The 144179-nt window shown below is 36.4% G+C and overlaps 1 pseudogene; it reads right to left on the minus strand.

Annotated features, from left to right (window-relative positions):
- Positions 1-35777: 35777 nt before the first annotated feature.
- On the minus strand, positions 35778-78300 carry LOC131040559 (geraniol 8-hydroxylase-like; annotated as a pseudogene).
- Positions 78301-144179: the final 65879 nt, after the last annotated feature.

Consider the following 144179-nt stretch of genomic DNA (forward strand, 5'->3'; position numbering starts at 1 on the left):
GCCTTTCTAATCAATGTCAAATTCCAAAAACCTATCTCAATTAAAATTCAAAGGATCCTTCCACACACTGGGGTCTCTCCCAATGCTCCATGCATTCACAAGCACTTGGGTATTGTTTGGCATTTCTTGGCACTTGGATGTTTTTCACATCTAGTGTTTCCATCAATGCCAAAGGGGGAGATTGTTAGCAAATTGGAGGAATTGATTATGTGTTGCATTGATGTTTTTTTATTGATAGAAACACTGGTTTTTTTGGTTGTTTACCAGTTTCCGGTAGAGAAGTTGGATTATGATATTGATCCAGTATGCTTCGGTATGCTTCGGTTTGTGGAATTGGTTTGGATCTGTCATTGATGCTATTTAGATGTGTATCATGATCAGTTGGTTCAAGATTTGATGACTCAAGAGCTATCATTTGTTCTAGTAAGCCTTTTGGTCATTGGTAAGGGTTTTACCAATAGAGATTTGTTGAAGATCTTTTGATGCACATGATAAGTGGTGTTGGCATGGCTTATAGATGGATTTCAAGATGCTTTTGTTTATCTTGTTTGTGTTCCTGCTCATTGATAGTGTTGGATTTGGGTCCAAACCTAATGCTATCTTATTCTGCTAGGTTATGGACCAGTTTATGTAACGTGTTGGTGGATGATCCCAATATGTTACCGGTTGGGTCTATTGATTGGATTATGTTGTTTCATTCTTAGGCTAACTTGGTTGATCATTGGATTGCAGGTTTATGTTATGAATTTATTGTATTATCTTTTAGGTGGTCGACCTGATTGTTTAGGTCCTGGGTTGGTATAAATATGATGGAAGATATCTTTGTAGATCATGGGCATATGCATGGGTTTTTGGATATTTGTGTGCGAATAAGGTTGTAATCATATGCAGAGGTTTTGGTTCATCATAGGTGATCGAATTGAGTTGGTGAAAGAGGTTTAAGACCTCTGGTACTAAGCTTAACCAAAACTATATCCAAGCATAGGAGTGTTAGGCCCAATATGGAAAGCTAATGTACTGAGTGGGGAGGGGTGAATCAGTACTCCAAAACTTTTCTTGAATAATAACTTTACTGTTATGCATAAATAGAATGGTGCAGTAACATAAAATAAAGTTAAAAAAAATAGATAACAATCATATATGATTCACTCCATAACATATATAATTTGGTTACGCAGAAACTCTTGGTTAGAGAGAAAAACTACGGTGGGGATGGCACCCACAACTTCACTACTGCAATAATAAAGAATGCTCGGTTAGAGCTACATTTTAGCTATTTCTGATAGCTTACCCTGTTAGGAGTAACAAGATCTATTAGATCTACCTTGCTAAAGGATTTTACAACATTTATTCTAAATGTTGCACCTGGTTAGAGGATTTACAATTTATAGACTTGATTAGAGTCTTTTACCCTGTTAAAGGTTTCTCTTACAACTTCACAATATTACAATAAAATCATTACAGATATCTACAACTTTACATCTGAAATGTTATACTAGATTATATGTGCTCAAAATAGATTACCTTACTTATAGCATACCTCGGTAACCCATATAGTAACTCGATAAACCCTTCTGTTTACTTTGTTCTTTGACTATTCTATGAAAACCTTCTTGGTGACCTCTGTGTCTCTGTAACAGTCTTCTTTTTATGCATACATACACACTTAACTCATGTTGTATAAATAGATCTCTTAAAACGGTGATCCAATTCATTGCTTCGATCTTACAAATAAGATTCCTCAAATGAATAACTAAACAAATTATTTCATTGGTTAGATTGACCTTAAAATCATAACAATCTTCTAGTGCATTTTCCAGTGTAATAACGGTTTGATGTGCCTCGATCTTGTAACACATTTTCATATGCATGTCCAGATTCAATGTATCTGGTAGCATGTTTCACTTGGTGTATGTCAACTCAGTGTGTCATCTTTACTGCTCGGTAGTCATGAAAAGATACTCCATAGATAGCTTGGTGTGTACTGCATTCTGTGACTGCTTTCTTTTGTAACCGACTAGATTGTGCATACCAACTTCTCTATGTATACCGACTGCATCATTCGGTAGTGCTAACCAACTAGAGTATATAGTATGAATTTGAATATAAAAACTAATGGCAACTTGATAAGTAGTAAGAATCTCCCCTTTTGACATTAGTTGAGATGTTTGACAAAAACTACTTTCAAAGTCATAACTCAAAAATCTATATACTTTGCAAAATGATTGACAATATATACAATAGTCAATGAAATAGTATATTCAGATATACTCCCCTTATCATTATACTGTACATAACTCTGATTTTGCATGCTTAGTTCTGTGCTTGTGTGCTCTTCTTACTGTTCTTGGATACTCTGCATACTCTGCTCGGTATACTCCCCCTGTATACAATACTCCAAATACTATATCAGAACTGTATCACCAAAATTGTATCACTCCCTAAATATAATATATTACTCCCCTTATATAGTATCACCCCCCCTTTTTGGAAAACATCAAAAAATTAATTTCCATCTGGGGACGGTAACTAATCAAAAATAGATTTATACTTTTTCTGGGCATCAGTGAGAGCGATTGAGAGTGCATCCTTTACACTTTCCATTAAATAATGTTGTGCTTGAATATCAGCCAATAGTGATATTAAGCCATCAAGAGTGCTTCCCTCTTGTGTAGTAGATAGGCGTGTAGCTCGGTTAATCTGTTCTTGAACTGATGAAAGATGAGGAAGGAATAATGTTTGGAGTGTCATTATATCCATCCTGATCTTGTATTCTTCATTTCTTAGTTCCAATTTTTGAGCCATGAGCTGTTGAAGCTTGGTATAAAAATTATGAACTGAATTGGGCTTAGTGGTCAACTTATTTGAGAGATTGGTGATCTCTTTCTCAATTGCATCAGTTTTATTCTTGATATCTGTAATGAATATAGAAAATGTGAAAATTTTCTAAAATAAATAAAGAATATGCTTGAGTTGAGGGGACAACTCAGCAATGAATTTGACAAGCTTGACTTTCCCAATAGCTAGAGCTTTTTGTACCTCTTCTATCATTTTTGCAGTAAGCTCCTTGTCTTTTAGCTTGCTCCAATACTTAGATGCATCAACTCCTGATGTTTCTATTTGATTAAGGAGTTCATCTAGTTGAATGTGGATGGTTGCATTGGTTGACACTGTAGTTGTAGGTAGCATATCTGTCAGCAGTGTCTTCACCTTCTGAAGTACTTTATTCTTCTTTTGAATGGCCATCTATTTTTCTTGTTCAACCTTTGCTTTGCATAGTTCACCAAAATCAATAAGTGCTTGCCCCTTTAATTTTGATATATCCACATTGGTCAACACTATTGGTTTAGATAAATCAACTTTGAAACTATACTTTTTCACCTTCTTCTCTTTACCTTTAGTTGGTTGGACCAAGACAATAGCTTGTGAGGCTTGCTGACCCTCGGTAGGTTGCTCAGTAGAGGCAACACTTTGGTCAATTCCTATAGCCACTATGGTGTCTTTTGGTGTCGCGATACTGGGTGTCTCAGCTACTACATTTTTGGTTCTCAAGGGTGCTTGAGAGGTCTGTTCTTGAGTTGTACCTTCTGTTGCTTCAGACTAGTGACCTTTGGTGCCTTGTGTTGTGTCTTAAGGAGCTTCGGTAGAGATAGGTTTCTTGACCGGTGGGTAAGGTTGAACTTGTTCTAAAACAGATTCACTAGATACAAGTTTTGCATATGTAGTGCCTTCTATCATTTCCTGCACCAGTGCTTCTACATCCATGACATCTTCATCAATTTGAATAGTGTTAGTCGGGTCTTGCTCGGTAGCATCAGGACCTTTCTCGGTGACATCAGGATCATGTTCGGTGACATCAACAATTTCAACTATAGCTTGTTCATTGACATCCTTGATTTTGAAGATATCCTGCCATTTTTCTTTTGTCTCCTTTTCTACGTCAATGTATAGCCCATTCATCAATTTTAAGGCTCTCTGTTTGACAAGAAATTTAGAATTGTAGGTTGTAAACTATTCCTTTATTTCTGCTACAGACATATCAGGAAATAGATGGACTAGACTTCTTTCTCTAATTTGTTTCTCTAAGTCCATTGCATACTTCCACCTATTATCAATATGCAAGTAAAGTTCATTTGGAAGTGACTCTACTAGTTCCAATGGAGCTAGCCGAAACTTTAGAAGTGTGCAGATGACAACTTCTTCAACTTGTCTCTTCTCATTATTATTCCTAGTCTCATACTTGACATATCTAAATCCTCCAAATCCACCATATTCTTTTAGATTGGCACAAAAGTTTTCAACACTATGTATATTTACCTTCTTGCTCTTTACAATTTGGAATTTGTTTGCATCTTCAGATTCTGTATCACTAGAGTCTTTTGCCAGAATGAGTCTTTGAGTAGATTTCTTGTAGGTCTTGGTTACCTTGGGAATAGTAACACTCTTTTTTTTCTTACTCGGTGATGCTCCAGATGCTCTTGTGTTAGGTCTCTTTGTTGGAGGTGGTGTCGGTAGGGCCTTTGAAGTGTCCAGTTTCTTTCTTTTTAACACTTTACCCTTAGGCAATTCAGTGCTCAGTGTTATAGCTGCCTCTTGATCTTTAGATTCCTCTTTGGTGATGGCAAGAGTGCCTTTGACAGGTGTAGAGGAGGAGTCCTCTCCAAATTTCTCAAATACTGCCTTAATCATCTTTGTGGCCTTTCTTGTAGCTTTGGGTACTACAATGCTCATTTTTACCTTTTCCTTAACTTCTTCATAAGTTTCATATCTCAGCTCGGTAGCATGCCTTGGTAATGAAAGAAATGCATCAATTTGATGTTGTGTGATATCAAAGTCAATCTCGTAACCCATTGGTGGCAAAGATTGAGTTCTTGGTTCCACAACATTCACATAACAGTAATTAGTGTCTACCTCAAAGCATATATCATCTTTATATTTCTCTACCAGCTGGGGTGGATTCCGGTACCTGTTGCGCATCTTCTCTTGAAATTTTCTGAAGTAGTCATCCATGATATCATTGAAATTATCTCCTAGCTTCTTGATAAAGTCATTAATCTGATGGGTGATTGGTCGGTGTAGCTCCCAAACTACTTTACCGACTGATGGAAAGAATTTCTCAAAGTAGAAAAACATGCATACAAGAAGTGAACCAAACTTCAGTGTTTTTGCAAGTAGTTCTTCTTCGGCTTCCTTATTGTGTTCAGGTTCTAAAACAAGTTCTTCAATAACAGTTCACATAAGTCAACTTTCATTCCCTTTTTCACAATTTTATAGGCTAAGTCAACTGTTGCATAGGGTACACTGTTTCCCTTTCTGATTGGAAGAAACAATAACCAATTACTCTAATGGCAAACTTAAGTTCTACATCAGTGACATTGTTCAGTTTTAGTCCTCTATAATCAGATTCTACTCTGGTTAAACTGATTAACTCCTTCTATGATATCATCTTCTGTGCTCGTGCATGATCATAGATAGGATAACCGGTGATCACATGAATGGTTGCTCTTCTAGCCACATAAAATCATCATGAACTCTGCTCAAAATAAGCTTAACCCATTGGGGCTTGAACACATGAGGATAGGTTAGGGCTTCAGTCAATCCTTTGATTTTGATGTGTTCATACTTACTGTCCATTTTACCATTGGTACATAGCTCATCATAGGTGTCACTTATTTCAACATGACCAAGTTCTTCAACACAACATTTGGTGAAGAATCTCACATCTTCGACTAACAAGACTTGATCTGGGATGAGTGAAAAGGTAGTTTTGTCATCCAGTCCGGAGGCAACTTTAGGAGTCAAAGAGTACTTCAGTGAGGGCTTCTCTACATTTTTGACAACTATGGGATCTTGGATCTTGGGTGCCATTTGTAAATTTCAGATAAAACTAGCAAACTATCCTTAGGGTTTGACAGTTTACAAATGGCAAACGTTTCACACTCAGTAGATAATAACAATTTGATAAGATTGGTAAACCAACTTAACAGTGTGATGAGATTTGATGTAAATACCTTGGATTCACTTTGAACGAGGTTTGATCACCTTGATTCACTCTGCTCTGCTCTCTTGAAAACTTGGTGAATGAAAATGACCACGAAAATGCTTTCAAGTACACAAAATATCTTATCGGGCTCCGTGTGGGTTAGGTCAAAGACATTAAATGCACTCAGTTCACCTTTAACCGATTTACTCTCCTTTTTTTCATTTTAACCGAGTAACCAAATTTCCTTCATTTACGGACTTGACAGGCTTCCTGTATACACCAACTTGACAGGTTTCCTGTAAAGTACTTTTGATAGAATTTCAAACCTACTAATGCATCTTGACTATGGAAATTTTGAATTTAGTACATAATAGAATAGGAACTGTTATGATTTTAACTTTCAGAGAATGCAGTCCCTTCATACCTTTTCTGATTAATTTTGAATAGGTGCACCTAACTCGGTAGGTAAGGTGCTTTATTCATTTGACATGATTTCCTTCTTTTTCCAAATCATCTTTAATTTTTCTTTTATTTCCTCAGTTTCTTTTCTAGGTTGATCTCTGCAATCTCCAGCCAAGTGTCCAACTTTGTGACAATGAAAACATGCCATACCAGGATTTCTCCACATTGATCTTTGGTTGTTCATTCCAAACCTTATAAAATAGTTGGCACTTATATGTCAATATCTTCCACAACATTCACACAATATCCTTGTATTGTAATCCCATGGTACTGCTGCATATTGTCGGTAAGGATTTGTGTGAGTTAGGTAACCTCTAGTGTGTGCTCGGTGTGCAGACCACATGTAGTTCTTTTGCTTAAGCCAGCATTTCTTGTTACTATGTCCATATCTATTGCAGTTTCTACAAAACCCTTTGAATTTTACCTTATGATAGTTGTTACTAGACTTTTTCCTACATTGATTAGATGTGTGACCATATTTATTGCAATTGTAGCAATAACCATTGGACTTAGTTATATTCAGTTTCTTACCTTTTCTAATTTGGCATATGTTGGTAGTATGACCTTGATTTCCATAGTAGTAGCAAATAGGCTTCTTCCTTTTGATGTTATTCCTATTTCCAGCTTGCTTTGATGATTCTCCTCTCTCAGTAGTATGAATTCCTTTCTCGGTAGAGTCTTTTCCTTTGTAACCAAGTCCTACATCTTTGTTGGGTCTTCTTGTATTCAGTTTCTCATCCAACATCTTTGATGCTTCATAACTCTTCTTCAATGTTTCTTTGGATTTCTTCTTTGTTTCTAGTACATCGATCAACCTTGATACTTCAAGTCTCAATGCTTGGTTCTCATCATTCTTTAAAATTGCTTCATGATGTGCATAACCTAGTTGATCTGTTATATTTTGTTGAATTCCAGGTTAACCTTGTGATTTCATCATTCTTCTCAGACACTAAGACTTCAAGTTGTTGTTTCTCTCTCTGTAGATCTCTTGCTTTATCCTCAGCTGTCCTCAATGCATCTAGATTTTCAGTCATCTGTGTACTAAAATGTTCTTGTTCTCTTTCCATTTCTTTTATTTGATTAGCCAATGCTTTGTTCTTTTCTTTCAATACTCCAATCTTTTCTTCAGTTTCTTCAGATATACTATTCTTAGATGATGTCTCAATTTGTTTCACTAACTCTTGAGAATCATGCAAGTCATCAGATAATCTTCTTCTTACTTTCAAAGATTTTTGCATTTGCCTTTGCATGTCTGCAATCACTTGATTAGCATCATCCAACTCTTCTTGCAGATACACAATCCTCTGAGATTGTTTATAGCCTTTCATTGATAAGATCTTTCTCTTTAGGTAGTTAAACCCTTTTCTAAGATTCAAGCTCTGATACCAATTATTCGGCCCAATATGGAAAGCTAATGTATTGAGAGGGGAGGGGTGAATCAGTACTCAAAAAATTTTCTTGAATAAAAACTTTACTATTATGCATAAACAAAATGGTGCACTAACATAAAATAAAGTTAAAATAAATAGATAACAATCATACATGATTCACTCCATAACACATATATTTTGGTTATGCATAACACCCACAACTTCACTACTGCAATAATAAAGAATGCTCAGTTAGAGCTACATTTTAGCTATTTTTGATAGCTTACCTTGTTAGGAGTAACAAGATCTGTTAGATCTACCTTCCTAAAGGATTTTACAACATTTATTCTAAATGCTGCACCTGGTTAGAGGCTTTACAATTTATAGACTTGATTAGAGTCTTTTACCTTGTTAAAGGTTTCTCTTAGAACTTCACAATATTACAATAAAATCAATACAAATATCTGCAACTTTACATCTAAAATGTTATAGCAGATTCTATGTGCTCAGAATAGATTACCTTGCTTATAGCATACCTCAGTAACCCATATAGCAACTTGGTAAACCCTTATGTTTACTCTGTTCTTCGACTGTTCTCTGAAAACCTTCTTGGTGACCTTTGTGTCTCTATAACAGTCTTCTTTTTATGCATACATACACACTTAACTCGTGCTCTATAAATAGATCTCTTAAAATGGTGATCTAATTCATTGCTTTGATCTTACAAATAAGATTCCTCAAATGAATAACTAAACAAATTATTTCATTGGTTAGATTGACCTTAAAATCATACACAATCTTCTAGTGCAATTTCCAATGTAATAACGGTTCGATGTGCCTCGATCTTGTAACACATTTTCATATGCATGTCCAGGTTCAATGTATCTGGTAACACATTTCACTCAGTGTGTCATCTTTACTGCTTGGTAGTCATGAAAAGATACTTGATAGATAGTTTGGTGTGTACTGCGTTCTATGACTGCTTTCTTCTGTAACTGACTAGACTGTGCATACCGACTTCTCTGTGTATACTGACTGCATGATTCAGTAGTGCTAACCGACTAGAGTATATAGTATGACTCTGAATATAAAAACTAATGGCAACTTTATAAGTAGTAACAAGGAGATGCTATTCTTGCAGTTCACTCTTCTTTTTGGATTGTAGTCTGAATTTATTTTGTAATCAATGAGGCTCCTTTTGTGATGAGCAGTGCACTCTAGGTTGTTGGTCTTCTTGCATGTGCAGGCCCGTCTTATTTTAATCACATACTTACTACAGAAGTATTATCTGACCGTGGGTAGGCTTCCCACCATGGTTTTTCCCATTACCGGGTTTTCCACATACAAATCTTAGCGTTTTCTTTTGTGGATGGCTGGTAAATGTTCTGTGGTTTATATTTGTTCTTAACTATTATATCTGCTATTCTGGTATTTTGTTTATGTATTCTAGTAATAAGATTTTAATACTTAAAGTTCTATAATATGTTAACAACTAATTCACCCCCCCCCCTCTCTATTGTTCACCAGTTATCTAAGTTGTCTAACAATTAGTATCAGAGCCTCATCCTCTCTGTAAAACCTTAACCACTCAAGGAAGATCTTATGGCATCTAATAGTTCAAGTTCATCTGTAGCTGTTTCGTGGTGAGAAATTCCTAGGCTTGTTGGAACAAATTACAGAATATGGAAGATTCCGATGGAGACTCATTCGAGATGTCTTGGTAAGGAGATTTGGGAGATAATTGAGAAAGGATATATACCTCATAACTAGAAGACTCCTAAGTATGTTAGGTCAAATAATTCAGAAGATTAGATTATTGGAGATAAGAATAAAGGAGTGATAACAAGAAGAAGGTTGGCAGCTGATGAGGTATGTTTAATTTCTCAATTTGAACCAGCATCAGTAATTGAAGCATGTAAAGATGAATGTTGGATAAAATCTATGGAAGAGGAATTAGATCAGATAGAAAAGAATTATACCTGGACTTTAGCTCCCCGACCTAAAAATAAGAATGTTAATGGGACTAAATGGGTTCTGAGGAATAAATTAAATGAAGATGGACAAGTTGTGAGGAATAAGGCTAGATTGGTTTGCAAAGGATATTCTCAGAAGAAAGGAATTGATTATGATGAGACTTTTTCTCCGATAGCTAGGATTGAAGCTGTGAGATTATTTCTTGCTCATGCTACCCATAAGAACTACAAGGTTTATTAGATGGATGTCAGGTGTGCATTTCTGAATGGAGATCTTGAAGAGGAAGTTTACATTGAGCAACCTAATAGATTTTTACTTTTAGATGACAAAAACATGGTTTGCAGGTTAAGGAAAGCTTTATATGGATGAAAACAAGCCCCTAGAGCTTGGTATGCAAGATTAGATAAATATCTTTTGAAGCTTGGTCTCACTAAAGGTAATGCTGAGAGTAATTTATATTATAAGATCACTAATGATGACATATTGATTTTTGAAGTCTTTGTTGATGATATCATTTTTAGAGATGAGGATAAGTTATGTATGGAATTCTCTGATAATATGAAGAATGAATTTGAGATGTCTATGATTGAGGAGATGAAATTTTTCTTAGGTTTGCTTATTACTCGGACTAATAAAGGTATTTTCATCTATCAAACTAAGTATTCTAGGGAGTTGTTGAAGAAATTTGGTATGGAAAATTCTTAACCTATTGGTACTCCTATAATTACAAGTGAGAAATTGACTAAGATAGATACATCAGCACTGGGAAATCCTACAAGGTACAAGTCTATGATTGGAGGTTTGTTATATCTAACTCAGACTAGACCTGATATAATGAATGCAGTTTGTATTGTATCAAGATATTAACTCGTGATCCTAGAGAGAATCATGAGAGTGCGGTGAAAAGGATTTTCAAGTATTTTCAAGGAACAACTGAATATGGTTTGTGGTATCCTAAAAATGGTGATTTTAAACTAGGTGCATATACAAATGTAGATTGGGCTGGAGATGTTGATGACCAGAAGAGCACATCTAGTGGAGCATTCTTTCTTGGAAAGAAACTTGTTTCATGGATCAGCAAGAAGAAGTCATGTACCTCTTTATCTATTGTTTAAGTTGAGTATGTTGATGTTGAAACTAACTATACACAAGTTCTATGGATGAAGAAAATGTTGAAGGATATATGGTGGATTGTAATGAATTGGTAGTTATTCACTGTGATAACTCTGCTACTATTGACATATCAAAGAATTTATTATTTCATTCTAAGACAAAGTACATATCTATCAAGTACAACTTTTTGAAGGAGAAGGTGGAAGCAAATGAATTCAAACTCGTTTATGTGAACACTAAAGAGAAGATTACAGATATCTTCACTAAACCTTTGCCTAAGGAATCATTTGAGTACTTTAGAGACAGATTGAAGGGTTTTTCCCCTCCGGTAGAGACTTGAGTGATGTTGATTTGCATCAGTCCGGTATGCATTTACAAAACTACTATTCATTCTAGATTGATCTATTGGTGCTACTACTCAGGGGGAGTAGTCAGCTGTGTTGTTCAGTGGATTTATGATTTTTCTTTGATGTCAAAGGGGGAGAGCTATATGTGAAAAATAGAGCTTAATAGGGATATCATTCATAGAGGGAGTTTGTTAACTTCATTGTAATATCATCTTATGGGAGATTATTGGATGTCTTCCTTTGGGGGAGACTTGTTTGGCATTTCTTGGCACTTGGATGTTTTTCACATCTAGTATTGCCATCAATCCCAAAGGGGGAGATTGTTGGCAAATTGGAGGAATTGATTATGTGTTGCATTGATGTTTTATAATTGATGGCAACACCAACTGTTTTGGTTGTTCACCAGTTTCTGGTAGGTTTCGGTAGAGTGGTTGGATTATGATATTGATCTTGTATGCTCCGGTATGCTTCAGTTTGTGGAATTGGTTTGGATCTACCACTCATGCTATTCAGATGTTCACGATCAGTTGGTTTAGGATTTCATGACTTAGGAGCTATCATTTGTTCTAGTAAGCCTTTTGGTCACTGGTAAGGGTTTTACTAGCAGAGCTTTGTTGAAGATGTTTTGATACACGTGATAAGTGGTGTTGGTGCAACTTCTAGATGGCTTTCAGGATGTTGTTGGTTATCTTGTTTGTGTTCTTGTTGATCAGTACTGTCAGATTTGGGTTTGGGCCTAATGCTATCTTATTCTACTAGGTTATGGACCAGTTTATGTAACGTGTTGGTGGATGATCCTGATGTGTTACTAGTTGGGTCTATTGATTGGATTATGTTGTTTCGGTCTTAGGCCAGCTTAGTTGATCATTGGATTGTGGGTTTATGTTATGAATTTATTGTATTATCTTTTAGGTGGCCGACCTAATTGTTTAGGTCTTGGGTTGGTATAAATACAATGTAAGATCTCTTTGTAGATCATGGGCATATGCACGGGTTTTTGGATATAGGATTATCTATGTGTGAATAAGGTTGTAATCATATGTAGAGGTTTAAGACCTTTGGTACTGAGCTTAACCAGAACTGTATTCAGGCATAGGAGGTGCTATTCTTGCAGTTCACTCTTCTTTCTAGATTGTAGTCTAGATTTATTTTGTGGTCAGTGAGGCTCCTTTTGTGATGAGTAGTGCGCTCTAGGCTATTGGCCTTCCTACATGTGCAAAGCCCTCTTATTGTAATCACATACTTACTGCAAAAGTATTATTCCACTATGGGTAGGCTTCCCACCGTGGTTTTTCCCTTTACCAGGTTTTCCACGTACAAATCTTGGTGTTATCTTTTGTGGATGGTTGGTAAATATTTTGTGGTTTATATTTGTGCTTAATAGTTATATCTATTATTCCGATATTTGGTTTATGTATTCTGGTAATAAGGTTTTAATGCTTAAAGTTCTATAATCTGTTAACAACAGATTCACCCCCCACCCCCCTCTCAGTTGTTCGCTAGTTATCTGAGTTGTCTAGCAATGGTGACATGGTCGTGTGATAAGTGTTATAGTATTAACAATTTAATATAATTATGCTATAAATTTGGGTCTTTTTTAATTTGTTGTGGTTTGCATGAAATAATTTATACAAAAGAAAAAAAAAATGTTATAATTTTGCAAATATTCGAGAATGATAATTTTTTTTGAGATTACAAACTTCCAAGTCTTCCTAAGGAACACAATTTGTAATAAGAAGATCATAAACTAAACACTAGTTTTTATATTTACTATGTACCTTTGCCTTGAATGCCACCTAAATTTAGTTGACTACCTATATAAGACTATATTAATCATCACATAACTTAGGTAAGAGCATATTAAAAGATTAAGGGCATAACCTCCTCCCATTCTTCAAAGAAGCATTGTCTTCGACACTCATCAATTGTGGATGTTTTTGCAAAAAAAACTTCATTTTCTTATGTAGCATTTTTTGATTCAATAGGTATTCCATTTTATCAAATACTGTAAGATTAGCTTCATCTATATCTTCTTAGTGATTGTTTGAATAATTCTTTCAAGATCAAAAATTATTTTTCCCTCCTTGTCAAACTTGGTAGCTTAGTATGTGTCACAACTCTTTTCTCTATTAACCTTCTTCAAACATGAAACATGAATCACTAGATGTATTTTTTGAAATTGGTAACTCTAATTTGTATGCTACACTACGAATCCTCTAAAACACCTTTTAAGGATCAAAATATTTGAGTGCATGCTTGTTGCCTTTCTAATATTGTTTCAATAAAATTTGTTAATATGATTATAATCGCAAAACTTAATCTCCCATTTAAAAATCCATATTTATAATACTAAACAAGAAACTATATTTATGACATATTTGTGTTCATGTCTCCCTATCATCAATGGATAGATTTCTCATCCATGTGGTTGCCTTGGTTTTTCTTTCCACATAAAAATATAATATGAAAAATTAAGTTCGTTGGTTTGATTTTTGTAGATATAGGAGAATATTCAATCAAGTTAAGGGTTTATGGCTTGTGATGAAACTATCATGGAATATATTGTGATGAAAGTATCATGGAATATATTTTAAGAGATGAAATATTGTAAAAAGGGATATATTAGGTGGTTTTGTGATGCATCAACTAAAAATATTGTTGATTTATGTTTTTCAATTTTTAGTTTGTTTTGACACCTCTTTGAATATCACATTACTTTATCATAATCGACATCACCCAAAAACATTTTCAGGATTGAATGTTGATGGTTCGTGTTGGGACTTGTCATTACTCATAGCACGAGAGGAGCTCATGGAAAAGGTTTCTTCATTTTGAAAAAGGGAAGCTTAATGCATTCATCATCCTATCATTTATCTTAACTACCGCATCACTTACTAAAAGCATCCGAAAGTGGAAACATTGTGTTTTTTTCTTCTATTGCCAGTGTTATAGCCATTTAATTTGGTACCATTTATGCAGCTCAAGGGAGTGATTGTTTGAGCCACAACGAAAAAAAAAAAGAACAACAGATTTGTGCAAGGAGAAAGATACATGCACAGCAGGGAGAAAATTAAGGGCTTGTCGAGTATGTGGGTGAGGATATAATAGAAGATACATGCACAGCAGAGAGAAGGAAGGAGGACAGAAACTTGAGGTAAGCAAAATGAATCGACAGACTAGAATTGCACCAAGAGGAGGTGTGGCGAGTAGCTACAACATAAGGAAAGAATTTTGGGAAGTGTGTGACCAGAGAGAGAGATATGAAGTTGCGTAGAAATATTAGAAAGAGAGCATAGGGAATTGGAGTTCCACCAAAGAGGTGTTATGTGCAGAGTAAGGCAAGAGGAGGTGCCTGAAGACTTAAATCTTTAAGAGTCAATAAGGTTTTGTGAGTAGACAAAGGAGAGTAGTGATTCAGAGGTCATGACTGTAATAATGTGTTTGCAATTTTGTTGTAAATAAAACTTATAATTCATTGCTGCAATCTATGTAATAATTTGGAAGTAGAGAATCTTTGCATCTATCTTGTGTATGAGTTTTGTAGTTCAAAGACTAGAGGGAGTACCTCTTGCATCAATTGGTATCAAAGTCAGAGGTCTTGAGCATCTGAAGTCTACACCAGGACCTACATGGGTGAAGAGTGGAGAAGACTGAAGTGGTTGTGGAGAGCTCAAGAGAATCATTACAAGTTTGTGAAGCCTTGAGCAATTGAGAACTAAGAAACCATGAGAGAAAGTGTTTTGTAGATTGTAGAGCATCAAAAATATTGTAGTAGATGAGTAGATGAGAAGAGGAAGATGAGGTGGGTAATGAGGAGACCTGTGATGATTTCATTTTTGGAAAGATATTAAAAAGAGAGATGTAGAAAATTTCCTTGAAAAATGATAGTTGCAGCTAGAAGGATAAAGATGTAAGAGCAACCCACACAAGTGAAAAGAAGAAAAAAAAAATGAGGTGAGGAATGAAGAGAGAAGAGAGAAGAAAATGGTCACGGTGTACCATCAATTAGTGAGTGAAAGTAAAGAATGTGAAGGGTGAAAGTACCTAACAGGTTGAGGTAGTATAAGAAGAAGAAATTCAAAAGGTCGAGGTTATAGCAAAGGTTTATCAAGAACCTGATTAAGATGGCATGTTGCTTGTAGAAGAGATCGTTTCAAGTGAGTAAAATGAGAAAGAAGATGAGCTACCTAAAGAAGTTGCAATTACAATCAAAGGTGATGAAGAGGAGATTGTAGCAGTTAGAGGTTGAAGAGGATGTTGTAGCTATTGAAGCTACAGAGGTAAAAAAATAAAATTAGAGTTTTGTGAAGTAGAGATAAACAAAAGTGAGTTAGTGCAAGTAGATACAAGGAGAAATTTGTAGTTGTAAATATTTCATATTGGTGTTAGAGAGTTGCTTGTTTGCATATGGAAACATTAGAGGATGGCATAGGAATATTTTGGTGGAGGTGATCGGTTTCTGGTGGGTTGGTGTTAGGCCCAATATGGAAAGCTAATGTACTGAGAGGGGAGGGGTGAATCAGTACTTTAAATCCTTTTAACAACAATATCTTTAATGTTATGCATAAACTAAAAACTATTGTAACATAACATAAAGCTAAAACAAATAGATAACAATCATACATGATTCACTCCATAACACATATATTTTGATTATGCAGAAACTCTTGGTTAGAGAGAAAAACTGCAGTGGGGATGGCACCCACAATTTCACTACTGCAATAATAAAGAGTGCTCGGTTAGAGCTACATGTTTAGCTATTTTTGATAGCTTACCCTATTAGGAGTATTAAGATCTTTAGATCTACCTTGCTAAAGGATTTTACAACACTTATTCTAAATGTTGCACCTGGTTAAAGGCTTTACAATTTATAGACTTTGTGAGTCTTTTACCCTGTTAAAGGTTTCTCTTACAACTTCAAAATATTATGATAAAATCTTTACAAATATCTACAACTTTACATCTGAAATGTTATAGCAGATTCTATGTGCTCAAAATAAGATTACCTAGCTTATAGCATACCTCGGTAACCCATAGAATAACTCAGTAAACGCTTAGATTGTTTACTTTGTTTCTTGATTGTTCTCTGAAATCCTTCTCGATGACCTTTGTGTCTTTGTAACAGTCATCACACTCAGTGCTTTCTTATGTATCACACATGTCTTGCTTCATACACCTTTCTATCTCTTCTTATCTCTCCTTATCTCTAATCCCAATTCATGCTGTATAAATAGATCTCTTATGTCGGTGATCTAGTTCATTGCTTCGATCTTACAAACATGATTTATCGGATAAATAACCATACAAAATATTTCATTGGATAGATGACCTCAAAATCATACACAATCTAGAAGTGCAATTTCCAATGTGATAACAGTTCTTTGTTCCTCAATCTTGTAACACATTTCCACATATATGTCTAGGTTCAATGAATTTGGTAACACATTTCACTCGGTGTATCATTATTGTTGCTCGGTAGACAACTCACTGTATACTGGGCTCTATGAATACTTTCTTTTATAACTGATTGCTCTGTGCATACCGACTGAATGTTTCGGTAGTAGTAACCAACTAGAGTATATAGAATCACTTTGGATATAAAACTAATGGCAACTTAATAAGTAGTAACAATCTCCCCTTTTGACATTAGTTGAGATGTTTGACAAAATTTCTTTCAAAGTCATAACTCAAAAATCTATATACTTGCAAAATTTGACTAGATAGATAGTATATACATTAGTCAATGAAATAGTATATTTAGATATACTCCCCTTATCAATATACTATACAAAATTCAGATTTTGCATGCTCGGTGATCAATGTTCTGTATTAACTGCTCGGTTAACTTCTCTTCTTGTCAAAATTAACTATGCATATGAATACTTTGTTCTACTCAGTATACTCCCCCTGTATACTTTGATACTATTCTCCCCTTTTGATACTATACTCCCCCTTTTTGACAAACATCAAAACTTAGTTACCATTCGATGGAGGCAACTGGTCAAAAATGGATTTGTATTTTGTCCTTGCATCGGTGAGAGTGATAGAGAGGGCATCCTTGACATTGTCCATGAGTGAATTTTGAGCTGTAATGTCAGCTAATAGTGAAATTAGTCCATCTAAGGTGCTTTCCTCTTGTTGAGTGGATAGGGAGGTAGCCTTGTTGATCTGTTCTTGGACAGAGGAAAGATGAGGAATGAATAATGTCTGAAGAGTCACTATGTCCATCCTCATCTTGTGCTCTTCATTCCTTAGTTCCAATTGTTGAGCCATGAGCTTTTATAGCTTTGTATAAAAATTCTGAATAGAGTGTGGCTCAGTGGTCAACTTATTAGAGAGATCGGTGATGTCTTTCTCAATCACTTCTATTTTATTTTGGATATCTTTAATGAATAAAGAAAATGTACAGAGTTTCTGAAGTAAATAAAGAATGTGCTTGAGTTTAGGGGACAACTCGGTAATAAATTTGACAAGTTTTACTTTGCCAATAACAATAGCTTTCTGTATCTCTTCAATCATTTTAGTAGTGAGCTCTTTGTCCTTTAACTTGGTCAAATATTTGGATGTGTCTACTCCATATGTCTCAATTTTAGTTAGGAGTTCATCCAGTTGAACATGGATGGTTGCATCTATTGTCACTGTAGCTTTAGGTAGCATATCTGTTAATAGTGCTTTCACCTTCTGAAGTACTTTATTTTTCTTTTGAAAAGCCATTTGTTTCTCCTATTTAGCTTTGGCTTTGCATAGTTCACCGAATTCAATGAGTGCTTACCCTTTTAATTTGGATATGTCAACATTTGGCAACACTATGGGTTTTGATAAATCTAATTTGAAACTATGCTTTTTCATCTTCTTTTCTTTACCTTTCATCGGTTGAACTAACATAATGTCTTGCGAGGCTTGTTGACCTTCGGTAGGTTGCTCGGTAGAGGCAACACTTTTATCAATTTCTTGAGCCTCTGAGGCAGCCTTTGTTGTGTCCGTTGGTGCTTCTATTCTTGGGGTCTCAGTTGTAATATTTTCAATGCTAGAAGGAGCTTGAGAGGTCTATCCTTCGGTGGCCTGAGAAGCAGTTTCTCCTTCTGTAGACTTGTGACCTTCTGTCCCTTGTTCAGCATCTTGAGGGGCCTTGGTTGAAATAGGTTGAGTGACCGGAGGAGAGGGCTGAACTTCCTCCAAAACCGACTCATTGGATACCAGTTTGGCATAAGCATTCCCTTCTATCATTTCCCATTCAGGTGCCTCGATGTCCATGATATCCTCATCAATTTGTATAGTGTCAGCAAGATCTTGCTTGGTGATATCAGGATCTTCCTTGATAACATCAACTATTTCAACTTCAACTTGCTCACCATCATTCTTGATTTAAAAGATTTCCTACCATTTTTCCTTGGTGTCATTCTCTACATCCAAATAAAATTCATTCATCAATTTCAAAGCTCTTTGCTTGACTAGGAAGTTTGAGTGGTAGTTTGTTAGATGTTCAGTGATCTCATCTACCAACATGTCTGGAAAGAGATGTACCAGACTTCTTTCTGTCATCTTCTTTTCTGAGTCCATGGCATATTTCCGCCTGTTATCAATATGCAAATATAATTCTTTTGGAAGAGAATTAGTTACTTCTAATGGGACCAATCAGAATTTAAGAAGTGTGCAAATTACAACTTCTTCTATTTGTCTCTTTTCTTCATCAGATCTAAAGTCATATTTTACATATCTAAATGATCCAAATCCACCATATTGCTTTAGATTAGCACAAAAGTTATCAACACTATGTACTTCTTCCTTTTTTCTCTTAACAATTTGAAATTTGCTTGCATCTTCAGATTCGGTGTCACTAGACTCTTTAGTCAGAATGAGTCTCCGAGTAGATTTCTTATAAGTTTTTGTTAGCTTTGGTATGGCAGCATTCTTTGGTTTCTTACTTGGTGATGCTACAAATGATCTTGTGTTTGGGTGCTTGACTGAGGGAGTCGGTGATACCTTTGATGTATCTGGTTTCTTCCTTTTCAGAACTTTCCCTTTAAGCAATTCGGTGCTCAATGTAATAGCTGCCTCTTGAGCTTCAGATTCCTCCTTGGTGATGACTATGGTGCCCTTGATAGGTGTGGAGGAAGAACCTTCACCAAATTTCTCTGTTAATGTCTTGATCATCTTTGTTGCTTTCCTTATAGCCTTTGGTACTACAATACTCATCTTAACTTTCTCTTTCACTTCTTCATATGTACCATATCTCAGCTTCGTAGCATACCTTGGTGATGTAATAAAAGCATCTATCTACTGTTGTGTGATGTCAAAATCAATCTCATAACCCATAGGTGGCAAAGATTGTGTTCTCGGTTCCACATCATTAACATAGCAGTAATTGGTGTCCACTTCAAAACATATGTCATCCTTGTATTTCTCTACTAACTAGGGTGGGATCAGGTACCTTTTATGCATCCTTTCCTGAAACTTGCTAAAGTAATCATCCATAGTATCATTAAAGTTATCACCTAGCTTCTTGATGAAGTCATTGATTTGATGGGTGATTGGTCGGTGTAGCTCTCAAACTACATTACCAACTGATGGAAAGAATTTCTCAAAGTAGAAAAACATGCATACTAGAAGTGATCCAAACTTCAGAGTGTTAGTCGAGTTGTTCTTCTTCGGCTTCCTTATGGTGTTTAGATTCTCAAGCAGGTTTTTCAACAGTACTTCACAAAGATCAATTTTCATTCCTTTCTTCACAATTTTATATTCTAAGTCGACTGCTGCACAGGATACACTATTTTCCCTTGCTAATTGAAAGAAACAATAACCTATTACTCTAATGGCAAACTTCAGCTCTGCATCTATCACATTGTTCAGTTTCAATCCTCTACAATCAGATTCCACTCCAGTTAAAGTGATCAATTCCTTTTGTGATATCATTTTCTAAGCTCGGGCATGATCAAAGATAGGGTAACCGGTGATCAAATGAATGATTTCCTTGGTGATTTTAAATGGTTTCTCTTCTAACCATATGAAATCATCATGAACTCTACTCAGAACAAACTTGACCCATTGGGGTTTGAATATACAGGGATAGGTTAGGGCTTCGATCAATCCCTTGATTTTGATGTCTTCATACTTGCTATCCAATTTCCCATTGGTACACAATTCATCATATGTGTCCTTGATTTCAACATGAACTAGTTCCTCAACATGACACTTAGTGAAGAATCCGACATCCTCAACTAGTAAAACCTTATCCGGAATGAGTGAAAATGTAGTTTTATCTTCTGGTTCAGAAGCTACTTTGGGAGTTAAAGAACATTTTAGTGAGGGCTTTTCAATGTTCTCAACAACAACGAGCTTCTGGATCTTAGGGGCCATTACAGATTTTGGATAATCACTTAACAAAAGATCCCTAGGGTTTGAAAACTTTCAAACGTCAGATGCTTCCCACTTAGCAAATGTAAAACAGGTAATCACAACTGATATGATCAGTAAACTAGCTCTTAGAAATACTTGAGATCGATGTTTAAATACCTTGAAATTTGCTCAGGAGGTGGTTTGATTGCCTTGAATCGCTTTGCTCTGCTTTCTTGAAAACTTGGTAAGTGTGAAATGACCACGTAAAAGCTTTAAGTACACAATATACCTTATTGGGCTTCATGCAGTTAGGTCAAAAGACATTAAATGCACTCAGTACCACTTCCTTTTTATGCTTTTATTGAGTAGCCAGTCTTCCTGTATTCACCGACTAGACAGGCTTCCAAAAGACTTGATACAATTTCAAATTTCCTAATGCATCTTTAGCTATGTACATTTTGAATTAAGTGCATGATAAAATAGGAATTGTTAAGATTTAACCTTTGAGAAAATGCAGTCCCTTCATACCTTTATCGATTAATTTGGAATAGGTGCACCTAACTCGGTAGGTAAGGTGCTTTCTTCATTTGACACAATTTCCTTCTTTTTTTAGATCATCTGTAATTTGCCTTTTATTTCTTCAGTGTGTCCTCTAGGTTGATCTCTGCAATCTCTAGCCAAGTGTCCAATTTTGTGACAATGAAAACATGCCATACCAGGATTTCTCCATGATCTTCAGTTGTTCATTCCAAACCTTATAAAGTATTTGGCACTTATATGTCCATACCTTCCATAACATTCACACCATATCCTTGTATTGTAATCCCATGGTACTGCAAAATACTATCGGTAAGGAGCTATGTGAGTTCGGTATCCTCTAGCATTTGCTCAGTGTGCAGACCACATATAGTTCTTTTGCTTAAACCAACACTTCTCAATACTATGTCCATATCTATTGTAGTTTTTATAAAACCTTTTGAATTTTGCCTTCTGATAATTGTTAACAGACTTTGTCCTACATTGATTAGATGTGTGACCATATTTATTGCAATTGTAACAATAACCATTAGACCTAATGACATTCGGTTGCTTACCTTTTCTAATTTGGCACAAGTTAGCAGTATGACCTTGATTTCCACAGTAGTTGCAGATAGGCTTCTTTCCTTTGACGTTCTTCTTGTTTCCAGCTTGCTTTGATGATTCTTCTCTCTCAGTGGTGTGGATTCCCTTCTCGATAGAGTCTTTTTCTTTGTAGCCAAGTCCTGCATCTTTGCTGGGTCTTCTTGTATTTAGTTTCTCATCCAACATCTTTGATGCTTGATAACTCTTCTTCAGTGTTTCTTTGGATTTCTTCTTTGTTTCAAGTTCATCAGTCAACCTTGATACTTCAGGTTTCAATGCTTGATTTTCATTATCCTTCAGTTTTTGCTTCATGATGTGCATAACCCAATTGATTTGACAAATTACTTTGTATTCCAATCATCCTAGTGATTTCATTATTCTTTTTAGATACTAATGCTTCAAGTTGTTGTTTCTCTCTTTCTAGATTTCTTTCTTTATCCTCAGCTGTCCTTAATGCATCAAGATTTTCAGTCATCTATGTGCTGAAATATTCATGTCCTCTTTTCATTGCTTTTAGCTGATCAGTCAATGCTTTGTTCTTTTCTTTTAGTTCTCCAATCATCTCTTCAGTCTCTTCAGATATACTATTCTCAGATGATGTCTCAATATGTTCCACCAGCTCTTTAGAGTCCTGCAAATCATCAGACAATCTTCTTCTAACTTTCAATGATTTTTGCATTTGTCTTTGCATGTCTACAATCACTTGATTAGCATGATCCAACTCTTCTTGTAGATACACAATTCTCTGAGATTGTTTATAGCCTTCCATTGATAAGATCTTTTTCTTTAGGCTATTAAACCCCTTTCCAAGATTCAAGCTCTGATACCAATTGTTAGGCTTCGTATGGACAGCTAATGTACTGAGAGGGGAGGGGTGAATCAGTACTTTAAATCCTTTTAACAACAATATCTTTACTGTTATGCATAAACCAAAAACTGTTGTAACATAAAATAAAGCTAAAACAAATAGATAACAATCATACATGATTCACTCCATAACACATATATTTTGATTACAGATAAACTCTTCGTTAGAGAGAAAAACTGTGATGGGGATGGCACCCACAACTTCACTACTGCAATAATAAAGAGTGCTCGGTTAGAGCTACATGTTTAGCTATTTCTGATAGCTTACCCTATTAGGAGTATTAAGATCTTTAGATCTACCTTGCTAAAAGATTTTACAACACTTATTCTAAATGCTGCACTTGGTTAAAGGCTTTACAATTTAAAGACTTTGTTAGAGTCTTTTACCCTGTTAAAGGTTTCTCTTACAACTTCAAAATATTAAAATAAAATCTTTACAAATATCTGCAACTTTACATCTGAAATGTTATAGCAGATTCTATGTGCTCAAAATAAGATTAGCTTTCTTATAGAATACCTCAGTAACCCATAGAATGACTCGGTAAACCCTTCTTGTTTACTCTGTTTCTTGACTGTTCTCTAAAATCCTTCTTGGTGACCTCTGTGTCTCTATAACAGTCATCACAATCAGTGCTTTCTTATGTATCACACATGTCTTGCTTCATACACCTCTACATCTCTTCTTATCTCTCCTTATCTCTACTTATCTCTGATCCCAATTCATGTTTTATAAATAGATCTCTTATGTCGGTGATCTGGTTCATTGCTTCAATCTTACAAACATAATTTATCGGATAAATAACCATACAAAATATTTCATTGGATAGACGACCTCAAAATCATACACAATCTAGAAGTGCAATTTCCAATGTGATAACGGTTCTTTGTTCCTCGATCTTGTAACATGTTTCCATATGTGTGTCTAGGTTCAATGAATCTGGTAACACATTTCACTCGGTGTATCATTATTTCTGCTCAGTAGACATTCAGTGTTACTCGGTAGATAGCTCGGTGTATACTTTCTTTTATAACCGACTACTCTGTGCATACCGACTGAATGTTTTGGTAGTAGTAACCGACTAAAGTATATAGAATGACTTTGGATATAAAACTAATGGCAACTTAATAAGTAGTAACAGTTGGATCCCTTAAAGGAGAAGAGTAGAGGATACATACTTTGGTAGAGGAGGATGACAAATGGTGGATGCAAATCCACAAGAGAGAATTGTAGTGAGAAGAGATACATGATGATGATGATTGTTGTTCGGATGAGATACTAGAAGAGAGGGAAAAAGAAGTGATTTCGTGGACCTAACATAATGATGAAGTTCACTAGAAGTTGTTTACAACCTAGATGGGTGATTCTATTAACTAACTCCATCTTGTGAGTTCTACTCATGATTTCTATTCCTATAACAGGAGAAAAACTCCAACATTATTTAGTTAGATCTTTGAGACCATCCACACACAAGCACATCTTTTCAAACTTGAATGGATATTTGACTAGTATACCTGTAAAGTGGAAAATCGAACCCCAAGTGTTCCCCCCCCCACTCCAAGGAGAAAGGAGGTCACTAGGATTGACGGTTTTTACTTAGGAGAGACTTTACATTCAAAAGAGGGGTTGAAACCCACAAGATCCAATCCCACACAATGCAAGACTGGATTCTAAATGAGTTTAAAGGGTTGAGACAGCAAGGCTACCCTCTTTTGTAAAGAATGTAGATAGAAGGATTGAATTAGGAGTGTAGGTGAAAGTAAGAAAGATTCGCTTGCAGACAAAAATAGAAACATGGGATGAAGCTGCGGACCTAGAATTAGCAGTAAAATGTCGAGACGATGCTGTCCTGCAAGTTTGAGCAAAAGTTGACGGGACGATGGCGCCCAACGTGCACATGGTCCTCTAAAAAATCCGCGAAACGAAGGGGGATCTGTTCGTCTCTGCACAAGGGTTCCAGATCTTCAATTATAGCCACGTACCTGCAACCTACACATAGAAAAGAGAGGACAATTGGGGGGTTAGGGATTAGGGGTTTGCCTTTAGGTCAAACCCCGGTTTTGGAATTAACCAAGAAATGAGAATGCTGTAAATGTAAATGTTTGTAATGTAAACAAGTACTGATACCTTGTTGTAAGAATGTTTGTATTCTTACATGCTAAGGTGTAAATGATATTGTATGTTGTAAGTGATCTCCTCTTCAATGGTTGAATCCTTGTCTTGAATGCAACACTTAGCCTTGAATGGAGACTTAGAATGCTCAATTGCTTGAAGAAATGCTTGAACACTTGAATGTTTGAATATCGCTTTCGCTACCTATCTTTTTCCTCTTTTTCCCTACCCTTTCTGAGAGGGGAAATGTAGTTTATATATTTGTCAATTAGGGCTGATAGACTAATTTTTACGACCTTAGGCTGACCAGGAAACATTATTTCCCAAATTGCAAACATAAAGACCCGATGCCCCATAAGAGACCGGGCCCGAAAATAGGGCCAGGGACCAGGGCGCTAGGTGCGATGGTCTTGGGGGACCAGGGCATTGGGCGCCTTAGTCCTGAAGGACCAGGGCGCTGGGCACCATGGTCCCACCTCCCAAGATAGTAGGGTGCAAGGAGGGATCATGCCAAGGTGCAGAAAAATGCAGTTTGCGGTTTCGCAAATAGGTTTCGAGGTCTCCATTCAGGTTTAGTGTTGCATCACCATTGTGAAGACCCAAATGCAGTCGAAATTGCAAGTGTCACAATTTTAGGACGTTACATTTAGCCCCCACTTTAGCGGGAGTATAAGCGTATGCCCATACTTCCAGTAAAGTACAAGGAAACAACATTGAAAGACTTTCACCACGTCAAGGAGGCAAGATACACCAAGCCCCCAGTGGACTAAGGATCTTACGGCTTCGATTGACAAAGTAAAAGGGAAGATCACGAGGGAGAACCATGACTATCAGTAGTAAGGTTCCCTCACTATGAGTCATGCAAGAAAAATACCAAAAATTTTCAAGGCAAAGCTAAGTTTGCCAAGAAATTTTCAAGTATCTTGAAGAGATATGGATGGGGTGTATGCCCCCCTACATTAAAGCGATCGCACACGCATCATTCGGGGTGATTGCTTTAAGGTACTGATACACATAAGAAATGAGAAGGGAAAGGAGCACGTTATCACAAAGATTTAGCCCCCAAGTGTGAGATAAACCCAAGGATAATAGACACAAAACACGAAGTACAAAGTGACTTCACTTTCCTTGGGGTCAGTATGCTATATGATAATTCATATATATCATATGTATGTATGCATAATTTTTCTTCATTCCCCAATCAAGGAAGGTCACCTAGAAGAAGGGAACACATGTGTCTTTTGAGTCAACATGAGAGAGACCAAAAGAGATCTCAATGCTTTGCATCATCCTCAAGTAGACAACACTAAGGACAACAAATAGAAGAATGAGAATAACACATAGAAGAACTAACAAAAGAAAGAGAGGAGGAGAAAGAGTCTTCTATGCTAATGAAACTAGTCTAGCACGTCATCCACCCCCCGATCTTGCTGATCAATATTTCGGGAAGGCAGGAAACACGCTAGCGGAGGAACATCCAACACAACAGATGGAGCTATCACAAGATCCAAACAAGGGCTATGTTCATGTTCCAAGCCATGTTGTTCTTGTCTAGGAGCTAGGATAAGTGCTTTAGAAAATTCGTTAGATAAATGGTTATCAACATCAACATATTCATATTCACTATCAGAAGAAAGAGGAGTAGCATTTTCATCATGAATAACATTTTCATCTATATCATCATCAAGATTTATAAAAATAGGATCTTTCACTCGCACAGGATCAAAATCATCATGCATCTTATGTTTAGGAGATTTTGGCTCAATTTCCGGCTGAGGGGAAAATGGAATAATACTAGCTGAAGGTGTTTTTGGAGATTGCAAAGTTTGAGAAGCAGCTGCCTAAGCTCTAAGACGACGGTTTCATCGGCGTTCATGCACAGAATGATTTCATCTAGTCTTAGTAGGAAGTGGAGAAGATTGAGGAGGAGGAATGTTCTCATCCTTATCACTTGGGTGTTTAGGTTGTGGTCTCTTAGGTTGGTTAATAGGAGAAGAGGAAGGTCTCTTTTCTCTATAAAAGGAAGGAGGAGGAACCACTCCATATAAAGGAGGAATATTTGGTTTAGGAAGGAGACCAAGTCCATCATGACGAGGAGGTATAGGTCTACTTTTAGAAAGTTTATTAGACATAGACATAGTCACATCCATAGGAATGGGTTGGGAATCTTCTTGAGGAAAGACATTAGTTTTATCTTTCAAAGGAAGAACTTCCTTCTCAAGAATGATAGGAATATCAAGTTTGGGTGTTCTAGGTTCTCTTAGAGATAGGATCATTTCTGTTTTCCACTTTTGATAAGATTTGAAAAGATGATCACTTCGCGGAGGAAGAGATTGGAATTGTTTAGGCCAAAAATAATCAATAGGAACGCTAGAAGTTCTTTCAGCTGGTTTAAAGAGACTATGATTGACAGTAACAACTTCACCATTATGGGGAAATTTCAAACATTTATGAATAGGAGAAGCAATAGCTTTCATGGAAGATAGCCAAGGATAGCCTAGCTTCACACGAAATTGTTCGGATGAAGGAATAATAGAAAAGCTCACATCAAGGGATTTGTTATGAACTTCAATAGGTAATGTAATAGAACCAATTGTAGGAGAAGAAAATGCATCAAATAATTTCACAACCACATTTGTTTTGTCATAGATCACTTGATTCAATTGCAAAGTAAAAAGAAATTCTTTAGTAATGACATTAACCATGCAAGAAGGATCAATAAGTACTCCACGGCAAGGTGTATTCTTGACTCTTGCAACTATATATAAAGGACCATCAGGCGCCCTGATAGTTTCACTAGAATCAAATGTGATGGAAGGTTCTTTAGGGATTTCTTGTTGCTCTACAAAGTTAATCACATTCGGAGTCATAGACACAAGATCTCTAGGTGAGACAGAGGAATCATTAGTATCAATCGCATTAGCGGTATGAGAAGGTAATGGATCAGTAAAAATCTTAAGATTTTGGTTAGGAGGAGCTACAAATGTGTTGCCTTTATCATTCACACCAGAAACAGAGATAGTATTATTATCAATCAAATCTTGAATTTTACCCTTTAAAGCAAAACATTTTTCAGTATTATGCCCAGGTTGACGATGAAATTGACAAAAAGATTTGTTATCAAAATAGGGTGAATTAATCTTTGCAAGATCTATTTGCCTTATAGGAGGGAGAGTAAGCATATTTTGTTCGAACAACTTATTCATAATACTATGCAATGATTCATTCAAAGGAGTAAACTTTCTTTCTTTCTTGAAAAACTTAGAAATAGGAGGCACACCTGATGCCGCATTCACATTGTTGTTGATGATGTTTTCATTGAAATTAACAAACTCTCTGTTCAATTTAAACTTCCCAAATGGTTGTTGACTACTATCACCCTTATCACTCGGAGCCATAGGATTTGCTTGTTCCATTTGACTCACAGTCAGTTGATAATTGTGAAGAGTCGCACACAACTGTTGGAAAGAAGTAAACTCAGAAAATAGAAGTTTGTCTCGAATATCTTTTTGTAAATTAGAAATAAAGATTCTTTGAACATCATTGTCAGGCACTGGAAAAGAAATTTGAGCACACAAATGCTTATATCTACCAATGAAATCAGTCACTTTTTCTTTAACACCTTGTTTACAATGCATTAAATCAATCAAAGTAACTTTAGGACCTATATTGTTTTGAAATTGTTGAATAAAAGCATTTGCAAGTTGTTGGAAAGAAGTAATAGAATAGGAAGGCAACGAGCAATACCATTGTAGAGCCTTATCTCTTAATGTTCTAGTAAACAGTTTTGCAAGCAACCTTTGGTCATGAGCAAAATCAGTACATATTTTTTGAAAAGTCTTAACATGTGTTAAAGGATCACCCTTACCATTATAAAGCTCCAACTGTGGGATTTCAACATGCTTAAGGGGGATAGCTCGAACAATGTCAAGAGAAAGTGGGCACGCAACATCAAATGTGGGCACACTAAACTTAGATTGATTGATAGAGGCAATTTGTTGCTGTAAAGAAGAGACAGTTTGTGCAAGATTGTTGATGGTCACTTCAGTCGAAGAGTTCATATTAGACATGTTAGATTGTGATGGAGGTATTATGTTATTAAAAGAAAGTATTGATTGAGAATGAGGTGGCGGGACACTATGATGGTTAGTCATAGGAGATGATTGGAAAAGAGGAGCACTACAAGGAGGAATGGAATGATTAAATGAATTGCCCCCTTGCGCCATGTTCATTCGTGAAGATGTAATAGGGACACTTATTGAAGGAATGAATGAAGAAGTCAGATTGAATGAAGGAAGAGGGTTAATTGAAGAGGAAGGATTGCCCCCATGACTGGTGATCATGGGCAGAATATCTTGTATTGAAGTAGTCATTATGTTTGATGTAAAAGTAGGTAACTAGCAATAGAAGTTGTCAAAGGAGTAGAATGATTGACGTGAGTAGGAGGTTGTGTATAACCTAAAGTTTCAACACAACTCTTCATAGGCATCACATTCGAATCCACAATGTGTGCAATACCACACAAAATATCAATTCCATTCTTATCACTTTGAACAATACGTTTTAGACCCTCAATTAATGAAAGAGCTTGACTATTGGGGTATTCTTGAGACATCCATTTCTGACAATCATCAAATTGGTTATCCAATTTCAAAAGTTGTTCTACAGAAACCTCATGGAGAGCTTCTTCATCGTCAGGAGGATTAGAGGAATTACCCGTGTCCTCGTTAAAAAGGTCATTCAAATTAGGTTCCATCTCCTCGGTAATTAAACCTTGGAAAGACTTAATTCTAAGGCTTCGTCTAACGGGAATAGTGTAAGTAGGACTTATTGTTGTAAAACTCATGCACTAAAGAGAGAGAGAAGGTTTTGAATTTAGAGGTAGCAAATTTCAATAAAATCAGCCAATCTCCTAGATTTAAATTGTTAAATGCAATCACGACAATCTCCCGAAATTTCGAAAAAAATGTCAGGGACCGTGGCGAACGGAGTGCACACGGTCCTCGCAACTTTTTTCAAAATTTTCAGGGATGAAAGTTATGAAAATTTTAAAGCTAATCTGAAAAAATTGAGTGATTTTACGATCTGTAGATAGGCCAAATTAAAGTTGCAATCTCAAAATTGAACCCTACCAAGATTGTTGAAAAATGCAAAATTTGAATTTTGAAAAAGAGAGGGAAACTGAAATTTTGAATTTTATGATTTTAGAGGGAATACTAAGAGCAATGCAAGTTTTGAAATTTAAAAGTTGACTCAATTTCGTGCAAAATTAACCTTTGCAAGCGGAAATCAAAGTTGGTGTAATTAAACACTTAATTTCAAAAGTCACAAATTGCAAAAATTTGAATAAAGCACTGAAACTTTGAATGAATGTCAACACACTTTTCAGATTTAGGACACTAAGAAACACAATTTGGACACAAAATTTCAATTTCAACAATTTTTGAATGATTAGAAGCCTTAATCCAAGCAATCACTAGACCAACTTTGACTTTAATTTTGAAAGTGTTAGAATTGATGAAGTCAGCCAAGATTCTGGATTTTAGCAGAAAAATACAATAAAATCTAGCTCCCGAAATTTCGGAAAAAATGTCGGGGACAATGGCACTCGGGGTGCACACGGTCCTCGCAACTTTTTTCCAGATTTTCAGGGATGAAAGATATTATGATTTTGTTGCGGAATCCAAAGTTACAGCCGATTTGGAGGTGTTTTGATTAGTGAAGTTGTCGGTCAAAGGTTGAATCAAGAGGGTTTTAAAAATTAGGGTTTTGACACTTAACCACTTAATTTTCAGAATTAAAGCACAAATATGAATTGATAATTTGCAATAGAAGGGTAGATCTGAAACAAGCATTAACAATTAGACATTTCGCAAGCTCAATTACTAAAAAGAAAATTTTGGGTTTTCATGCAATTAACCTCTAAAATTTGTAAAAGATCAAACATGGAAATGCAATTAAGGAGGAAAATTTTTTAGATCTAAACATAAATAATCAGAAAGGGTGTTCACGTCGGGTTCACCAAAATGTAAAGCGGAAAATCGAACCCCAGGTGTTCCCCCCCCCACTCCAAGGAGAAAGGAGGTCACTAGGATTGACGGTTTTCACTTAGGAGAGACATTACATTCAAAAGAGGGGTTGAAACCCACAAGATCCAATCCCACACAATGCAAGACTAGATTCTAAATGAGTTTCAAGGGTTGAGACAGCAAGGCTACCCTCTTTTGTAAAGAATGTAGATAGAAGGATTGAATTAGGAGTGTAGGTGAAAGTAAGAAAGATTCGCTTGCAGACAAAAATAGAAACATGAGATGAAGCTGCGGACCTGGAATTAGCAGTAAAATGTCGAGACGATGCTGTCCTGCAAGTTTGAGCGAAATTTGACGGGAGGATGGCACCCGACGTGCACACGGTCCTCTAAAAATTCCACGAAACGAAGGGGGATCTGTTCGTCTCTGCACAAGTGTTCCAGATCTTCAATTACAGTCGTGTACCTGCAACCTACACATAGAAAAGAGAGGACGATTGGGGGGTTAGGGATTAGGGGTTTGCCTTTAGGTGAAACCCCGGTTTTGGAATTAACCAAGAAATGAGAATGCTGTAAATGTAAATGTTTGTAATGTAAACAAGTACTGATACCTTGTTGTAAGAATGTTTGTATTCTTACATGCTAAGGTGTAAATGATATTGTATGTTGTAAGTGATCTCCTCTTCAATGGTTGAATCCTTGTCTTGAATGCAACACTTATCCTTGAATGGAGACTTAGAATGCTCAATTGCTTGAAGAAATGCTTGAACGCTTGAATGTTTGAATATCGCTTCCACTACCTATCTTTTTCCTCTTTTTCCCTACCCTTTCTGAGAGGGGAAATGTAGTTTATATACTTGTCAATTAGGGCTGATAGACTGATTTTTCTGACCTTAGGCCGACCAGGAAACATTATTTCCCGAATTGCAAACATAAAGACCTGATGCCCTATAAGAGACTGGGCCCCAAAATAGGGCCAGGGACTAGGGCGCTGGGCACCATGGTCCTGGGGGACTAGGGCGCTGGGTGCCCTAGTCCTGAAGGACCAGGGCACTGGGTGCCATGGTCCCACCTCCCGGGACAGCAGGGTGCAAGGAGGGATCATGCCAAGGTGCAGAAAAATGCAGTTTTCGGTGTCGCAAATAGGTTTCGGGGTCTCCATTCAGGTTCAGTGTTGCGTCACCATCGTGAAGACCCAAATGCAGTCGAAATTGCAAGTGTTGCAATTTTAGGACGTTACAATACCATCATACTGCAATAACAAGGAAATAGGATAATGATCCGATCCTAAGATTAGGAGGATATTCACCTAAAAAACAAAAGGATAGTCTACCCAATTACCCGCAAAAAAGAAATGAACAAATTTCTCTGCATTGTTTGAAAACCCTTGTCTTCGACTAGTCCAAGTAAAAGCTCCATTCTTATGCTTGATTTCCAATAGTCATTACATGTGACAAATTTTTGGAAGTTTGTTTGGACTACCCTAAGCAAAACATTACCTCCTCTTTTGTCTACATTTTCCAGGGGTGCATTAAAATCACCCCTAATAATCATTGACCATATTGTACTAATCATGAATAATGCATGAGAGATGATTTCATACCTGTTTTTTTTACTTATACTTGTGGGACCATAAATATTAAGAATGATAATTTCACCACCAATGGTATTGAGAGATTTTAATTAGCTACTAGTGTTTATCCTAAACTAGCATGTTTTCTCTCACCATAACAAGGGCCCATAAGAAATCTAGACCACCAGACACCCCATCTTCTTGCACAAAGAACCCTTTCCAAAACTTCCAACTTCTAAGACTCCTTTCGGCCTCTACCCTTTTTAATTTTGTTTCTTGAAGAAGCACCACATTAGGCCATTTCTGATCAAAACATTGCTTGATCAGGCATCTATTGTCCAAGCCATTGTAAACCCTAACATTCTAGATAAGGTATTCATGGCTCCTAGGGAAGGGAAAAACCCTTCCCAAATTTAAGCTTTCTTTGACCTTTTGTGCTCCTCACAATTTCTAGCTTCATCTTAATCGTTTTTAATCCCCTTGATTTCTTTTCTCCATTATTGACTTTATCCCAAATGATGTTAGTTTGACATATAGTACCTTGAGAGACCCATCCAAGAATATATTCTTCTTCCAATAAGAGAAGTTCAAAATTGTCTTTAGATGCCATACCTCGAGTAAATTGACTTGCCTCATCAACCCCTATTTGTGTAGGGAATTACTTAATTGGGGACATATGAATACCTTTAACTATTTGTGCAAGTATATCCTCTTCTATCATTGTATCCAATCCAACTCTTGAGAATCTCTATAGATCTATATCCAAGTCTTAGGACTTGATTGCTAGCTCACCCCTATCTTCAGTTTTGGCATAGCTTGGAGATTCTATCCCCTTTGTATGAAGGTCTCACCTTTTCCTATTTTCAATGTGTAATTCCATTACCTCTTCATGGAGTCTCACATTCTCCTTTCTCCATTCTAGGTTCACATGCATAGTTTTATCTCGATGATTTTCCTCTGAATCTTTAGATTGGCATCCGACATTGCTTGGTCATAGTTTCTAGCTAAAACCAAGTCTTTTATAAGCTCCACTTGCATATCACCTCAATGTATCATTATGATTTGGTTCTTTTTTAGAACCCCTTCCTACCATTTCTCAAATTCTTCTGAGAGGGTAGGGTTTCATTGTTCATCCTCTTCTAGGGATGATTCAGGTCGAGTTCCCATTCTCAGATGAGATGTTCCCCCTGATTATTGAAAAATTTGTTAGTCAGGAGATCTTTCTCCAACTCTTTTTTTTTATATATTTCACACAATCTTCAATAGAATGTCCCAATTCATTGGAAATCTTGCAATTTTCAACTGTGTCTTACACTTCAATCTATTGCTTCCAAAAACCTTGCTCTGACCGTAGTTTGATAGCTTTGGTAAGAAGAGGGTGTGATTTGTAGTATATACTAATTCTTGCATATATACTAAAACCCTTCTCCTCTATGGCCTCATCTTCCTTAATGAATCTTCCAATCTTTCTCCCTATGGTTTTTAGGGTTTCAAGATCCCAATTCTCTTATAGAAATTTATAGAGGTGTATCCAAACTAGGGTTTCTTCAATAGATTCTATTAAAGGACCAAAATTTGGAATCTTGTTTTTAATATAAAAAACCCATTCCCCATCATGAAAGGGCCATTATTCATAACTATTTTTCTACATAGCATTTTCATAGATGACCAAATAAAAGCCATTTGACAAAGTTTTAAAAAAAAATCTTATCCCATTTCTCATCACACCATTTATGGACTCTAGAGAAAGCAAGCCAATCTCCTACCCATTTCATGAAGAAAGCCCTTTTTCTAAGAATGTTGACAATATTCCTCCAATTTGCATTATTTATCTGAAGAGAAATTAATTGGTTATGAGTTGGTTTAATACTAAGGTAGTCCCCCATTTTCAGGTTGACTTGACCTTTCAGTCTCCACACCTTTCCCTCCAAATTATTGAAGCTTACACCTAGCCTAGATGAGATTTTTGCAAAACCCCAATGATTTTGGGTTTGTCTTGTTTGGTCTAAACTAGCCTGTCGATTTACAAAAAAAAATTGTGGATCCCATTTGTCCGATCCTTCCAATCCCAAGCCGATGGATACCACACCAAATTAGTGTACCTCTAAATCGACCTACCCCTAGGGCCATAAGCTGCATGACCATGCCTAAAATCTTCAAACCCTAATTTTTTTTCCTTGCATCACCATTCATTGTATTGTCTTGAGATTGTTAGCGGCTTTATTATTTAAATAATTGTCAATGGAATAGGACATTTTTATGGAAATTTTATTTAAAGATGATTATGTTCAAATTTTATTTTATATTATTTTTCAAATGATAATACATAAAATATTATATAAAATATATTATTTTTTATATATAAGTGGACATATGATTCATTTATAGCTTGTTATATAAATATATAGATCATTTAATAAGGTTGGTCCCTTTCCTCTTTTCCCAAAATAAGTACTAATGAAGTATGACTTTTTGGATTGCAAGACCATCTAAATATTATTGGATTAATCTTTTAAAAATTAACTTTCAAACTTATTTACAATAGGTGGAATATCAAAAAAAAATATAGATAATTAAAACAAAATGGATTTTTTTTATTGTTTATGCTAGGTAACTTGTTCTCAGTAATTTGGAGAGGACCTGAGAGGTGAGACCAACGTGTCTCACAAGCAATCAGACAAACAACTTGATTTATTAGGTTCACTTTCACAATCATATAAAACTATATGTAGGTCACTTAATAAGGTTGGTCCTTCCATCTAATGTTCAAAATAATTACCAATGAAGTAAGACATTTTGGATTGGAATCTCATTTAAATGGTTATATTAATGTTTTAAAGTTATCTTCTGAATTTTTAACAATAGGTGGATTATCAAAAAAAGATTTCATGAACTAAGTTGAAATAGAAATAAAATCTTTTTAGTCTATGATGTTGATTTTGGTCTATGATGTTGATTTTGGTCTACAAGTGATGGCATAATGTTTGAGACTATCTTGTATTCTTATTTATGAAAAAGTACAAGTTATAATTCAAACAATAAAATCATTAATTTACTTTTCAAGTAATGCTATATGAAACACATGAATGTTTGAAAGAGAAGGCAAAAACTAATCAACAAGTTTTAATATTGATCTTTTCTAATTTGTCCAAGAAACAGTAAATTCAAGAAAATATGACAATATGACATTAACTAAAAGATTCAATTTAATCTCCCTTTTATTTGTTCTTTATTAATTCATTAGAAATATAATTCTTTCCAAAACACTCGAGTAAAAATATAATGCCATGAAAATTAAAATTTATAATCCAAATTTCGTTTTTATAAATCACCTGGTAGTAAATCTGAAATAGTTATTTAAATATTTAAAATTAACATCCATAATCCAACGTTCTAATTTTAATATTTTTATCAGACATTTAAGTATTAAAACTATCATCCGAAGGCCATAAGGATCAAACGTAAGCACATGAATTTCTGTAACTTTTAACTCTAAAACTTGATGATGCTTCTTGGTGTAAGAATAGCTCTCAGTGGCACTGCTTTTAGTAGAGTGAGACCAAATGTTTCAGACATATCAATACCTGCCTGATTGTCCATTTCCATAGGAATGGACCAAGTGAAGGCTTGCACCAATGATCCCACCACCAAATGAACCATTCTGTGTGCCAATGGAAGCCCGATGCATATCCTTCTTCCTACTCCAAATGGTATCAATTCAAAATCCTGACCTTTGTAATCAATGTCAAATTCCAGAAACCTATTTGGATTAAAATTCAAAGGATCCTTCCACACACTCGGGTCTCTCCCAATGCTCCATACATTCACAAGCACTTGGGTATTATCTGGAACAAGATACCCACCAATCTCACGAGACATATCTGCTCTTCTAAAGATGATTGGGGCTACAGGGTGTAATCTGAAAACTTCCTTCACTATTGCTCGGAGATATGGAAGATTTGCTATGTCTGTTTCTTCCATTCTTCTCTCCACACCAACAACATCATCCAGCTCCGCTTGGATTTTTTTCATCAGTGCTGGTTTTCAAAGAAGCTCTACCATTGTCCATTCAATTATAGATTAAATTGTGTCGGTTCCTGCAGTAAACATGTCCTGCCAAAACAAGAATTTGGGCAGTGTTATTAATAGTTTAAAAAAAATAAAAAAATAAAGAAGAAAATATGTCAAGAACTGCCGATTTGTATAGTTTATATTAACACATCAGAAAGAGCGCAGATAATTCCATAGTGCAGATCGGGGCATATTACCAGTGCAAGTCAGAGATCATCCTTGCACAATTATCATCGACCATATCAGGGGCAACAGAAATACTCTATATTGATTGCACAAGAAAGCAGGCCGAAAGATTTTTGAAAGACAGGGTTAGGATTTTAGGCAGAAGTGAGTGTAAGGCGGGAGGAAAAGGGGAGGAGCAGATGCGAGCATCTGGGGATGCAGATCTGTGAGTATGACATAGAGACTCAAACTTCAAACACAGTCTTCCATGCAGCGCGCAGAAGAAGCATATCGAGAGTATAAAAAACTCTGTGGCCGGCTGAGCGAAGACTTTGAAGAGATTCAGGCAACCTTCACGGAGCTAATTGCTGAAGCACAATCGTCCGGCTCTCACCTTTGCAAAACTTCATTTCCGGAGATACTGAATTCAGCAGAGAAGAGTTTGGAGGGCCTTCGCTCCCGTTACGCCCATTAGTTCTAAACTGTGACAAAACATATCGATATTAGTGCAATAAATAACAGTATTATCTTCAATCTTAAGGTTTTCACCAGCAGATCTGGGCGAATTTGAAGGGCAGACTTGCCGATCAGATTAAGGATCATAGAGGAGCGAACTATTTGTCTCAATCATCAAGCCATTCACAGCGAATCTGGAACAAGCTTACAGAACATAGGAGCAGACCAGCATACTCAAGCAAAGCGAACGAATTAATCAGGCCTTGGAGGAGATAAATCAGGCCTAGAAGCAAAATTCCAAACTCAAGGCAGGTAAAATCAGTCAAAATCTTGAATTACAAAAACAAAAGGAGGTTTTCAGATATAAAAGATACTGTATGAAGTCAAAGTTCAGAATAATAACAATATAGACGTCAACAATAATATACTCCAGGCTATTCTAAGTTGTTCAACGGAGTGAATATTTGATAGTTAGGGTTTGTTGCAACAATAACAGATTTTTACGATTACAAATTTCGGTAAATGAATGCAGTCATGGCCGATAGAAGGCATTTGGGTTCATGGGCGGATGTGGGTTGGGTAGACCCGCCTCATGTTCCGCAGTGGGTCTACACGAACGGCAGATGGAAGGACATGGCGATACAGGTAAACCGGAGTGGAAATAACAAGGTTTTTCTGCAAGTTTCAAAATACTTTCAAGGTTTCTTTCAGAACAGACGCAGTGTGGCATGGAGGCAGAATAACAATGGAAGGAGATTCACTTGAGGGCGTTTTAATAATGGTGAGAATCAAGGGAATTCTGAGAAGCAATTGAAGGGTTTTTCAGGGAAATGGTCTTTGGATCTGGGAAATCAGCGAACGTTTGCTAGGGTCGTTGGCTTGGTAAATAAGGAGATTGCGGCTAGGGTTTTTGTTTCTTCACAGCAGGTGGGAAATAAGGTAAATGTGAACCTCAAGGAAGCTAGTCCAGACAAGGTAAGTAAGATACCTACTGATCCTATTCTGTCGGGGGTTTCTTCATCACAGGTTTGGGCTCCTATCCCTTGTATTGATATTATGGGTTCCTATGTCGATCAGAAAGTGAATTGCTTGCATTCAAATGCTATTTGTGGGGAAATTTGGGGTGATCAAATTAGTTTGTTAAAGCTTTATCATAAGTTGTAGAAAAGATGGGGGGATATGCATTATTTTCAATTATTGTCTGCGAATGCTTTTATTATTGTCTTTGATTCTCCTTCTTTCAAAGACGAGGTATTAAGAACTTTGCATCATTGGTTTGGAAAACATTTAATTTTAGTTTCGGCTTGGAAACCTTTTTTTGTTCCTACTTGGTCTAGTTCGAAACTTATTCCTTTCTGGTTTGGTTTACCAAAAATTCCTTTTGAATTTATGGATCCGGATGTTCTTGAGCAAATTGGAAATACTATTGGAACTTTTTTAACATTTAAAATGGACTTTGTGGAGGGGGAGGTTCTGGTAAAAATTTGTGTTCTTATTAACCCTGACAATGTTTGCCCCCATACTTGTAATATCAAGTCTCGTGATGGTATTTGGCGCTAGTCAATTAAGAAATTAGATATAGAGCTTCTTAAGTCTCCTTTACTTTTGGATGCTCCATTACTTATGGATATTAAGAAAAACCAGCAGGTTGTTGGCTCTGTCCCTAAATCCCTTAATAAAGGTAGTTTGTCGGCGGGACCTTCGGTTGAAGGATGTGGAAATGTCTCTTCGCATAAATTGGTAGAAACAGGTCACATTAAAATTGAAAATAATCCATTGTGTCGTAGTTCTAGGAAACCAAATGATCACACTTCGGGCTCGGTCTCACTTTTGTCTTTTCTGGAGATATTTTCTAATAATGGGGGTATAGTGATGGATGGTAATCCCCTGATAAATGAAGTAGATCATTCATTGACAATAGATTGCCCTAAGATGATAAATAATCACATAAAAGGTAAGGATGACAATTTGCCTTCATGCACTCATAAAGAGGTTTTTGATTCCTCAAAGAATGTGAATTTAGATAAAAATGTAGTGCTTCATATGGAAACTATTAAACAGGTAACTACCATAGGTCTTCCTAATGATGCTTCTTTAGTTCAGGAAATTAAGAGTTTGGTGTCTAATAATTCCCCTCTGAATGTTGAAATTAATATGGCTAATGAATCTTCCTTAGGGAATAGTAATCCATTAGAGGTTGTCCTAGTTATTATGCCAGATGAGAATTTGGTTCAGCAAGTAAATGATATTTTTAACAATCATGCACATCAAATGGATGAGGGTATTACTGATAGAGTTGTTTGTTCAATTGAGAATGATTTGGGGGGTATAGACTCGACCCTTCCAATTTCGGAGTCTGCTAATCCTTTTGCGGTTTTAGCTGCAAAAGAATTGGGTTTTGAAGATAACCCAATTATCCTGGCTTCTCCAAAGTCATGCAAGAGTTTACCAATTGTCCAAACAACTTTGGTTTTTTCATCATCAGTGGTTTCTCCTGAGAGAGGTAGGCATCCAAATAATCTTAAGACTCAAATGGAAATTGATGCTAGAATTCAAAAGACTTTGTCCCTTTCTCCTACTAGTGGGCAAGGGAGGCGTTCGGTCTCTCTTGGTAGGCCTAAGAAAACATGCCTAACTCCTATAAGTTTAAAAAGAAAGAGGAGTAAAAGATCTATGATTAGTCCACCTGTGACAAGGTCAGGGGCTGTGAAACGTAATTTGCAAGGTTGCTTTGGGGAAAGCAAAAATTCTCTGACTAATGGGAAGAGGGGAGCTTCAGCCTCCCCTTGAGGACAATGCGAATTATTTCTTGGAATTTTAGGGGCTTAAATGCCCCTAACAAGTGACGCTTAATTAAGTCCCAGATGGACTTATTTAAGTGTGATATTTTTATGTTGCAAGAAACAAAGTTATCAAAGGAGTCTGCTGATTCGGTTTTTTCATCTTGGAGAAGATGAAATTTTCTTTTTGCTCCTTCTTGTGGTGCTTTAGGAGGTTTGGCACTATTTTGGAATAATTATAATAGTGAGGTACAGTTAGTGCCATCTACTACAAATTGGATGTTGACTCTAGTTATAAGCAAGATTTTGAAGGTTAAATTCTAGCTTTTTAATATTTTTACCCCATTAGGAATTCAAGGGAAGAGTAAGTTATGGGGTGAATTAAAGAGGATTTCTTGTCCCTTAAGAAATGGTTCCTTTATTATCTTTGGGGGTGATTTTAATGCTATCACTAATTTAGATGAGAAAAGAGGAGGTGTTTTCCCTAATAAAAAGATTATGGATGATTTTGGGGATTTCATTTCTGATATGAGCCTTTTTTATTGTAAGTCTCATAATGGGATTTTCACATGGACAAACATGAGAAGGGATTTTTCTAATATTGCTGAGAGATTAGATCGGTTTTTGTTATCTGAGAATTGGATTGATTCAGATTTTGAATTCTTTTCCTCTATTCTACCGGTCTCGGGTTCTGATCACTTTCCAATTTCCCTATCCATTATTGAGGATAGGGCTTCTTTTAAGTCTTCATTTAAATTTGAGCCCATGTAGTTTAGGGATTCTTTCTTTTTGCCTCTACTTATGAAATGGTGGAATTTTCCTCCTTTCTGTTTTGGGTCCTGTATGTTTCAGATTTCTAAGAAGTTAAGTTATTTGAAATTGAATATTAGGGAATGGAATATCTTGCATTTTAAGAACACTTTTCAAGAGAAACAAAGGATTCAAGATATGATTGAGTGTCTTGAAACTCATGTGCTTCAACATGGTATGGTGCCACAAGTTTTTGATGAATTGAAATCACTAAACATATAGCTTAAGGGGAAATCTATTAGAGGCAGAAATCTAGAGAGTTATGGCTTTCAGATGGTGATAAGAACACAATTTTTTTTCATTCTTCAACTAAGATTAAAAGATGTAAGAATAGGATATCTTGTATTCAGTGTCAGAATGAAAATTTATTGACAGAGCTAGAGGATATTGCTTCAGAGGCGGTTAGGTTTTTTAAGTCATTATTATCTTCAGAAAATGGAAATCTTAGAAATGATATTATATCTAATATTCCTCCTTTAGTATCTTTGGAAGACAATAATATGTTGATGTCTCCCTTTTCCTTAGAAGAAGTTAAGAGTGTTGTCTTTACCATGAATCTGAATAAAGCTCTAGGACCAGATGGTTTTACTCCTTTATTTTTTTAGAAATGTTGGGATTTTGTGGGAAATGATGTTTTATTGGCTCTTGACGAAGCTAGGAGAAATAGGTCTATTTTAAAAGAACTTAATACTACAATGATTGCAATTATTCCTAAAAAATAGGATACTAAGACTTTTGCTGACTTCCACCCCATTGCTTTATGTAACACTTTGTACAAGATATTTACGAAGGCAATTTCCCTTAGGTTGGCAAAAATTCTACCTAGGATCATTTCATTGGAGCAAGGTGGTTTTGTTCCTGGAAGGGAGATGACAGAGGGTGTAATTGTAGCACATGAGGTGCTTCATTCTATTTCCACCCAAAGAACACCAGCCATGATACTTAAACTAGACATGATGAAGGCTTATGATAGAGTAGAGTGGGGGCTTTATGTGTTGTTCTTGAGAAGTTATGTTTTTCCAAACTCTGGGTCAAATGGATTCATGCATGTATTTCTTTTGCAAGATTCTCAATTTTAATTAATGGTTCTCCTTGTGGTTTTTTCTCTTCCACCAAGGGTTTGAGATAGGGAGATCCCCTTTCTCCCTTTTTGTTTATTCTCCTAGTTGAAACCTTTAGTTGGGCTATTAGGGCTGCTAAAGTGGGGGGGCTTTGGAAAGGTATAAGGATTCATAATATTCCCCAAAGTATTTCTCATTGTCTCTTTGTAGATGATACTCTGTTATTTGGACATGCTTCGTTAGTTGAGGCAAAAGTGATTAAAAGAATAATACAAAATTATGCATCGTTTTCTAGTCAGAAAGTGAATGGTGATTATAGTCACACAAATCTATCCAGCTTAATTAAATAAATATTCGCTATTTATTTGATTAAAAATCCACTAGTCATCAATTAATTAAATTAATATTTAATTAATTCATCTCCAAACATTCTCCTATTAATTAAATAAATTATTCAATTTATTTTAATTAATTCATTAAAATCAAATTCCAATCAATTAAATAAATCAAATCAATTTATTTAATTAAATCCCCTATTCCTCTTTTAAATAAATTAAATAAAACATTTATTTAAATCATTATCCCCCCCCCACTTGCATTTTCCTACAAATGCAACTTGCACACATTTATTGAAATAAATGAATTTTTATTTTAATAAAATTCTATTTTCTCTCAGCCACCAAATCCACTTGCAAAATCTAATCCCCTTCTAGATTTTTCTAACCCCTTCCTAATTAGCCTAATCCATCCCCTAATTATTGTCACATTCCTAAGCAAAATAGAGTCACTTCTCAAAGACTCCAAAGTCTTTAAAAAGCATTTAATGCTTTGTGTGTTCAACAAATTAACCCCCAAAGTCTTCCAAGACCACTAATGGCTCTTACATGACCATTTATGGCTCTTACATAACCATTTATGGTTATTTTAAACTTGTCTCCCCAAACATTTATTGTTTTGAACATATTCATCCATTTCACATTTGCACAAGAAGTTATCCATTGGATAAAAGTTTTATTCTTTGAATAAAGAGTTTATTCATTCAACCAACCTTGACTTTAACTCCCAAGGTCATATCAAGAATTTAATGTGTATTCCCTCTCCTCTCAACCTATCTCACATTGACACTTGTCATCCTAGGATTGGGTTGAAAGCCCTCACATGGATTTGAAATCATTCAATCCGGACCCCTTTTGAGATTGCTCAATCTCAACCATCCATTCCTCCATTTTTCCTATAAATAGAGCCCATTTCTTCATAATCTAGATCCTAAAAACTTGTATGCATTTAACCTATAGGCATTTTAAGAGAGCATTTAGCATAGCGAACTCATGTATTGTCATTTTGGTGAAAATAAATCATTTTAGCATCAATAGCTTAATATTAGCTTTTTATTTTACATTTAGAGAAATATTACAATCTCAATCCTCCATTAGCATCCATAGTGCAAAAAGTTGTTGAGAGCTACACTATTTTGGAACTTGGAGAGGAGAGGAACAAGGGAGAAGGAGCTAAGAGCATGTTAGGAGGTATTTGGAGATGCCTCATCATATTTGCTTCTTTAGTTAAATATACTTTCATGTTTTTAGTGTCTCTCTTGATATGCCTGTTTAGATTAGTTTTTGATTGACTAACACTAACGATTTTCTGGTTTCTTGTGTTGTTTATCATTGACTAACCTTTTCCATTTTGTAGGGCATCATTTGGTGAATCTGTCGTGAATCAAAACACCAAAAATATCATCTTTTTAACAAACTAACATGTCTGAATGTTGAAAGTGTCACACAGGATGCGCTTTGGCGCTATTGAACTCATTCTAGCGCTATCGATACTTATTGTTTTAGTGCTATTGTTCTTACAATAGCGCTACTGTCTCAAGTTCAGTGCTTTTGGAACTGTTTTGGCGCTTTCAAAGTTGTTTTGGCGCTATTAACCCTTTTTCAACGCTTTTGCCTCTCTGTCCTTCCCCTTCTTTTAGCGCGTTTGTGTTAAATAGCGCCTCTGTTCAAACGCAAACTAGTGCTATTGTAACAAAACGTTGTACAAAACACCTTGTAATCGAAAAAGTGAAAATTTTAGGCTTGTGGAAGCCTCCCCTTAGACATAGATTTTACTAACCATTTATTGTTTGTGCAGGTTTAAAACTCACCATTAAAAACCACAAACTTTCTTTTTGGTGCCTTAAAAACTTGAACAAAAACAAATTTTCATTGCTTTCTAGTTAGGGTCACTCTTCTTTTGGTGCATTAAAACTGAACAAAACAAATTTATTTTCTTGCATCAACTTAAAGAAATTTACAATCAACACTTTTTTTTGGGCAATCTAAAAAGAACAAGCCATTTTTCCTTCAAGCTCAAAAACAATTTTACTTCAAGCAAAGACGTGTTTTTCATTAAGTTGACCAAGATTTCTAATTTCTAGATTACAACACATTTTGCCTTTGAAGTTAAAAAGAACACCATGACTGTTGGAGCAACATCTCCAAATATTTAGATCACATTGCAATGGTGGATTAAAAAGAACAAGTGTTTTTCATGCTTGGCACACTTGTGCACAAAAGTCGGTCGAGTGGTCCCACCTCTAACACACACTATCCTCTCCCTTGGCTTTCGTGGTCCTAGGTGCAAGAGAAAAGTGTTAGTAAAACTCAAAGTTTTATCTTTTTAAGAGAGGTCTACCAAGGGATCGATACTCTTGGGAATGACCTCGAGCGGTAAATCCTTAGAGCTGCTATAGAAATCAGGTGAGAGTGAAAGCTGTAGCCTTGGGTATAGCTATTCCTACAGTGTAACTGGCCGAAAGGACAAATGGGCCCCACCACCAGTTACAAGGCTCTTAAGTGAGTCACTGTAGAATGAACTTATGTCCAAAAACATCAAACATGACTAAACACCTTTAAGTATTAGCCCACCCATTCTATTTGATTGAGGATATTTGCGATATAATTTAGTGCAAGATCATAGATGGTTTTGCTCCCAAGATACTCACCATACATATTTCCTTGAGTAGAAACATATCTTTTTGAAAAGTCACTTGTGGCTTGATAAAAGTGGTGACTCCCCCATCATAGGGATCATCTATTTGTTATGCTCGTGCAAGACTTAGTATATCACATCCTTACCTGCCACGGTGGGATTCATAAGGTATGTAGTACCAAAGTCGAAGAAATATCAAGATGTGGGCTAAATTTATCACAACTGGCCATTTGACCTTAGGGATAAAAAGTGTTTGAAGTGTGTTCGTTTTAGAGACCAAGTGAAAATTGAGCCGACTTCAGGCTTTGGAAATACACCTTAAAATACATCTAAAGGAAGGGTCATATACAAGTCCAAGGATTGGGTTGATCTAGACCCATACTCATTTGTGCCTCTGGGGGAACATTCTTGTGTTTGTGTGCTTGCTTTGTTTTCTTGTCAAAGAAAAATCAGAAAATCAATCCCAAAAACAAAATATTCATCCAACATTTCTCAAAAACAACCAAAAATACCAAAAACAAAGTGCAAACAACAAAGAGTCCAAACTTTATGACCATTCTTCACATCTTGCGAAAGAAGAAGCATCATCAGAATATCAACTTGAAAAGAAGACCATTAAGCTCAAAGGCTTTGATCAAAAGGAGGAAGTTCTTCTATATAAATAGACAAATCTTTGTCTCACATAGTCTTTTTGCATCACATGCGTCTCTACCTTCAAGGCAAAACAAACGAATTTGATTCCAAATCATAGAACTGCAGAGCTTTTACACAATATAGAGCTCTGAGTTATCACAAAAACCAAGGAGGTAAGATTAATACCAACTTCTTCCCAAATGTCTGTATCACATATGACACGGCTCGAGAAATACCACCAACACCCGAAAGGGAAGAGGTAGAGCTTGTCCCATTTGTAACACAAAGTTTTTATTGAAAGTTGAAAACATTTTCATCCATCATCTTTTTCATACATCATCACTTCATCATCAATCCGTTCAAACTCTCAAAACATTAAGAGGTTCTTGTCCTAAAATTCTCTTTTTAGATATTGCTTGAATCAAACACATCACATCACTTTGTTTAGATTGTTTCTACATCTAGGATAAGCTCATCCTGAGAGACACATCTATGCAGGTTAAAACTAGTTCATGAGTGAATCCTCTCATTACTAGGTAGTTAAATCTATAACACATCTCAGATTTTTCTACACCTTATCACATCAAAACTTATCAAACAAGCAAGCAATTCAAAAAAATAAATTTTAGTTATATCTACCTTAAAGGTGCTAGAGATCCATGTGCAACACAATTCACCAACCATTAAACTCTCATTTCATCAAAAACTCATCATCATTTTCACTCAACTTCAACAAAAGACTCATAAGCAAAATGGCTCAAACCCGATCACAGTCGAGGCAACGAGAAATAGAAATGGAAGAAGAAGAAGAGGAAAATCTCAATGAATTTCAAGAAGCACTTGGAGGAAATGCGAATGACGAAAACCCAAGTACTCCTACTCCTGCAACAATAGAAAGGGCTCAGCATAACCCTCTCTTTAATAGACTATTTGATGAAATACTCAGGAGCAATGCGGATGCTCACTTCTTAAAACTCGCCCAAGAATGAGCAAAACTCCCCTCTGACTTTGATCTTGCCCAATTAAGACAAGCATCAGAAAGACAAAGTCACCATGAAGAGGAAAGAGGTAGAGATCCCATCAGATATAACATTCCTCGAGGTAACCCACCACCTCCTCCTCCAAATGAAATGGAGATGTTGCGGCAACAAGTCGAGAATCTCGCCCAACAGCTTCATAGTGGTGTCAAAACTAACCAATTCTCACTCAATGACATCTATCCCTATCGTTTTGATAGGAATATTTATATGCCACCCTTTCCATGAGGATTCGAAACACCCAAATTCAAAAAATATAGAGGAAAGGGAGATCCCCGTGATCATGTCAGAGAATTTCATTCTGCTTGTCTTGAAGTGGCATATGAAGACACATACCTAATGCGCCTTTTTCCCCAAAGATTGGGAGGAACAACCACATCATGGTTTTCCCAACTACCAGGTGGCATTAGAACATTTGAGGAACTCAGCCAGAAGTTCCTAGCTCATTACTCTCATAACATTGAATGCGACATCACCATGGTTGATCTGTGCAACACCAAACAAAAACCAGGTGAACTATTCTCAGTAATCCTGCAACGATGGCGCCAAATGTCTAGCAGATGTTCTCTTCAATTACTTGAACGAGAGCTAGTGGAAATATTCATTTCCAACTTAAACGAAGAAATGGAATTTCACCTGGATGTCAAAGACACAAACTCTTTTAATGATATGCTCACCAAGGGTTTGAAATGTGAAAGGGCACTTATCAAGAAAGGACTCATCAAAATCTTTAATGAACCAAAGGATGGTCCTCGCCCGTGCTTCAATAGTGATAAACCAAGCTTCTGGAACAAAAACAAGAATATTGTCAATGATGGGGTTGTGGATGCCCGGACTGTCCAAAATGCACAACCTGTGGTTCGATTTGTAGGACAAAATCCTCCACCTCAGAATAACACAAATATTCCTTCCAATCAAGGTCACATCACATCTCATGATGAACCTAGACCTCATCAGCAAAAATAGAAATGCACATACACTCCTTTAGGGGAACCCATTGAAACTGTCTTGCGACAACTCATTTCTCAAAATTTGGTCACTCTACCTAAGCTATCAAACTATGAGCCTCAGGTCAAACCGGCATGGTGGAGAGATACTGAACATTGTGAATTCCATCAAGGGAGAGGGCACAAGACAAGTAATTGTCACCGATTGAAAGATCTCATTCAGGATCTTATTGATCGAGGAGAAATTGAAATTGTAGGACATGACCCAAAAACAACCAATAATGATCATCTGATTTTCAAAAATCCACTTCCATCACAAGATCAAAGGGGTCCTTCCACTTCTAGGCGAGGCACTTATACCACTGATTATACATAGGTTGTGCATAATTACACTGTAAATCATCTGTATGATGCGAGTGAACAAGTTGCAACTATAACCTTCAAAAATTCCAACTCAAATTGCAATGTTCTTACACGTCATGACAAAGTCACCATCAAGGCAGCTCCACAAGGTACCACCTCCATCCCAAAGCAGTACAATCTTGTGGAACAATTAGATAAAATGCCTACGCTTATATCCATTTTAGAGCTATTGTGCCTATCACCATCTCATAAAACTATCTTGGATCATGCACTCCAAGAGGTGTCAGTCCCTGCAAATCTAAATATAGACCGATTTCAAGCCATGGTTGGAAGTCTAAAGTCATCACCTTGTCTCACTTTTTCTGAAAGTGACAACTCTTCTTTCCAGCAACCTCATAATGCTTCGCTACACATTGAAGGCTTTATCAACTAGCATAGGATCAAGCGAGTCTTGATCAATAATGGAGCAGGCCTGAATATTTGTACACTACAGTTGGTCACAACATTGGGATATGCAATAGAATCAGTGGATCCTCGTAAGATCACAATCAAAGCCTATGACGATGCAGAGCATTCATCCAAAGGAGCTATGGTACTACCAATCTGAGTGGGCCCTGTGGTAAAGCACATCATCTGTCAGGTTCTGGATATTCCTCTGCCATACAATCTATTATTAGGAAGACCTTGGATACATGTCATGCAAGCCGTACCATCTACCTACCATCAATGTATCAAGTTCCCACATAACTGTGTAGAGATCACAATCTTGGGTGATGCAAATCCCTTTGCATACTATCATAATATTAGCCATCAACCAGAGATTATTGTTCCTAATAATAGAGAAGCCATTTCCTCCACATCATATATAGGTCCCACCTCTCTTGCCAGTTCGAACACCACTATACCCAAGCAAGAAAAGCTTAAAATGAAAATAGTAGAGGAAGGTCCTGGGGAATACAACTTAAGTCAACTCTTTTGTGTGGGACAAATGCCCACTTCTCTTAGAACACATGGTAAACCATAGTAGTTACTCCAGCAACCACTGATCATGCCAGCATGTGCTTTGATGCCTTTCATCCTTGGAAAGAGTCAAGAGGAAGAAACCCAAGATGAGGACCTAGTGGAATGGTTCTATAAAGATCCCATCACCACTGATATCCTGCCAATTAAACTTCCTACGGATCAGTATGGCAAAGGTCTCCTCATTATGCAACGAATGGGATATGATGGTCAAAGTGCTTTGGGATATTGCAAACAAGGACGACATGAACCTCTACTACCAGAATTAAAGCCCAAAGGTAATACAAGCCTAGGCTTTGAGAAAGAAATCTTTCCTAAACTCAGATTCAAAGGAAAACCCAGCAAACCATTATGTCAGCCTACTGCCAAAAGGACACCTTTCATCATTAAAGCAGCCTCAAGCACCATCCCAACTGCCCCATCGAGGCTCACAACCCCAAGGAAACCATCACCAATGTCATTCATTCCACCAAATGGACCCGTAATCCCATCAACAGCACCATTAGCAGCATCCATGGCACCAGCAGTACCAGCAAAAGCCACTGAGTCAACACTACTGATACTTCTTGTACCAGATTCTTTTATCCCCATCAAACTTCCTGCAACACTGATCACTACAAAGGTACATAAACCAATCACACCTTCAGTGTTTAACTCAAAGGACATCTCAGTATGGTATAGCAATCGGATGCTGGAAAGTGATTCAGAGACTGACTCACATGAATGGGAATTTGATTCTGTGCAGCTTAATACTTCAGATGAGGAAGACACATCACCACTTCCGCCACGCAAAGACATCCCTGTTTATGGAGAAGCACAGATAAAGACCACTTGGGTTCCTGAACTAGAAACATCTTCCACAAACCCTACGTCTCATCCTACGCTTGATTTTGACAGGGAGAGTACCATTAACGAACTTCACCATAACGTCTTAACCCTCACTGATACATCTAACAAACTTAACCTAATCGATGAAGTAATGCCTATTATTCACCTTGAACTCATCAAATGGAACCAACCAAATCCCCCATGTCTTGACTTCTTCCAAAATGATGAGACCATCATTGACTTTTTGGACTTAAGGGATAACCTACCAAGCGGGGATCACAAAGTTGGATTCGCCATTGAACTAAAAAGCACAGCATACTTCGGGGCGGATGCCAAACCTTTCAGCTGCAAAAATATAACAATAAAACATGGATCTTCCAGTGAAAACCACACTATGGCACTATTCGATCCCACAAAAGTAAAAAGAAAGAGCATATCCAATGGTGAAAACCTCTCTAAGGTGCCTAAGGATGAAGGGTTTGACATTCTCCCTACTAATGCACAACAAGAATGATCAACAATTCTCATTGAGGAAACCAAAGAATATAATGTGGGGACTCTTGAAAAATCCTCATATCATACATTTGGCATCTCTTCTAACTCCAGAGGAACAACCTAAGTTTATAGAGTTCTTCCAGAAGCGTCAGATCAACTTCGCATGGTCATATGCAAACATGCCTAGGCTAGATCCTGATTTAGTCATGCATCATCTCACTGTAGTAGAAGGAGCCAAACCTGTCAAGCAGAAGCTTCGTAAGATGCATCCTCAAACTGCAGTACTTGTCAAAATAGAACTCAAGAAACTCCTAGATGTTGGTTTCATTAGGCCAATTGATTATGCAGAATGGATCTCCAACATTGTGCCTGTCAACAAACCAAAAGGGGGCATCCGCATTTGTACTAACTTCAGAGATCTAAACAAGGCATGTCCTAAGGATGACTTCCCCCTACCAAATATCGACATCATAGTAGATCTGATAGCAGGACATGCCATGCTTTCACTCATGGATGGCTTTTCAAGATACAATCAGATAAAGATCGCACCAGAGGATCAACATAAGATAGCCTTCACATGTCCATGGGGCACATATTGCTGGAATGTAATGCCTTTCGGTCTAAAGAATGTAGGAGCGACCTATCAAAGAGCAACGACCACCATCTTCCATGACATGATGCATACTATGATGGAAGATTATGTTGATGACTTACTAGCAAAATCACTTATCAAAGAAGGGAATCTCCACATCTTAGATAAAATCTTTGATAGACTGGAACAATACCATGTTCGACTCAACCCAAAGAAATGTGTCTTTGGAGTGACCTCCAAGAAGCTTCTAGGATACATTATTTCAAGCAAAGGTATTGAGGTCGATCCAGCAAAGGTTAAGGCAATCATGGACATGCCACCACCAAAGAATATCAGTAAGCTAAGGACATTACAAGGGAGACTTCAATCCATCCGAAGATTCATCGCACAACTGGTTGATAAATGTCACCCATTTACACACCTGCTACACAAGAACATCTGCTTTCAGTGGGATGCCAGATGCCAACAAGCATTTCAGATGCTTAAAGACTATCTCATGAATCCACCATTGCTGATGCTACTAGATCCAAGTAGGCCATTGTTACTCTATATCTCAGCAACAAGTACAACATTGGGTGTACTACTAGCACAACATAATGTAGCATCGTAAATTGTACGCACTCGCTAGGGTGGTACAATTTCACACCTAGTTTAGCACCCGCCTTAGTGCATTTTACATTCTGCATTGCATTTATCCTTTAGCACTTAATTAATCAAATTAATTAGGTCTAAGGTCCTATTTCATCATTCTCTACATCATAAAGTTGGGCCCTTTCACTAAAGCGCGCCCTTTGCATTTTATTCCTCCAATACACCACTTAATCAAAAACCCTAATTAAGTCCTATTTCAAACTTGGGGGCTTGGTTTCGGGGTCAAAACATCTTGAAATCACCTGTAACTTCAGGATTCTCTCTAAAATCATCATATCCGATGGCCTCGAAAATTTGGTGAAAAGTTGTCGGGACCGTGGCGCCCGGAGTGCACATGGTCCCGGACATTTTTCTCGAAATTTTGGGAGCATGATCCAATCATAAAATAAAGCTTAACCCCAAGAAATTGGCGGGATATTCAATCTCTAGGTCGGCCAAAATACGAATTTATGATCTAGGGTTTCCTACATAAGAGCTCTCTTTCTTCATTTGAAGGGATCAGATTTTTATTTTCAGGAACTTCATATGCAGCGAAAGAGCAGATCTTTGAAGACTTCAACAACATTCAACATTCCTCTATCAAGCACTTATCAAATTCATTCATCCACTTAGGGCTTGGAAGACATTAAAGAACAATAGGAGATTACCGACTGAAGATTGGCTTGTACTCCTCCCTTGAGGGTTGGGTATGATTTCATGTTGTTTTCATGTCTTTACATAAGCTTCAATACATCATTTATTCATGCTTTAGATCACATTGCATCTTGATTTAGAGCATTTACATTATCATTTACAAGCAATTAGGGTTTACTTTCTAGGTTGCTCTAGTTTGCTTTCTTGCATTTTAGGACCTTGCACACACACTAGGTCTGCACACACAATACATTTTACAAAACGACTTGGCTATTCGTGGAGGTGGAAATCACTGAAGCGGGGGTTTGACTAAGGCAAAACCCTATATAGCCGCCCATACACCCTTTTTCAGATATCATTGCAGGTTTCGGGATTCGGACGACGCCGTGGGATACAGATCCGGAGAGAGAAGGTCAAGACAGCACTCTGTGTCAAGTTGCAGAGCAGAAGACTGGGACAGGGGCGCTGGGCACCCTGGTCCCTGGGACAGAGGCGTTGGGCGCCCTGGTCCTCCGGACAGACAGCTTCCCGACAGTGTTTCAGAGTGCAGAACAGCGGTTTCCGGTGCAGTTTTCAGGACAGTGGCGCCCGCGCTCCTGTCCCGAACATTTTTAGTCCAATTTTGACTTCGGGTACACATCTGCATTCTTATTTCATCCTTGTATTTACAGCTGTTCATTATTTAATCTCAATTCTGCAATCTTGTTATTAGTTTATACTTGCATTTTGGGATTAGGGTTTTGAACTTGTATCATTTTAGCTTTCAGTTTCAACAAGGGAATAGAAATCCTAATAGATATCCCGTGGCTCTCTCTTTCACCAAAAGAAGTAGCCAATTGTGCGATATCTCTAGGCTCTTCCGTATTCTGTAATGTGTGTCAAAAGGTAGGATTAGGCCATGTTAACCTAGTCTCGCTTTTTCCCCTACACATTTTGGTGAACCTGACGTGAATCTATCATTGCTTCCTCTTGCATTGCATGTGTTAGATCTAGATTTAGATTTAGCGTATTTTCATTTCATTTTCATTAAAAAGAAAAAAAAAAAAAAAAAGAAGAGTGTGTTTCTTTGCATTGTGTGTTTAAATTTTATGCAATCTTTTCAAAATGTCAGATTTTTATTTGCAAAATGTTCATGCTTTTGATGATTATTATGAGTATAGCCAAGATGAATTAGATGAAGCTTTAGATGATTTTTTAAATCCTAAGGATGCCAAACCTTCATTTTACCAAAAACTCATAAACCTTGTTACTATGCCATTTAGGTGTGATGAGAAAGATAAGTCGAATGGTTCCTCTCAAGGATACCTTCCTATCCACTCTTCCCCTGAATCTAGTAACATGGTTGTTTTCAATAATCCCCTCTATGAGGAGATGTCCCCTTTTGAATCAAAAGACAAACCTTTTAACCAATATGATCATGCTTTGTTGGATGATGCTCTTGATGACTTTGTGGCTTTATCGAAATCTTTAAACAAGAACAAGACCTCTAAATTGGTTAACATGATAAACTTGAATGAACATAATAAGCCTCTCTTTGAAGTCCAAGGTGCTTATCCTTCTCCCACCTTTCAAATTCCTAAATCACCTCTCCTTACTGTCCAAGGAAGGTATGATCATGATTCCTTTCGTACCCCGAATAAACCAATCATCACCGTGCAAGGAAGAAAACCTATAAGTCCTTACAGTTATGCTAAGCAAATAACTAGAGAGAGTTATCATGCGGTTGCTCATACTTATCATACCAGAAATAATAGGCAACCTAATCCTCCTCCTGTTATTCCAGTTTCTCTTCCTAATCCTCAACCAATTCTTCCACAAGCTCCCCGTATTTCGCAAGTTATGGGTAAGGAATATGATCTTACAGAACAACTTAAAGCTACCCCTGCTAAGATATCCCTTTGGGATTTGATTCAAACTTCTTTCGCTCATCATGGAATGTTACAAGATGCCTTGAAAGATTTGAATGTTCCTCCACCGAATACATCTAGTAATATAGCATCTTTTGTTAACTCTGTGATGAATCCTAAAGCTCAAATTGTGTTTACCCAAGATGAGTTGCCTACTAGTGAAATTCAACAACAATATGATGCCTTGATGATTGTGGTTATCATGAAAGACACTGCTATAAGATGAACACTAGTAGATAATGGCTCTGGCCTTAATGTGTGTAGTATTAATCTATTGCATAAGATGAATGTGGATACGTCTCTTATTGAGCCTAACTCTTGTCCCATTCGTGGCTTTGACAATGTGGCTAAGACTTCATTGGTTATCATCACTTTACCTCTCACAGTGGGACCTGTTACTTTGCCTACTCCTATCCATGTTATGCCGGGAAATTTAACATATAACTTGTTATTAGGGAGGCCTTGGATTCATAGCATGCAAGCTGTCCCTTCTACTTTGCATAGACAAGTTAAATTCATTTATAACAATAAGACATATACTTTGATAGGTGATACTAATTTTCCAGCTTGTCTACAAACATCTAATTCCAAAGGAGATTCTTCTAAGCCATCCTCGTCTAGTGATGACTCTTTAAACAAGAAACCTATCGATGAGTCTTCGCTCTCCGATGATCAAAATTCTTTGGATGAGTCTGGAGCTCCTGAAGAAAATCCTTCTCGACTTGAAATTACACATAAAAAGGATTCTGATCCTGAAAAGGTTCTCGCAGAGGATGATTGGGGATCTCTTGATTTTAACCCTACCTTTGTAGATGAATATAAGGTTCCCTCTAGAGAACTTAAAGTTGAAAAGAAGGAAGAAGCTGAAAATCACAAAGTTGAAAAGAAAGAAGAAGCTAAAAATCAATCAACCTTACCTGAATCTATGAGTAATAATTTTGTGGCCGCTTCTCAAACTTCTTCTCCACATACCTATAATTATGAAGAGTTTGATTCTTTGTCTTATGAAAAACCACCTTCTCTTCCTGAAATGGCTGATCATTATGGTCGTGGTTTTCGCATTTTGCTAAGCATGGGTATCATGGAAAAGGTTGTGGTGCTAATGAACAAGGGATAAGAGTTCCTCTAGAGACTAATTTTCAACATTATGCCTTTGGACTTGGCTATAATCCCTGCAGACGTACTAAAGCTTCTAAAAGACCATGTATTAGTGTTAATGCTATCTCTACATCTTTATCAATACAACACCTTGAGTATATTGATGGGGATCCTTCGGGTGATTGTGCTTTGGATATCTTCCCTACCGACAATGCTTTAGCTGATTTCTTGGGAGCCTATGACACTCTTCCTCGTTATCACCACAATAGGGGACTCCCTTATTGTTTGAACACTGAAGCTTATTTTGGAAAAGAAATTGATAACGATGAGATTGTGGAAGAATTTCCTCAGTTAAAGGATACTCCTCAACAAAGTAATCTTCTCATAAGTGACACCACTGATGTTAAGATGGATCCTTGCAATAAAGAGAAAGTTATTAAAATTGGAAAATGTTTGGATGAAGGGGAACAAAAACAATATGAAGAACTATTGCATGAATTCCCTGAGATCTTTGCTTGGACATATTCTGACATGCCTGGTATAGATCCTAAGATTGTTACTCATAATATTGTCTTAGTTCCCGATGCTAAGCCCGTGAAACAAAAGATTCGAAAAATGAATCCTAATGTGGCTCTGCTTGTTAAGGCTGAGATTGAAAAATTATTGGAGGCTGGATTTATCCGCCCTATTGACTATTCCCCATGGATTTCAAATATTGTCGCTGTGGCTAAACCAGACAACAAAATAAGAATGTGTACTGATTTTCGAGATCTGAATAAGGCTTCTTTAAAAGATGATTTCCCTCTTCCAAACATTGACATGATAGTTGATTCTACGGCAGGACATGCCTTGTTATCCTTCATGGATGGTTTTTCAGGCTACAATCAAATTTTCATAAACCCTCAAGATCAATTCAAAACCGCTTTCACCACTCCCTGGGGTACGTTTTGTTGGATAATGATGCCTTTTGGACTTAAAAATGCCGGTGCAACTTATCAACGAGCGATGACCCTTATCTTTCATGATTATATGCATAAGATTTTAGAGGATTATGTTGATGATATTTTAGCTAAATCCTTTCTTCGCATGGATCATGTTAAAATCCTCCATCAAATCTTTGAAAGAATTCATAAATATCACATGCGCTTGAATCCCCGAAAATGTGTTTTTGGTGTGGATAGTGGAAAACTATTAGGGTTCATAGTTTCGCATCGTGGGATTGAGGTGGACACTAAAAAAATAGATGCTATTGTTAACATGCCACCTCCTCGAAATGTCTCTCAACTTAAAAGCTTACAAGGAAAGATTCAAGCTATTCGTAGGTTCATGTCTCAACTTGCGGATTATACCTTTCCTTTTACTCAACTTCTTAAAAAGGATATCACTTTTCAATGGAATGAAGATTGTCAGCAAGCATTTGAAGATTTAAAAGTGTATTTGGCTAGTCCTCCTATTCTTCAACCTGCTGAACCTTCTAAACCCTTCCTTCTGTATACAGCTGCTTCCTCTCATGCTCTCGTAGCATTGTTAGCACAACATGATAAAGATGGTAAGGAATGTCCAGTTTATTACATAAGTCATACCTTACTCGATTATGAGACCTGATATTCTGCAATAGAAAGACAATGCTTGGCCGTGGTGTTTGCGACTCAGAAATTGAGACATTATCTTTTAAATTCAGAAGTCCACGTCATGGTAAAGTTTGATCCTTTGAAGCATCTTTTCTCTAAAACTGATTTATCAGGACGTCTAGCTAAGTGGGTTATGATGTTAACGGAATTTGACCTTAAATTTGTTTCACAAAGAGCAATTAAAGGACAAGCGTTGACCGATCACTTAGTTGAGGCCCCTTCACCTTTCTCCTTCCCTAACCCTGAATCTTTTCCTGATGACTTCATTCTTTCTATAGAGAAAGATGAAACTTGGGAGTTATACTTTGATGGCTCTAAGTGTTGTACGGGATCGGGGGCAGGTGTTGTTCTGATTTCTCCTACAAAGAAACCTATTCCCTTATCATATCGTCTAAATTTCCTGTGTACCAATAACATTGCTGAGTATGAGGCTCTTATAGCGGGAATAAAAGTAGCCTTAGCTCTGAATATAAAACACATACATATCTATGGAGATTCGCAATTGATTATAAGACAAGTAACAGGAATGTATCAAGAAAAACAAGACAAATTATCACAATATAAAGACCTTGCTATCTCTTTATTACAAAAATTTGATTCTTATACCATGGAACTCGTTCCTCGAAAAGATAATCGACATGTGGATGCAATGGCATGTGTGGCTTCTCTTGTATCTTTAGAGGACCCTGTGGTCGATCTTAAATTCATTATTCACAACCTTATTTCTCCAGCTATTGAAGATGATTCTAGCTTGGTAACATGTTGTGACTTTGTAGATTCAGATGAATGGTTCTCGCATATTGTAAGATATTTGACTAATGGTACCTTTCCTGATTCTGCTAATAGGAACACTAGGGCTAGAATCCGCAAGCTGTCTGCTAGATATATCATCCTTTCTAATGTCCTTTACCGAAGGGGTTATGATGGTCTTCTCCTTCATTGTCTTAACAAGTCGAAAATCCCTGTTGCTCTTGAAGAAGCACATTCAGGTGCCTGTGGGGGGCATTTTGGGGGCAAATCCTTGGTTCATAGATTGCTTCGTATGGGATACTATTGGCAAACTATGCAGAAGGATTCCTTTTCATTTGTTAAGAAATGTCATCAATGTCAACAACACAATAATCTGATTCATGCTCCTGCCCAAGAACTTCGTTCTTAAGTAGCTTCTTGGCCTTTCTCTGCATGGGGTTTGGATCTTATTGGAAAAATCTCTCCTCCTTCATCTCAAGGACACACCTTCATTATAACCGCAACAGATTACTTTATGAAGTGGGTAGAATCTATTCCCCTTCGCTCTACTACTGCTAAAGTGATTTGTCAATTTCTTCTAGAAAACATTATTTCTCGATTTGGGATACCTTCCACTATAATCTCAGATAATGGGACATCGTTTAAGAACAAGGACATGAAGAAATTCCTCGATAAGTATCATATCAAACATCGATTTTCTACACCATATTATCCTCAGTCAAATGGTCAAGCCGAATCATCCAATAAGATAATTGAACAAATTCTTTGCAAAACCGTGAATAAGCATGGTAAGGATTGGAGTAACCAGCTAATCTATGCTCTTTGGGCTTACCGAACGAGTGTGCAAATTGCTACGGGAACTACTCCTTATAATCTTGTTTATGGTGCTGATGCTATTATGCCCTTAGAATTAGAGATTCCATCACTTAGGGTTTCTCTCAAAGGTATAGTAGATGATGACTCTTATAGAGAACAACGACTTCAACAGCTTGAGATGCTTGATGAACAGCGTATAAACGCTCTTGAGCATATTCAAGCGTATCACAAAACTCTACAACGAAGCTATAATGATAAGGTTATTCAACGTTCCTTCTCAGTAGGTGACTTAGTCCTTTATGAGAATCAGTGCAATTTGAATGCCTTACCTGCAGAAAAGGGAAAATTTAGTCCTAATTGGCTTGGACCATATATCGTTATTGAGGATTATGGATCAGGTGCTTATAAAATAGTGGATGTAGATGGTACGCCTCTTAAAGAACCTATTAATGCTATGCACTTGCATAGATATTATGCTTAATTCTTCATCTATCTTCTTTTCAATTCTTCAACATTGGATAATATGTTAGTATCTCCTAATTAAAGCAAAATAGAATTAAATGTTATAGTGTTTAATCTATATTGCTTCGTTCCTGACAAGCGTGTCTTCTTACTTTATAGTTTGTCTTGAATTCATTTATGTAAATTGTAAAAGATTTACATTCTCATTATGCTAGCATATTATACAATGTCGTTATGTGTTAAGTAGAATCGTATCATGTTGTGTTTAAGTTCAAAATTAAATCACATTAGTTATATGATTCTTAGACTTAATACATATTTCTTCCTTATCATCAATGTAGTACTTGATTAAATATTTTAATTAAGTCACACATGTATCAATTTAATCATGGAGCATTGAGAAATCAATCACATGGAAATTAAATTCTGAACATACATGTACATTTACCAAATGTATTAGATTTAATCAAAACAAAATATACATTGTTTTAAGCATTAAAGATAACACATTTGAGACAAAAGAGAAGCATGTATATATACATATATATGTGTGGATCATATACAAATATAGGTCACTGTATATCCAAAATGTGATCTCTCTTTTACATCATAAAATCATCTCCTATCCCTAGGGCTAGTGGTTGGAGAGTGTCGACTGGACGCTCCCTCCTGATCTGGCCGTGAAGGTGGACCCATGAGTGTGTAGCGTGATATAGATCGTGAGTGACTCTGAGAGGAACTCCTACGATCCCTATCCATAAGGATCGTGCGATAGGTGGTAGCCTCAATCTGAGCCACTGCTAGATCTCGCCGCGCCTGCTGGAGGTCCTCTGATAGAACTCGCTCTCTCTACCGCGCCTGCTGGAGGTCCTCTGATAGGACTCTCTCTCTCTCCCTCCATATATCTACCTGTACTCGGAATGGGAAAAACAAATCCTCATGCCGACCCGCGTTCCCCTGAGGCCTATAGGCAATCTGTGAGGAACTGGGGATCTGTGCTATCATGGAAATGTCTGTCACTGCCTGCTGAATCAGGGAACGCCATTCCTACACATTAGCTGTGGTAGTAGAATAGATATTTGTTAGTACCATTCTATATCATCAAAACATTAATCAATCAATATAAAACCTACTATACCTGGATCTCCCTTGCACCAGTAGGGATCATGATATGGTAGCATCTGTGCCTGGGAACCACTAGGCTCCCCTCACTCGAATAATCTATCCACGATGGGTGTAGGCTGGACGGTACTAGGGATAGGTCTCCGTATCACCTCATGTTCCCCCTGTTGGGGAATAAGAGGTGGATCCAGAGCTATGGTATCGTCTCCTGAATGGTGGGGAGCTGCATCTGACTCCTCCTCATCATCTCTATTCTCCTCCTCGTCCTCCTCCTCATCATCCTCATCCTCGTCCTCATCCGCATCATCACCTGCATCCTCCTCTTTCTCCTCTCTATCTGTATCCTCCTCCTCCTCCTCCTCGGCACTGGGCTGATCGCCTGTAGGTGGATCAGGATCTCCCGCCTCCTCATGACCCTCTCCCTCCTCTGGCTCCTCCGACCTGGATCCCTGGTCCTCGTCTCGGTCTCCATGTCTCCATGGGCCTGGATAGCCTGTCAGATGATCTAGTGGAAAGATAAGACCTGGATACGATCTCATAAACCATGAGACGTACCTCCGCTATGCTCCAGGCTCTGCAGAATAATCAGTGACTACATCCTGATCAGATCCCTCTAATTCTATCGTCTCAATGTCATCTACCATCGGTCTCGCTACTGCTCTAGGTCTGGGAAGGACCCGTGAGTGTCGAGTATAGATGGGCACATCGGCTGGAACACACTGCTCTAGCCCGAATTGCCTCCATACTCGATCAAAGTAGAAAGGGACTATGATGTGTGAATATCGTCCCTACAGTAGGCGGTTCCTCTGTAGACATGCTAACTATCTCTCCATACCATCCCATCTGTGCATCCGTAGGTAAGGTCTCCACACTATCACCTCAGCTGTCAGTCTGTCAAAAATCACTCTCCAATATAACAAATCTCCAAATCTCCACTCACTGGTAAGTGGATAAGCGAACACCCTAGGTCACTCGCTCGTTGTACTCAGCGAAAAACCGATGGGCCTGGTGCATGTGAAGTGCTCTAAAATCCACACCTGCAGAAGTGTGCATGTCATCAAACTGCAACCCTGTCCGAATACATATTCCTCAAGGTTGTGATAGAGATGTGCAAGCATACTCCGACCCCAAGCATACACTCTCCTATGTCTCTCCATCACTCTGATACACCATGTGAGACCCCCATGCATGTGTGTCCCTCGCCCATTAGGGCAGACGGCTAGTGCTATGATGGCTATCATAAGGCGTCTCAGAAGGGGTACCTCCCCTATAGGATGTAAGAGCCAGCTGACCATGATGCGACCTCTCATCTCGCTCGGCATGACTCTCCCTATGCAATACACCTACTCTCTCTGATGATCCTCCGCTGACCGATCGGTTGCGTATGTAACGGTCGCTCCTCTGATAGGAAGACGAAGTATACGATACACATCCTCGAGTGTGACTGTCAGCTCTCCTACTGGAAGGTGAAAAGTGCATGTGTCAGGATCCCATCGCTCCATCAATGCCATCAGCATCGCAGGATGGAACCGAATGGCCGGCATGAGGATCGCATACCACAATCCCACAATTGATAGTGTGTCTCTCTCTGACTGAGTCAGCCGCGGAATCTGATCTCGCAAAGTGCGAAGAATATGTCCCGCTATATGCTCTCTCATGTATGGGAGACCCTGCAACACGAAAACATGACCATAATCAGTACTCAATCATCAAAATCGCAAATGTAAACTGTTGCACATTGTATGCTAGCCCTGAAACCCTTCGCCAAGCCCTGATTAGGGACCATGGCGCCCTGTCAGGGACCATGGCGCCCTGAAGGGACCATGGCGCCCTGAGGGGACCAGGGTACCCCACAAGTACCATGGCGCCCTGGGTGGGCCTCGGTCAGCCTTCAAGGCCTGCATACGATCACAAAAAAGTCAAACATGCAAAAAATCAAAAGTCAAACGTTCAGTCAACTCACCTCGTCCAGTGGCTCGTCATCGATCACGGCCTAGCGCAGGATCTCGATCCTCGTGGGACGCTCTGGTCATCGTGAAGGCATGATGATGGCTATGTGGGCTCCGCTGCACTGAATAGTATTCTGAAATCGACAAAGTGACAAATGTAAGTGTCACTTTCAAGGTATATACTCTCATTTGTTTATCTTCACTTTTTGAAACCCTAATTTTCCTCTATCATTCATTTTATCATAACTTGGGTTTGGGAGATGCGATTTTCGAACCGTTTGTTGCGTTGGAATCGTATTTTCCTTCTCCTACTCTCGGGATGTTCCAAAAAGTGCTCTGATGAAGCCGATTTAGTGAACACCCCTCATCAACACTCTCTTACACAATTTGTCGCAAGTAAACATGCTACCCTGTTTCACCTCCCTAATAAGCAAGTCAAAACAGGGGGGGCATACAGCTACTCATAGATTTAATCACTTTCCTTAGTAAGCATTAGGTGATTTTGTGATCTAACGTGTGTTTTGTAGGGTGCGGTTCCTAACTGTGTACTGCAGATACCGCTGGGGGCTTCGACCGACAACTTATGGATATATCCTTTTTCAAATAATGTTTACTTTTCTGTACTTTAGCTTGCATATGCACATAGTACTCATATGACCGCTAAAGTGGGGGCTAAATGTAGCGTCGTAAATTGTACGCACTCGCTAGGGTGGTACAATTTCACACCTAGTTTAGCACCTGCCTTAGTGCATTTTACATTCTGCATTGCATTTCTCCTTTAGCACTTAATTAATCAAATTAATTAGGTCTAAGGTCCTATTTCATCATTCTCTACATCATAAAGTTGGGCCCTTTCACTAAAGCGCGCCCTTCGCATTTTATTCCTCCAATACACCACTTAATCAAAAACCCTAATTAAGTCCTATTTCAAACTTGGGGGCTTGGTTTCGGGGTCAAAACATCTCGAAATCACCTGTAACTTCGGGATTCTCTCTAAAATCATCATATCCGACGGCCCCGAAAATTTGGTGAAAAGTTGTCGGGACCGTGGCGCCCGGAGTGCACATGGTCCCGGACATTTTTCCCAAAATTTTGGGAGCACGATCCAATCATAAAATAAAGCTTAACCCCAAGAAATTGGTGGGATATTCAATCTCTAGGTTGGCCAAAATACGAATTTACGATCTAGGGTTTCCTACATAAGAGCTCTCTTTCTTCATTTGAAGGGATCGGATTTTTGTTTTCAGGAACTTCATATGCAGCGAAAGAGCAGATCTTTGAAGACTTCAACAACATTCAACATTCCTCTATCAAGCACTTATCAAATTCATTCATCCACTTAGGGCTTGGAAGACATTGAAGAACAATAGGAGATTACCGACTGAAGATTGGCTTGTACTCCTCCCTTGAGGGTTGGGTATGATTTCATGTTGTTTTCATGTCTTTACATAAGCTTCAATACATCATTTATTCATGCTTTAGATCACATTGCATCTTGATTTAGAGCATTTACATTATCATTTACAAGCAATTAGGGTTTACTTTCTAAGTTGCTCTAGTTTGCTTTCTTGCATTTTAGGACCTTGCACACACACTAGGTCTGCACACACAATACATCTTACAAAACAACTTGGCTATTCGTGGAGGTAGAAATCACCGAAGCAGGGGTTTGACTAAGGCAAAACCCTATATAGCCGCCCATACACCCTTTTTCAGATATCATTGCAGGTTTCGGGATTCGGACGATGCCGCGGGATACAGATCCGGAGAGAGAAGGTCGAGACAGCACTCTGTGTCAAGTTGTAGAGCAGAAGACTGGGACAGGGGCACTGGGCACCCTAGTCCTGCCAGGACAGGGGTGCTGGGCGCCCTGGTCCCTGGGACAGAGGCGTTGGGTGCCCTGGTCCTCCGGACAGACAGCTTATCGATAGTGTTTCAGAGTGCAGAACAACGGTTTTCGGTGCAGTTTTCAGGACAGTGGCGCCCACGCTCTCGTCCTGAACATTTTCAGTCCAATTTTGACTCCGGGTACACATCTGCATTCTTATTTCATCCTTGTATTTACAGCTGTTCATTGTTTAATCTCAATTCTGCAATCTTGTTATTAGTTTATACTTGCATTTTGGGATTAGGGTTTTGAACTTGTATCATTTTAGCTTTCAGTTTCAACAAGGGAATAGAAATCCTAATAGATATCCCGTGGCTCTCTCTTTCACCAAAAGAAGTAGCCAATTTTGCGATATCTCTAGGCTCTTTCATATTCCGTAACGTGTGTCAAAAGGTAGGATTAGGCCATGTTAGCCTAGTCTCGCTTTTTCCCCTACACACATAATACAGAAGGAAAAGAGTGTGTTGTTTACTATATCTCTCGCACACTGGTGGGCTATGAACTCAATTACACACCTATTGAGCGAGCTTGCCTAGCAGTAATCTTAGTAGCCACTAAACTAAGGCACTATTTGTTAACACATAAAGTACAACTCATTGCAAAGATTGATCCACTAAAGTATTTACTTAGAAAAGCAGCATTGACTAGTCGATTGGCCAAATGGGTGATGATTCTAAGTGAATTCGACATTGAGTATATGGACCATAAAGCTATCAAAGGTCAAGTTATTGTGGATCAGTTGGCCAATGCACCCCTCACAGGCGATCATCCTCTCATTTACAATTTTCCAGATGAAGAGCTATTCATGATCACAATAACACAACCATGGAAGCTATACTTTGATCGTTCATACACTAGGCATGGCTCAGGAACAGGCATTTTGTTTATCACACCTCAAGGTAATAGCATCCTAAAGTCTTATAGGCTCACATTTCCATGCACCAACAACATCGTAGAGTATGAGGCCTTGATCATGGGACTCAGGTTAGCTATACAATGGAAATTATAAGAACTGCAAGTATATGGTGACTCACAACTGGTCATTCGACAAGCAACAAATGAATATTAGACCAAAGATGATAAACTCATGCCATATAAGCAAATGGTGGACACTTTAAAGACATCATTTACTACTATCACTTTTGAGCAGATACCAAGAGATCAGAATCAAGCTGCTGATGCTATGGCTACCATCGCATCTCTCCTAGATCTTCCACAAAATTCAACATGCTACGAGTTCTTGGTAGAACAACTTTGGATTCCCGCTTATGATATCCCCGAATCCAAAATGATATGTCACCTTGGCGGTTCTAAATCCCCATGGTATGGTGAGTTCTACACCTATCTCCGTGATCACACCCTTCCTCCCAACCAATCTAATAACCAACGTAAAACCTTCATTCGCCAAACTGCTCGATATACCATTGTTGCTGAAACCCTATACCGACACAGTCTTGATGGTACTCTCCTTTGATGTCTGGAACAAGGTGAGATAACAAAGGCTTTGGAAGAGGTACATGAAGGAATTTGTGGGACTCACTCAAGTGGTCCGTCACTAGCTAAGAAACTCATGCGTGTTGGATATTATTGGCCATCTATGGAAAAAGATTCTTACTACTTTGTCAGAAAATGCAAGAAATGTCAAGTTCATGGTGACCTGATACATGCACCAGCCCAGGAACTACAACCAATCATGACACCATGGCATTTTTGTCAATGGGGTCTTGACCTTTTGGTTAAAATCCATCCATCTTCATCCAATGGCCATAAATTCATTATTACCGCCACCAAATATTTCACAAAGTGGATTGAAGCTGTTCCACTTACCCAAGTCACCAGCAAGCAGATCGCCTCATTCATCCTCAACTACATCATCTGTCGGTATGGTGTGCCCATGTCCATCATCACAGATAACGGTCTTCCTTTCAAAAATCAGGATGTCCATGAACTTTGTGAGAAATTTCATATCCAACTCCGCTTTTCCACTCCCTATTACCCACAAGGAAATGGTCAGGCCGAAGCATCCAATAAAAACATATAGAGAATCCTCAAGAAGACAGTCAATGTTGTTGGTCGTGATTGGCATGTTCAACTAAATCCAATGCTATGGGCATATCGAACTAGCATTTGAACCCCTACAGGTGCAACTCCTTATCCATTGGTCTATGGTGTAGAAGCTATCTTGCCTATTGAGGTCGAGATACCATCATTATGAGTTTCCTTGCATACTCTAATAGATGATGACGCCTATAGAGTATCTCGTCTTCAGGACTTAGAGTTAATTGATGAGAAATGACAAGCTACATACAATCACCTCAAAGCCTATCAACAACGCCTGAGTAGAAGCTACAATCACCAAGTTAGATATCGTACATTTGAGGTAGGTGATCTTGTTCTATGAGAGAATCCTCACAACCAACCACACAGAGAACATTAGGGAAAGTTTGAATCAAACTGGCTGGGCCCATATGTTGTTACTGCTATTTTCGGGTCCAGGGCATATTAGTTGGCTACATCAGAAGGAGAACCGCTCGTAGATCCAATCAACAGCATGCACCTCAAATGGTTTCATACCTAAGTTGTCCAGAGTATCAGGCTCCCCTGCATACTAGAAAATACCAAAAACATTCAGAAAAATGTCCTGAAGAAATACAAAAACATTCAAAAAAAAAGGTAAAGAAAAATCATGCATCCAAATGGTGAACAACCACTCCAGTGGCACCTTGGGTAAGTGTGATGGTGAAAACCTGGCAAACAGGTGCCACTCGTAAAGCCAATAGCTCCAGTATCTTTCAGGCTCGTTGCGATCACATTCATACATACACTCATCCATCCATCCCAACCATGGCTTGTTATTTGATCTGCAATAAAGAGATAGTACTTCATGCGTCTTGCATCCCACTTTATCATAATCATGTCTACACTTGGGGGCAGTACCCTTTAAATCTAGTTGATGGAAGTGGATTCTACATTACTGGTGATTCATTGGCAAAAACATTCAAAAATGTCTCACAAAAGTCCAAAAACATCGAAAAACCATCAAAAATCACACAAAAACATGGCAACACCTTGTACATACTTATACGTGCAAATACAAAACAAACATTGACATAATACTCATACGATGACCATTTATCAATCAAACCACACAATCAACATCAACAATCAAACTGTCTTCAACAAGGATGCATCCTTCCTTATCAAAACAAAGACAAAAGTGACGTTTTCTTTGAGAAGAAAATTATGTTAAGCCATCAAATACTTGGTTGATTTGTGAGTAATTCATTCGTTTATCTGTATCAGGATCTTTTAGCATTGTTTGTGTATCTTTGGTGCATTATTTTGATGAAGTTTTGGGGCATGTCCTAATGGTGTCTACGTGGAAAGTTCACTAAGCTACATGATCTTATGCAAAATGAAGTCATAGATCACTACGGCTTGTTGACTACAGCGTATACCTCAACCATATGAGCATGAACCATTACCAAGGATCCTTATTCTTTATTCTTTATGTATATACTGTTTGTTTTCAGGTACAATGCTCATTCTTTGGTTCCTCCTCATGCAAAATTGGATAAAGGTTTTATTTCTTAGTACAGTATGCACTTGTCTCGGGATATGATCAGCCTAAGATCAAGGAGGACAATCCAAGTCATGCATGAAAGGAGATAATCCTTTTTTGTTCCGCAAGCAATACTCTGGTTGACTTGACCCTTATATCAAGTCGTTTGTATTAACTTGCTATATAAAATCCATGAAAGGAATACTCAGGTCATCTTGAATCATTATGTCAAGATGCTTGTATTCTCTTCCAACATTTTAAAGCTCAATGATGAAAATAGAGCACTATGGATCGTCATTTCATCTCATCTGTTTATATCTTGCATTTTGTTGCGTATCACCCACCCATTCATTTATTCATATATAGGCTTTTATATGCAAAAGTGACCATTAAAGCTGGTCTTGGATACAATCATGACCGAGTACTCTAATACATCATCAATGCATCATGCCAAGTCTCAAAAACCTTGCATTCCTCATGGTCATATCATCATCACATTTAGTTGCATCTTGCATTAAGAACATTCATGTCATTTTTAACTTAACATTGCATATAGTTCATTTTTTAACATTAGTTTTCATTAATTATTTGCATTAATCATAACTAATTAGATTCATTCATGGGATCAAATTGTCTTTGATTATTTTAAATCATTTACTAGGCATTCATTTTGTATCAATTATCCATCATCATTTCATCATCCTTTATCATTTATTATTGCATCCATTTATTTAGTGAAAAAGTGCATTCATTCATCCATTTATTAAAGTATCTTATTAGGCTCATTTTAGGATTCATTTCACATTACATTCATTATCCATTTTTTTAATTGCATTAAGGTGCAGTTATTAAAACCATAAGTTATAGTATCATCACATTATCATATTTAAGCATTTAGCATCATAAATCCATTTGTTTTTCAACCATTAGTTCATACCATTATATATATTCATTATACATATGCATTCATTAAGGCACTATCATATAAACATTTGTGCTTTACATTTTGTTTATCCATATTACATTCATCTAAAAACATCTAGATGTATATCCATACATAAAATCATTCATTCAACCATTGCATTAACATCATCTCATAAATTATCATTGCATAGGAAACACCAAAATCCTATTCATAAATCATCATAAGCATACATCATCATCATGTCTTTACATGCATAAAGCATTACATCAAAAATCAAAACATATCATACATATATAAACCTGCATTCATATGTCAGTCTCCCACATCATAAATCATCACCAAAACATGCATATAAGAAACATCTCATCAAATGCATACATGTACACAAATCCATCTAAGCAATAACCCATCATCCTACATAAACATCCATACATATCAATTGCATATCATCAAAATATGGGATCTCCTCATATATATCATCTCATATATCAGAGTACAATGAAGTCTACAAAATCGGCTACCAAGAGCCATCCAAGATATAGTCCAACAAATAAACAATGATACAATACATATATGCAAAAATGCTCTCTCAAATGCCACTCTGGCCAGATGTTATACCACCACCACCATCTCCACCTGCTCTCCCACTAGTGCCTGCACCACTGGATCCATCTCTCCCTGGAGGCCTCATCGAACCACCACTCCCTCCTATATCCCCTAATCTCTCCCTCTATAGAGGACCCATCACACCCCCACTGCTCTACGCCCTCTGCGATCGCTCTAATCTGGCCTGCCACATCTGAGAATAGCTAAGAGCTCGCTGACTAACTAGCACCACCTGCTCATATAAACCCCGCCAGTAATCTATCTCTGCCTGTGCTTGCCGCATCTCCCTCATCACCTCCCCCGTAGGACCCTGTGCTCCTACTCCGACCCAAACTCTCTCCTACAGCTCGACCAATCTATCCACTGCACTATCCCTCTCCTGTAGCACCACCGCTAGCTCTGACTCCCATGCAAATAGCTGCACGTCCCTAGCTGCCACCTCTGCCTCCAAATCCTCTATCCGAGTCTGCAAGCGTACTATCATATGATCCCGTAGATCTCTAGTGGCTCCCTCCCTAGTATCCATCGCTACCTCACCTGTACCACCCTCTCCAGTAGTCCCCTCCCCTCTGTCCATCGGGATCTCCCTCTCCATCCCCCTCCCACTCAGCTGAACTCCTCTCGGTACCAATGGTCCTTGTGATATCTATAGAGGTAGTCCACCTCTCCCTCTCTGCTAACTTCGCATCCCCAACCCACCACCTCCTCTACCACCTCCTCCTCCTCCTCCACCTCCTCCTCCACCTCCTCCACCTGCCCTGGGTCCTCGACCTCTTTCTCTCCTCCATCTCCGTCCCCTCTCATCCTCAAAATCTGGGATTGGCTCTGCTAAATCCGATATCCGTAGGATTGGGTGCACTGCCTGGTACTGCGTATACTCATCTGTAACACCTGCATCTATGATCCTCGGTCGTATATCCCATGGTCTCGCCTGTAGTGTTCGGAACTCTACTAGTGCCTGATCATATGGTAGCACTAGACCCCATGCGTACCTCTCTCGAATAACCCGAGCATACTCTCTTGATCCACTAGGCAGTCCCTGCTGCCATCCAAACTGTCTCAGCACTCTCCCAGGCACTTGTCTCTCCACATGATATGAGGTCCTCCCAATGAGGAATCAAGTCATAAACACATACAGCAGTGCCTCTATGTCATCATCCTATGGCTCACACTCCAAGTATGGCTGCCATATCACTACATCTAGATCATCTAATGCTCACCGCCACCACTCTAACTTCCCCAGGTGAGGCTGACTCATCATGCTGCTATACATGAACATGTACGACTGATCTACCACATGGAATCTTAGACTCACCGGTCGAGTCATTGGTAGGTGCTGCCAAGCCCAAATATGCAGCAGTGTCATGCCCACTGCTAAGGAACCCCTCTCCCAGTACACCACCTCATGGAGCTCCTAGTACAAGTGCGCTAGCACGCATGGCCCCCACGCAAAATGGATCCCCTCGGCAACCATCATCTTGATCACCTGCCCCCATCCCACAGCCAAACCATGTGATTTCCTATCCAAACAAAGAAGTCCTCCCACGATACTTGATAAAACTGTTGGAAGAGGCTCATATAAGGTTGCTATCTCCTCCCAAGCAATGGAGCCATCATCAATGAAAACGTCCTCATCAAAAATCCTCTGAACTGCAAGGGTCCCCCAGGATCTATCATATGTGACCAGCTTCCCCCGAATCAGAATCCATAGGATGTGCCATACATCCTCTAGGGTCACTGTCATCTCCCCCTGTGCCAAATGGAAGGTGCACGTCTCGCTGTGCCACCGCTCTGCTAATGCTATGATCAATCTGTGATTCATACGAATCACGAGCATATGAATCACCTCATATAGTCTAGTTGCGGCAATGCAATCAATGTCCACCTCGGTCAATCGATCCGCAACCCCTGTGTTGTAGGATGTCACTTGTGTAACTGCAACACGCCTAGCTCCTCCTGCACATGGACATTCATCAATCACCATCAGTTGTTTTGTTTTTAAACTTTCTTAAGTTTAAACCTAGACTATCATCAGATACTTTGATCAAGTATCTTCGGGTCTCAACAGGTAAGCAATCATGGCCATCTAGTCTTCAATGGGCATTTATCCTAACAAATGACCTAAGTCTCATTAGGCTGCTATGGTTCAAAACAACTCCCACTTCACCTCACCATCCATCCATCATTGGCATCGGGAGATTTTCTTCATCCAAACTGGGGCATCTCTTTATCCTAAAAACAATAGTGCTACAACCCTAACACAAGTGCTCAATCAGCTATCCCATAGTGCTCAAACTACAAGTGCGCTAAAACCACTACACAATAGCGCTAATCAAGATCAATAGCGCTCAAATAATCCCTCAATTGCGCTTATTCATCAATAGCGCCTAAACTTGCATACAATAGCACTAAAAACAACCAAAAGCGCTCAAACAAAGGGGCAATAGTGCCATTGCGACATAGTAGCACTAGTTAATGGAGCAAAAGCACTAAAACCGTAGTTCCAGCGCTCTTGCTCTGACTCGACTTGGACTCAGCTAAAAACGTATCAAAAATGCATAAAAATTAAAATTTTGAATTTGTGTACCGCTGGTCCGTAGTCGTCTGGGTGCTGGAACCGTCGGACTTGCTCAAATCTGTGCTCTGGAATTGGTATCGGCATCCTAACTGGTGCTTGCTCCTCCAAAAGGTCCCTATCAGAGCTCTGGTTTCACACTGGTCACGGTCACAAATGATCTTGTTTTCACCCCTTTCACCCCATTTATACCCTTCGCCGTCACCGTAACTTCCCCCTGCTCACCGCCATAGTCCACGTGAACTTCCCGAGACCCCATTTCTCCAATTTTCCCTTGATTTCTTCTATTTTTCACCCGTATGGCTAACTTCTTCTCTTCTAATACCCTGCCAGTTTTCATTCTTTTTCGACAGATTGCCCAATTTTTTGAAATTTTTCGGCCCATCTCTCTTGGGGAGATACCACCTATTAAATTTACATTTTATGGGGCATTTATTCGCACCAGTTTTTCTTTCTTTGAAACAACGCGATAAACTGCACCATCACAAAGAAGTGCAAATGTAGCCACACAAATCTGTCCAGCTTAATTAAATAAATATTCGCTATTTATTTGATTAAAAATCCACTAGTCATCAATTAATTAAATTAATATTTAATTAATTCATCTCCAAACATTCTCTTATTAATTAAATAAATTATTCAATTTATTTTAATTAATTCATTAAAATCAAATTCCAATCAATTAAATAAATAAAATCAATTTATTTAATTCAATCCCCTATTCCTCTTTTAAATAAATTAAATAAAACATTTATTTAAATTATTATCTACCCCCCACTTGCATTTTCCTACAAATGCAACTTGCACACATTTATTGAAATAAATGAATTTTTATTTTAATAAAATCCTATTTTCTCTCAGCCACCAAATCCACTTGCAAAATCTAATCCCCTTCTAGATTCTTCTAACCCCTTCCTAATTAGCCTAATCCATCCCCTAATTATTGTCACATTCCTAAGAAAAATAGAGTTACTTCTCAAAGACTCCAAAGTCTTTGAAAAGCATTTAATGCTTTGTATGTTCAACAAATTAACCCCCAAAGTCTTCCAAGACCACTAATGGCTCTTACATGACCATTTATGGCTCTTACATAACCATTTATGGTTATTTCAAACTTGTCTCCCCAAATATTTATTGTTTTGACCATATTCATCCATTTCACATTTGCACAAGAAGTTATCCATTGGATAAAAGCTTTATTCTTTGAATAAAGAGTTTATTCATTCAACCAACCTTGACTTTAACTCCCAAGGTCATATCAAGCATTTAATGCTTATTCCCTCTCCTCTCAACCTATCTCACATTGACACTTGTCATCCTGGGATTGGGTTGAAAGCTCTCACATGGATTTGAAATCATTCAATCCTGACCCTTGTTGAGATTGCTCAATCTCAACCATTCATTGCTCCATTTTTCCTATAAATAGAGTCCATTTCTTCATAATCCAGATCCTGAAAACTTGTATGCATTTAACCTATAGGCATTTTAAGAGAGCATTTAACATAGCAAACTTATGTATTGTCATTTTGGTTAAAATAAATCATTTTAGCATCAATAGCTTAATATTAGCTTTTTATTTTACATTTAGAGCAATATTACAATCTCAATCCTCGATAAGCATCCATAGTGCAAAAAGCTGCTGAGAGCTACACTATTTTGGAACTTGGAGAGGAGAGGAACAAGGGAGAAGGAGCTAAGAGCATGTTAGGAGGTATTTGGAGATGCCTCATCATATTTGCTTCTTTAGTTAAATATACTTTCATGTTTTCAGTGTCTCTCTTGATATACCTATTTAGATTAGTTTTTGATTGACTAACACTAACGATTTTCTAGTTTCTTGTGTTGTTTATCATTGACTAACCTTGTCCATTTTGCAGGGCATCAGTGATAAATCAAATATTTTCTTCCTTAATACATCACAACTAGTTGAGCATAGGTTGCAATCCTTTTGGGGATTTAGGACTGGAAATCTTCCATGTACTTACCTTGGGATTCCTTTCTTTGTTAAACAGGATAAGATTGGTTTTTGGGATAAGATTATTTCAGTCATTTCTAAAAGAATTCTCTCATGGAACCATAGATGGTTAACTTTGGCGGGTAAAATTGTTCTCATCAAGTCTGTTTTGAATGTTGTTCCCATATATCTCATGTCTATTTTGAAGTCTCCAAAAGTAGTTATTGTTAGTTTACAGGATACCCTTAGAGATTTTCTTTGGAACAATAATAAAGATGGCAAGAAAAAATTCCCTTTAGTTGCATGGGATAAGGTATATTTGCCTAAGGAACTTGGAGGAATAGGAATTCGAAGTCTAGAGAATCAGAATTTAGCCTTAGGTGCTAAGTTGGTTTGGAATTTATATGACAAGCCTAGCTCCTTATGGTCACAGATTATGTTTGTCAAATATTTAAATAATGGACCAAGAGAGTACATTTTTAAAGTCTCAAATTTGCCTTCGGATTCTACCATTTGGAATTTCCTTTGTAAATGTAGATCAGTTATTTTGCCTCATCTCTCATGGATTGTTCACAATGGTAGAAAGGTTAGATTTTGGGATGAAGTATGGAATGGATACACACCTTTGGTGAATATTAGGGATTGGTCTCCTTTGATCACTATTCTTTCCTCCCTTTGGGGTATTTTTGTAGCAGATTATTTTGAAATTGTGACTAGTGGACCCCTTAAGCTAGCTAGATGGAAGTCAATTGATCTCTTAGATGTTGATCAAAGTATGAAATTAGATTATGAGAATATTTTGGGGGATAGAATTGTATTTCTTTCTGATTTTGAGGATGAACTTATTTGGACAAAGAATATTTCTGGCAAGTACATTGTTAAAGATGGTTACAACTCTCTTATGGTTGCTAAAGATTTGTCATCCTAGCCTTATAAGTTGTTTTGGCATTCAGCTTGTCTTCCTAAAGTTGGAGCCTTTGCTTGGTTGGCAGTTCAGGATAGAGTCCTTACAAGTATGCAACTTGATAAGCTTGGTATTACTACTATTTTCCCTTCTGTCCTTTGTAACAAAGATTTGGAATCTTCTTCACACTTGTTCCTACATTGTGATTATGCTTATGAATGTTGGTAGTGGTTGTTTGAGAAGTTAAATATATCCTTTATTATTGGTAAGGATCTCATTTCCCATTTTAGATCTTGGCCCTTTATGTTTGCCTCATCTTTTTATGCATGCCTTTGGATCATACCTCCATCTATTATGATTTGGAATATTTGGCTAGAGCGAAACAATAGGATATTTAAAAAAACAAGTTCTCCTGTGTCTAAGGTTCTATTAAAATTGAGTCTTCAATCTCTGAGGTTGCTTTGTCATTTATTTATAAGAATTTGGACAATCTTACTTCTTTTTCACACTAGGATAGTAGAGTTACTAGAGCTTGGAAGATGTTGTCAGTTTTACCCTCTCATGGTTCAATTTTGTAAAAGAATGATGCAATAGGTAAGAGATGCTCTGCTAGATGGAAACCTCCTCTAAAGGGGTACTTTAAACTGAATTTTGATGGGGCCTCTCATGGTAACCCTGGGCCGGCTGGGGTAGGCATGGTAATTTATGATCACATTGCAAATTTTATTTGAGCTAAGTGTCATGCTATTAGTTTTAAAACTAACAATTATGCAGAATTTCATGCTTTGTCTTTTGGATTGGATATGGCAATCTCTTTGGGAATTAAGGACTTAATAATTGAAGGTGATTCTATGGTGATTATTCAATGTGTTATGAAAAGGAAATCAAATTGTTGGAATTTGCGGTATATACTTGATCTAATTTTACAAAAATTAGAATTGTTTGAATCTTTTTTGTTATCCCATTGCTACAGAGAAGTTAATAAGATTGCAAATTATTTGGAAAATTTAGCCATTGATAGCAATGCTAATCAGCAAGAGGTGGGTTTTGAGGAAATTCCTTCTAGGGTATGGGAAGGTTTGCAGTAATAGTTATGTGATTTTCTTGAGTAATGTTGATGTAAAATTTTATGATGATAATTATTCCCACTTTCCCCTTTCATTTCAAGTATTCATGTTCGTTGTCTGGAGGAGTGTTCGAGCTCATGGTATTTGATACAATAGTGTTTTTCCAAAGGTTTTTTGATACTTTGTTTTTTGGCAAGAAGGTTTTTTGGCTCATGGGATTTGGCACAAGCCTTTGGAAAATTTTGTCTTCTTCCATTGAAAGAAACTGTGGAGTCTACATTTGAAAATTATATGGGCTCTATGTAAAACTGATATTATATGTGTTGTGACCACATTTTGTATGTGGTTTTGCATGAGGTGTATAAACTAATCTGCTAGATACTATAGGTTTATTTTATGAGCTGTGACCAGAGGTTTTCTTCCCAGGGTTCTTTCCTTTGGTATGCTCTTTGAATCCTGTGTAAAAAATAAAATAAAATAATATTAATAAAAAAGTTTAGTGGAATAATCCACTTTTATTGAAAAAAAAAAAATAATAGTTGTTTTCTTACATTCTGATGATAGATCAAAAGTGTGATCTGAAATGTTGATGAAAAAATTATACACAGTTGAATTCAGAAATTATATACAATCAATAATAACAATTGTAAAAATACTATATGATAAGAAATCTTTGTTTTCTTATCTTAGATTTGTTTTTCTAGTCAGAGTAGTGTCATTAGGAGGAAGAAGTTTTGGAGGACTGATCTCAAAATTGGGAAACAACTATTCAACCTGTAAAATGTACCAGAACATCATTATCTTTTATATATTATAAATACATTATAATAGATGTTTGGTGCATTCTAGGGGCTAGATGACAATTCCCTCAAAATTGTGCATTTCTTTGAAAGTAAGAAAAAGCATGACAATTAAGCCAGGGTCTCATACCAGTGACTTCAGAAGAATGAGAAAAAGGTTCAATGAAGTAAAAGAAATATGCTACAGGATTAATTAGATTTAAGGGGATGCATTTGGGGTGGGGCTAGCAATTGTCCCACCAACTTAAGTTTTATTTTTGAACTTGTCAATTATCTGAAGTTTTCAAATTCTTATAGACAATTATTTTTTATTATTTAATATTTATTTACTTTTTGAATTGAATATGCAAAATAATAAAATTTATAAGACCCACAACTTGCATAAATTATAAAGCTTAAAGTGGACTATAAAATTCATGGGATCACATGCTTTATAATATTCCAAACAAATCTCAGAAGTATCCACTAATAGAAAGCTTCTCTCCATAAAAGTTCACATATGATTTACTTTTCCCCACTAATAGAAAGCTTCTCTCCATAAAAATTCACATATGATTTACTTTTTCCCACTAATAAAAAGCTTATCCATATAAGTTTATATACGATTTACTTTTTCTTAACTTAATAGGTTTACAAACTCACATAATTGATAAATCTTTCCTTCAAACCTTACTTTTGACTTTCCAAAATCTTTCAAATACACATAAATTTCTTGAAAGAAGGTAAATATTAACAAACCATCTATGAAAGATAAGGTTTATAGATTATATAAATCTAAAAATAATAAACCAAATACATAATCCAATCATGCAAACAAATGCAAAAGAATAATAATCCCTAGAGCCAAAAGGGGTATGCACATTAGTGTGGTTGGTCTACAATTAAGCAGTTACTGGTGAGAATCATTTATATATATCTAAAATACATATAAAATTTCAAATAAAAAATAAACGATCCATTTTAAACTATCTAACATTCTATTGCCCTGCTATATATCTGGAGTTGTTATCATGTAGATGTGTTGAAGTTGTTAGGTGTTGATCACTGGTTATAATGCTTATATGCATTCTTGATTTCTGTTAGAGTTTTTATTGTAGGATGCCTTTTCTGTCAATTTCGTTATTTCTTTTGTTACATCTTTTTTAAGCATAAAGATAATCTATCTTCAGTTAATTTGAATTTTTCAAGATTTGTTAAACTGTTGTGCCAGAAATTTTTGAAGACTAACAAACTCCATATGTAATTAGTTGCTTTCATAATATATTTTTTTCATTTATGTCAAAAATGTTACGAATTTATGTGAGATTATGCAAAGTCATGAGAAAATCATATGATGAGTAATCAATAGTATCATGTGTAGTGTGGTGTGATGACAAAGAGAGTTACATAGTTTATATAGTCACACTTATTTAGAAATTAGAAATGTTGTTTTGGGCAGGTGGGAAAGTTAAAAATAGTTAGTCTATATGAATCTATAATATATATGTATGTGCACCATGTAGAAACAAGAAACCCTAGCTGTAAGGTAGAGATTTTCATTCATGCCAAATTATTCTAAGGAATCCAGCTTACCATCAACATTGCTTTGATGATCTCTAGACTAAGTTCTCTACCATCTTCTCCCAAATCCAACATTACATCCAGAAAATCCTTAACTTTAGTACCATTGCATTGCATATCAGTCCTCTGTGCTAGTCGCTCCTTAATAATTATGTTATAAATGTTTTCGAAACGCTGGGTGAAAATCTTAGTTTTACTGCTCAACCCTTGAAGATCAAACCTCTCCAAAAAAGGGAAAAAGTCAAATAAGGCTGGAATCCCTGACAACTTGAGGGCTTCCCATACCATGCCTCTAAACTTTGTAGCTTGTGTAGAGCCTGGCTCAAATAGTTCTTTGCCGCAAACTATCTGACTGATAAGGCTAAGAGACATTATAAAAGCTCTTTCACCACCAATCTTCACACTATTCTCCTATTTACAATCCACCAATATGCAATCAATGGTCCTAAATACTTCATTTCTTCTCAAATATTCTAAAGCATCTAGCCTTTTGGCACTAAAAATCTTTGTGTTGCAGATCCTTCTAAGAAAGCGCCAATGAGGGCCATTAGGATTCATTATTAGACTTGTGCCTTGGTAGTATAATGTCCTTGCAGGTATATTGATTATCGTGCTTGAGAAGTTGTGGTCATTGTTCTTCAGTACTTCTCTTGCCATGGATGGAGATGACACAACAAATGTTGTCTGCATGCCCAATTTGATGGTCATGAGAGGCCCATATTTCTGAGCAAGGAGGGAAAGAGATCGGTGAGGTTTGTCCCCAAGCTGAGGGAGGTTCCCTATGAAAGGCCATCTAGGAGGACCTAGTGGTAATGGTAAAGCCAAACTACTCTTACTCCTTTTCTTCAAAAAAATGAGCAGTATTAGTAGGAGAACTCATGCAACTAGAGAGTATACTAAGCATGCAACATTGGTTGAATCCATGACAAACTAGTAACATGAATGAATTCAGTTAACTTGTATTCAATTAGGAATGTGGGTAGTAGAAAATTCAATGAGCTTTTGATCAAAAGTTTATGTGAGCAAGAAATCTTTCAATGAAATTGTGCTCAAATAGGTATGTAAGAATTGTACATTGACTGAATTCGTGCTTGAAACAGTATGTAGAAAAGCATTCAATGATTTTGTGCTGGAAGGTGTCTGTGGATAGGAAATCATGCAATGAATTTATGCTTAAAGGTGTCTGTGGATAAGAGATCATCCAATTAATTCATGATTAAATGGGTATCTGATATTGAATGCAATGCAAGTGGATGGTGGCCTGTTCTTTGGTGTTCCACTTCTCCGCAATCTACCAGAAGAATTTTTGAGTGGCCAACAAGTAGTACTTATAACTAGTTTGATTCTACCACAATATTTATGATGAATAGTGTTACAGAAGATCATAAAAGATATGATGGTAAGACCTTCCTATTCATATTTCCCACCACCCAACATATAAATAAAAGTTGTAACATTCTGCTCTTAGACTGCTCCTTGGAGGCCCCCTACATTGAAAAATAAATGAAACGACTTAGAAAAAGGTCTAACTGTTTAGAGAAAACAGCCAAACACCTTCAAATGTTAAGTAAACACATCACATTATTTTGAATGTCAAGGCCCAAAATATCTACTTTTCAGTGCAAACCATGTTCAATGATTGTAGGGAAGTAATAAATGATAGACTTATTCTGTTCAGGCCAGTTGCAAAGTTATTTTAAATTAGCTTATTGTTTATCAAGATCTTTGTCTATGTTAGATGTCTATTTTTAGCTATCATTTTATGTTAGGTTGCTACTGATAAACTTTGTTATAGATAGTACCTTGTAATTGTGTTCATATAGTTGTTTAATTGTTCTTACTACTGTTATGTTTAATAGTTGTTGCTGCTATTGATGGCAGTCTTTTTGCTACCTTCTCTTCTATATTTTTTTTATGTTGCATTATTTCAATAGAAAAAAACTTATAAAACAAGTCAAATTATCTAAAAAAATTAATAAACCTCGTCTCTAAAATATATCTTAAAATCCTACGTGGGATAGACTGGCATGAAGTTCGAACTAATAATTAATATTTTTATTTTTTTATTTGGACTTTTTCTATGATTATATTATGTCGTGAGTTTTTCAATGTACCTTTTTTTGGTATTAGATAAAGTTGGATTACAGTAAAAAGAATTACTATTCAAAAAGGAATTGCATAGAAAAGAAAAGTTGGATTACAATTTAAGAGTATAGTAGCAAAAGCTAATAGAAAAACACCCTACAAACCATAAATTAACTAAGAAAATATACATAGCACATTAAATAGTAGTCTACAACAACTCCATCTTGATAGGTTGACAACAACTTAAGAGATAACACAATAGGCAAGTCAATTATATTTTAAATTTGAATGACCTTTAGAGTTGTTTGGAGGGAAAAAGCATGGAGTTGTGTCACACTTTGGGCCAACAGAGGGTAATCCGACCGAGCTGAATTCAGCTAAATTGAGTTTGGCCAAACTCAGTTCAGCTGGACTACTCCTCGGTTGTGTGGCACCACATGGTGCCAAAATGGCACTAGGAGTTCAGCCAAACTCCCTTAGTAGAAAAACAACCATAAAAAAAAATGATTTTCTTTTGAAATGTTGAAACTAAGGGTAGTTCGATCGAACTCAGTTCAGCCGAACTATCCTATGTGGCCTACCATGTGGCACCAAAAAGGCCACTTTTTGTGCATTTTTGCCAGATTCAACTTCTGGCTAATTTTTCATCAATTTGAATTTTTTTCTTCAAAAAAAAAAGCACCCTTTTGCAGATCTCGAAGTCACAGATCCGGTCATATAATTTTTCTACTTATTGGATAATTTTGAATATTTTTGATTAATTAAACATTGCGAGTAGAATTTTAAAGTAAAAAAGGGGCTAATTCAAAATTAAAAAATAAATATTGAGTAAAATTTAAAATAAATATTTCACTAGATGATAGAATCTTCTCGAAAAGAGTATTTTTTTGTTTTTGGTTAATGATAAATTTACTAGTCCAGAGGTGACGCCAACAAAAAACTGTCATATTTAGCTATGTTGGACTTCAAAATATTATAATGAGAAAAATATAAATAAAAATTAAGTTTTTTTTTAATTTAACACTGTATATATATGTTCTCTACTTGGAAAATAAAAACCAGAAAAAAATAAATCCATTTTCATTTTCTTGTGTGGCACCGACTAGAACCCCTGATTTTCAGCATTTTTCAGCAATGAAAAAACTGTCTTTGAAATTACAAAAAAAATATCAATTTTTTTCCTAAAAAATTTTAAAAATAATAGACATAAATTTCATTAATATATACATTTGGTTAGTTTACATCATTTCAAAATTCAATTTAGAAATGTCACTTTTTTGCGGGCAAAGTTAAATAGTTTTAGTTCTATTTGTTGGTGTCTTTATAAAAGTGTGACACAACATTGTGCTTTTACCCTAGAGCAATCATATCTCCTTTGTGGAGCAGTAAAAATTTATGATTATTTTTCTCGAAGTGCTTCTTGTGCTTTGCATCTTCTTTAGTGCTACCCATCCATTGAAAACATAAAGAGATAAATTGTAGAATGATTGTTCACCTTCTTTAATGGTTCAATAACTAAGCCCTTAAAGCTATAACTAAGACATTACACATCTATACTATGTAGCTATCAGACTCATTTCGAAGGTTAATTTAACTTATCAATCCAGGGACATGAGCTTGAAATGGGTTAGCACTGTATGCACACTAAGACTCTATTATGGCTATAATAACTTACGCAAAAAACAATGCTACGATTTGAAATGTTGTAAATAACTAATGAAAGAAAATAAAATTATATTAAAAACTAATCTAAACATGCAAATCTTGAATTCTCACCAACCACCAGAATGAAATTCCAAACAAACAAATAGTAAACTACTTTGCCTGCTTTGGTCATAGGAACAGACACATAACAGAGTTTGGTGGTTGCAAGAATAGTCAATTGCTAGAACAATTTTAACTATTGAATGAAGAATAACTACTAAGCTAATTGAATAGAGTTCTCACCAAGTGGCCCCCCTTAGGTGAGACTTCCTAGATTAACACATGTAATGCCCCACCAGAAACCCTAAAGGAAAACAATACAACTAGGCAAGTAAAAGGGCGTAATAATAAATTTTTTTTAAAAAGATTAAGTGCATAATCATATCAATAGCACGTTTAATGACACAAAAAAAGTCTAACGTATGATTTCTTAAGGGTTACCAATGAAGATTAATTCATAGATAATATTGATACCATGGTTAATCCAATTGTTTAGCTAATTAGGAAAATTAAATGCTTAAGATAAAATCTACACATACATCTAAATTCCATAATGAAAGAATCAAAGTACTCCAATGCATTCATTTCCTATAGATCATATGTACAAAAGATTAAAGCAATTGAATTGACATACATTCCAATGATTCCCTTTTACAATATCCATAAATACATGGTCTCCAATAATACCATGGATTACAAAGTTACAATATCAAGGTTACATAAAAGTTTGATACAATAACCACAAGATCTCAACTAAACAATGGTCATGAACATGAGCTGGTACATGAACCACGAACCAAGAAACACCAACTAAGCCCTTCCTCACTTGAGGATACATTCCAGAACATCCCATGGGAAGTGGCACTACCACCCGACCATGTGATCCCAAAATGGAACCACCCCACCGTCCTAGGAGATAGTAGAAAACCCTCAAGAAAGAAAAGTAAGACAAGTACGAAAGAACTACAAGACTCTGCAAACATCCATGTGACTCAACTCACAAACACTAGTGACTCTAAGGAGAGAGTGTCATCACATAGCTTAATATGGATACCATGGTATGGCCTCCATAGGTCCTGGCCCCCATTCTAGGTTATCCTGGTAACCTCTCTCGAACCTCCGGTTCCAACTAAGTCTCATGTGGACCCTACCAATCCTTCTATGAAGATAAGGTGGTAGGTTTGCCATTCCAGGCCTTCTTGTAACATTATGAGCCCTGCACTAGCACTCACCTATGCACGAGGTAAATTATCTTAATTAATATTTCTCACCCATCCCAAATCAATTGTTAGGTTATCACTTTTTAACTGACTTCCAATGGGTTATCCTGTCATCCACTTCGAGCATGACCCTTGCTCGAAAGCCACTCTCTCTCATAGGACACTACAGGAAAGGTCTCTCTATGAGAAATCTATAGCAAAACAGACAACCATACCTAATCCTAACAAACTACAGGTGAAGGATACACAATCACTAACCCAAGATTGACCATTTGGACAAAACACACAATGGCTCACATCAATAAGGTTATACAACAACACCTGACCAAGGAGATATAATAACATAGGACACAATGACAACTCAACCAGAATTGCAACAGAATTTAAACTTGACTGCAAACACCATTTACACAAGATCCTAATACAGGCAATCTTTTCTTAAAATAGCCAAATGCATAAATAACTTGCAATTTAAGATTTTCAGAAAATAAGAGTTACAACTATATTAATACAAATAAATCAATGTTGTCATTTGTTGAGAAAAGAGGTAAATGAACCAGGACACATGGGAACATAGAGAGCTTAGGAGATATAAACTTAGAATTTTACACCATAAGAAATGGATTGCACGTTAATGATTTCCTTTCATTATTTCCAAAAGATTAATAACACATATTTATTAACAACTAACATATGCAAAATCATATATGAAATCGTTCATTATATATAAAGCTTCTAATTTCACACTTTTTTCAAATAATAACCAAAATTAAAAGAGATTCTGACCTCTTTGTAAGCTTGAACTAGTTGAGAGATCTCTGGTGCGCTTCCTCCAAATAGATCTACGCCTTCCTTGAACGCTTGCAAATCTATCTCCAATCTATCCTATCACTCTATTCATAAAACAATTATCTTCCCTCTTTCTTCGATACTATAAGACTATCTTCTCTATTTCCCCTCCTATTCTCTTCTTTCCTTTGGGAGTTTATCATTTCTCCTTGCTTCTGAATATCTATCCCCATATTCCTAGCTTCCATCTCTTTTTATCCTAGTTTTTCCTATGATCTCTCCCCATTCAGAGGCTCGGTGATTGTCATTGATTTGGAGTCTATTACTTGAGTCTTTGTTTCACTCTTCTCTCATCTCCACGTCTAACAAAGATGGCCATTCTTAATCCAAATTCTGTTGTTCTCATGCATTATTTATCTATAGATTAGTTTCCTATCACTGACTATCCTAGAATCATGGCACCACATGCCTATTATCTCATTACTTACTGTATTTATAGCCTCTGATTGAGGTCTAATTCTAACGTGGATAGACTAGTCGATTTTGTTTCTACGTGGAATAAAGAGTTATTTGCAGTTTATGGTGGACTTATTCTTTCATTCACCCTGGATACTATAGTAGATTACTCTCTCCATGGAGAGGTTGGCAAAGTGAAAGGTAATCACAAACACTTAAGTGTTTGTCTTTAGCGAGTTCCTTGTTTAAGCTGTCAAGTCGATGGCCATGTTTCCACGTTGATACTACTCTTAGCTCTACATTTAGTTGATAGCCTTTGCATAGTTAAATGTCATAATCTCCACAATAAAACCTCTAAATTTCTGCATCTAACTAATGGTCTATGCCTTTGTGCTAGGTCTGCATTAACCAATAGTTTATGCCTAGGTGTGAGTTAACCGATAGCCTAATCGGCCACCCAAATTGCCATACGACATAGTCGCTATCTTATAACTACTAAACCCACCACCTTTCTAATAAAATATATATAAAATGCGACTATATTATAATTTGTAAAGTAAATATTAAACTTAAACGTTTAAAGAAATAATATAATATCATAATTTATATAATGTGAATATTCATAAATACATTTTATGAATAATCATGTTTGTAGCATAAGACAATGATCGCATAAACTTAATTTAATTATTCTCCTTGAAACATATACGTATTTATGTGTGTTTGATAAAATCAAAGTTATTAACTACCATGTATATCTAGCTTGCATCAATATAAAAACAAAATGATCATTAAAATCCAATCATTCAACTTATAACTAATCATATTAAAAATAATCAATATAATTAAACATGAGCCATATTTACCTACTATATACATGTATATGATCGAGTCCTGGTATATAAAATACGTACAAATATTGTTTAATTTCGAAAACCAAACATTAATTTAATAATTTCTTTTAATTAATTAAATTTATAATCTCAATGCATAAAATATAGAATTCCCCAAATATACCAATAATGAGATAACTTCATAAATTTAATTAATTAATTAAAACCACTAAACGCACAAACTAAGCAAACCTCAAGCAAATACTCATAAAAGATCAAACAACAAGATACGAAGGCCGAACAAATTGATAGGACGACCAATAGATGACACTCACATGAGTGTAACTGAATAAAATAGGGTCAACTACTATCTCCTCCACTTCCATCAGAAAATATAAGGCATGCTCAGACCTGTGAAGTTAGGTGGAGATGATACCCGGTACTTGTACCTGCAATATCCTGCATCACTGAACCGCACATGCATATATACAATATAGAAAACATGGCATACACACCGATGAAGGAGAATCGCAACGTTCCTTGTCTCACTGAAATGAGTGAAGGAAAATTGTCCCTTTGCATCCAATACACTCGCAGACACACAACATATAATTCCACATTGCATAGATAAGTAAAGTGTCAGTACATAGCAATAATCCATAAAATGCCATAAATCACAAGTATTGAAATACAGCAAATAAATTATGCATCTCATATCCAGATAAAGCATGAAATAATGTCATATAAGTCTGAATAACAAATCATTGTAATGTATCCATTGAAAACAACCAATAATAAAATATGAGTCCAATGAGTTCAAATGAGTAGGGGTACTACAACACAAGTGCTGAAAACTCAGAATATTGATTTAATCATCAAAAATAAAAGTACACAAGATATGATAGCATGTTCTTAAACTATATTCTAGACTAAAAGTAAACTTACAACATCAAAATATTCAACCACCATAAGAGAGCATCTGAATCATTATTTATAGAAGAAAAACTACCAACTAATCCTAACTAACTAGGCAACCAACTCCACAACATAAGGAGGGCGCCATTTATTGAAAGCATGAAAAGAGGAAAGGAAAGTTGATGCATGCACTTAGACAAGTTAGATAGGACTTCACCAACAGAGATATAGCACAACATGCCCCCAAATAGACTCAACTTCTATACATGATTAGTTAAAAGGTAGTTACAACATTAAATAGAAAAAGCTCCTCTACGTTGGTTACTCCTTGACTTCTTCAACAACCGGCTAGTTGGTAAGAGTCTTGCTCCTTGTTGTAAGGTTCATTATAACACCACTTTCTTAGTGCAGACCTACAAAACACGTTAGCACATACAAACAACCACATTTCTCAAATCATCTTGAAACAAGAATTATTTTCAATACATGCACATTTAACAGATAATTGCATAGCATATGCATTAGTATCATGAATTTTTTCAAGGTTAAAATTAAGCCCAAGAGGTAATAGTTTTTAGGAAATAGTATAGTGAACAGTGATATCACAATATTTAAGTCTAAATTATTATCATAAACAACATAATAAACCCTTAGAAAACAAGACTATAAATTTTTCTCATCAATGATGCTTGAGTAAAACTTGGACATTCATTTACTTTTCCATATATTAAGCAAAATTGTGTTTTGCATGGATTTAACAACCAAAATTTTACCAATGCATAGAAAAAATTCTTTCCAATATAAGATATGACTAAAAGTAGTAGGGAAATGACCAATGATAATATTCCATTTTTTAGCCTCTAAACAATACAAAACAATATGTTTCAAATTCTTATTATGTTGATAATAAGGACATTTCTCTAGCTAGAGCTTCAAAAATTTCAATCTATCCCTTACATGAAGCATGTGATGAAATATTTTCCAAGTCAAAATTTGAGGATTAGCTCCTGCTTTAGATTTTCAAATTTGAGCACTTAAATTCTTCCACTTCTTTTCCTAGAATTCACTATTCCATTTGTATTGAGTCTTGCATTAAAAGGTAAACTTCATTAGTTTTAAAAATTCATGATTACTATATAAGTCAATTTAACAATTTTGAATAAGTATATTTAGTTTTTAATTTAAATCACATGTTTAAGTTTATTTTCTATTTTTAATATATGTTTAAAAATAACATTTAGTGTGTAATGGGCACATTCATAATTATGTGTAGTTAAGTTTAATTTCCTTCGAATATAAAGTAGATTGACAAATTTAATTAAGAGTTATTTTGATTAGTTTTATAGTTTATTCATATTAGTAGTATCACAATATCAAAAACAACTGAATATTTCTTTAGATGTTTTAAATTCATATTGCATTATATAAAATTCGTAAGTGTTTAATCACATGATTCATACATGACTAAATTTTTAATTATTCAAGATCTCATTCTTCATTTAATTCCTAAAGAATGGAAACAAATAAGGTATGGTGAAATTATCCAATATCTTGGCATGTCATTTGGTATGGAATTAACACTAGTTTTATGTGAAAAATGGTTCTTGAATAGAATTAAAAATAAGTTATTTGATGGGAGTGAAAACTTCCTTGAACATAAGCAAGGAAGGTTTAGGTAATAGTTTTCTTGCCACTCATGTTTACTTTTCCGCATAAGTCAAATACCACCCAAAAAGGGTATAAGACTTGTGTAAATTATATTGGAAATTTATGTAGACTAGATGGGATGGTACTACTTGCTATAAAGCTATCTTTTGGTCTCAATGCATACAGACTATGTCCAAAGTCAAATTTGGAATTATAGTTCCTAAAATTCAAAAAAGTTGTTTAGTGGCTAAATAGATTACTAGAGTTTCTATAGATGACTAACCAAAGAATATTTCACTGAGATATAGATTTAATAATTCTATCATTAAAAAGAAATGATAGGAGGGTAATTGGTTAAATAATCCCCTCCTTACACCATACATTTATATTAGAGATTTTTTTCCTATTTTATCAATTAGGAAAGCATGACAAAGAGTATACCAATTTTCTAATCAGAAGGAATCATTACTCCAACATGGGTTCAACTTTTTTTCCCCATTTGGTATTGTAGACATACCCAAATTCGATGAGAACCACTAAAAATATTTTTTTCCAAAAAAGCTTATCATTTATTCAAAAAAGGTGTTATAAAGTTTGGTGATTGATGTAACTTTTCCTATATGCAATGGTACTATTGGTTGAACATTAAAACTTGACTTGATCTTAATAACAATTTCAAGAAATTCATCCTCTTTGTTTAGCCTTTAGTGCTCTCCAATTTAAATATTACAATATGTACTCCTTTATCTTATAGTTTCTCCAAAGATTGACATTAAATTGTTTTCACATATCTTTTTCCTCTCATTAAATCAAATATACCTTTGTTATCTTCCAAAAATATCAAATGAGTTCGTCATTTCAATAATAAATAAAAATATAAGCTTATTAATAAACCTTGGATGAAGTTTAGTGGTAAAATATGGAAGCCTTAGATTAGTTTAGAAGCTTAAATGCTTGCTTAATAGGTATTACACTATGAATTGTAAATTGGTAATGAATTATCGTATGTTTGTCTATTTAATAGTTAAAATGTTTATTTTGATGTAGATAAAAATATGAATAACTTTTTTTGAGAATGCACACAAAATATAGTGGTTAGCTATTTTTAAAATTATTTTTCATTTGTTTTGTTACAATTTAAGATAGAAAGATGCTCTTTTTTATTATAAGGAATCCTATTACTTCCTATTTTGTTAAATAAATTCTTTCAACAAAATATGTGTAGACGTATAAAAATGACCATATTCCTAAATGAATATTTTATGTTCATTCATCTATTTAGTTTAATTTAATTTAATTAAATTACCTACATTTTTTTATTTTATTAAGTAAATTATTCAATTTACTTAGTTAAATTCACTCATGTCATTTAAATTGAATAAATCATTTATTCAATTAAACCCCTTCTCTCTACTTTTAATTAAATTTATATTTAATTAATAGTTTACCTCAAATTGAATAAATCTAATTTATTCAATTTCCCAAATTGCAACCAAATTGAAATAAAACATTTAATTTTAATTAAATCCATTTATTCCTCATCCACTTGCAAAATTCTACATCTCCAACTTGCATCCTAACCCTCTTCCTAACCCTCTTCTAGATTCTTCTAATCACTTCTAAATTAGCCTAACCCATCTCCTAAATATTGTCACATCCCTAAGCAAAGGGAAGTCACTTCTCAAACGCTCAAAGTCTTTGAAAACCATTAAAGGCTTCAACAACTTAACTTTGAAAGTCTTCCAAACCATTAATGGTTAACTCAACCCTCTTGCATGGTTAGAGACTTTTTGACTAACTTAACCCTCATCTAACCCAAGGGTCTCATCAAACATTCATTACTTTGACCATAGTTATCCCTTTAACCCTTGCACAAGATTTTATCCTTTGGGTAAAAGCTTTATCCATTGGATAATCCTAACCTAATCTTAACCCTTACCACCCAGGGTAACCATGAGGTCTTCTCAGGCATTTTATATTTCCACCCTCCCCTCTCAACCAGTATTATGTTGACAATTGTCACCATTTCATTGGTGCAAATTGCAAACATGGACTGATAAACTTTCAATCTTGACCTTTGATAAACTCTTTCAATCCTAGCCATCCATTGCCCTATTTTCACTATAAATAGAGCTCTCCCTCCTCCATTTTAAGGATCCATGCAAGCTTTTAGTATCATACTTATGCTCAATTTTAGCACATCTACTCTCTCTTTGCAATAGAAATTAATCTAATAAACATCTTAGAATAATTCCTTTATCATTAGCCTAAATCATACAACTAATATAGCATGTTAGGATAGTATTTATACTAATCTTGTCATCTTATAATCTAGTTTGTTGCATTTATAGAATCATGGATAGATAGGATGCATTCTCATGTTAAAATCAGCCAAAGCATCCCTCGTTCTTGCATTTGTCATCCCTAAACCACTTTGCTCCGTGATCTGAGAGCAAAGACATTGGTTTGAGAGACCTTATGAGATAGAGAACCATGGAACCAACCTTGGGTAGTTGAGTCATCCTTCATGACTCCATAGCTTGCACCAAGAAGTCTTGTGGGTGTGTGGATAAGTCCCTTTGAGCTTCATTTTTCACATTTAAAGTTTCATTGACCCACTTTTCCTGCACACATTTCTGGCGCCCACCATGGGGCTAAACCCCATTAATGAAATTGGTTTTCAAGAATATACACTTTTGTAGGTACGTGGGAAATAGGAATTAGCGCGTGGAGAATATTATTTAGCGCATCTCACTAACATTATAGTGCATACTGTACACTATTTAGCGCATTGGGTTTATACTCTAGCACACGAAGCTCTTAGATTAGCGCATTGCCTTTACTAACTTTTCCTATAGGTCTCGGTGCGGAAGAAAAATGGAGCAGCACATCCAGAAAATAGAGCCACGCATCGGGTCTGTCAGATAGTGCATCACAGTCATCCTGTAGCACGTACAGTCTGTTCTGTAGCACATCATAGACAGAAAACAAAAAGAAAATTGTAACTGAAATTAAATTTAGACTTGTAGAAGTCCACCAAAATCTAGAATTTTCTAACTATTTGATTGGAATTTTTGCAAGACTCTGACAATTTCTTGCAGGTAGAGCTGGATTTTATTTGTAGAATTACAAATAGTTTTAGATTTTTGCTAGCTTAGTTAAGTTAGTTAAAATTTAGAGTCATTTTAATTCTTGTTGGATAAAATTGAATTCGCCTTACTTTGGGCTGTAAAATGAACCACAACAACAATCTTTTCTTGATTTTCTAGGAGAAAATTTCTCAATTTGGGTTCTAAAAGGAACACAACAATCTTTATTTTTTCAAGAAAGGGCTAAAAATAATCTCACTATCCTTTGGTGCTTAAAAGGATCAATTTTAAATTTTTGCAAGAAAAAGGAACCTTGCTTTAAATTTTTGTTTACAATCAAAGAGGGAAGTCCTTCCCCTTTTATCGATTTCTTTTGTTGACCACCAATATCGAAATTTTTCTTTGTTGACCAAATTATTTTCCTAGATTAGAAAATCATTGATTTGAAGGAAATAAAAAGAACAGCATGTTTTCGTGGAGCAACATCTCCATTTAGATCTTAGAAAATCATTGACTTGAAAGATAAAAAGAAACTTGTTTGCCTTGTCTCGAAAGTAGAAGGTATATGCTCTCCCCTTAACTGGGTGATCAAAAAGCTAGCCTACTCTTATGCTTTTAGTCATACTGCATTTACATCCTTTAGCAAGTCTACCTTCCTGAGGGGTTAAAAATTTCTTAAAGCCATTCGTGGCTGGTGTGAAGGGAACGCCCTAAGTGGGAAACGACTTTTACACCAAGTGTTCCAACCCAATATAATCAAATGTGGAAAGTGACGAAAGTCCTTTTGAACGATTGTGCGTAGTGATTAGCCTTCCCCCAGTATCCTTGAGATACATAAAGCCTTTGTTCTAAAGGTTGGGAAGCCTCTTGAGGGAGTTTATCACTGACGACCAAACAGGAAGCTTGATTATGAACTTTAGCATTAGAAACCTTGAGCTGAGTTAGTAACCAAACATTTGTAGTATCATAGTGCAACGGTGGGGAAGAATCTACCCCCAAGATTACTCACCATATATCTCTCAAGATAACTACTCAATTGTGAAGCAATTCACTTTGAGTTAATTTCTGGCAAAAGGCAAAAAAATAGGCGCCCTCTACGGGGTGACACGACTGTTTGAGCTGACAGAGTATCGAGACTAGTGGGCTATGGTATTACTTATGACCCTTGAATAAAGAGTCTTTTTGAAGTGTATTCTTTGTAACCAAACTTGTTGAAACATTGAGGATTTGAACACATCCTCATAGAACATACACTTACTATTTAGATTAGGCTAAAATGGTTATATATTTGGTGTTGTGTCTTCATTTGTTACTTCAAGAAAATCATCCATCAGCATTAAAAGCTTAAGGCAAAACACCAAAAATGCAGAAAACAATCAAGTCAAGGCAGTTTAGCGCGTAAGAGCAACATCTTAGCGCGTATCAAACATAACTTAGCACATCACATCTTATCATTAGTGCGTAAAGTATTCATAGTAGTGCTTCACCAAAATTTAGAAACAAGCAGTTACAATTAGCACATTCTGAAAATAGTGTAGTGCGTGGAAGCATCAACTTAGTGTGTCAAAATTAAGATTTAGCGCATGGCGTATAAACAGTAGCACGTCGGTAGCTCATATTAGTGCATGATATTTTGAAATCAGATCTGAAACAAAATTTATTATCAGACATAGTTAGTGCATAGACCGGGGCAGCGTAGCATGTGGAGTCTTTCCCTTAGCACTTTGAGAAACTTTGGTAGCACATGGGGTCTCTTCTTTAGTGTGTGGTCAAGACCAGAAAAATAGGGGGTAAAATATAGGTAAATTTAGAAAATTTTCAAAACATTTTTGACAACCTCTTTTCACCAACTTAAACTTCATTAGATCAAAATATCAAGAACAGACCTAGGAAGCTATTTCTAAAAGAAAATTTTGTATCAAACAAAAGTTGTCCAAACATCTAAAACTGGTCGCACGATAAACATATCTATCCTATCAAAATGAGGAGACATCATCACACATAGCAAATAGGTTCTTTTTTTATCACATGGATTTTATCCCAAACACACTTGTTTTAAAACTCTAAGTTGTCAAATCAAGTTTCCATATCGAGAGACTTTTTCCATATCATTTGACGTACTTTGTCATGAGGGGGCATCTAAACCTTCACTTGGGTAAAGTAAAACTTGAGTTTCTAAAACAAGATAAACCGAATCCAAACCAACTCAAATAGAACTATTGATCGCTTGTGCATGACTAATCCTCATATTCTAAGAAGAAAGAATATTTATCATAACACTAAGTTAAAGAAACAGCAACCAAGTCCTTCAAAATTTGCCAAAAGAAATAAATTTTTTATTGGCATTTATGTGAACCAGTATAAGGACATAATGATATTGTATGTTGTCATTGATGTCAATATGTGATATGAAGTGAACCGGCATATGTGATATGTGAGAAGAGAGAATTGGCATATGTGTGAACCGGTATAGATGCCAAAGTGAAGTGGTATATTTGTTCAAAGATGAACTAGCATGTCAAGGTGAACTGACATATAGTTATGGGAACCAGCACATGGAAGCATTGTATGACTACCGGTTGGTAGGTAGTTTTCACTTCAGGATTTCTGGTTGGAATACGTCAAGCCTGTGTGACTCAATTGGTGATCTTTGTGTGATGAGTTCGCAGTATAACAGAGAACAGATCATGTTGCCACGTAAGCTCTATACACGTGAAGGATCTTGCATGAAGAAGACTATCTCTATCTACCTTGGGAATGTGTGAAGTTTGTTAAATGGTGATAACGTGTGATGGGTTATCAACCACCATGAAATCAGTGGATAATGGATGATGGAGAATGTCTTGAGATCGATTCAAGATTGTTGCATTTAATGCAGTATGATTCAACGGTCAGGATTGAACCGTTTGAATTGCTTAACCTAATAGGTTTAGAGTTTAGGGTTTTTGCTACAGACCTATCTGTTTCCTATAAGGTCAATGTTGTGTTTCTTTCTAAGGTTGTTGGCAAAAGTTGTGTGTGTGTATCCAAGGGTAGTGATACGTGATTCTTGCCAAACCAAAGGAGAGAAGAGATACCTACAAAGTGAATGTGCAGAAGGTGAAGAGGAGCCAAAATGGATCTGCATTAGCATTGAGTGTTGTTACCAGATCATTGTAATTCTTGTTGATCTTTAACCACTTCAACAGTTGTGAAATCCCTTAATAGGGTAGCCTTAACTAGCTTGATACAAATCCCTTAACACGGTAGCTTTAATCGGCTTGATTCAAATCCCTTAACAAGGTAACTCAAAGTTATTGAGTTCTGGGAAGCTATAGAGCTCTGGATATCCTTTAGCTATTGAGTTCTTGAAATCCTCTAACAAGGTAACCCTAACCGGGTTTAACACTTTACTGGGTATTATAGCCATCCCTTAACTAAGTGATCCCTAATAGGATCGATTCCTAGCAAAACCTATTGTAATGTCTTTAACCAGGCAAGGCTCCTAATAGAGCGGACTTCTAAAAAGTTCAAAAATAGCTTGTGGGTATTCATCCCCACCATGGTTTTTTCCAGTTGGGTTTCCATGTGAAAAATATGTGTCATGTGTGATGCTTTTATCTTGTGATGCTTTGTTATTACCTATTGAGTATATGATGGTTCTGTGTTTTATGCCTATCTATAAAACATATTTAACTAGCTATTATGAAGATCTGATGATAGTTTATGTGTTCATGCATGAGGATGTAATGGTACTATAGTATTGAGCTAAGAGGAAATCTTAGTGAGTAACCGGTCTATGATCGCTTTAGTTGTTATGGGTCTTACCAGTTGCACTCTATTTCAACCAGTATCACTATTTGCCAGTCATTTGGAGTATTTGTTGTCAAACCAATTTTGAACTATATTTTTGTTTGTATTGATTCACCCACCCTCTCAGTATCAGTTTGGTACTATTCATTCATCTTTGAGTTATCAATTGGTATTAGAGCATCCTGTAGGTCCTCTATGTTTTAAGCTTAACCGCTTGAGGTAAAGATCCCAGTCAAATGATGAAGAGGGAAGGTCAAAAGTTTAATAGGGAAAATTTCGGTATATGGAAGGATAGGATGAAGATATTCATCAGAAGCATGGGTGCTCAACACTAGAGTTATGTTGAGAATGTCTATGTTGTCCCTACCGGTACTCTCACTGATGACCGAAAGAGAGAGATACAAGAAAATGGGCAAGTCATAGAAGCCCTCATTATTAGTCTATCTGACATTGAGTTTATTGATGTTCAGGACAAGGTAAATCCCAAAGAGGTATGGGATGCTCTTGAAAATATCTATGGTGGTGATGAACATGTAAAATAGGCTAAGGAAGAAAGCCTGAGAAGGAAGTTTGAAGATATGCGAATGGTTGAAGGTGAGACCATTCAACAATATGGAATAAGAATTAAAATGATTTTTGGAGAAATCAAGAGTGCGGGTGGTAAAATAGAAGATTCCACTATGGTAAGCAAAGTCTTGAGATCCCTGTTGCCAATCTATGCAATAAGGGTTGCTGCTATTCAAGAGCTGAGATCAATAGACAAGACTAAGGTATCCTTGGACTCCATCATAGCTAAGCTGACAGCCTATGAGCTAAACAATTTTGATGGCAGTGTTCAAAAGACTAAATTAGCATTTAAAGCCTCTGCTATACCATCTGGAAAAGTAAAAGAAGCTAGCACTAGTGATGAACCTAGTCAAAGTAGAGAAATGACTGATGAAGACATTCTGATGGCATTTGAAGCTCTCCTTGCCAAGAAGCTTCCTAAAGGAGCCGATAAATACAAAGGTAAGCTACCTTTGAAATGCTTTTCCTATAACTAGATAGGATATATTGCTATAAATTGTCCTAATGGCGATAACAAGGACAAACCAGAAAGGTTAAGGAAAATTAAAGGAGGAAACTGGAGAAACTATTTTGTGGCAGTTGATGAAGGTGTCACAGATGAAGAACTAGAGGATGAAGAAAATGAAGACATTGTGTTTGTTGCTGTGAAAGAAGATGTGTCAAACAAGAAGGCTCTTGTCTCCCAGTTTGATAATTCCAATGAGTGGATTATTGACAGTGGTTGTTCTCACCATATGACAGGTAACCGGAGCAAGTTTCTATCCTTAGAGGAGTATGATGGTGGTGTGGTTCACTTTGGCAATGATGTTGGCAATATTGCATTATAATAGACAATGAAAGATTGTTGGCATTTCTTAAGGATATTGAGAAGGTTGTTGATGATTATGGATATAACTGATTAAAGATGTTTTACTATCTTGATATTATTATTTTGTCATTGATGTCAAGAAATTGATTTTCTAATTCAGTAAGATGTTGCCATATCTTGAGAAGTATGATATGAAGATTATAAAGATGTCGGTAAAAGACACAAGAAAGAATATGATGAATAAGGTATTCAATGGGCAACTACTACCGAGTCAAACAATGATGAGATCATGATGTTTTAGATTGTTTTAACATCATAGATATGTTGTAAATTGTAAAGGTTAATACTATACTATGTTATCAAGAAAGGAACCTAGTTGGTAAACCCTAAGGTTATCGCTATTGGTTAATCAAGGCAAAATGTCTACCAAGTGGAGTTTAGTATTCACCGAGTTGTTACCGAGTTGTAACTAAGCTATAACAGAATGCATTAAATGTTTACATGTGGTATTTAATGAAGGAAGCTGATGAGCTGGAGTAGATTAAATGATTGGTAAGTCATGGAAGAAGTTTATTAATGAATCTAAGGCAAAGGAAAGTCAGCATGAAGATCTACAGCTCAGATTGAACCGCAATACCCTAGCACAAGTTCCAAGACTATTATGCAAGTTCCAAGGTGGGGTAAACCATTTTCAGATAAAAAGATACATTGAACCTAGACAAGATCGAAGATTTGATGGCTATGATTGATCATGGGAAATGTGATCAAGGACATTAAGTGGCTAATTGTTTATAAATAGGAAACTATTGATAAACAATGTATGTGGGCAAGTGTATGCACAGGGATACTACATAGTGATTACCGAGCATAGAAGCTTGAAGACCTGTTAGAATAACAGAGTATAGAAGCCCAGTAGATAGACAAGATTAGTTCTATGTCTAGATTGTTTTGAACAAATAGGATTCTACTTTAGCATTTTAGATGTGAAGTTGCAGATAGATTTTTATTATTGTTATTTTGTGAAAGTGACAAAAAACTCTTAACCGAGCGGACTTAACAGTCTTATATGTAAACCCTCTAGCAAGGTGACATTCTGATTGAATGTTTTAAATCCTTTAACAAGGTCAGTTATAACAAAGTGAAGATCCTAACACATCTGAGGGAAATCCCTTAGCCGGGTTACATCTAGCAATGTGTTTGCAATCTTTAATAGGATTTCCTTTTAATCGAGCATACTCTAGAAGAGTATATTTCTTAGTGGGTCCGAAATCCCACAGTGGTTTTTTCCTATTTGGGTTTCCACGTTAAATTTGGTGTTATGAGGTTTATATTGTTCATATGCTTTTGAGTTTGCATGTTTAACAGTTTTGGCTATATTACTAATATATATGTTACCGAGGTTGAATCTGATGTTTTTATGGATGATTAAGTTTGTATGATTCACCCCCCCCTCTCATCTTGTTGGCTATTGGATTTGTACTTATATTAAGTATCAAAACTATCAATTGGTATCAGAGCTTTGGACTCAGGAAGGAAATTTTAAAGGCATTTGAGTTAAAGATCCAAAGATGTATAAGAGGGATGCACCAAAGCTGAACAAGTCAAGTTTCTCTACATGGCAGAAAAGGATGAAGCTACATCTATCAAGAGTTGGAGAATATGTTGTATACTATCTGGAGAATGATTTTGTTATACCAAGCACCTATCCATTGACTATGGAAGAGATAAACGCAAAGCAAGAACATATTCAAGCAATGATTGAAATAACATCTACATTGACTGATTCAGAGTTTAATGATCTAGAAGGCTGCAATGATGCAAAGGCAATGTGGGATAAGCTCATATCAGTATATGGAGGAGATGAACATATTCAAAGAGCAAAAGTAGACAATCTGAGAGGACAACTTGAATCTATGAGGATGAATGAAGGTGAGAACATAACTCAGTACAGTACAAGACTAAAGGAGATTGTCAATCAAATCAAAGGAGCAGGTGGAACTATTGAAGAAAAGGATATAACAAGTAAGTTGTTAAGAACCCTTCTACCAGCTTATGCAATCTAAGTTTCTGCAATCAATGAATTGAGGTCCGTACCTAATATGCCAGTTTCTTTGGATGCTACTATTGGTAAGCTACATGCATTTGAGTTAAGTAATTTTGATAACAGTGGATCTTCAGTACAAATAAAGTTGAATCTGCATTTAGTTCTTTTTATCTTGATGAATCTAATGATTATAGTGAAAGAAAGTATAAGCACTCTGAAGAAGATCACAATGGAGCAAGTGAAAGATTTCGGAAGAACATGGAAGAAGTACACAAACTATATGAAGAAATCAGAAAGCAAGAAGAGTTTGAAGCACTATTAGCCAAAAGGTTACTAAGAGGCAAAAGTAAGTATAAAGGAAAACTATCTTTGAAATGTTTCAATTCTGATAAGATAGGACATATGGCTTCTAACTATCTTGACAAAGATTTTACTGAAAAGAGAGATTACCGAGATGATAGAAAGAAAGATAACCATTACAGAGGACACCGAGACTTCAAAAGAAGAGATAGAAAGACATGCTTGATAACTGATGATGAATCTAACAATGATAAATCAGATGAGACTAATATAGAGGAAGTTGTTTATGTGGTTATCAAGGATGGCTCAGATGAAGAAAGGTATGAAGAAAAATCCTTAATATCTCACATAAACACTAATGATTCGTGGATTATAGATAGTGGATACTCACATCATATGACAGGTGATAAACACAAGTTTGTTATGTTAGAAGATTATGATGGAGGCTATGTTAGATTTGGTAATGATGCACCATGTCTGATAAGAGGTAAAGGATCTATAACACTTCTTGATAATGCAAGATGCAATGATGTTTATTGGGTTGAAGGTTTGAAACACAATTTATTGAGTGTAGCACAGCTAAACAACATAGGTTACCAAATAGAATTTTAGAAAGGAATTGTCAAAGTTCATGACAAGAATGGAAAGTTAGCTGCTACCAGGACACAAACAAAAGGTAATACATTTCACCTTGACTCAACTCGGAATAAGTGTTTGCATGCAAAGATTGATGATACTTGGTTATGACATAAAAAGGTTTTGTCACGTAAATTTTGATAATCTGATCAAAATAAGTAAGAAGCACAAAGTAAGAGGTCTATCGAGTCTTGAAAAACTTGAGAATGCTATGTGTTGAGGATGCCAGATGGGTAAGATGACAAGATCAAGCTTTTCAAGTAAGTCTTACACTTCTAAGGGAATTTTAGATCCAGTGCACACTGATTTTTGTGGTCCTATGAAATTTCAAAGTTATTATGGTGATAAGTATTTCATATTATTTGTGGATGACTATTCAAGGATGATGTCAGTAATGTTTTTAAAGAAAAAATCAGAAGCTTTTCAAATGTTTAAATGGTACAAGGCAAAAGTTGAAAATGAAACAAGAAGACAACTAAAATGTCTTAGATCAGATAGAGGAGGAGAGTTCACATCTGATGAATTTAACTTATTCTGCAATGATCATGGTATTAAAAGACAAGTCTCTACACCAAGAACTCCACAGCAGAATGGAATAGCTGAAAGAAGAAATAGATCTATTGTGGATTGTGCTAGAACACTGATGATTGAAAAGAAGGTGCCACAAACATTTTAGAGAGAAGCAATAAGCACAATTGTTTACACCTTGAACCGAGTTCAATTGAAGAAAGGTACTTTGAAGACACCATATGAAATCTGGTATGATAAGAAACCTAATGTTAGTTATTTTAAAATCTTTGGAAGTAGATGATATGTTCATAAAGATGATAGAAATGGCAAGTTTGATCAAAAAAGTGAAGAAGGAACATTTTTAGGTTATTCTTCCAGAAGCAAAGCATTTAAATGTCTGATCAAATCATCTAACAAAATAGTAGAAAGTACAAATGTGAAAATTGATGAATTTGTAGAAAGAAATGATGAAAGAAATTCCAAGGAACCAAAAGACTATGATGAATTTGTCTATGTTCAACTGAGAAGTCCTATCGAGAAGACTATTGAAGAAAATGAAGAGAATATCTAGTTATTGAGTGATGAAGAAGATCATACAGAGACTACCGAGCTTGTATTAGCCAAGTATGTCAGAAGACATCATGCACCAAGTCAAATTATAGGAGATAAGGATGAGCTAGTGATGACAAGGAGCAAACTGAGACAAAACACATGTTTGATATCTGAATTTGAACCGAGAATAGTGAAAGAGGCATTTAACAATGAAGATTGGGTAAATGCTATGACAGAAGAGATTGATCAAATCAAGAAGAATGACACATGGACACTAATCCCAAGACTGAAGGACAAAAATGTAATCGGTACAAAGTGGATTTTTAGAAACAAGCTAAATGAAAAGGAGAAGTCATTCAGAAGAAAGCAAGATTAGTTTGCAAAGGTTATGCTCAAGAAGAAGGAATTGATTATGGTGAAACCTTTGCACTTGTTGCTAGACTTGAAGGAGTAAGAACATTGTTGGCCTATGTTGCTTTTAAGAACTTCAAGGTATATCAAATGGATGTCAAATTTGCATTTCTGAATGGAATATTAGAAGAAGAAGTTTTCATTGAACAACCTGAAGGATTTGTTGAGGACAATAATAAAGATCAGGTATGTAAATTGAACAAAGCTTTATATGGTTTGAAACAAGCACCAAGAGCATGGTATGCAAGATTGAACTATTATTTGATCAAGATTGGTTTTATAAGGACAAGTGAGAACAACAACATGTACACGAAGAATGATGCAAATGGAATACTAATCTCAGCCATATTTGTTGATGATATTATATTTTGTGGTAATGACTCTTTATGCAAGAACTTTGGAAATGAAATGAGCAAAGAATTTGAGATGTCATTAATCGGTGAGATAAAGTATTTTATATTTTTATAGATACTACAAATGAAAAATGAGATTTTCATTACTCAATCCAAGTACATAAAGGAAATCTTGAAGAAATTTGGAATGGATGATTCAAAACCAGTAAGTACTCCTATGACTACCAACTATAAATTATCTAAGAATGATGAATCTGCATCTATTGATGAGGCAATCTACCGATCCATGATTGGAAAACTATAATATGTTGTTCACAGCAAACTAGACATAACACATGTAGTAGGTATAGTTGCAAGATACTCTACAGATCCTAAGATAACACACATGACAGTAATCAAAAGAATTTTTAGATACTTGAAAGGCACAGAGGATTATGGCTTAGTATATCAGAAAGGAAATGATTTTGATTTAAAAGTTTATACTGATGTTGATTGGGCAGGCAACATTGATGACAGAAAAAGCATAAGTGGAGGAGCTTTCTTTTTGGGAGAAAGACTAGTGAGTTGGCTTAGCAAGAAACAAGGATGTGTTTCACAGTCAACAGGAGAAGCTAAATACGTTGCTGCAACATTGAATTGTACCAACATTGCATGGATAAAACAACTATTGGAAGGTATAAATGAGAAAGTTACCAAGCCAGTAACTATATTCTATGACATTACTAGTGCCATTAATATATCAAACAATCATGTTATGCACTCTAAGACAAAGCACATATCTATCAAATATCATTATCTTAGAGAAGAAGCTCAAGAGAAGAAAGTAGTGTTGGAATATGTTAGCACAAAGAAGCAAATAGTAGATATCTTCACCAAGCCACTACCAAAGGACACTTTTGAATATCTCAGAAGCAAGTTAGGGGTCCTACCCCTATCTTCTACTCACTGACTGAGTTCAGTGAAAGTATCAATCTGATGACTCTAATGAATATCTTTTGGGAGTTGATGCTAAGTTATACACTTTAGGATGTTTTCTAAAAGTGTACTAGAATTAATACAAGAAATATTACCGGGAACAGGAATTGAAGACAAATGCTCTGACTGAGACTCAGTTGATACACAACAGTAAGAAATCACTTCTTACAGAAAGAAATTATGTTTTAGTTTTGTAGTCACACAAATCTATCCAGCTTAATTAAATGAATATTCGCTATTTATTTGGTTAAAAATCCACTAGCCATCAGTTAATTAAATTAATATTTAATTAATTCATCTCCAAACATTCTCCTATTAATTAAATAAATTATTCAATTTATTTTAATTAATTCATTAAATCCAATTCCAATCAATTAAATAAATAAAATCAATTTATTTAATTAAAATCCCCCTTTTCCTCTTTTAAATAAATTAACATTTATTTAAATCATTTTAAAAACCTCCCCCACTTGCATTTTCCTACAAATGCAACTTGCACACATTTATTGAAATAAATGAATTTTTATTTTAATAAAATCCTATTTTCCCTCACCCACCAAATCCACTTGCAAAAATCTAATCCCCTTCTAGATTCTTCTAACCCCTTCCTAATTAGCCTAATCCATTCCCTAATTATTGTCACATTCCTAAGCAAAATGGAGTCACTTCTCAAAGACCCCAAAGTCTTTGATAACCATTAAAGGTTTTCAACCTTCAACCACTTAAATCCTCAAAGTCTTTGATAGCCATTAAAGGCTTCCAACTTTCAACCACTTAATTCCCCAAAGTCTCCAATAACCATTAATGGTTAACCCAAACCCTCCTACATGGTTAAAACATTTGTTTTGACTCAACCTCTACCCAACCCAAGGGTCTCATCAAGCCTTTAATGCTTTGACCATGATTATCTCTTAATCATTTGCACAAAGGTTTATCCTTGGATTAACTCTTAATCCAATGGATAATCTTAATTTAGGCTTGACCCTTAGCCTTTAGATAACCATGAAGTCTTCTCAGGCCTTTAATGCCTCCAACCTCTTCTCTCAACCCAATCCTGTGTTGACACTTGTCACCATTTTATTGGTGTAAATTGTGCACATGGATTCCCAACTTTCAAGCTTGACCCTTGATTAAACCTTTCAATCCTGGCCATCCATTGCTTCATTTTTCCTATAAATAGAGCCCATTCCTTCATAATCCAAATCCTGAAAACTTGTATGCATTTAGGCTATAGACATTTTTAGAGAGCATTTAGCATAGCATAACTAAAATCTTGTTTTTTGGTAAAATCAATCATTTTAGCATCAATAGTATATTATTTAGCTTTTCATTTTATATTTGAAGCTTAATACTACAATCTCAATCCTCCATAAGCATCCATAGTGCAAAAAGCTGCTGAGAGCTACACTATTTTGGAACTTGGAGAGGAGAGGAACAAGGGAGAAGAAGCTAAGGTCATGCTAAGAGGCAGTTGGAGATGTCTCATAATCTTTGTTTTGTTTATTAGATACATTAGCATGCTTTTTAGTGTCTCTTTTGGTATGCCTTCATAGATTAGTTTTTGATTAACTAACACTAATGTTTTGTGTGTTTTTATGTTATTTTATCTTAGACTAACCTTGTGCCATTTAGGAGGGCATCAAGTTCTTTATTTTCTTTTTGGCATTATTGTCAAAGGGGGAGAAGACCTACAGGGGGGGAGAAGACTACTATAAAGGGGAGAAGACTAAGAGAAAACTGAGCAGACTACAGATTGGGAAGAAGACTGAAGAAATGAGGAGAAGTCTAATGTATGGGGGAGAGCATTTTAGCATTTCAGAATCATAGCAATCTAAATCTATTAAGGTCAAATCAATTGGTTTTGCCATCAATGCCAAAGGGGGTGATTGTTAGCAATATTGCACTATAACAGACAATGAAAGATTGTTGGCATTTCTTAAGGATATTGAGAAAGTTGTTGATGATTATGGATATAACTGATTAAAGATGTTTTACTATCTTGATATTATTATTTTGTCATTGATGTCAAGAAATTGATTTTCTAATTCAGTATGATGTTGCCATTTCTTGAGAAGTATCATATGAAGATTATAAAGATGTCGGTAAAAGACACAGGAAAGAATATGATGAATAAGGTATTCAATGAGCAACTACTATCGAGTCAGACAATGATGAGATCATGATGTTTTATATTGTTTTAACATCATACATATGTTGTAAATTGTAAAGGTTAATACTATACTATGTTATCAAGAAAGGAACCTAGTTGGTAAACCCTAAGGTTATCACTATCGGTTAATGAAGGCAGAATGTCTACCGAGTGGAGTTTAGTATTCACTGAGTTGTTACTGAGTTGTAACCGAGCTATAACAAAATGCATTAAATGTTTACATGTGGTATTTAATGAAGGAAGCTGATCAGCTGGAGCAGATTAAATGATTGGTAAGTCATGGAAGAAGTTTGTTAACAAATCTAAGGCAAAGGAAAGTTGGCATGAAGATCTATAGCTCAGATTGAACCACAGTACCTTGGCACAAGTTCCAAGGTGGGGTAAAACATTTTCAAATCAAAAGATACATTGAACCTGGACAAGATCAAAGATCTGATAGCTATGATTGATCATAGGAAATGTGATCAAGGAGATTAAGTGGTTACCTAATTGTTTATAAATTGGAAACTATTGATAAACAATGTATGCGGGCAAGTGTATGCACAGGGATGCTACATAGTGATTACCAAGAACAAAAGATTGAATACCTATTGGAATAACAGAGTATAGAAGCCCAATAGATAGACAAGATTAGGTCTATGTCTAGATTGTATTGAACAAATAGGAATCTGCTTTAGCATTTTAGATGTAAAGTTGCAGATAGATTTTTTTTACTGTTATTTTGTGAAAGTGACAAAAATCTCTTAACCAAGTGGACTTAACAGTCTTATATGTAAACCCTCTAGCAAGGTGACATTTTGATTGAATGTTTGAAATCCTTTAACAAGGTCACTTCTAACAAAGTGAAGATCCTAACAGATCTGAGGGAAATCCCTTAACTGGGTCACATCTAGCAATGTGTTTGCAATCTTTAATAGGATTTGCTTTTAACCGAGCATACTCTAGAAGAGTATATTTCTTAGTGGGTCCAAAATCTCATAGTGGTTTTTCCCTATTTGGGTTTCCACGTTAAATCTGGTGTTATGAGGTTTATATTGTTCATATGCTTTTGAGTTTGCATATTTAACAGTTTTGGTTATATTACTAATATATATGTTACCGAGGTTGAATCTGATATTTTTATGGATGATTAAGTTTGTATGATTCACCCCCCCCCTCTCATCTTGTTGGCTATTAGTTTTGTACTTATATTAAGTATCAGAACTATCAAATGAGGCACCATGCATGGTCAAAGGCAAAGGGTCCATCTCTCTGAATGGAAAGAGTAATGGTGACAATGTGTACTAGGTTGATGGTCTCAGACACAACCTTCTTAGTGTTGCCTAGTTGAATGACAGTGGCCTCACTCTAGAATTCAAGAATGGAGTCTACGGAATCAAAGGAAAAGAGGGTGAATTGGTGGCCACCACCATGCAGACCAAAGGTAACCTATTTTATCTAAATTCAAATATAAGTACATGTCTTATGGCTAAGTTTGATGATAGCTGGATACGGCATAGGAGACTCTACCATGTAAACTTTGATAACATTATGAAGGCTAGTAAGACCAAGGTAGTTAGAGGGTTGCCGGTACTAAGAAAACTAGATAATACCTTGTACAAAGAGTGTCAATTGGGGAAAATGTCTTCCTCAACCTTTAAAGGTAAATCTTTCCCTACTGACAACTTGCTTGATCTTGTGCATACTGATTTGTGTGGTCCTATGAAAACTAGAAGTGTGCAGGGTGATAGGTACTTCATGGTTCTCATTAATGACTACTCAAGAATGATGTGGGTCACATTCTTGAAAGACAAGTCTGAAGCCTTTGTGAAATTCAAAGCTTTCAGAGCATTAGTGGAGAAGGAAAGTGGTAAAAGGATCAAGTGTCTCAGAACTGATCAAGGAGGGGAATTCACTTCCGGTGAATTCAACAAGTATTGTGAAGAATTTGGCATTAAGAGGCAACTGTCTACCCCCTAGACTCCATAGTAGAATGGCCTAGCATAGAGGAATAACCGGACTATGGTTGAAGCAACTAGAACCATGTTGATTCAAGGAAAGGTAGCTCACACCATTTGGAGAGAAACGGTGAGCACTGCAGTCTACACAATGAACTGGGTACTCATCAATAAAGGTAAGGACAAAAATCCTTATGAGTATTGGACCAGTAAGACACTTGTGGTTAGCTACTTTAGGGTGTTTGGTAGCAAATGTTACATCAAGAGGAGTGAACATCAGGGAAAATTTGAAGCTAAATGTGATGAGGGAATATTCCTAGGATATTCCACCAAGAGTAAAGCTCTCAAGTGTTACAACAATAGGACTGAGAGAATTATGGAAAGTATCAATGTAAGAGTTGATGAATCCTCTGAGAAAACTGAGGAAACTGACAGTAAGCAAACTGTAAATGAACTGGTTGCAACCTTTTGGGAACCGGTTGTCAGTAAACCAAGTACCAGTAACAATGTTCCTGAATCGGTGAATGCTGATACCGATGAAGATGAGGATGAAGAGGAAAAACAAGAAGAACCTATTAAGACCATTCCTCGATATATGTCAAGTTGAATCATGATCCTAAGTAGATCATAGTAGATAAGGATGCAGGAATCCTTACAAGAAGAAAGATTAGAGAAAACTCATGTATGATCTCTGAATTTGAGCCCAAATCATTCAAAGAGGCTCATAAAGATGAAGACTGGATCAAGGCAATGGAAGAGAAACTTGACAAGATAGAGAAAAATGGTACATGATCCTTGGTACCTAGACCAGAGCATAAAAATGTCATTGGCACCAAATGGTTGTTCAGAAACAAGCTTAATTAGGATGGCACAGTGATTAGGAATAAAGCTAGATTGGTGTGCAAAGGGTATGCTCAAGAAGAAGGAGAAGACTATGGAGAAACCTTTGCCCCTATAGCTAGATTGGAAGGAGTTCATATGCTTCTTGCATATGCAGCTTTTAAAGGGTTCAAAGTATATCAAATGGATGTAAAATCTGCATTCCTAAATGGTATACTTGAAGAGGAGGTGTATATTGAGCAACCAGATGGGTTTCCCCTATCTGAAGATATTGACATGGTATGTAGGCTACATAAAGCTTTATATGGTCTAAAGCAAGCACCTAGGGCATGGTATGAGCACCTACATTCACATCTTGTGAAGATTGGATTTGAAAGAACAAGTGAAGATAGAAATATCTACTTGAAGTTTGAAGGAGATCAGACCCTGATCTGTGAGGTTTTTGTTGATGACATTATCTTTGGTGGAGATGACAAGATGAGTCATGAGTTTGCTGATGAGATGAAGAAAGAGTTTGAGATGTCACTCATAGGGGAGATTAAGTTCTTCATTTCACTATAGATCTAGTAGATGAAAGATGGAATCTTTATCACTCAGTCCAAATATGTCAAAGAGGTGTTGAAGACCTTTGGCATGGAAGATAGAAAACCAGTTGGTACACCGATGGTGACCAGTTGCAAATTGTCAAAAGAAGATGATTCCGCACTGGTTGATGAGAAGGAATACCAATCAATGATTGGTAAGTTGCATTATGTAGTGCATAGCAGACCAGATATTGCACATGTAGTTGGCATTACTACAAGGTTCTAGAAAAATCCAAGAGAATCCCACTTGGTTGTACTCAAGCGGATTCTTAGGTATCTGAAGGGAACAATTGATTATGGATTGTGGTACCCATACAACAATGATTTCAATCTGAAAGTGTTCACAGATGCTGATTGGGTAGGTAATGTGGATGACCGGAAAAGCACAACTAGTGGTGCATTCTTTCTCGATGGTAGACTAGTCTCATGGATGAGTAAAAAGCAGAATTGTATCTCTCAGTTTATAGTGGAAGCAGAATATGTTGTAGCTTTCATGAACTACACTCAAACAATTTGGATGAAGCATGTACTGGAAGGCTTCAAAATCCATGTATTTGAACCAGTAAGTATATTCTGTGATAACACAAGTGCTATCAATATCTCAAAGAATCTAGTTTTACATTCTAGAACCAAGCATTTTGAGCTTAAGTATCATTTCTTGAGGGAAAAGGTTTAGAATAAAGAGATTGCATTGGAACATGTTTCCATTAAGGAGCAGTTAGCAGACATATTCACCAAGCCTCTCCCAAAGACTACATTTGTGCATTTAAGAGGTGAATTGGGGGTACTGCCCCTTGAAGAGGTGAACTAAAGGTATATTCTCCACATCAGTCATGTATTGCATAGTCAAATATTTCTTCAAGATTGATGTGTTGAAGGATGCTACTCCTCAGGGGGAGCAGCATAATGGAACAGGGATGCTTCTGCCTCGACTTTGGTATTGTTGTCAAAGGGAGAGAAGGAGTGAAGCGTAAAAGATATCTGCAGAAAATGGGGGAGAAGCTATGAAGCAGAGAGATATCTTTGTATATTGCCATCAATGCCAAAGGGGGAGATTGTTGGCATTTATGTGAACCGGTATAAGGACATAATGATATTGTATGTTGTCATTGATGTTAACATGTGATATGAAATGAACTAGCATATGTGATATGTGAGAAGAGAGAATCGACATATGTGTGAACTGATGCCAAAGTGAAGTGGTATATTTGTTCAAAGATGAACTGGCATGTCAAGGTGAACTGACATGTAGCTATGAGAACCGACACATTGAAGCATTGTATGACTACCGATTGGTAGGTAGTTTTCACTTTAGGATTTCTGGTTGGAATACCTCAAGCCTATGTGACTCAATTGGTGATCTTTGTGTGATGAGTTAGTAGTATAATGGAGAACAGATTGTGTTGCCACATAAGCTCTATGCATGTGAAGGATCTTGCATGAAGAAGACTATCTCTATCTACCTTGGGAATGTGCGAAGTTTCTCAAACGATGATAATGCATGATGGGTTATCAGTTACCATGAAATCGATGGATAATGGACAATGGAGAATGTCTTGAGATCGATTCAAGATTGTTGCATTTAATGTAGTATGATTCAACAGTCAAGATTGAATCGTTTGAATTACTTAACCTAACAGGTTTAGGTTTTAGGGTTTTTGCTACTGACTTGTCTGTTTCCTATAAGGTCGATGTTGTGTTTCTTTCTAAGGTTGTTGGCAAAATTTGTGTGTGTGTATCCAAGGGAAGTGATACGTGATTCTTGCCAGACTAAAGGAGAAAAGAGATACCTGCAAAGTGAATGTGCAGAAGGTGAAGAGGAGCCAAAATGGATCTTCATTAGCATTGAGTGCTATTACCAAATCATTGTAATTCTTGTTGATCTTTAACCACTTCAACAGTTGTGAAATCCCTTAACAGGGTAGCCTTAACCAACTTGATACAAATCCCTTAACAGGGTAGCTTTAACCAAGTTGATTCAAATCCCTTAATAGGGTAACTCGAAGTTATTGAGTTCTGGGAAGCTATAGAGCTTTGGAGATCCTTTAGCTATTGAGTTCTTGAAATCCTCTAACAAGGTAACCCTAACTGGGTTTAACCCTTAACCGAGTATTATAGCCATCCCTTAACCAGGTGATCCCTAATAGGATTGGTTCCTAGCAGAACCTATTGTAATGTCTTTAACCAGTTAAGGCTCCTAACAGAGCGGACTTCTAAAGAGTTGAAAAATAGCTTGTGGGTATTCATCCCCACTGTGGTTTTTCCCAGTTGGGTTTCCATGTGAAAAATATGTGTGCCATGTGTGATGCTTTTATCTTGTGATGCTTTGTTATTACCTGTTAAGCATGTGATGGTTCTATGTTTTATGCTTAACTATAAAACATATTGAACTGTGTGGGAGAAAAAGTGACACTAAGCAAACATGCCCTAATCTCACTTTCAAGCACACATTTGTGGAATACGAAAGAGCCTAGAGGTATCACACAATTGGCTACTTCTTTTTGTGGAAGAGAGAGCCACGGGCTACCTATTAGGATTTCTATTCCTTTGTTGTAATTGAAAGATGAAATGATGCAAGTTCAATCCCTAACCCCAAAGTGTAAGTATGAACTAATAACAAGATTACAGAATTGAACTTAAATGATGGAAAGCTGTAAACACAAGAATAAGACAAGAATGCAAATACGTACCTGGAGTAAAAATCTGAGTGAAAATGTTCAGAACGGGGCGCGAGCGCCACTGTCCTGATTCTGCCCCTGAAACTGCTTCGAAAACTGTTGTTTTACACTCTGGAAAAGCTATCAAAAATGCTGAAAAATGCTGTCTGTCAGGAGGACCAGGGCGCCTAGCACCCCTGTCCCAGGGACTAGGGTGCCTAGCGCCCCTGTCTTGGTAGGACCAGGGTGCCCCACGCCCCTGTCCTGGGTTTCTGCTCTGCAATTTGGTGTGGAGTTCTGTCTCAGTCTGCTCTTCCCGGATCTGTACCCTGCGGCGTTGTCCGAGTCCCGAAACCTGCACTTATATCTGAAAAGGTGTTTTGGGCGGCTATATAGGGTTTTGCCTTAGTCAAACCCCTGCTTCGGTGATTTCCACCTCCACGAATAGCCAAGTTGTATTGTAAAATGTATTGTGTGTGCAGACCTAGTGTGTGTGCAAGGTCCTAAAATGCAAGAAAGCAAACTAGAGCAACCTAGAAAGTAAACCCTAATTGCTTGTAAATGATAATGTAAATGCTCTAAATCAAGATGCAAAGTGATCTAAAGCATGAATAAGAGATATATTGAAGCTTATGCAAAGACATGAAAACAACATGAAATCATAGCCAACCCTCAAGGGAGGAGTACAAGCCAATCTTCAGTCGGTAATCTCCTATTGTTCTTCAATGTCTTCCAAGCCCTAAATGGATGAATGAAATTGATGAATGCTTGATAGATGGATGTTGAGTGTTGTTGAAGTCTTCAAAGATCTGTTCTTTCACTGCATAGAAGGTCCCTGAAAACAAGATTCGGATCCTTTCAAATGAAGAAAGAGAGCTCTTATATATGAAACCCTAGGTCGTAATTTCATCTTTTGGCCGACCTAGAGATTGAATATCCCACCAATTTCTTGGGGTTAAGCTTTATTTTATGATTGGATCGTGCTCCTAAAATTTTGGGAAAAATGTCCGGGACCATGTTGCACTCCGGGCGCCATGGTCCCGACAACTTTTCACCAAATTTTCAGGACTATCGGATATGATGATTTTAGAGAGAATCCCGAAGTTACAAGTGATTTCGAGATGTTTTGACCCTCGAAATCAAGCCCCCAATTTCAAAATAGGACCTAATTAGGGTTTTTGATTAAATGATGTATTGGAGGAATAAAATGAAAAGGGCACACTTTAATGACAGGGCCCAACTTTATGATGTAGGAAATGATAAAATAGGACCTTAGACCTAATTAATTTAATTAATTAAGTGCTAAAGGGGAAATGCAATGCAAAATACAAAATGCGCCAAGGCCGGTGCTAAACTAGGTGTGAAATTGTACCACCCTAGCAAGTGCGTACAATTTACGACGCTACATGAACTAACTATTGTGAAGATCTGATGATAGTTTACCTGTTCATGCATGAGGGTGTAATTGTACTATAGTATTGAGCTAAGAGGACAGCTTAGTGAGTAACTGGTCTATGATTGCTTTAGTTGTTCTGGGTCTTACCGGTTGCACTTTGTTTCAACCAGTATCACTATTTGCTAGTCATTTGGAGTATTTGCTGTCAAACCAGTTTTGAACTGTATTTTTGTTTCTACTGATTCACCCCCCCTCTGAGTACCAGTTTGGTACTATTCATTCATCTTTGAGTTATCATTTTTATACATCAATTGCCAACTCTTCAAATCTCATCAAACATTTCTTCATCATGTATGACTCTATATTTAGAACAAATCTAATGAATTTGGCAAAGAACCTTTGAAGAGTAGAGCATTCTGCTAAAAATTTGCATTTAGTCAACAAATCAATCATGGAGGAAAGATCAATCCTACATTCTTTCCCAATGAGTGCATCACTTACAACATACCCCGATTTGAGCCGCCAACCCCTGAGCAACACATCAAAGAGGATTTTATCACCTTTATCACATAAAGCTTCTACTAGATGCCTCTTGTTATTCGCTCTCAACAAAACAAACAAAGCGAAATGCAATTAGTATCCAGCATGAATCAAAGATTATCAAATCCTTTCAAGCATCCAAATCTAGAGGACACCAAAATTTCTGAGGAACTTCTTGAAGAGTGTCAAGAAAGTGCTTCATTTCAAAAACTTGTGGAAAGACTCATGGAAAATGACAAGGAAAAATACCTACTCATGCTTACAATCAAAGGGGTTAAACTTCCCGAAGACTTTGACACAAACATGTTTAGAACAAAATCTCAACATTACGAATATCAAGAAGGACAATGAGAAGGAGAAGCACATGACCCTGAGCAAGATATTCCTAAACAAAACATACTGGAACAAAATACACCAAGACAAAACATCCCCAAGCAACACATCCCCAAGAAAAACATGTTGTTCCATACACCATTTCAACCTAGGATTAATGCAAGGGAAGAAATCTTCCCTCAGCAAAATAATGTGCCTTTGATTGCTCTTACTCAACAAATGCAAATGTTACAAAGACAAATGCAAGACATGCAACAAGGGACAACAGTACAGTATTCATTAAATGAAATTTTTCCTTATCCATTTGACAAAAGATTGAACATGGTACCTTTTCCTCCAAACTCAGACGTTCCCAAATTTGATAAGTATGATGGGAAAAATGATCCCCATGATCATGTTCAAGAATTCTGCACCATGAGTCTTAAATTTGCTCACGATGACACCTATTTGATGAGGTTATTCCCAAGAAGCTTGGGAGGACAAACAATGGAATGGTTATCCAAAATCATAGCTCCTGTCAGATCATTTGATGAACTGGTCAACAAATTCATAACTCAATATTCATATAACATTTAACATGCTATCACCATGCTAGATGTCTGTAACACCAAATACAAAAACAATGAAACATTCATGGTATTCCTTCAATGTTGGTGGCATATGGTTTCACGATATCCTTGAGATATCCCTAAAAAAGAGAAAATGGAAATCTTCATCGATAACTTGAATGGTGAGATGAGTTATAGGCTCAAACTCCAATGCATACCCTCTTTCGCTAAATTTATTGAGAATGGCATTCAAGTAGAAGAAGCACGTGTCAAGAAGGGAACACTAAAATTCTTCAAAGAAGGAACAAGTTCATCAAACTACAACAACTTAGACAAATCCAGATTTTGGACCAGAAACAAAAACAATGGAAATGAAGGAGGCAATGAATCACATGATCCAAAATCCAAGCAACCCATGCTCACATTATCAGGAAATCCTCAAGCTACAAAGAATCCCAAAGGTGCTAACCCAGAAACTAACACTTGCACACCAAATACCAATCAAGGTCAACCCAACACCAACAATGCTCAAAAAAATCATGCAAATCGAGGACCTAATAACAATTCATGAGGTAACACCAACAATTTTCAAAAACGTGTCTACCCACCACTAGCACAATCACTGGAGTCAGCATTCAGAGAACTCCTGGCAAACAAAATTATCTCTTTACCAGCAATCAGCAACTATGAACCACAAATCAAACCACCTTGGTGGAATGACTCGCACTTTTGTGATTTTCATCGCAACAAAGCTCATCAAACAAATGATTGCATGAGACTGAAAAACATTGTTCAAGACATGATTGATAGAGGTGATTTAACGGTGGATGGTCTCAAGACTAATGGTGACCATGAAGCCTTTAAGAATCCTCTTCCAAATTACAACAAGGATGGAGCTTGAAGCTCGAACGATACATGTGGAGCTCGTATCAATCACATCTACAATAACACCATCAATCATATATCAGCTAAGGACAATCAAGTCAATGTCATCACAATCCGAGATCAAAGTGATCATGAATCTATCAACGTAACAACCAGAGCTCAAAAATATGTCTTAAAGGGACATACGTCAACATCAAACACTATACCCAAAATTCAATATGATCTAGTCAGCCAACTACGCAAAACTCCTACTCAAATATCTATACTAGAGCTACTGAAACTTTCACCAAACAACAAAGACATATTAGAGCAAGCGCTATTAGAAATGAATGTACCTCAAGATCTAGATGTTGATAAATTTCAAGCCATGGTTGCTCATATGATAGGGCCTCATAATCTCACTTTTTCTGAGCATGATAAAATCTGGTTGAGTCATCCACATAATACTCCTCTCCATATTGAAGTCATAGTCTATAAACACCGAGTAAAATGAGTATTAATAGATGGAGGAGCTAGACTTAATATGTGTACCTTAAAACTTATCCATGCATTAGGCTTCTGAGAGGAGTCTATTGATCCATGCAAAAAGATTACTATAAAGGCATATGATGATGAAGAAAGATCCTCTAAAGGAACAATGGTGTTGCTGATCCAAGTCAAACCGATACAAAGAGATACTATGTGCTAGGTCTTAGACATAGACCTCACATACAATATCTTATTAGGTCGACCCTGGATACATGAAATGCAAGTAGTGCCTTATACATATCACTAGTGTGTCAAATTCCCTTATAATGGGCAGGAGGTTTCTATATCTACTGATCACAATCCATTTCAACATTGTAATGCAATGGGGGCAGCCTAGGATAGTTTGGTTCCACATAATAGAGAGAAACAAAATTCCTCAGCACCAGATCTTCAACAAGAGAAGTTGAAATCATTACCTAGAGATTTCAAGTAGCAAATGAAAATCAAAGAACAAGGCATGGGGGAATACTCTTTGGAACCCATGTGTTTGACTAGCTTACCCACATCAACACATCAAGCAACTTGGCCCATCACCAGGTTCGATGGCACATTCATTCAACTCGGCACATTAGCACATGAATTCGAGGAAAAGGATATCCTTAGTTGGCTATACAAAGATGAGGAAGAAGATAGAGTAGCTACTGTGGAAATAGCTATACCCACACACCTATATGGAAAAGGCTACTTAATCATGTAGCAAATGGGATACAATGGCAAAGGACCTATTGGTAAGCATCAGGAAGGTGACACAGAACCATTGGATCCTCCTTCACAATTTAGTAAAGACAAAAAAGGATTAGGCTTTGAATTCACTCTATTACCAAAGAAGATACCACACAAATATCAAAAACCTCAGTGGAAAGCAAAGAAGAAGTACAAAGAAGAATCCTAGCAAGAAGCACTATTTGAGTCAGTAGAGACAATTCGTAAGGAACATGAACATCATGAAAGGAAGCAACATCAAGGGGAGTCCATCATTCACAAGAAGACAACATCTATAGAAGTCAATCATATTCAAGAACAAATATCCAATAAAGCAGAATCAACTTAGGGCAACATCATTCCTCCCTGAGAAGAAATAGTCTATGAACAAATGCAAAGAATAGAAGCACGATCTGACGTAGAATCAGAGAAAACTAGCAAAATAGTATCAATTATCAAAGATCTATTTTCACCATTCAACATACCTATTCATAGCACTAAAAATATTTGGGATGATACCTTGGAGATTGATTCCAATGAATATGAATGGGGTAGTTACTCAAATGCTACTGAAGATACCGCTGAAAATACTAGTTCTATATCACTTTTTCAAGAAGAACATAGCACAAAAATTAGACTACTTGAATTTGGACCACAAAATATCTATGACACTAAGGAAAGTGAGCAGAAACATTATGAACAAGTCTATATGGAAGATGATACCATCAAAGACCTCGACGGAATCCTGGACTTCTTTTACACCCAAACCAATCACAATGAAACCTTTATCCTAACACTTACAATAGTAGAACTTGATCCACCAAACCATTCCTTACCACTTGTCTTTTTGGACCTCATAGACTGGGACGAACCTGAAATTCATGATATACCAATTTTTTTGAATAATGAATCCATTATCCATTACTTATGTACCGTCAACCTAGAAACAGACTCTACCAATGAATGGAATAGCGATTTTTGTAATCAGGATGGTGCCACATCTCTCAGTTGCAAAAATAAACCAAATAAAGGATCTGATGCTAAAAACCAGTCAATGGCAGCTCTAGATCACAAAAAAGTAAAAATAAAGGATGCATCTAAGGGTGAAAACCTTTTTAAGGCACCTAAAGAGGGGAGAATTGACACTCTTCCTCAGCATTATCATGAGCAATCACCCATATTGATTGAGCCCACTCAATCAATCAACATTGGTACTATAGAGGCAACCAAAAATATACACCTTGCAGAATCTCTGACAAAAGCAGAAAGGTCAGAATTTATCAAATTTTTCAAAGAAAAGCAAATCAACTTTGCTTGGGCATATGCAGATATGCCTGAGATTGATCCACAATTAATCATGCATCACTTGTCTATGGCTCCAGGAGCTAAATTGGTTAAGAAAAAACTACGAAAGATGAATCCACATGTGGTAGTCATGGTCAAAGCTGAACTAAAGAAACTATTAGATGTCAGATTTATCTGACCCATCGACTATGCAAAATGGATGTCCAAGATTGTACCAATTTCAAAATCAAATGGTAGTATCAGAATATGCATAGATTTTAGAGATGTCAACAACGCCTATCTAAAGGATGACTTTCCTTTACCAAGTATTGACATAATTGTAGACCTCATAGCAGGCCATGCAATGTTATCACTAATGGACGGTTTTTCAGGATATAACCAAATCAAGATCGCTCTAGAGGATCAAGATAAAATAACATTCACCTATCCTTGGGGAACATATTATTGGAATGTCATGCCTTTTGGCTTAAAGAATGTAGGAGCAACTTATCAATGAGAAATGACAACAATCTTTCATGATATGATGAATACCTTCATGGAAGAATATGTGAATGATTTACTAGCTAAATCCTTCACCAGAACAGAACATCTAAGAATCTTAGAAAATATTTTTGAATGATTGGAAAATTTCCAAGTTAGGCTCAACCCTAAGAAGTGTGTCTTCGGGGTTACATCAGGCAAATTACTTGGTTACATAGTTTCAGCTAAAGGTACAAGCCATGATGGAGATGCCACCACCAAAGAATATTAGCTAGCTCAAGTCGCTACAAGGACAACTCCAATTAATTAGGCAATTCATCACTCAACTAGTAGATAAAAGTCTCCCATTTAATCATTTTCTACATAAAAATTTACCGTTTAGATGGGAAGCCAAGTGTGTCGAATCCTTCTATCAAATCAAGCAATATCTGATGAACCCACCAGTTTTGGTACCACCGATAGTAGGAAAGCCACTTATTCTCTACATTTCGACAACTGATAAATCATTCGGGGCACTATTAGCACAAGAAGATCAACAAGGAAAGGAATGAGCAATATACTACATTAGCAGGACATTGAACGACTATGAGCTAAATTACACCTTTATTGAGAAAGCCTGTTTAGCTGTGGTCTTCGCCTCTCAAAAATTCTTCCACTGCATGCTAGCTCACACAATTAAGCTAGCTTCAAAAATTGATCCTCTCAAATATTTACTCAGCAAAGCAGCTCTTATAAGCTAATTGGCTAAATGGATCATGATTCGCAGTGAATTTGATATCCACTATATGGAGTGAACAACTATCAAGAGACAAGTAATAGCATATCAACTAGCAGAAGCACCACTACCTGGTAAACAACCAATGGAGATCAAATTTCTAGATAGGGACGTTCTTGCTATCTCTACAAAACAATGGACTCTATACTTTGATGGATCATTTACCCAACACGGCTCAGGTGCCGGCATTTTATTCATCACTCCAGAAGGACACACCATACCAAGATCCTATAGACTCATGTTTCCATGCACAAATAACGTTGTTGAGTATGAAGCATTGGTCATAGGAATCAAGATAGTTGTAGAATGGAAAATCACAGAACTAAAGGTCTATGGAGATTCACAACTGGTTATCAATCAAATCAATGATGACTATCAAATGAAAGATGACAAGTTGTTACCCTACAAAAGAATGGTGGATGACTTGAAATAGTACTTGTACACATCAGCTTCACACAAATACCAAGGTTGGACAATAGAGCAGCCGATGCAATGGCTACTATTGCTTCACTCCTGCAAATTCCAGAGCAACAGTCTCGTTATGAATTCTTGGTAGAGCAACTATTTTCCCCAGCCTTTGACAATTCTGCATCCCAGGTCATCTATGCCTTAACTAGTTCAGACTTCCCCTTTTATGGAATGATATATGAGTATCTTAAGACCAATATCCTACCCATTTACTTGTCCCAAAACCAAAAATGTAACTTTATCTGACAAGCTACCTGTTATACCCTTACTGCTGATACTTTCTACCATCGAGGTCTAGATGGTACTCTTCTTCATTGCCTTGATCATAATGAATCTGACTCTGCTTTACATGAGCTTCACAAAGGTATCTATGGCACACATTCCAGTGTTACTACTCTTGCTAAAAAGCTTCTAAGAATGGGATATTACTGGCCAACAATAGAAAAATATTCTTATCACTTTGCAAAAAAGTGTCCTAAATGCCAAATCCATGGCAATCTTATACATGCACCAACATAGGAATTGCAGCCATTCACAACATCCTGGCACTTTTGTCAGTGGGGACTAGACTTGGTCGGCAAAATTAATCCCTCATCTTCAAATGGGCACAAGTTCATTATCACTACAACAGAGTACTTTACCAAGTGGATTGAAGCAGTCCCCATGACCACAGTGACTAGGAAACAAATTGCTTCTTTTATCCTTAATTATCTGATCTATAGATATGGAATTCCCAGTTCCATCATCACAGATAATGGACGACCTTTCAAAAACCAAGATTTCTGAGAACTATGTGAAAAATTCAAAATACAACATCGTTTCTCTACACCATACTACCCACAGGGAAATGGTCAGGCAGAAGCATCCAACAAAATGATATTGAAAATTTTAAAGAAGACAGTCAATGATGTAGGCAAAGATTGGCATGTACAACTCAATCCAGCACTTTGGGCATATAGAACTAGCATCCGCACACCAATAGGAGCTACACCATATTCATTGGTGTATGGATCAGAAGCAATTTTACCCCTAGAGGTATAAATTCCATCTCTCAGAGTCTCTTTAAAAGGCTTAATCCCAGATGAAGAATATCGAGTTAACCGATTGCAAGAACTTGAACTTCTAGATGAAAGACACCAATGTGCCTACACTCATCTCAAAGCATATCAGCAACGTATGTGCAAAAGCTACAACCACAAGACCATCCCTAGAAACTTCAAAATAGGTGATCTAGTACTCAAAGAAAATCCTAGAAATCAATAGGTTTGGGAAAAGAAAGGGAAGTTTGAACCTAACTGGTTAGGCCCCTATGTCATCATCTCAGCCTATGGATCAGGCGCTTATCAACTAACTACCTCAGAAGGAGATGTGCTCGACGAACCCACCAATAACATCCATTTGAAGAAATACTACACTTGAGCAGTCTAAATGCATGGAAAAAGTAAAAATACACAAAAATAAAAAAAATTAGAAAAAGTAAAGAAAAAGATATAATAAAAACAAATAGTGAAAACCTGGCAAACAAGCGCTATTGTGAGAGGACGGGTCCTCCATCTATTCTTATCAAAATTTTGTATCCATGCATCCAAGTACTATTGGCCATTGACCAACACCTTTATCAAACTAAGTGTTATCTAGGACATACTTAGCGTAGTCACTATCCTTGTTTATCACAAATCATTTCATCATATCCCACCATGGCTTGGTAATCATTGTACATATCCACATTGGGCAATACATTTAGCTAGGGGAAATATCAATTTGCATCCTGTCCTATCAACATATCCCACATTACAACAGACTAGGTAAATCACATCAAAACAAAAATTCAACAAAACATGAGGAGAATAAAACATAGATACATTTAATGGATTCACAACACATGATGGATGATTTTATGAAGTAACAAATGTTTGCATCTTGCATAAAGTTTTGACTATTTTTTTATTTGAACTCCTTTTGAACTATTGGATCCTCTACATTTTCTCAATGATGCATTGAGCTAGAGAAAGTAATAGGGACTCCAATATCTCTTTAGTCTTTTGTCTATGAGGCAATCACTTGTACTGTACAAAGACTTGTCTCAAGATGTGATTCATAGCACATCACTGAAGACATGATTCCACTTTGCACATTCAAATGGTTTAATCTTGTCTGTTTTTCTGCAAGCAACATTCGGGTCATCCTAGTTCAATTATACCTTGACGCTTATGCCATCTTGCAAAATAAAAAATCATGTACATTTTTCTCAGGTCATTATGGTTCAATTATACCATTATGCTTGTATAAATTTTCAACATATCCCAAACAAATCCATGCTCAATGATGACACTACAAAGAAAGAAAAACAACATGTCGCTATACAAGGATAAACAATGCAGAATGAGGATGCTCAAAACAATTAGTTGCATATCATGCATCTCATTTTCAAGATACATCTCACATCATATCATATCCTACGTCTCATTTTCAAAGATACATCTCATACATCCTGCATTATCACATCATATTCATCATATATAAAATCACATAAGCATTGCATCATCATATAAAAAGCATCATCCATAACACATCACATGCGGATCAAAGAAAATGGTGTCTCATATATATATATATATATATCAAAAATGATCAAATGTACAAAATATGTCATGTCTGTGCCCAAAACAACAAAATAATCAAAATACAATAGAGACAACGTCTCTCAGGTATGACTATCTCTAGATGGTGATGGTCTCACATCAGATGTCCCAACACCTAGATCTCCAGGTGGATCCTACCGAATAGGCCCTGTCATGCCCCTGCTCTTTGTCCTTGACCTCATCTCTCAAGATCGGCTCAATCTCGAGGCTGTATAGCTCGGAACTCGGCACTCCCTAGGCACCGTGTCCTCATAGTGTCTCTTGTAGTACTCTGCCTCCCTGACTCTTGAAGCCAGCTCTCTCAAGGTGTCTCTCATCGGGCCACCTGCCGTCGCTCTCTCCAAAACCTTTGCTCGAGCCTCAGCTCGACCCAACTACTCTAAAGCTGTATCTCACTCCATGGTCAGCTATGTGATTTGTCACTGTTGTGTCAATAGCTGTGCCTGCAACTATTGTACTGACAGCTATAGGGCCCTAATCTATGCATCCTCCCGATGAGTTAGGATCTGAATCTGAAGGGGCACCTGGGAAAAAGTACTCCCCATCCTTCCTTCCCCCTGACCTTGGTACTGGTGGGGGTAACACATCAGTCCTCCTCCTCTGAGCCAGCTATCTCAACTCATCAGCCCTTCCCACTGCTGCTATCACCTCCCCTACTCTCTCCTCACCCCCCTCCATAATCACCAAGCCTCCTCTCCCTCTATCCATCATAGCTTGTTGTACCACTCTCTCCACCTAAATCCCTCTATCCCCTCCACCTCTACCTCTGTCTCCTATCCTCCCTTGATCTCCTCTCCCTCGTCAACCTCAACCCTCTCTTCCAACATCTCCCCCATCATCAAATCCTCCATCACCACCTCCCTCCTCCAAATCATCGTCAAAAGAGGGATGCATCTCTACCGGATCTGATATCCTGGCCACTACACAAGCTACAAACAATCTGGCAAACTCCTCTGTCATGCTTGCATCTAATATCTCAGGGGTGTAGACCCATATCGATCCAGCTAGTTGAAAGAACTCCTCTACTACCGCTGCACTATCAAGAGTGGGTCCCCAATCTAGTATATCCTGCCTCTGCTAAGCATATAAGAAGGTCCCCTGTGGTATCCCCTACTGTTGTCCATACTTTCACAAAACTCGAGTGACTAGAAATCTCTCAATAGAAAAGGGTGTCCGCCCTATCAGATATTGGGTCATGAAAATATAAGGCATCTCCATCCCATCCTTTGGCCATACCTCACAACCTGTATATGGTCACTAGAAGACCATATCAATATCATCTAGAACCCTCCTCCAATGCTCTAGCTTGCCTAGCTTATGCTAGACAACTATCCCTCGATATCCATATGCATACGTGCACCCGACAGGCCTATCTCTGTCCACCAGTGGCCTGGTTGCAGGAATATGCTCCCAACACCATACCTATAACATTGTTACTCCTGCTAATAAACTACCATACCCCAAATATACCACCTCATGTAAATCCATGTATAAGTGGGCCAGGCAAATCAGCGACCCTATGTCACCATCTCCTTGAGAACCAATCCCCATCCTACGGACAGTCCCTTCGACCTCCGGTTGAGACATAAGAACCCACATATGAAACCTGCCAGTACTGATGGAAGAGGAGCATAATCCAAATCTAATAACTCCTACAAAGGGATCTCATATCCACACACTGTGTCATCCTGAAAGATCCAGTGCAATGCCTCTATCCCACCCTCCTCTAACTGCTCATAGGGTAACAATGAACCTACCATAGGAATCTGAAGAATCTGGTAACAATCCTCTGGCATCACTATAATCTTGCCTGTAGCTAAATGAAAGGTGTTCATGTCATTGTGCCACCTCTCAGCCAACACTGTCAATAACCCCCGGTTCACAATAAACCAAGGCATATCTAATAAGGAGGTCAGGCCACACATATCAATAATGTCTCTGTCAACCTGTGTCAATTATGGTATCAATGCCCACGGTCTAGGAAAATGCTCACACAACTGCACCACTCCAAGACGCTCCTGTCAAAAAGCAAAACACATCCAATATCAGTTTCCTCATCAAAACATAGATATCAAAATCACATTCATATCCAAAACTTGAAAACTTTGAACAAATCTAAATCAAGTTTCACATCATATCAATCCATCAAATCATATCAACTTGTAATACAACTCAAGTTTTCAAATCATATCAACTTGTAACACAACTCAAGTTCCATATCAGCTTGTAACACAAATCAAGCTTCATAATTCATATCCAACACATTCATATCCAGAAAACTTGAAAAATTTGAACAAATCTAAATCAAGTTTCGCATCATATCTAAGTCCACATCAAATCTATAAATAACTTGAAACATCACAAATCCAATCAAGTTATGTCGGAACTCATATTGGACAACTTATGATAGCAAACACACAGATGGACAATTTGCACCTATCCTAACAAAACTAACCTCAACCTACCAATTTTCTTCATCCAAAAAATTACACTTTACCACCAAAATTTTCCCTATGTGCTAAGCAAACTTGTCTGCACACTAACATATACTCATGCACTAGCCTATATTCTTCATGCACCACCCGACCTACCCTATGTGCTAGACAAACCCTACGCGCTCCCTTTTTCTTCTAATGTGCCATCCAATCTACCCTATGAGCTAAAATAGCCCATGTGCTACCCTATCCCACTTTTGCGCTACCTATCTAACCCTATGCGCTAGGGTACATCTACGTGCTATCTAGCCCTACCCATGCAACCTCCTCATTCCCCTATGTGCTAGGTCTATCCGATGCGCTACCCGTTTTACCCCATGCACTACCCTATGCACCTAATGCACTAAATTACTACTATGCGCTAATCTAGTTGACCTATGCGCTACCCTATATCTTTCGGATGCTACCTAACTTGACAAACCCTACGTGCTATGAAATTTATCATATGCACTACAATGTAAAATCCACATGACAAAATTAAAAACATCATCAAAAATGACAAAATCAAAAATCAAAAAGGGGTCAAAAATGTTGACTTATTGGTGGTCCATACGTGGTAGGCCTTCGATACCTCTGAACATGCTCGAATCGATGAGAAGAGAAGGGAACTGACATTTTGTCTTTCTCTCCAAAAGTCTCTCTCTCCAAGATCAACAAGCACAAATGAGACAAAACAATGACTTTCCCCTTTTATAGGGTGACTTAAAATTAGGGTTTGGAGATGGGGCATGTAGCTTGCTCATGGTCTCCGTCTAACCCTAACAAACATTATTTATCAGAAGATGAATAAACTTTTCACATTCCACATTGACAAAATTTTAAATGGAAACAAAATTATCAAATTAAATTAAATTTTCCAAATTTTGATTCATCTCCCGAGGGGGAATTATCAAACATCATTTATCAAATATGGGGCATCACTTATCAAATCTAGGGCATGACATGAAAATCTTAAAACAACATCACACTGATCATAATCAAATATTGACGACACATCATTTTCTTTGAATTAACATGTGCACACACGTCACTTCAAAGAGGGGCAAAATGTAGACGTATAAAAATGACCATATTCCTAAATGAATATTTTATGTTCATTCCTCTATTTAGTTAAATTTAATTTAATTAAATTACCTACATTCTTCTATTTTATTAAGTAAATTATTCAAATTACTTAGTTAAATTCACTTATGTCATTTAAATTGAATAAATCATTTATTCAATTAAACCCCTTCTCTCTACTTTTAATTAAATTTATATTTAATTAATAGTTTGCCCCAAATTGAATAAATCTAATTTATTCAATTTCCCAAATTGCAACCAAATTGAAATAAAATATTTTATTTTAATTAAATCCTTTTATTCCTCATCCACTTGCAAAATCCTACATCTCCCACTTGCATCCTAACCCTCTTCCTAACCCCCTTCTAGATTCTTCTAATCTCTTCTAAATTAGCCTAACCCATCTCCTAAATATTGTCACATCCCTAAGCAAGGGGAAATCACTTCTCAAACCCTCAAAGTCTTTGAAAACCATTAAAGGCTTCAACAACTTAACTTTGAAATTCTTCCAAACCATTAATGGTTAACTCAACCCTCTTGCATGGTTAGAGACTTTTTGACTAACTTAACCCTCATCTAACCCAAGGGTCTCATCAAGAATTCATTTCTTTGACCATAGGTATCCCTTTAACCCTTGCACAAGAGTTTCTCCTTTGGGTAAAAGGTTTATCCATTGGATAATCCTAACCTAACCTTAACCCTTACCACCTAGGGTAACCATGAGGTCTTCTCAGGCATTTAATATTTCCACCCTCCCCTCTCAACCATTCTTATGTTGACAATTGTCACCATTTTATTGGTGAAAATTGCAAACATGGATTGATAAAATTTCAATCTTGACCTTTGACAAACTCTTTCAATACTGGCCATCCATTGCCCTATTTTCACTATAAATAGAGCTCTCCCTCCTCCATTTGAAGGATCCATGAAAGCTTTTAGTATCATACTTATGCTCAATTTTAGCACATCTACTCTCTCTTTGCAATAGAAATTAATCTAATAAACATCTTAGAATAATTCCTTTATCATTAGCTTAAATCATACAACTAAGATAGCATATTAGGATAGTTTTTATACAAATCTTGTCATCTTGTAATCTAGTTTGTTGCATTTATAGAATCATGCATAGATAGGATGCATTCTCATGTTAAAATCAACCAAAGCATCCCTCATTCTTGCATTTGTCCTCCCTAAACCACTTTGCTCAATGAGCTGAGAGCAAAGACATTGGTTTGAGGGACCTTGTGAGATAGAGAACCATGTAACCAACCTTGGGAAGTTGAGTCATCCTTCATGGCTCTATAGCTTGCACCAAGAAGTCATGTGGGTCTATGGATAAGTCTCTTTGAGCTTCATTTTTCACATTTAAAGTTTCATTGACCCGCTTTTCCCGCACACAATATGTACATTTATTTTCATTAATTCTACAATTTCATCTAACAATTGTAATTATAAAGCTTTTTTTCTTTTTTTTTATAAAAGTGGATGAAACCACTAAAATTATATTAAATATTGAGTTTTTTTATAGGTGTCTGGTTCAAAGAGAACTGAAGGGAAAGAACCAGTAAGAAAACCCTTCGGTATTTCTCAAGCAAACATAAGCCTATCTACCCATTACAAAAGCCCATAGGCACCCCAAATAAACCCCCCAGATACATAGCCAACTGCATTAGATACAAAGGAAGTTGTAAGATCCAGAATAGAAGAGAACATCTCAAAATAGAGCCAGTGGTGTCCAACCATAACCAATGCCAACAACCCATAGCCATCCTATCTACACAACACATGAGTCCAAAGCTCTTAAAAGAACAAAACTCAAAACCAGAAGAGAACCAAGAATAAGTGATCTAGCCAACACAAAAATGGTGAGAAAACATATGCTAATCCAGATAAGAAGCAAAGAAGGATGATGAAAACCATTAGGAAGTAGGATAAGACCGATCCATAAGATAATCCAAAGCAACAACCAAAGAAATAACAACAGAATAAGAAACTATCTGCAACACCATACAAACTGCTCTTTCCAATTCCTCAAAAAAAGCCACCAGCCACCAATTTTGACAAGAACTCTCCACAACAAATAGAGGATTTTGTGTTAGTAAAAATAAATGCATAGAAAGAATAGATACCATGACTGCACGCCACCAAGGATATAAAAGAGGAAGATATAACCAAATCATGATTAGCCCTCCACTACAAGAAAAGGCAGCGAGCAAGAAGCTTCTCAACAGATGATGAAACATACTCATGCCTCACAACACCCCCAATCATAAAATATGCAACTCCCAAAACATAAGACCAAACACAATGCTAGATGATTAAAGAATGAAGGAGCCAACTCAATTCATCATGATACAAAATCCCCACTTGAAAGGCACCAAGCCCAGACCATGAAGGATAATGATTACCAAATAATGCAGAGGATCAAATAGATATAATTATATTGAATGTAAACAATGCCTATCATGCAATGAGTAGGTTTGGTTAGTACCTGATACCAATCCACATAGTAACCAAGATATGTCATCAAAAGGAGACCGAGACACCCACCAACAAGGTAACCACAGGTGAACAAACAAACGGCCAAACAAGACATGCATATGGTAAACAAAAGGCCCCTCTAACACCAAAAAGACACAAATAACTCATAGGAATGTAAAAATACAAGCCAATCCAAAGTTGTCCCATCACCCTCCATACTCAATGAGGAGATACTGCCCGATATAGCTACAAAAAAGATGTTGCCATAAGGCAAGACAACATCCTCCCTATAGCCATATAGGGAAGTAAAAATCACACCCAACAAGGAGAAGGGAGAAGACAACACCATAAAGAGGATATCACTATGGCAGGAGAAGCCACAACAATCTCCCTACTCCATTGGAAATTCTAACTGGAAATATCAACAATGAAGATATTGTCATGAAGAGAAACACCCTTATTGCAAATACTTATGAAAACAAACTACATCCAGCATGGAAAATAAGGGAGGCTTCTAAAAAGAAATATTGCTAAGAAAGAAGTTTCATGCAAGAGACTGGTATGTCTGAAGGAAAAACCTCTAAGAAATCAACACCCTCAGCAATAGCCTTATTAGCCAAAAAATCAGCAATGACATTGATCTCCCTGAAATAATGAGAGATAGAGAAAGTGCAAAAGCACTTTAATTGCGCAAGAATGTGATCTAAGAAATACTGTAAATGCCAAGAGAGACATTTTTTGGCAATAACTACCGGAAAAACCACCATTGAGTCACCTTTAATAACAATATATTTAATATTCAAAGAGATAGTGAGATCAAGCCCAAAGGATAGAGCCTAAAACTCCACAACATTATTAGTACTCTGACCAATGTATTTTCCCACAACTTTGATGATCTTAGAAGAATGATAAAAAATGACCACTCCAATACTAAACCTTCCTGGATTACCCTTAGAAGCCCCATCAAACTATAGATTGAATGAAGACATGGGGACGGGCCTCCATTTGGCCATCTTATGTTTAACAAGAGAAGATAGCCCAGCTAATATAGCCCCATGAGAAGGAATCAGACGAAGCGAAGACCATTTCCAAGTGACCCAATTATCCCAATGAGAAAAAGACCTGAGATGATCTAACTTTTTATGGATGTAAGAAAGCACCACCTCACACATGGAGGATTGAATTTTACCAATCACATCTACCAGAGTAGAAGATTTATATATAAAGATCCTAGAATTCCTTTCAATCCAGAGATTCCAAATCACCAGTGATGGAGCCACAACCCAAAGAGATGAATAAAAAGAAGAGTAGAACAATAAGGGCCAAACCATAAATTGAAAAAATAGATTGGGACAAAGAGTAGAAGACCAACCAAGCATGCCAAAAAGCCAATACCAACACTCACAAGAAAATGGACAAAGTAGAAAAAGATGGTCCATGGATTCCATACAATATCCACAAAAAACACAAGGGAATACTATTGTAATCCCAAGCCTATCCAATTACATCCCAGGAAGAACTTTATCCTGGACTGCCAACCAAGCAAAGGACCCTTCCTTAGGAAGACAAGTCGGATGCCAAAATAGCTTAGTAGGCCAGCAGAGAGAGGATGAAGAAATCTAAGATGAAGAATTATAACCATCCTTTACTAAATATGCACCTGACGAACTCTTAGTCCAAACCAAAGAATCCTCCTTATCCTGAAAGATAGGAGGTCTTTTGTGAAGTTATTCCATAAAAGCAAGTCTGAGGTTGTCATCAATAGGCAAGGGAGGAATATTCTTCAATTTAGCCACTAAACATGGACCTGTAGAAACATTATCAAAATAATTTGCAACAAAAGTCCCCCAAAGATCCGATAAAATGCCAGGTAAAGGGGACCAATCTTGGATAGCTGAAAGAGTAGGATACCCATTCCAGACTTCATTCCAGAACCAAGCCTTCTTCCCATTATGAACAACCCAAGATAAATGTGGTAAAATGACCCTCCTACAAGAAACAAAAAAGTTCCAGAATGCAGAGCCCTTCGGAAGAGATGTGGTAGTAAAAATCCTTTCTCTAGAAGCTCCCCTTAAATACTTAGCAAGCATGATGGAAGCCCATTTTCTTAAAGGGTCTGCATATAATTTCCACACCAGTTTCATCCCTAGAGTCTTATTCTGAACAGCTAAATCACGAATACCCGCACCATCCAGCTCTTTGGGATGACAAATATTGTCCCAAACAAGAAGAGGAATCCTCTTTCTACCTCCCAAGTTATCATTCTAAAGAAAGGATCTAAGGGAAATCTTAATGTCCTTAGTAACTTTAGGGGGAGCCTGCAAAATAGACAACAAATATGTGGGGATGGCACTCAAAATTGATTTATTTTGACATATTTTTTTAAATTGCATCATTTTTCACCTTTCTATAAAATGTGTCAAAGAAAAATAAAAATTGTGCTTATAACTTAAGCTAGATCAATCTCCAAGTCTACCCTATTCAAATTGATTAGCAAGGTTATCCTATATGTCTTCAATGTACTATACAAAACATTCACAATTCTAGAAAGTTGGTAGAGATTATTTTGTTTCTTTTATAATTGATGTTACAATTTTTTTATGAATTTTAGCCAGGATTTGGTAGATTGTTAGTAGAAATATGTTGTAATTTATTTGGTGATTAATAAGTTGTATTGCAATGTTCTCAATTGATTCTTTGGATCCTTTTGTTAGCCTTGTACAACAATGCTTAACCTTGTATACTTTTTCTATTTGGTTTTGTATAACCTTTGTATCTCATTTACTCATATTTTTCTTGTTTGTATCTCTTTTATTGTAACTTTTTTCTTTCTCCAATACAATAAAATTACAACACAATGAAAATCCTTCTTTTAAAATAAAGAGTTAGAGAATTTTGTTAATAGTTTATATGGATTAGTTAGTTATTTCTAATCAACATTTTGTAAAGTGGTCATATTATTACTTTTATATTTCTACACATGCACTATCTCTCATGCACATATAATGTTATAATATAAAGGTTGGGCATGTCCTATACCATTTTGAGGAACAATTCGAAAAATCCACCTTGAGTTATTAAAAATCATGAATAGAAAAAAATAGCTCTCATCATTATATTGCCTTAAAGAATTATTACTTCTTCCTACCTACCTATAAGCAATTTATTCTCTTCAATTTTATTTTTATTTTTACTGCTTTTAACCCTCAATGTATCCCTTTGACCCTATGCATTTCATTTTCATTCTCACATCCCATCCTTCTTTCATTTCCTATGACCTAAACTTCATCTTTCCCCACCCATAACTTCATAATTCTCTTAATTTCTCTTGTCTTCGTACATGTAGTGTCACGATTAAAGCACTTTGTTGGTGAAGTGGTCACCAAGTTTCAAATATTTGTTGGGAAATTGTGCTCGTAAGGCCCTGTGTCTTCATTGGCTCATTGTGCTCATGGTTTTGGATAAGTGATATGTGGGGATGTTGTCCCCCGTTTGTGGCCTCACTAGTTCATAGCTTTAGGTGAAAAGTGTTCATGTAGATCCAAAGAGCGTATCATACCAATGTCACCGGTCACATTAATAAAGAAGAAGAAGAAGCTAGATTAATCTCCAAGTCTGCCCTATTCAAATTGATTAGCAAGGTTATGCTATGTCTTCAATGTACTATGCAAAACATTCACAATTCTAGAAAGTTGTTATAGATTATTTTGTTTCTTTTATTATTAATGTTACTATTTTTTTAATATATCTTAGCAAGGCTTTGGTAGATTGTTAGTAGAAATGTGTGTTGGAATTTATTTGGTGATTGACAAGTTTTATTGTAATGTTCTCAATCGACTTTTGGGATTCTTTTGTTAGCCTTGCACAACAATGTTTACCCTTGTATACCTTTTATATTTGATCTAGTATAACCTTTGTATCTCATTTATTTATATTTTTCTTGATTGAATTTCTTTTATTGTAACTTATTTATTTGTATAATACAATAAAATTACTACATAATGACAATCCTGCTTTTATAGTAAAGACTTTGAGAATTTTGTTAATAGTTTCTATGGATTAATTAGTCATTTCTAATCAACATTTTTTTAAGTGGTCATCTTATTACTTTTATATTTTCACATATGCACTATCTCTCAGGCACATATAATATTATAATATAAAAGTTGGGCATGTCCCATATCATTTTGAGGGACAATCTACAAAATTCACGTTCAGCTATTCAAAATCATGAATAGAAAAAATTACATCTCATTGCTATATTACCTTAAAGAATTATTACTTCTTCTTACATACCTATAAGCCCTTTATTCTCTTCACTTTAATTTTTATTTTTACTATATTGAACCCTCTATGTATGCCTTACGCCTATGCATTTCGCTTTCATTCTCACATCCCATCCTTGTTTCATTTCCTAATGACCTAAATTTCCCCTCCCATTGTTTCATAATTCTCTTGATTTTATGTCATCCCCTCTTTTGCATAATAAAATGACACAACAGGTACTCCCTCTAGCATTCAAACTACAAAACTCATACACAAGAAAAATTTACCGACTCTCTACTTCCAAATTAATACTTAGATTGCACCTCTTTGGCCAAACTCCAATTCCCTATGCTCTCTTTCTATTATTTCTATGAAGCTTCATCTCTCTCTCTCTCTCTCTCTCTCTCTCTCTCTCTCTCTCTCTCTCTCTCTCTCTCTCTCTCTCTCTCTCTCTCTCTCTCTCTATGTATCTTTGCAATAATCCTCATCGATGCATCTTCTCTTATGGAGGGCGACCCACCTTCAGTTGGACACAACCCAGGTCTCTCTTCTTGGCCAATTCCCTTCCCTTAGTACACAACCTCTATTCTTTTCTCTCTTTCGTAGCTTCCACTTTGTCTTCCTTTTTTATAAACTTATTAAACTTTATTAGGCTGCAATTCTAGTTTGTTGATTCATTTTCCTTATCTCATGTGTCTGTCCTCCTCCTTTCTGCCTTTTGTGCATGTATCTTCTATGTTTGATGACTAGTCCAAGGTGAACCATCAATATTCAATCCAAAAATGTTTCTGGATGATGTTGATAAGAAAAAGGTAGAGGTGATATTTTAACTAGCTTAACATAGAGATGTCAAAACAAATCTAGAATTGAAGAAAAAAAATCAATAATATTTTTGTTTGTTGTTGATCGCCAGTCCAATGCTCTTGCATCACAAAACCACCTAATATATCCATTTTTATAATATTTCATCTATTAAAGTATATTTCATGACACTTTCATCACAAGCCATAAACCCTTAATTTGATTCGGTATTTGATTCGGTATTCTCTTATATCTACAAAAATTAAACCAAGGAACATAATTGTCATCTTATATTTTTATGTGGAAAGAAAAAACAAGGTAACCATATAGATGAAAAGTCTCTTAATTAATCATAGGAAGACATGAACACAAATATGTCATAGATATGGTTTTTTATTTAGTATAATAAATATAGATGTTTAAGTGGGAGATTAGGTTTTGTGATCATAGCCATATCAACAAATTTCATTGAAACAACACTCAAAAGATAACAAGTATGCACTCAAATATTATGGTTCATAAAAGGTGTTGCAGAGGATTTGTAGTGTAGCATACAAATTAGAGTTACCTATTTCAACAAATACATCTAGTTTTTCATGTTTTAGGAAGGTTAATAGATAAAGGAGTGTTAAATATTCAAGCAATTGAGAGGTGGGGTGAATTAGTTGATAACTTAAACCTTTCCTTACTTCTTTCATGAATATAGAATGACCAAGAGAATTAAATAGAATAGATATAACATGAAAATATATACACAAAATAGATCACACAAAGAACACCAAATATGATGTGGAAAACCAAAGAATGGAAAAACCATAGAGAATCTTAGTTCTCAATACATAACACTGATCAATGTGACACCATTTAAGGTGATTTTTTACAAAGGGTGGCTTATTGCCAGAAAGACCTACTACCCAGGATGGCTCACCATCAAAGGATTTACTTCCTAGAAAGGCTCATTGTTGAAGGGTTCACTTCCCTCACTATCGAAGGAGGAAGAAAGAAAAAAGAATCCATGACTAAAATATAAACTACAATGTCAAAACTGCTTCCAATGCCTCTGAACAACACACTTCACATATCAACATCAATTGGATTTTCCATTTTAGTTTTGCACAACTTCCATATTGTAATTATGGTGAAAAATGTGTGAATGAAAGATCTAGATGAAACCTACCCTTTCCCTCAAAGGAGACATGAGAGTTTCACTACAGATTTCCCTTCAAACACTTTTCACATTACATTGGAAGAGGGAGAAAATTCACTAGATTCAACCTCCAAAGAAGAAGATTGAATTCTGAATGAAATACTATGAGAATGATAAACAAACCCCTCTTCTTGAAATGGAAAGGAATTGATTGAATTGTGTATTAAGAAAACTAACAAAGAACTGACTATAACTCAAGATAGAAGTGTGGGATGAAGTTGTGTACCTAGATCTGACAATAATATGTCGAGACGAAGTTGCCCTATGAATTTGAAAAAAAGTTGTCCAGGCTGTGGTGAAAGTATACACGATCCTCTAAAAATTCCTGGAAATGAAAAGGGTTTTTCTGCCTCTGCAAATGGATTCCAAATCTGAAAGTATAGCTACGCACCTGCAACCTACACATAGATAAGAGAGGAAAAGGGGTTGGGATTAGGGGTTTGCCTTCAGGTTAAACCCCAGTTTTGGAATTAACCAAGTAATGAAAGAAAGTATTTGCAAGTAAATGTAAATGAAAGACTGAAATGTAAATCACCTCAAGGGAGATTGTGATAGAAATGTTGATAGAATTGCTTGTATGGTTTTGAATGTTGAAACAAATCTCCTCTTCAATGGTTGAATCCTTGACTTGAATGAAATACCTAGCCTTAAAGGAAGACTTGAGATGCTCAATGCTTGAAAGGGATGTTTGAATTCTCTTGAAAGCTTTAATTTCACCTTATGAAAGTTTTTTCATTATGCGAATGGAAGAGTAAATGCAACTTTTAAAGTTGACAATTAGGGTTAATAAACTGGGTTTCACCACAGGTCGACATCAGGGAAGGTTTCCTCCTTACTGAAAAGCCTTCAATGAAGACTCCAAAAGGTCCTACCCCAAAATAGGGCAAGGGAAAGGGGCACCACACCCCTTTCCTCCTAGGATAGGGGTGCCATTCCCTCATCCAGTCCTTTTTTCTAGGAGTACAAGATGCAGTTCAGGCAGTGCAGAGGGCAAGGGAGATGCAGTTGTTTAGGGGTTGAGCAGTCTCCAGTCTCTGATCACACTTGGGGATTTGATTTCGCATTTGTGAGGACCCTAATGTCATTAAATATTGCTAGGGTCAACATTTTTTGACACTACACATATATCAACACAATTAGATAATCTTCTAAGTTGGCCAAATAGAGATTCAAAATAGGTCCTCACTAAACATTTTGGTCGTGGGAAGGAATGAGAATTAGACCATACCACAATGCACTTCATTGGTAAAAACATGTTACATCCATCACAAATATCAGACACAAATCATGACTCATATACTACACAAATTGCGCTACTCAATCTCTAATTTTGGATCAAACATGACCCAAACTAGCACTACCCAACCTAACAAAAATAAGAATGAAACCAAAATACTCATGAATAGAATCAATCAATACCATATTTAGTAAGATGAGAAATCTGAATCACCATCGTTACAACAATCAACACTGGATATCACTTGTAGCACATCTTCCAGAGCACCAAACATTCTAGGAACACATCTTTCGAGTCACTAATTCTCAAAACAATATGTTGACATCAACAACAACCATTAATCACAACCATCAACATCACATTTGCAACAATCTCCCCCTTTTTCATTGGTAGAAAAATCCATCAACAACAAACACATAACTTTGCAAACTTACTTAGTATCTCTGCAAATCATATCTCTATATCTCATTACATCTCTCCCCCTTTGACATCAAGGACAAAGGCGAGCACAACTCCCTTATAAAACTCACTTTTCTCTCCCTAAGAGGAAGAATCCATTCATTACTCCAAATATGAATATTCAAGTAGTTCACTAGACTAATACACATCCAAATCTACATCAGTTCAAATTAGGAAGGGGAAATACCCCTAACTTTTGTTGGAGATATTCAAAAGTATCCTTACACAATGCTTTAGTGAAGATATTTGCAATCTTTTCTTTTGTAGGTTCATACTCAATCTTTACTTTGTTGTCCAACTCCTTTACCCTCAAGAAGTGATATCAAATATATATATGCTTTATTTTGGAATGTTGTATGGGGTTCTTAGAAATGTTTATTTCACTAGTGTTATCATACATTATTGAGATGGGTTCATTAAACAATACACTGATACCCTTCAAAGTATGCTTCATCCATAATATCTGAGTGCAACATGAAGCTATTACGATATATTTATCTTCAGTTGTAGATAAAGACACAAAATCTTGCTTCTTACTTGACCAAGAAACCAACTAGGAGCCAAGAAAGAATGCTCCACCACTTGTATTTTTCCTATCATCAACACTTCTAACACAAGTACAGTTGCGCACCTACAATCTACACACATAAAAAAGAGGAAAAGGGGTTGGGATTGGGGGTTTGCCTTCAGGTCAAACCCCAATTTTTGAAATAACCAAGTAATGAAAGAATGTACTTGCAAGTAAATGTAAATGAAAGACAAAAATATAAACCTCAAGTGAGGTTGTGATAAAAATGTTGATAGAATTTCTTGTATGAAGTTGAATATTGAAACATATCTCCTCTTCAATGGTTGAATACTTGAATTGAATGCAACACCTAGCCTTGAAGGGAGACTTGAGATTCTCAATGCTTGAAAGGGATGTTTGAATGCTTGAATTCTCTTGAATTCTTGAATTTAACCTTATGAAAGTTTTTGCTTATGTGAATGGGAGGGTAAATACAACTTTTAAACTTGTCAATTAGGGTTAATAGACCGAGTTTCATTGCAGGCCAACATCCAGGAAGGTTTCCCTCTTATTGCACAACCTTCAATGCAAACCTTGGAAGGTACTACCCCAAAATAGGGCAAGGGATAGGGGAACTACACCCTTGTCCTCCTAGGAAAGGGGCACCATGCTCCTTTCCTACCCTTTTTTCTAGGACATGATGTAGTTCGGGTAGTGCAGAGGGTAAGGGAGATGTAGTTTTAAGGGGTTGAGCAGCCTCTGGTCTCCGATCTAGCTTGGGGATTAGATTTTGCATGCGTGAGGACCCTAATATGGTCAAAAATTGCTAGGGTCACAATTTTATGACACTGCATTTAGACCCCACTTTAGCGGGAGTATGAGTGTATGCCAATACTGTCGGTAAAGTACAAGGAAAAAAGATTGAAAGACTTCTACCATGTCAAGGAGGCAAGATGTTTCAAGCCCACAATGGACTTAGGATCTTACAACTTCAATTGAGAAAGTAAAAGGGAAGATCGAGAAGGGGTAAACCATTACTGCAAGTAGCAAGGTTCCCCTCACTATGAGTCATGAAATCAATGATACCAAAGGTTACAAAGCAAAACTGAGTTCACTAAGTAACTTTAAGTATCAATAAGGAGAATATAGGTAAAGTGTATGCCCCCACATTAAAGAGATCAAACACACCTTATCGAGAGTGATTGCTTTAAGGTAGGATACACCTAAGATAGAGAAAGAGTGGGAGCATGTTATTACAAGGATTTAGCCCCCAATTGAGGAATAAACCCAAGGATAATGAACACAAAACATGAGGTAGTTTTGCTTTCCTCGGTGTTATTTTGCTATATGATAACTCATGTATATCATATATGTATATGCATATAGTAATCATCATTCCTTAAAGAAAGGAAACTTCCTTAGAAGAAAGGGAAGAAAAGAGTCTTTTGAGTCAACATGAAAGAGACCAAGAAAAGATCTCAATGCTTTTCATTGTCCTCAAATAGATATTAAGGAAATACTAGAAGAATAGGGATACACATAGAAGAATGGTCACAAAAGAGCAAGAAAGGAGAGGGAAAGAAGATCTATGGTGCTAATGTTGCTAATCTAGCATGACATCCACCTCTTGATCTTGGTGATCACTATTTTAGGAAAGTGGGAAACATGCCAAAGGAGCAACATCGAGCACAACAAATGGACTATGCTCATGTGGTAAGTCAAGTTATTCGGCTCTAGGAGATAAGATTAGGGCTTTTGAAAATCTAGCTGATAAATTCTTGTCAAGCATATTCATAATCACTATCAGAAGCAATAGGAGTTGTATTTCCATCATGAATATCATTTTCACCTATTTCCTCATCAAGATTTATAGAAAGAGGATCTTTCACATGAATAGTAGTAAAACCATCATATGTTTTTTGCAACTTATGTTTAGGAGATTTAGGTTCAACATCCTGTATAGGAGAAAAGGGAATCATGTCAACTATTTTATTTCTAGGAGATTTAATGGTTTGAGGAACAACTTCATGAGGTAAAACATGACATCTTTGTAAGTGTTCTCTAGCACAATGATTTTCGCGAGTCCTAGTTGAAGGCTGAGAAGGAGGTGGAACATTTGTTGAATTGGGAATGTTTTCCTCTTTGATAATTGAAGGTTTAGGTTGAGGTCTCTTAGGTTGAACAAGGGGTGAAGCAGGCCTATTCTCTCTATAAGAGGAAGGAGGTGAAACTACACCATATAAAGGAGTGTTAGGTGTATGAAGGAGACTAAGTCCATCATGAGGAGCAGGTACAGGTCTAACCTTAGGAAGAACATTATTTTGTTTGTTAGGAGAAGGCATAGACACATCCATTGGAATAGGTTGAGGATCTTCCTTAGGAGGAAGACTAGTTCTATCCATGAGCGGAAGAATTTCATCTTCAAGAATGATAGGAATGTCAAGTGTCAGGGATCTAGGCTAACTTAAGGATAATATCATATCTTTCTTCCATTTTTTATAAGATTGGAAAAGAGCATTGCTCCTTGATGGAAGAGATTGAAATTGTTTAGGACAAAAGAAATATATAGGAACACTAGGGCTTCTTTTGGATGGTTCATAGTTATGACTTTGTCATTGTGAGGAAATTTTAAACACTTATAGATTGGAGAAGCAATATCTTTCATGGAAGATAGACAAGGATAGCCCAACTTCATACAAAATTGCTTGGAAGAAGGAATGATAACAAAGTTGATATCCAAAGATTTAGTATGAAATTAATAGGAAGAGTGATAGAACCAATGGTAGGATAAGAGAATCCATCAAATAACTTCACAACTACATTAGAATCATCATATATTGGTTTATATAATCGTAAAGTGAAAAGATACTCTTTAGTTATGACATTGGCCATGCAAGAAGGATCAATAAGGGCACCATGGAAAGGTATATCCTTAACCTTTGCAACTATGTATAAAGGGCCATCAGGTGCTTTAATGGTCTCACTAGGGTCAAATGAAATACAAGGATTCTTAGGTGTACCTTTCTTCTCTACCATATTCACCAAATTCGGAGCCATAGAAGTGAATACCTCAGAAGAGAAAGAAGTATGCATAGTCTCAATCATGTTAGATGTATGAGAAGGAAAGGAATCAATGAAAATATTAATATTTTGATTAGGAGGAGCTACTGATTTGTTTCCCTTGTCATTCACACCTACCACAAATATACTATCATTATCAATAAAATCTTGAATCTTACTTTTCAATGCAAAATATTTCTCAGTATCATGACAAGGCTGATGATGAAATCGACAAGAGGAATTGTTATCAAAATAAGGGGATGATACCTTAGAAGGGTCAATTGGTTTTATAGGAGGAAGTTTGATAACATTTATTTGCAGCAAATGAGACATAATACTATGTAAAGATTCATTCAAGTGAGTAAATTGTCTTTCTCTTTTGAAAAAATTAGAAATAGGAGGCACACCTATTGTAGAATTCACATTGTTGTTGTTGATTGTATAATTGAAATTGATTAATCTTTTTGCTGGTTTGAACTTCGCAAATGGTTGTTGAACACTCTCCCCCTTATCACTCAGAGCCATAGGAGTGGATTGCTCCATTTGACTCATAGCCAGTTGATAATTGTGGAGTGTTGCACATAACTACAGAAATGAAGTAAACTTAGACAAAAGAAGCTTTTCCCTAATATCTTTTGGAAAATTAAAAATGAAAATTCTTTGAATATCATTATCAGGAATAGGAAAATAAATTTGAGCACACAAATGCTTATATCTACCAATAAAATTAGTCACTTTTCCTTTAACACCTTGTTTACAATGCATTAAGTTAGTCAAAATGATTTTAGGACCAATGTTGTTTCAAAATTGTTGGATAAAAGAATTTGCTAATTGTTGAAAGGAAGTGGTAGAATAAGAAGGAAAAGAGCAATACCATTGTAAAGCCTTATCTCTTAGTGTTCTTGTAGACAGTTTTGCAAGCAATCTTTGATCATACACAAAATCAGTACACAAGGCTTGAAATGTTTTAACATGCATAAGAGGATCACCTTTTCCATTATATAGTTCCAATTGAGGGACCTCCACAAGCTTGGATGGAATGACTTTAACAATATCAAGAACAAGTGGGCTTGCATCATCAAAGGTGGGCACACTAAACTTGGATTAACTCATGGAAGCAATTTGTTTTTGTAAGGAAAACATGGTTTGAGCAAGATTATTAATTGTTGCTTCAGTAGAAGAATTGATGTTAGACATAGTTGATTGAGAAGGTGGTGTGATGTTATTGTAGGAAGGTATGGACCAGTGAGAATAAGATGGTGGGACATTATGATAAGTAGGCATAGGAGATGATTGGGTAGGAAATGGGACACTTACAGGAGGAACAAAATTATTGAAGGAATTGCCCCCTTGTGTCACATTGATTGGTTGAGGGATAAAAGAAACTCTTATTGAAGACGATGCAGGATTGAATGAAGAAGAGGGATTTCCCCCATGACCAATGGTTGTAGGAATGATATTTTTGAGTTGATGTAGTCATGATGTTTGAGGTAAAAGTAGGAACACTAGTCATAGGAGTAATCAAAGGAATAGAAGGATTGACTTGTTTTGAAGGTTGTGAATAACCTAGGGTTTTAGCACAACTCTTTATTGGCACGATATTAGAATAGAAAATGTGTGCACTGCCACACAATATATAAATTCCATTCTCATCACTTCGAATCATGCATTTAAGGCCTTTAATTAATGGAAGAGATTCGCTATTAGGGTATTCTTGGGACATCCATTGTTGAAAGTTATCAGATTGATTGTCCAATTTTGAAATTTGATCTATAAAGACTCTAGTTAAAGCTTCTTCTTCATCATGGGACTCATCAATGAGATAAATAGGCACATGATTAGGATGGAAAGAATTAGCATTATCCTCATTAAAGAAGTCACCCAAATTAGGCTCTATCTCCTTAGTAACTAAACATTGGGAGGCCTTAATTCTAATGCTTTGTCTAACAGGAATAGTATAGGTAGGACTAATGGTGGTAAAAATCATGCACTAGAGGAAAAAATTGAATTTTGAATTATATGAACAAAGCTTACAAAATTGAGTAATGCAAAATTTAAGCAAATAATGATTAAACAATTTGACCTTTGTTGGAGGAAGAAAATGACACAATTTCCAAAAATAATTTTTTAATAAATCAAAGGAAATTGGAATTTTAAAATTAGGACCAAGGGGATACCACTTAATATTAAAATTTACAAAATCATAATTTTTAAAGTTAGGGAAGATTATAATTAACCTCTTAATTTTAAAAAATTTCTTCAAACTTGAAATGCTGAATTTTGGAGGTATTTTCGATTCTAGAGGGATCAAAAATCAACAAAATTAGCCAATCTTCTGGATTTAGGCTATTAAATACAATCATAACAATTTGCCAAAATTCTAGGAAAAAGGTCGAGGACCGTGGCGGGAATGCACATGGTCTGACCAACTTTTTCCAAAATTTTCAGGGATGAATATTATGATGATTTTAAAGCTAACCCCAAAAAATTGGCGAATTTAACTATCTCTAGATAAGCAACATTAAGGTTGAAATGTGAAAATAGGACCCTACTAGGGTTTTGAAAAAAGAGAGGAATTGAATTGTAAATTTGAAAAAGGTCAAACCTAATGGATAGGGACACCTTGGAAAATGTCTAAAAATATGAATTTGAAAGAAATTGATTGAAATTTGCATAAAATCCAATTAAATTTGAAAATTAGGGTTTGATGACCTAACCACTTAATTTTGGAAAAAGGAGTGAAATTGAAAATTTGAATTGTAGGAATGAAGACAAGTTTGAAAACAGTCACATAGTTGAAAATTTAATGGAAATTCAATTTTTGCACAAGTTCAAGATGATTTTTGAAAATTAGGCTTTTAACAATTAACCACCTACTTTTGTAAATTTGATTTGCAAATTGAACAAGATAATGAGGAAATTGAATTTGACAAACACAACAATTTTCAGATCTAAGATAACATGAAGCAATTTTATTACAGAGCACAGGTTCAATTCTAATTTTAAAAACTAGGGTTTTTAATGAATTAACCACTAAGTTTGTAGAAAATTAAACTTGTAAATGAAAAATACACAATTTTGTTCAAAGGAAAGCATGCAAGACATCATTTTGGTGAAAAATGTGTGAATGAGAGATCTAGAGGAAAGCTACCCTTTCCCTCCAAGGAGAGATGAGATTTTCACTACGGAATTCCCTTCAAACACTTTTCATGAATTACATTGGAAGAGGGGGAAAATTCACTAGATTCAACCTCCAAAGAAGAAGATTGAATTTTGAATGAAATGCTATAAGAATGATAAACAAACCCCTCTTCTTTGAATGGAAAGGAATTGATTGAATTGTGTATTCAACAAAGTGACAAAGAACTAATTATAACTTGAGATCGAAGCATGGGATGAAGTTGTGTACCTAGATCTGGCAATAATATGTCGAGATGAAGTCACCCTGCGAATTTGAGAAAAAGTTGTCCAAACCGTGGCGAAAGTGTACACGGTCCTCTAAAAAATCTAGGAAATGAAAAGGGTTTTTCTGCCTCTACAAATGTAGTCAAAATACAAAAGTACATCTATGCACCTGCAACCTACACACTGAAAAGACAGGAAAAGGTGTTGGGATTGAGGGTTTACCTTCAGGTCAAACCCTAGATTTGGAATTAACCAAGTAATGAAAGAAAGTACTTGCAAGTAAATGTAAATGAAAGACTGAAATGTAAATCACTTTAAGGGAGGTTGCGATAGAAATGTTGATAGAATTGCTTGTATGGAGTTGAATGTTGAAATGGATCTCCTCTTCAATGGTTGAATCCTTGACTTGAATGAAAAACCTAGCCTTGAAGGGAGACTTGAGATGCTCAATGCTTGAAAGGGATGTTTGAATTCTCTTGAATGCTTGAATTTAACCTTATGAAAGTTTTTCATTATGTGAATGGGAGGGTAAATGGAACTTTTAAAATTATCAATTAGGGTTAATAGATTGAGTTTCATCACAAGCCAACATCGGGGAAGGTTTCCCACTTACTACACATCCTTCAATGTAGAATTTGGAAGGTCCTACCCCAGAATAGGGTAGGGGATAGGGGCACCACACCCCTATCCTCTTAGGACAAGGGCACCATACCCCTGTCCTGCCCTTTTTTCTAGGAAAGGATGTAGTTAGGCCAATGTAGAGGGCAAGGGAGATATAGTTTTTGAGGGTTGAGCAATCTTCGGTCTCTGAAAAAGCTCAGGGATTCAATTTCGCATGCATGAGGCCCCTAATGTGGTAAAAAATTGCTAGGGTCACAATTTTATGACCCTAGACATATATCAATAGAATCATATAATCTTCTAAGTTGGCTGAATAGAGATTCAAAATAGGTCCTCACTAAAAAATTTGGTGGTGGGAATCAATGAGAATTGGACCAATCACAATGCACTTGATTGGTAAAAACTACATGTTACATCCATCACAAATATCAAATCCAAATCATGACTCATATGATACACAAATTCCGCTACTCAATCTCTAATTTTGAATCAAATATGACCCAAAATAGCACTACCCAACTTAACAAAAATAAGAATGAAACCAAAATACTCATGAATACAATCAATCAATACCATATTCAGTAAGAGGAGAAATATGAATCACCATCATTACAACAATCAACACTGAATATCAATTATAGCACCTCTTCTAGAGCACCAAACATTCCAAGAACCCGTCTTTTGAGTCACCAATTCTCAAAACAATATGTTGACATCAATGACAACCATTAATCACAACCATCAACATCACATTTACAACAATCTCCTCCTTTTTCATTGATAGCAACATCCATAAATAAAAAACATATAACTCTACAAACTTACTCAGTATCTCTACAAATCACATCTCTACATCTCTTTACATCTCTCCCCCTTTGACTTCAAGGACAAAGGCGAGCACAACTCCCTTATAAAACTCACTTTTCTCTCCCTACGAGGAAGAGTCCATCCATTACTCCGAATAAGAATATTCAAGTAGTTCACTAGACTAATACACATCCAAATGTACATCAGTTCAAACTAGGAAGGGCCAATACCCCTAACTTTTTTTGGAGATACTCAAAAGTACCCTTACACAATGCTTTAGTGAAGATATCTACAATCTTCTCTTTTGTAGGTACATACTTAATCTTTACTTTAATGTCCAACTCCTTTACCCTCAAGAAGTGATATCGAATGTATATATGCTTTGTTCTAGAATGTTGTACATGGTTCTTAGGAATGTTTATTTCACTAGTGTTATCACACATTATTGAGCTGGGTTCATTAAATAATACACTAGTACCCTTCAAAGTATGCCTCATGCATAATATCTAAGCACAACATGAAGCTCTTGTGATATATTCAACTACAATTGTAGATAAAGACACATAATCTTGCTTCTCACTTGACCAAGCAACCACTATACTCACTGCTTCTCTCTAGTAGATATGAGGTAGATTTACTTCCATCATCATTGTTGTAGCAACATCCAAGATAGTTTTATTTTTCCTTTCCACAACTCCATTTTACTGAGGTGTATGGGGAGTAGAAAATTGTCTTCTTATACCATGCTTGTCACAAAAGTTATTAAACTCACTGGATGTGAATTCTCCACCATGATCTGATCTCAAACATTTAATCTTCATTCCTGTCTCAGTTTCCACTTTAGCCTTAAAGATTTTAAACTTTTCAAATACTTCAGATTTTTCTCTCAAAAAAGTAACCCACATCATTCTAGAATAATCATTAATGATTAGCATGAAATATCTATCACCATGAAAACTTTTAACTCTAGCAGGGCCACACAAATCAGTATGAATAAGATCAAGAACATCATTTGATTTATCTTGTATACTCCTAAAAGAGGTTCTAACCTATTTACCCATTTGAAATTATTTACATACCAGATTATAGGGCTTCATAATCTTAGGTATATATCTAACAGCCTTAGTTGAACTGATCTTCACAATGTAATCAAAATTCACATGACACAACTTTTTATGTCATAGCTAACTCTCATCAATCTATGTAATAAAACATGTCTTCTCATTGGCATTCAAATTAAATATATTACCTTTTGTCTGTGTACCGGTTGCAATCTCTAAGCCAGATCTAGTAATGATTTTGCATTTTCTATCCTTGAACTGTAATTGAAATCCCTTATCTACCAATTGTCCTACACTCAAAGGATTATGCTTCAAACCTTCAACATAATAAACATTGTCAGTATTGTTCTTACTATCCAATGATATAGTTCCTTTTCCCTTGATCATACATGCCTTCTCATCTCCAAATCTAACTAGTCCACCATCAAATTCTTGCAAAGATAGAAAATTCCCTTTATCTCCAGTCATATGATGTTAACAACCACTACCAATTACCCATTCATCCTTTTCCTCAATTTTAGCAGAAAGTTCCTTCTCTTCAAGTACATTCTCTTCTAGTGTCGGATCATCTTCCTTGATAGCCAGGAACACCCATTCCTTCCCATTGTCAGATCCACTAGTAGAGTCTTTTGTCGATTCATCATCTAAATCAGTAATTCCTTCCTCATCCACTATGTAGCATGATTTGTCTCTATTTTTCTTGAATCTATACTTGTTCTGATATCCAGGGTTAGGCTTAAATGATCTTTTAACTCTTTCTTTAATTCTTGAATTCCTTTTAGGACATCGAGATGCAAAATGACCAATCTCACTGCATGCAAAACATTTAAAAGGTGCTTTCCCTTCATAATTACTTC

Source organism: Cryptomeria japonica, chromosome 4, assembly GCF_030272615.1.
Source record: "Cryptomeria japonica chromosome 4, Sugi_1.0, whole genome shotgun sequence".
Classification (NCBI taxonomy): domain Eukaryota; kingdom Viridiplantae; phylum Streptophyta; class Pinopsida; order Cupressales; family Cupressaceae; genus Cryptomeria; species Cryptomeria japonica.